The sequence below is a fragment of the Ictalurus punctatus genome, chromosome 26 (assembly GCF_001660625.3).
Source record: "Ictalurus punctatus breed USDA103 chromosome 26, Coco_2.0, whole genome shotgun sequence".
Classification (NCBI taxonomy): domain Eukaryota; kingdom Metazoa; phylum Chordata; class Actinopteri; order Siluriformes; family Ictaluridae; genus Ictalurus; species Ictalurus punctatus.
In genome coordinates, this window is record NC_030441.2 from 13,097,648 (window position 1) to 13,241,826 (window position 144,179).

The 144,179-nt window shown below is 40.0% G+C and overlaps 5 protein-coding genes across 17 annotated transcripts in view; 2 read left to right on the plus strand and 3 right to left on the minus strand.

Annotated features, from left to right (window-relative positions):
- Window positions 1-36,226: 36,226 nt before the first annotated feature.
- On the minus strand, window positions 36,227-73,827 carry arhgef7b (Rho guanine nucleotide exchange factor (GEF) 7b). Of its 2 annotated transcripts, XM_053676052.1 has the most exons (22): window positions 73,476-73,827; window positions 68,568-68,651; window positions 61,409-61,493; window positions 61,048-61,178; window positions 59,824-60,025; window positions 55,265-55,353; window positions 50,265-50,359; window positions 48,918-49,013; window positions 48,380-48,502; window positions 47,525-47,663; window positions 47,280-47,339; window positions 45,629-45,775; window positions 45,187-45,273; window positions 45,018-45,087; window positions 44,753-44,880; window positions 44,115-44,321; window positions 43,248-43,338; window positions 43,028-43,117; window positions 40,798-40,983; window positions 38,770-38,869; window positions 38,242-38,296; window positions 36,227-37,654 (listed from the first exon to the last, which is right to left on the minus strand). In XM_053676052.1, exons 1-22 carry the CDS (start codon window positions 73,638-73,640, stop codon window positions 37,532-37,534), a joined length of 2,553 nt encoding a protein of 850 aa, XP_053532027.1. In that variant the 5' UTR covers window positions 73,641-73,827; the 3' UTR covers window positions 36,227-37,531. The 2 variants fall into 2 exon arrangements, with proteins under 2 accessions (XP_053532027.1, XP_017313521.1); XM_017458032.3 differs by lacking the exon at window positions 40,798-40,983.
- Window positions 73,828-80,382: 6,555 nt separating this feature from the next.
- Window positions 80,383-108,042, minus strand: eif5b (eukaryotic translation initiation factor 5B). Of its 2 annotated transcripts, none has more exons than XM_017458035.3 (24): window positions 107,918-108,042; window positions 96,958-97,080; window positions 96,275-96,350; window positions 94,545-95,184; window positions 94,048-94,259; window positions 93,637-93,787; window positions 91,033-91,125; window positions 90,852-90,938; window positions 90,669-90,737; window positions 89,511-89,812; window positions 89,146-89,253; window positions 88,928-89,038; window positions 88,745-88,812; window positions 88,375-88,516; window positions 87,500-87,631; window positions 87,039-87,221; window positions 86,024-86,185; window positions 85,783-85,914; window positions 85,236-85,367; window positions 84,832-84,908; window positions 84,481-84,645; window positions 83,855-83,993; window positions 83,596-83,757; window positions 80,383-81,476 (listed from the first exon to the last, which is right to left on the minus strand). In XM_017458035.3, the coding sequence occupies exons 1-24, from the start codon at window positions 107,950-107,952 to the stop codon at window positions 81,369-81,371; spliced, it is 3,609 nt and encodes a 1,202-aa protein (XP_017313524.1). In that variant the 5' UTR covers window positions 107,953-108,042; the 3' UTR covers window positions 80,383-81,368. The 2 variants fall into 2 exon arrangements, with proteins under 2 accessions (XP_017313524.1, XP_017313525.1); XM_017458036.3 differs by lacking the exon at window positions 107,918-108,042 and adding an exon at window positions 101,487-101,590.
- Window positions 108,043-109,154: 1,112 nt separating this feature from the next.
- Window positions 109,155-110,469, minus strand: lipt1 (lipoyltransferase 1). The gene has a single exon (XM_017456899.2). The coding sequence runs from the start codon at window positions 110,309-110,311 to the stop codon at window positions 109,184-109,186; it is 1,128 nt and encodes a 375-aa protein (XP_017312388.1). The 5' UTR covers window positions 110,312-110,469; the 3' UTR covers window positions 109,155-109,183.
- Window positions 110,470-112,963: 2,494 nt separating this feature from the next.
- Window positions 112,964-120,688, plus strand: LOC108258516 (serine/threonine-protein kinase pim-2-like). 2 transcript variants are annotated; one of them, XM_017457202.2, is made up of 7 exons: window positions 112,964-113,606; window positions 115,636-116,262; window positions 116,803-116,897; window positions 117,748-117,798; window positions 118,427-118,805; window positions 118,908-119,084; window positions 119,225-120,688. In XM_017457202.2, the coding sequence occupies exons 1-7, from the start codon at window positions 113,534-113,536 to the stop codon at window positions 119,329-119,331; spliced, it is 1,509 nt and encodes a 502-aa protein (XP_017312691.1). In that variant the 5' UTR covers window positions 112,964-113,533; the 3' UTR covers window positions 119,332-120,688. The 2 variants fall into 2 exon arrangements, with proteins under 2 accessions (XP_017312691.1, XP_017312692.1); XM_017457203.2 differs by having other exon boundaries at window positions 115,639-116,262.
- A 5,497-nt stretch (window positions 120,689-126,185) lies between these two features.
- The window catches only part of pnpla6 (patatin-like phospholipase domain containing 6), a 37,660-nt gene continuing 19,666 nt past the window's right edge, over window positions 126,186-144,179 (plus strand). For 4 of the 10 annotated variants that reach the window (XM_047151396.2, XM_053676268.1, XM_053676267.1 and 1 more), the window contains exons 1-16: window positions 126,186-126,269; window positions 130,082-130,170; window positions 134,209-134,265; window positions 134,564-134,651; window positions 134,792-134,972; window positions 135,098-135,238; window positions 136,906-137,065; window positions 137,558-137,638; window positions 137,784-137,912; window positions 138,013-138,093; window positions 138,479-138,626; window positions 139,464-139,538; window positions 140,186-140,289; window positions 141,035-141,202; window positions 141,391-141,468; window positions 144,154-144,179. The exon at window positions 144,154-144,179 is cut by the window's right edge and continues 180 nt beyond it. In XM_047151396.2, the coding sequence (XP_047007352.1) occupies window positions 130,126-130,170; window positions 134,209-134,265; window positions 134,564-134,651; window positions 134,792-134,972; window positions 135,098-135,238; window positions 136,906-137,065; window positions 137,558-137,638; window positions 137,784-137,912; window positions 138,013-138,093; window positions 138,479-138,626; window positions 139,464-139,538; window positions 140,186-140,289; window positions 141,035-141,202; window positions 141,391-141,468; window positions 144,154-144,179 (1,562 nt within the window). In that variant the 5' untranslated portion in view covers window positions 126,186-126,269; window positions 130,082-130,125. The remainder of the gene's footprint in view (window positions 126,270-130,081; window positions 130,171-134,208; window positions 134,266-134,563; window positions 134,652-134,791; window positions 134,973-135,097; window positions 135,239-136,905; window positions 137,066-137,557; window positions 137,639-137,783; window positions 137,913-138,012; window positions 138,094-138,478; window positions 138,627-139,463; window positions 139,539-140,185; window positions 140,290-141,034; window positions 141,203-141,390; window positions 141,469-144,153) is intronic. The other 6 variants (XM_053676266.1, XM_053676269.1, XM_053676265.1 and 3 more) reach the window with 5 other exon arrangements.

A 144,179-nucleotide genomic window follows, 5' to 3' on the forward strand; every position in this document is an offset into this window, starting at 1 on the left:
CAAAGTTTGATATCTCGTGGTTACAACATTATAATTGATGGCCACAAGATACCTGTTAATTAAAAGTTCATTCAAAGATGACCACCTGAGTGACCTAAACATTTTATATATAAACTTGGGAGATGTTAGTGATGCAGTCTCTGACATTAACGGAAAAATGAAAGCTTAAATCATCCCATATGACACGGCGATCAGAGCTCGATCTGTGATTGTAAACTTTATATCCATTATCAAACATCATTTATTCATTCATTCATTCAACTTCAGTAACGACTTCATTCTGATCAGGAGCAGTGGAAGTCGGAGAACACTTTCTGCAAGGCAGAAAAAGACACTCTAGATGGGTAGCCAATCCACCACAGGATATCCTTACAGTATTAAACAGTCTTCCTTTTATTTATTTATTTATTTATTTATTTAATATGTTGTTTTCCTCTTCCAATATTTCTTTTGTTGCCTCAGACACTCTGAGTGCTCTTTGTCTGAAAAATTTCTTCTTCTTTTTTTTATTAATTCTGATTGTGTGTTTAATTGAAAACGGTTGTGATTCAGTTTCACTGTTTTACCAGGCGATTCATAGAAGCAGAAAAGACAGAATTATCATTATTATTATTATTATTATAATAATTATTGTGCTTACAAGGCATTTTTCAGTTCTCTTTGCAAAACTCTTCACACGATTCACACAATAGCACTCTACATGGACCATACTGTGAGTGTTTTTTTTTTTCACTGCTTTGATACAAAAGGATACGCACCTTCTGTTGTTGTTGTTGTTTTAGCACTTCACATAATAATTATCTGTTACATATCATAATTATCTGTTACAGACCTTTTATACACTCTTAGAAAAAGAAACCTAAAGGGGCCTTTGGATAGTTCTTAGTTTCTTAATGGGGTTCCACTTAGAACCCACTCTGAAATGGAAACCCTCTGTTGTGGGGTTCTTCAGAGACTTTTTCCCCCCGAAGATCCTCCAGAAGGACAAACTGAAGAACGTTTAACGGTGTTAGACGGAGCAATTTTTAAAGTGTACCACAGTTCCATAGATATATACAGTAAGGAGGCACCCTTCTATTTGTAATAGAACGCTATTAGTGTTACGGCTTGGGCTTGCATGGCTGCATCTGGAACATTCTCACTAATCTTTATTGATGATGTAACTCATGATGGTAGCAGCAGAATGAATTCAGAAGTTTACAGAAATATTTTGCATGCCAATTTACAGAGAAATGCAGCCAAATTAACCAGGAGGAACAACAATCCAAAACACACTGCCAACTCAACAAAGGACTTCATCAGAGGGGGAAAAAAGTGGAAGGTTTTAGACTGGCCAAGTTAATCACCAGACCTTAACTCAGTTGAGCAGCATTTCACCTCCTGAAGAGGAGACTGAAGAGAGAACCTCCCTGAAACAAACAACAGCTGAAAGAGGCTGCTGTAAAAGTGAGGAAAAGAAGAACCCAACAGTTTGGTGATGTCAGTGAGTCGCAGGATTGATGCAGTTATTGCAAGCGAGGGATATGCACCAAATAGTTTAGTGTTGCTTTAATTTATTTCAAAACTTATCTGTTCCAATACTTTTGCTCACCTAAAATTTGGGTGGTCTGATACAAAAGGTTCTATGTTTTATGTTGTTTAACACTTCTATATGGAAATACAAGGAAGTAAAAGCTGGAGTCCTAAACTCTCGTCTCATATAAGTCTCAAACCCAAATTTCTTTGGTGTATAGCAAATGAATATTTTTGAAAATACTTTGAATAATGCCTATTAGCAGTCACAAAAATTAAAAAACAAAAACAAAAAAAAAACAGGGCAAATTCAAACTGCAGACAGAGTCATAACAGAGTCATAAGTGTAATGTGTGTGTGAGGTTAGCATAAAGGTCATATTACATAATCACATGCAACTAAAAGAAAAAAGCTATAACACACCAAAGAATCAGAAAAGTGAAGATACTAAAAAGGACTTATTAATAAATGCAGACGAATGCGATACCATTTTCCTAGTTGATTATTCTGATGGGTTTACAATCCCATAAACATCACTTGATTCGAGGACAAGGCTCTCTAAGCATCAATGTACACAATACAGAAAAGTCCCTGGAGGCTCTGCATTAGTGAGACTACATGTAAATATTGACAGTGGATGGATCACTCATATGCTCTCGCTCTCTCTTTCTCCCTCGCCGAATCTGCCTGTACACACCATCACCCTGCCAGGTGCTAATATGGGAGGCAAACACAAAAATGAGACGGCTCAGGTTACCTGAAGTACTGAGTAAACACACTCACAGCTGCCTCGGAGTGAAACTAGAGCGTTGCACGCAAACAGTTTGCCCACAGTACAGTTTGACAGCATTAGAAATGTAATAGCGATCCAACACCATGTAGCATTATCATTCATAATATGAATATGAATAGTCCAATAGTGCAAGTATGCTATTATAATAATCGGATTTTGGGGAGGGTTTCTTTTTTGATTTGATAAATAAAAAATATAAAAAATGATGAATTCAAATGAACAAGGATGACATGCCTGGATTTTGAACACTCTAATCTTAAAGTACGTGCTAAGATATCTAGCTAATTTGTCTTATGCTAGTGACACATTGTGATTGTTATGGTATATTTTGAGACGTTTACCTGCTGTTAAACAAATCCCTAAGAATATTATAATTAAAATGTCAATTCTAACTAACTAAAATCCTTCTAAAATCCTACTTGCTCTTATCTGTGATAACTGCAAGCTAATTTACTAGAGTCTAGATAGAGCTTAGGAATAGCCGGTGTAGAGTTTTCAGTAGCCTGTATTCATGTAGATGTATACACGCTGACATTTTAATGAGGGTAAAGATATAAAGATATTCCTAGGTATTTTCTTGGGGAGTGAAAACATGGCAGTTATTCTGGTGTAGAAAAACAGCCTACAAACAGCCATTTTGTAAACAAGCCATTTTAAACATAACGCACTGTCAGGTGACGGTCATCAACCTTAAATTCTTACCTTAAACAATATGTCAACAGTTTATGATTGATGATGTTCTGTAGCTAATCTATAGTCTAGGCCAGAACTAGGCCAGTATTTCAGATTCCAATTTTATCAATCACTTGTTTACTTCATTTGTAAATTGATTTAATTTATTTGATATATTAATTAAAGGTATTTTTCATGTTGTGGAGCTGCTGAGAAACAAGTTCCTGTTCTAACTTGCATTCCATAACCTTTTATTTGTCATTTCTATTTATTTATTTTTTACTCTTTTTTTATTCTTCCTTGATGGGGGACATAGTGCTTTAATGGCTAGATGTTTGCCTCGCACCTCCAGGGTTGGGGGTTCGAATCCCACCTCGAAGCTTGCATGTTCACCCTGTGTTATTGGAGTTTCCTCTGGGTACTCTGGTTTCCTCCCCAAGCCAAAGACATGCATTGTAGGCTGATTGGCATCTCTAAATTGTTCATAGTGTGTGAATGTGTGTGATTGTACCCTTGATGGGTTGGCATAGTGTGAGAATGTGTGTGTGTGATGGTACACTGTAATGGGTTGGTACCCTGTCCAGGGTGTCCCCCGCCTTGTGTCCTGAGTTTCCTGGGATAGGCTCCAGGCTCCCCACAACCCTGTGTATAATAAGTGGTATAGAAAATGTGGAAGTGGTATCCCAATGGTAAGATGGTGGACTTCTGATCAGAAGGTCGTGAGTTCAAATCCCAGCACTGCCAAGCTGCCACTACTGGGCCCTTGAGCAAGGCTCTTAACCCTCAACTGCTGAGTTGTAGACAGTAAATGAGATAAATGTAAGTCGCTCTGGATAAAAGCGTCTGTCAAATGCTGAAGAAAAAAATGATGGCTGGATGGATTATAGGTACATTTCATTTTGTAGAACAGCTCTGAAACAAGTTCCTTCTATAATTTGCATTTTATCATCTTTTTATTCTTGGCATTTCTTCTTTTTGTCCTTTGTTAACTTTTTTTATTCTTTCTTGAAGTTAATCAGACAATGACCACAAGCTGAAGACTTCCCAGTGTCAGAAAAGTTACAGGTTTACCTCTGACTGATACAACGGAGACTCCTTCCAAAAATGTTAAATAAACATCTTCTCATGATTACACACGTTTTCAAAATCAGTTTACGTGGAGTGTCCTATATACAATTCACCGTAAATTAGTATTTCCTGATTTGCCTTGAAGCCGGAACTATAGTCAGAGCTTTATGTGCAAAATGAAGAGATATAATGTTTGATAACCACTACTTATAAGACATTGTTTTAACAATGTTACAAATTGTCATGCCTTTTCGTAAATAATAAGAATGATGTCTATAATGCCTTACGAATGCATTATAACATGTTGTCATGCCATTTAAACATATTTTCCTATGACATAGAAACGCAATTTTCAAATGTAGCCAAAGCTGGAGCTTTTCAAAAAGATTCTGAACTCCACATTTTAGTATACAGATCACCAAAAGGGATCAATGTTGAAAACCGTAAGTGTATCTATATCAGTGTGGCCTTATATTCCCATTCTGTCCCACTGACTTCACAGTGAATAAGACACAAATTAGCCGGACCAAGTAAAGTTGTCATTTCTAAAGAAAATAAAGAAACAGCCTGTATTTTCAGTCCGATGCTGAATGTCATAACAATATAGCATGTCGTCTAAAAATTCAGCATGTATGCTGATGGGTGAACTGAAGAGTGGAGAAATCACCAGCACTCAGAGTTACCATTTAGAGTGATGACATGCTGTGTGTCTGCGTGTTTGTGTGTGTGTGTGTGCTGAGAACGACAGAGTAAACAGGACTAAAAACCATTCTGTAATCATAGGTTCTCTCTCTCTCTAAAAGCTAAAGGATAATTTCTTCCTCTCAGTGTGTGAGTCTCTCACATATGCACACACATACACACCAGCTCAGCAGCTGTGTGTGTTTGTGTGATAGCATCAGGGGCAGTGCCAGCATTCAGTCTGCAGTAATCAGCACAGTGGTGCTGGCCAGTCGAGTTTGTCGCACGGCTGGAAAGATTAAACATTGTTCTGAAGGTGTCCAATAGAAGTAACAATAGAATTGCTAGCTAAAATATATAACTGCAGGGCTTATAGAGAGAGAGAGAGAGAGAGAGAGAGAGAGAGAGAGAGAGAGAGAGAGAGAGTGTGTGTGTAGACATGAGAGATCAAATCATTTTACCCATCACTGAAGCTGTGTGCGTCTTTATGTTTGTTTGTTTCTGTGTGTGTGTTCTCTCTTTCCCTCAAGTAGTTCCCGTAATTAAACAGGTGCTTGTAAATTAATTAGCCTGATGAAATGCACCTCCAAACAAGCATCACACACACACACACACACACACACAGATACTGCCTCCAGATAGGCCTCATCACACACCTCCTACACATGAACATCATTTTCCCCTCTACCTCCCCCTTCACACCATGTGTCCTACCCCCCCAAACACACACACACACACACACACACACACACACACACACACACACACACACTTCCACCCTGGCACCATGCCACCCTCATGCCTCTGAGGGCTCAGTAAATATTGAACACTGACAAAACAAACACCAGCAGCAGATGGTAAGGAGCCCTCGCTGTTCCCAGATCAGCTCGCTCCATTCACATGCCAATTCAGAACATTTCAACCTTCGAACAAACTGATCTCGGATGAGCGGAAAGAAGCGCCACCTATTAACCAACTGTCACGGCCATTACACACCATATTGAGTCTTTAGCCTCGACGCTACAGGCTAGCTCGACATAAAGAGGGCCCTGGGGAGAGCTGAGGCAGGAGAGCGAGAGAGTGAGAGAGTCATCACTCCCTCCCTTCCACTGAACGCTGATTATTTACCTCCTAATTGAAAAGAGGACAGAGGGATGGGAGGCGGCTCGTCCCCGGAGCACCTGCCCCAGTGATAGCTGGATAATTGATTTCAGTAAATGCGGGTTAAATGTGACACATGCGGGATGAGGGGGTTGACTCAATGTAAATCTGGTGCCTGCAAGTCGTTTATCATCGGCGTGTTCGGGCAGCTTGTCAGCATCCTGATGACAGTTTGGAAAAGAGGATTTTGTAGAGAGAGACAGGAAGAGAACTTTTGTCTCATGCTCGCATAAATACACGCCGAAGCTCATGTATCCCAGCGGAGACCGAGTGAAGGAGGAGCTGAATGCTTTCACTTTCAGACCCACACACACACTCGCAGACACACTGTAATATTCAGCCTAATCTACCAAGTCTACCTTTTGACAAATGAGAACTTCAAATTCATCTATAATGGAGGTCACGAAATAAAGAATAAAAAATCTATTATGGAAAAAATCAACAACGACTGGGTGGCATGATGAAGCGGATTATTTTTCCAACAGAAATATGACAATGATTACTTTTAATAATTACTTTTTAAAATTCTTTTTTAATATATTAATGAATTTGATCAGCTTACAAATATATTTAAAGTTACTTACATTATAACAGCTATAAATGGTTGTTGTCTTATTTTACCTCTGACACCGGAGACTCCTTTCACAAAAAAAAAAAAAAACCTCTTAAATTATTTACACATTCCTGCGGGTTTTTGGTGGGATCCATGTGTATGTAACAACAAATTCTTCCCTCTGAAAAAATAGTACAATTTCTTTGATGACAAATTATACATATTTTCAGCTTCATTTATAAATACCATTGAGTGAAGAATTTGAGAAAATATGAGAAAAATGTTTTGCTGAAATGTTTCTTGACTCCTCCAGCAACTGTGCTTAGACTTCAATTATAAGTGGAGTTTTGAGGAAAAGGGTGAAGTGTTTTGTAAAACTTTTTTGTTTTGTTTTGTTTTGTGGCTTAGTGGTTAGCACGTTTGCCTCGCACTTCCAGGGCTGGGGGTCCAAATCCCGCCCCTGCCCTGTGTCCACCCTGTCCTCCCCTTGCTTCAGGGGTTTCCTCTGGGTACTCTGATTTCCTCCTCCACTCCAAAGACATGCGTTGTAGGCTGATTTGCATTTCCAAATTGCCCGTAGTGTGTGTGCGATTGTGCCCTGCGATGGGTTGTGCCTTGTGCAACGGGATAGGACCCAGGCTCCCCCTCAACCCTGTATAGGATAAACAGTATGGAAAATGGATGGATGGATGGATGGATGGAAGGAAAATGGTGGCTTTGACAACTGAGCTTTGGTCATTTCAAATTGTGCAATTGTGAAAAAGCCTTAAAACAATAAATCAGAGTTATAAATATATAGTCAAAGTGCTTCCTTATCATTATGATAGTGGATATTCTCCATGAGCATATGCACAAGCATATTTTTCCCAGTTTCTTATTTTTGCTGTGTTTGGCTGCTGTTGTTGTTGTTTTATTTTCTGTTATGTTTGTATTTGCTGTAGTCATTTCAGATTAGCTGTTTTTCCTCTGTTAAAAGTGATGCATTTCATTACAGTGAATCTAACCATTCACCCTATCCAAACAACACATATATCTCCTCAAACTACCATAAACATGCCACATTCCAGCTCTGCTATTATTCGATGCGTTTCCATTCAGTAACAACGCATAAGAGATTACATACCATTATATGATATGTAATTGTATGTGATGTATGCGATGCTAAGAAACGATGTATGTGATGCTAAGAAAAGATGTATGTGATGCTAATTGTATGTGATGCTAATTGTATGTGATGCTAAGAAAAGATGTGATGCTAATTGTATGTGATGCTAAGAAAAGATGTATATAATGCTAATTGTATGTGATGCTAATTGTATGTGATGCTATGAAAAAGATGTATGTGATTCTAATTGTATGTGATGCTAAGAAAAGATGTGATGCTAATTGTATGTGATGCTAAGAAAAGATGTATGTGATGCTAATTGTATGTGCTGCTAAGAAAAGATGTATATAATGCTAATTGTACGTGATGCTAATTGTATGTGATGCGCTGAAAAAGATGTATGTGATGCTAATTGTATGTGATGCTAAGAAAAGATGTATGTGATGCTAATTGTATGTGATGCTAAGAAAACATGTATATAATGCTAATTGTACGTGATGCTAATTGTATGTGATGCTAAGAAAAAGATGTATGTGATGCAAATTGTATGTGATGATAATTGTATGTGATGCTAAGAAAAGATGTGATGCTAATTGTATGTGATGCTAAGAAAAGATGTATATAATGCTAATTGTACGTGATGCTAATTGTATGTGATGCTAAGAAAAATATGTATGTGATGCAAATTGTATGTGATGCTAATTGTATGTGATGCTAAGAAAAGATGTATGTGATTCTAATTGTATGTGCTGCTAAGAAAAGATGTATATAATGCTAATTGTACGTGATGCTAATTGTATGTGATGCTCTGAAAAAGATGTATGTGATGCTAATTGTATGTGATGCTAAGAAAAGATGTATGTGATGCTAATTGTATGTGATGCTAAGAAAACATGTATATAATGCTAATTGTACGTGATGCTAATTGTATGTGATGCTAAGAAAAAGATGTATGTGATGCTAATTGTATGTGATGCTAAGAAAAGATGTGATGCTAATTGTATGTGATGCTAAGAAAAGATGTATATAATGCTAATTGTATGTGATGCTAATTGTATGTGATGCTAAGAAAAAGATGTATGTGATGCAAATTGTATGTGATGATAATTGTATGTGATGCTAAGAAAAGATGTGATGCTAATTGTATGTGATGCTAAGAAAAGATGTATATAATGCTAATTGTACGTGATGCTAATTGTATGTGATGCTAAGAAAAATATGTATGTGATGCAAATTGTATGTGATGATAATTGTATGTGATGCTAAGAAAAGATGTGATGCTAATTGTATGTGATGCTAAGAAAAGATGTATATAATGCTAATTGTACGTGATGCTAATTGTATGTGATGTTAAGAAAAGATGTATAGGATATTAACTGTATGTGATGCTAAGAAAAGATGCATGGGATGCTATTTGTACGTGATGCTAAGAAAAGTTGTATGGGATGCTAATTGTATGTGATGCTAAGAAAAGATGTGATGCTAATTGCATGTGATGCTAAGAAAAGATGTATGGGATGCTAATTACATGTGATGCTAAGAAAAGATGTATGGGATGCTAATTGTACGTGATGCTAAGAAAAGATGCTGAACAGACAGAGGTTAGCCCGGAGGTCATGACTCAGCAGGCAGGCTACTTTTCCTCACTTCCCTTCACTTGTTTTGTGTGTTCCGTTTATAAACTCATATGAAAGCACAATTTCAACAAGGAGGATGAAGGAATGAAACTGTAATAAAATTGCATTGATGGCTTTAACAAGACGGCAGCAGTGCTTTTTCATTGTGTTTACAAGGCAGCTACGGGGCTGAAAATTAATTACAGTTGACCAGAAGGATTAATGTTCGTCAGATAAATTCTTATTTTGACCCCCAGTGACTGCAAGCCTGGTGGTATGAAGGCTTCAAAGGGGGCACATGAACATTAATGAAGGTGAAATTGCTGAACACTTTCAGACAGTTATATATTTAAAGCCAGGGTTCCTGAACTTTTTCATCAGCTGACCCACTTCAACCTAAATTATTTGCCTCGAGTACCTCCAGAGATGTTAAGCAGGTTATCGCGAAGTGAATCTTTTGCTTGTTGCTTTTGTTGCTTTTTTTAATCCACACAGCTTGTTCGGTTTTCATATTTTGCTTCCAAACGACTTTTTAAGAATGCTAGGCTCATTCTTTCATTAGAAAGCTGCTTCAAAACATTTCACACACTTGGAAAATGGTCTGTCCTTGTCCACAGTCCATGCACCATAAATGCACATATTAAATACGTTATAGTTTTAAACTAAAACTGTAATTTCCGTTTAATTCTCACATGCTAAGAATGAACCATGAGTAATCCAATCAACGTCTGTCACTTTTTACTTATGAGGTTACAATAAAATTCTACAGTATTAAGCATTTGAATGGTTTTTTTTTTTTTTTTTTTTTTTAACTTAATGTCATTGACATTTCTATCAAAGTCTCACGAACCCCATGGAAAGCCACCACGAACCCCTGGTTTAAAAGACTACTCCAATATGTTTTTTTAAACTAATCTACAGCATCTGTAGCATATCTGCAACTGGCATGAACCAGAAGCTCTCTACTGAGAAAAGAATGGACGAGGATGTTTACTCATTATTAAATTATAAACTCATTTATAATAGAACAATTTTCCATAGAAAAAAATTGTGGTATAAGATCATTACAATCTCAGTTTAGCTTTTTAAAATGAAATTTAGAAGGCAAAAATGACTAGCCAGAGATGCAAGTTGTTGAGGAGGAGGGAGATGGAGAAAAAGAGGGGGGTGTAAGAGAACAGTCAGAGATACATGTTGAGGTCCAGGGAGAGAGGGGGGGGGGGGGGGGGGGGGTTCAAGAAAAAGAAGGAGATGTAGGAGAACAGTCAGAGGCGCATGTTGAGATCCAGGAAGAGAGAGAGAGAGAGAGAGAGAGAGAGAGAGAGAGAGAGAGAGAGAGAGAGAGAGAGAGAGAGGATGGAGAAAAAGAGGGAGATGTAAGAGAACAGTCAGAGACGCATTTTGAGATCCAGGAAGAGAGAGAGAGAGAGAGAGAGAGAGAGAGAGAGAGAGAGAGAGAGAGAGAGGATGGAGAAAAAGAGGGAGATGTAAGAGAACAGTCAGAGACGCATGTTGAGATCCAGGGGGAGAGAGAGAAGAGGTAGAATCTGACCTGGGACAAGACGATGAAAAGGAAGCACCAGATACACAGATTGATGAAAAAGAAAGCAATACAGAATTTGAAAAACTTTCGCTACTACCATTTCTATAAATGTAAAAATAAAAATACCATTAGGTTATATTAGCAGTGTCATTCTCATATTCATTATTGTGACCACATAAGGTCTGTTTACAATGTCTGGTAGGGTGATAAATTAGTAAAGTAGTAAAATTAACTCTATGGTGATATAGGCTTATTTTACATTTGAGCGCTGCCCCTGAGGAAGCTAAACGTTGACATGATGCACTTGCACAACATTTTGTTGCTTTCTCTTTCGGAGGTCTTGAGATCCACCGTTTACGAACTGCCCGAGAAACCATCAGGCCACTTAATTGCCGAGCAGTTTGCAGGGTTACATTTGAAGTCATTAAACTGTCCTTTTTTTTTTCTTGGGGGGTCACGGTAATTTGGGGCCCCCAGCAAATATGCAGGGTGTCGATGGTTCCTCCCAGCACTTGCATGCTCTCTCGTCGCCTTTCGATAGACTCATAATTACAGACTGCATCACTCACTGTCACTTTCCCTCTTCCTTTCTCTTCCATTGCCACCATCCTTTCCATCCCTCATTTCATCATCATTAGTCAGCATGACATCATGAATGTGGGACTCATTTGTGCAACATGAGTGCAGCTTTTGGAGCCGTGTGAAGGTCTATGAAATTAACTTTAACATTCAAAGATGCAAAAAATATATATATATAATAATAAATAATTTTTTTTTTTTTAATATCATGGAGGAACATTTCATATCCAACATTACTGGGTGTGAGCATAATTGTGGAACCTCTACGTCTGACCTCAGCGGGCAAACATAAAGGCTGGTGCCTAATATTCCTGAACCTTCCATCTCACAGTGCCCCTAGAAGTCTAAGGTTGCGTGTTGAGGGCAGCTCCGTCCCCCTCACTCGCTAACCCCATATAACCTGCACTAACCCTGTGATTCAGTCGCTCACCACCCTGGACGAATATACATAATGTCCTGTCATGCAGTGTCAGGCGAACGGTTGACTTCTTACCACCTCTGCTTCAGATAAATTATCACAACAGCAACCTTCTCCTGCCACCCATTAGCAAATCGCCCTCTCTTTCCTGGCATTCAACTGAGAAAATAATATCTCATATCATATGATGTCATCTCTTTCAATTAAAAAAAAAAAATGCATCTTCAAATTTAAGAACACTTCCCAAACTTCTTTGTTACTCTCCATTCGGTTGTATCCATATTGGGGTGGTATGAATAGTTGCAAATTAATTACATTTACCAACCAATTTCTATGTAAATAAACACCCGAGTACGCACAAACAACCCCTCACTCCTCATCCCATCATTCTTGGACAGGAACTGGCAACAAAAACGCTTTCTGTTTCTCCAACCCCCCCCCGCCCCCCTTCTCAGCGTGTGCTGCCAAATAATAAGATATTTAGCCCAAGCCTTCATGTTTGTGCCACTAGTCCTGGGTTGCCAGATTCCCATTAGCATATTTGGGCTTTGGCTCTTTGTTTTACTCTGACCTGTATAATACATGTCACATCCACAATACAACAAATCAAACGTTTGTTAATTTCCCCCGCTTTCCTCCGCAGCTGCTGGCGCCCATTGTGTCAGCCAGATTTTAATTAATATGATAAGCAATACTTGCAAGGCTGAGATGTTGTTTTTTTTTCCCCTTGTCCTTTTTTTTTTAATTGGGAGGGGTGGGGGGAGGTGAAAGGAATTGAGGGGGAAGGGGGAAGCATGATGAGCTTTTTGGTTCTTTTTTTTTCTTTTTTTTTTAAAGAAAGTAAACAAGAGTCAATCTAAGTCATCTAATGTGGGGTATTCCACCTGAGGAGGTCGAGATATGAAAATACTTCGCCTGACGTGATTTCCTGTTGTATTGTGTAAGACGATAGGCCGGTAATTTGGATTGGCGCTTTGTAATACAGAGCCATTTACTTTGGGATCAAAAGGATGTCAGACGGAGCACGGAAGCTCTTTCACACGCACATAAAACACACACACACACACACACACACACACACTTTTGTACAGACAGCTGATGCTTTTCCAGTAGATCTCACTGAGAATCCAAGCAATCATAAATCAGTGAAATACTCAACCCACTTCCTGATTCCTGCTTATTTTGCTTTTATGATTTTTTTTTTAAAAAAGCTCCAAGTTACACTTTCTATGAAAGCCATATCTGTATTAAAATAAAATCAATGAATACACTCATAACACATTATTACATTGCTGAAATGTTTTATGCATTAGACACTTTATAGAAATGTTTATTATGCACTGTTTGATTGCCCACTGAAACCTTCCCTGAGTGTTGCTTTAACCGCCCTTTGAGTTTCCACAAAAAAGTGTAATTGCTATATTATTTTTACTTTATACACATTTTAATGAAATATTATGTCTCTACAAGCATCGAGTGCAGAATGGCATATACCTATTTACTTATATTTATGTGTATATTATTGACAGACATATACAGTAATATTATAACCTATCTACAATAACATATACTCCAAGTGACATATCTGAAATAAAATAGCATTTGCAATGTTGATTTTCTCATATCAGATTAGAAACAAAACATTAAGTAAAAAAAAAAAAAAAACTAGACCTGTACTTGAGTGCTAAATAATAAAACAATCTGAAAAGACGCATAAGAAAAGCAATTCAAGTCATTTACTAATCTGAGGGCCAATATTTTTTCAGCATGTTTACTATTATGGCAAATATATAGCACATTCTTATAGCTAATACTTCAACTGAGTCACTTTCAAATACCTCAGTAGTCTTTTTTGGGGGGTTTTAATCATAGCATTTATCAGTGTGTCTAATTGAACATAATGCACATAAGGAATTTCTTTAGTACTGGTTTATATAATGGTATCCATGCCACGTGTATTGCATTCATAGTACATAATAAACATTACTATAGTATAAAGAGTAATGTACACTGAGTGTAGAACTAGAGATAATGCTTCTAGATTGCATTATTTTCTACTTTTAAGCAAATTCAATTATCAGCAATAATGAAGAATAGAATCCTAGAAATATTTACATGGATTTCTGAAAGTCTTAGTATTTGGTATGTTCCGCTTTTGCATTAATGAGAGCGTGGACTTGAGCTGGGAACGGACTCCACAATTTTGTATAAAACCTGATGATCCGTGTTAGATCATCCCATCGAGTGAACACAAGAAAAGATACGAAGAAGTTCTCACGGTCAATGACACAATTTCGCTTCGGCGTTCAATATATTAAAAGGTTTACTTTTCTCTCGTTGAAAAATATTTTCAAATTTCTAAAAACTTCTGTTTATTTCCAGTTTATTTCCCCATTGAATGGTTATAATGATGCGTTGAGTTTCTTAAAAATGCATTACAGCTAAGAAACATGTTAGAAATGTGTTCATGGTTCATTATAGATGAGGATGGCTCATCTCGTGGTTAGTGTAGATCTATCACACGGTTTCACACAGAATGCACACTTTATATTCAAATGCCTGAAGCAGACCTGGAGGATCTGGATAGAATCACACAAGCACACACTCAGAAAACAGGCACATGAACGAAGTGTGTTTTTCTGGAAACACACATCACTAACTTATGTATTTTTAAGTAAAGTAACTAGAGGATGTGTTGTACCTTTAACCCGTTAATGATTTAATAATTCACTGTGATGCACATTATGCTGTACTTTCACACTATCTGTTGTTACCCAGATGAGTCTGGTTCCTCTCAAGCTTTCTTCCTCATATCATCTTAGGGAGTTTTTCCTTGCCAACGGCTCGATCAATAGGAATAAACTCACACACTTAAAATCTGTATCCTGTGTTTATATATTTCTGTGAAGCTGCTTTGAGACAATGTCCATTGTTAAAAGCGCTATACAAATAAAATCGAATTGAATTGAATTGAATAAAACGTGACAGGTTTTAACGTGCTGTTAATAGAAAATAATCAACAACAAGGTGGTGTAATGTATAGTTACTGTTACCGCCCCAAAGTTTATAACAGCACATCCAAAAGCATTTTGTTCCTCATGTACCACAGAAATTTGCCAGTTTTTATTAATTAAAGAACAACACATTACCCACTTATTGCCCATTTTAAAGTTACTTCCTGTTACATACAAGAGTTGTTCCCGCTCTTTTCCAGCCTCTCTTTTCTTCTCTCACGTGAAGTTAATAAACATGCAGCTTGTCATGTCACTGCGAGGTCCTCTTCAAAGGAAACTTAAAGTTACAGCTTTACTTGCGACTGTTACAAAGTGCTGATAATGGAGACTTCTTCCAAAACTTCTAAATAAATGTCTCCTAACAGAAACCTCAACAATTGTTTTTAAATCTGTTTCTGTGGAGCGTTCGTGAAACCGGTCCCTGTGTACGTTTTTACTATAGAAATGACCACGTATTAGAACAAGTGTATTAATATAAACGTTGCAGCCAGAATTACTGTCTGAGCTGCTGTTTGGGAAAACTAATCAACATCTTCTGACCAATCAAAATCGAGAATTCAACAGCGCTGTGGTATAACATGAATTATTAACTACAGTGACACTAACAAGAAAAGCATGTTGTTCGAAAAGTGAGGAATGAAGATCTGAACCTGTTGATGATTTTGTTTTATTTCTGAGAGTATAAAATCTCAAGACTATCCAGGAAATATCGATCCAGCTGTGAGTGCATGGACGCGAAGTGAACAAACTTCACATCCACACTGGAATATCCAGGGAATCCTTAATGTTTTTAATGACATGACAGTGCTAGAGATAGCTATCAACTACTATAAAGATTGTTATGAGTATTTTTGAGCTAATATAGGTCTAATTTGCTGGTTAACTAAATTGAAGGGGTTTCATCCGAAGCTTGGATGCAAGCATAGGAAATGTAGACTTGAATCAAAATGCAATTTTAATAAAAGTGCTGTTAATGAAAGCTAGCGTTTCAAATATAATTTAGTTGGGTGGATGGTGCATTAATTAAAACCTCTGATGGCTCTAAAAAATGAAGAAGATGGCGCTTATTTGGTAGGAGTCTCAGTCATGCAAAAAGTTTGAGATCCTTTGGTTGAACATAAGGTGTAAGTGCCACCCATAGGTTTCTCGATGAATTGCATTTGAGAGTGTTATGAGTACAGTGTCATACACGTTAATGCTGGAATATATTTTCCTGTCATATAATGCACAGACTGTATAATGTACATATATTCTGAATGAACAAGAAAGTCCATTGTTCCCAAACACATATTTTACAACATAAGCGTATTCCTACAAACCACCATAAACACCCACACATAAAAACATATAGTTACTAACCTAGCACAAAAATAGGCCAACTTAGCCAGACCCCCTCCTGGTAATAACACACAACTGCCCCAGTATATGGAGAGTCACTTGCAGGAACTGCCACTTCTGCCTAACAGCTGCAATTATCCAACTCTACACAAACTACCATTGATCTCTCCTGAGGTGGGGTGAGATCTGAGTATCTCCCACTCGTCCTGAGAGCTGTCGATAGCCTACGCTTAGCAGTGAAGAGGACGATGAGGACTTGACTGAACGCTGGCGGGGTGCTATGCTAATATCGGCATCGGTTCGACGTCCGATACTGCACAGACCAATAGTAATCTGTTTTATTGGCGTTGTTTGCGTGTTTGTGGTTGTTTGGAGAGGTATGAGGGGGACGAGGATGTTTAATTGCGAGTGTTTATGAATCTTATCGAAAATCTGAGATAAACTCTGAGGAAGATGTAGCCTTTTTGCCAGGGAAGTTGATATACTGTTTCAATAGGTACAATTCATAAACAAAATAAACAAAGGTTATAACTATCCAGGTTATAAACATCCAGCACTGCTACATATTTTTAGCCAAAGGTTTACTGTGGTACATATGGCTATTGCTACTAAGGCTATCACAGTAGCTGTAATAATATGAATCCATCATTAGTGGTGTGCTGAAATGATTCCTGCTAACCAGCCAGGGGTGTAGGTATACCCTTTACAATAGGATAGCCATGTTAGACCAAGTGACTTGACAATTTAGAGTGGGGCAAATACTAATACACATCCATTGCAAATAATATAATGGGGCTTCCTATATATGTGTGAGCACACACTTAAGCAACGTTTTGATTGTTGTCAATTTAGAGATGCCAATCAGCCTAGAATGCATGTCTTTGGCCTGGGGGTGGAAACCAGAGAACCCAGGGGAAACCCCTGAAGCACGGGGAGAACATGCAAACTCCATACACACAGGGAAAAGGCAGGATAATGGCAAGTAATGGCTAATTTATTTTTTACCTCAAGGGATAAACAGTTCAACCTTGATATTTGGTGGCTCAGTGGTTAAAGGCTCTGGGTTACTGATCAGAAGGTCAGGAGTTCAAGCCCCAGCACTGTCAAACTACCAATGTTGGACCCTTGGGCAAGGCCCTTAACCCTCAGTTGCATAAATGAGATAAATGTAAGTCGCTCTGGTTAAGTCGTCTGCCAAATGCCATAAATGTACAAAATGGTGGTATACGTAGTTAGTAACCTATCTGGTGCACGGGGAAAGAATGCTACGGTCATGGCCATATATAATATATAGTATAGTGATCGCAAACTTTTGGCCATGACTGTATATCAGAGACCCTTTAACTATCCAAAGACGCTTTAAAAAACTTTTTACTTTCAGAATAGTGTACAGCTTAACCTCTAAAACTCCTCCACACATGTTCTTGCACTTACAGGTTCCCCGTAGTTATCCAATAGACTAAAGCTGGTTTTACACTGAGTGATTACAGTTAAAAAAAATGTACACATCACACTCTATGGGCAATCCTGATCAAATCTTGGCTGATTTCTATAACAGACTATGTGATTGTGTTCTCCATGTCAGGTTCTTCTATAATAGTTCTACAGTTCCTACTTTCTGTTTGTACTCGTGCAGAAAATGAGGCCGCATAAACAGAAACGTTCTTCAAAGTGAGCTTGAGGTAATACGTATATTTTTTTCCAGTTCATCAGCATGGTTCGTTTACACTTTGTCATCGTCACCTCTGTATTTCAAGCGAGTTTCACGTTAACTCTTCCCATGCTCTTTCTGGTGGCTTTTAGACGAGCATCATAGCAGTGCTCACATTCTGAGATATTAAAGCGTGCTTGAGGTAATAAGTTGATTTTCTATCCACCATTATGTTTCGTTTACATTTTGCCATTGCCACAAATGGATTTGTAGCTGCCCTGTAAGTTTCACTTCCTTCTATTGGTGCTATTCTCCAATTGGTGGCTTTTAGATTAGCATCATAGCAGCTTTGACATGCTGAACATTTAATCAAAATATTTTGACACAGCCAGAACTTTGTCATTGACTGTTTTTGATCACGATGCCACTCATTCACGTCATTCAAATTCTTTTGAGGTGTGGTTCTCAAAATGTTTGATTTTTGTCCATGACAGCAAAATCAGCCAGGAAATTGTACATCTATAGCTGGATTATTATGGCTTTTGAGTAACCACTGAATAATCTAAAACCTTAACTGTTAATATACAGGGAACTACAAGAAAAGAATATGAACAAAGCCAGCAACAGTCTGCTATTGTGTGTCTTTCTTTTCTTTAATTTAGTTCATCAATGCCCTTCTCTGCTCATTTTGAATAAAAATGTCACTATAAGCCACTATATTGGTTTTGAGTTTGATTTTTGTTCACAGTAATCCTATAGAATAGTATCAACCTGCTTCCATTTCTCCATTCATACATCTTTTTTCCCTGACCTGACCTTATTGCTAGCAATATGAGGCTAATCACTAGCATCAGAGGCTAGTGTCTTCCTGACAGAGGCAAGCGATGGTGATCTTGATAAGTGATGGGTGCCATTATTGCTCCGCTGCACGCCCGTTTCCTGGTCACTGTCCGGAAGTTGTGGAAGGAAATCGACGTTCAGAGGCGATGCTAATGCCACGTGTCTCAGATTGTAACATGTATATCACAGCCTTCACTTTCTCCATTGTGGAGCCGTGGAGATCTACAGCGAGGAACAGGGTAAGAAAAGGACAGAATTAAAGGGGCTTTGTATCACCGCCATGGCTTTTTTAGATTTATGATGGCCAATTACAAAAGGCTGGCCTTTTACTATTAGCGTATCAAAATGGCTGGAGGATTGTTGGTTGAGGCAAGAACAAAGAATTTATTACGCTTGTCGTGTTGCTGAAAGTGGTTTCTCTTTATTGCTCTCTTTCTCTCTCAAACACACACATTAGGTACAGGTGTATTTAGGCCATTGGATGCCACGCATAATTGAAGTAAAAGTGACCTCCTTTAAGGTTTTGCTTCACAGTCTACCATTCATACGTTTAATCTTATCTACCATTCATACATATATAGAAAATTGGCCTAAGGAATATAAGGCAAAACAAACACTGAAACATTCAAGTGCTTCTATACAGTACTGCCTAGTGCACACTGAAAACCTGTACATTTTGACCTGCAGTCCATCAGTTTGTCCTGTCCTCGTTATTTCCCAAAGCGAATTATTCCTTGAGTCTTCAAATCCGTCCCGTTTAGAGGACATGCCGGCCGCAAGCCGATCTTATTCTGTCACATTTGTTGGCACGTTTGCTGTTACACTATGACAGTGAAATAACAGACTGTAAACAACATAATACGATGCACACGCTCCAAAAGTCATCTCAGAAGAGAGGAGTGGACTTGAGGATTTAGCATTAGAGAAACAAAGCGTACACTCAGATTGGATTTGTGTAACATAGTCCTACCCCCATGCCAATAATCCCTGTTTGCATTTTTCTTATTATTGAAATCTTTTGCATTCTTAATGCAACAGCACTTTATCAAGCGCTTACTGAAAACACTGGTTTGTATGGAAGGACTCAAACGCTTCACTTGAAGTCCTTCTAAAATATCAGACTCTTAGATTAAACTGAAGTTATGTCAAAGAGTTTGCTCAAGGCATACGTACGGACCCGCTCATCATTTAAAATTTGGAATTGACTCCAAATTCCACTGCTTTCCCATTCTTGTAAAAGACACACAGAGCTGTAAGCTGTAGAAACATATTAATGTATACATGCTATAGCTACACTGCAGTCTATCAGGAATTCCACCACATCATCAGTCTGACCTTCACGTCCTAGCAGTCTGTTAGAAATTGGATTATAAAGTGCTTTTTCGAAAGTGTCAAAGTGTATGATTTTAGCATTAAATTGAAGGTACTCTCATGTGGGAATGTATGAGATTCAATTCAGGTCAATTTTATTTGTATATCGCTTTTAACCCTCCTATTATGTTGGGGAAAAAAGTTACAACCATTATGTTATGGGTCAAAATGGCTTCTACAGTTTACATACACACAAAAACAGCAAAGAACAGCATAAGCTTTATTACGGCTTGTCCGAGACGAGCCATAGGAAGAAATATTTGCGCAAGTTCATGACCCTAAATGAGGAAAGTCAAAAAATTTCAAAGAGAAATTAACCGTTTTTTCAGACATCTCAAATGTGGAGATGGGTCAAATTGACCCATGACATAATAGGAGGGTTAATAATAAACATTCACAAAGCAGCTTTACAGAAATCCAGATGTGAATATGATCCCTAGTGAGCAAGCCAGAGGATACAATGGCAAGGGAAAACTCCCTGAGAAGCCATGTGGAAGAAACCTGGGATGAGAGTAAGACGATCTTTATGATTACAGCAGCAGCTCTTATGTACAAGTCTACAGTATTCAGGCAAGATTATCCACTGAAGCAAGGATGAGACTGGTTTTGGGAAGTGTAAGTCTTAGGGTATCCATGTTAGACCATCTAGAGCAGAAGAAGGTGAGTCACGCAAGTGCAGAGGCTTAAAATGGACATTTTGTATTTTAATCTCGAAGATGCTGTTTCATATCAAGTCGGATAATCGAAATTATTAAACACTGTGTCACATGTGCTGTATGTGATCCTCAAACATGGTGGTCCAAATCATTATACTTGCACATGTTACACATGTAACAGCAGAGGCATGTCAGGTTTTACATGACTAGGCTAGAGGTTTTGAAGTTCTAGGGCTTTGGAATTTACAGACCTGCAAAGAAACACACACACACACACACACACACACACACACACACACACACACACACACACAGACCACCATGTTCTCTTCTATGGAATATATATTTTTGTTTGAACCAGGATGGCCCAATTTGATTGGCTTGACAGTGAATGAAAGTGTTTGACATTTGGACACCGTCTCACTTTGTGGACAGTATGAAAGGCCTGGATATGGCAATCAGGCTGCCATGGTAACTAGCACCGGGTTCTGTGCGTGGGTCCACAGTGTAGTGACTGGTCACAGTGTCAATTTGGAAGGTTCTGTACACATTTTGGTCATTGCTTCATCCTATGTTGCTTTCCTTATGCTGTGATGCAGCCTAAAAGCAGTTTAGGAATGTACCATTTCTGACCCAAAAAAAAAAAACTTCAACTTGCTCTTTTCACTTCATTCAAATACAAATAAGGAAGACGGGAAAAGAGGTTCTTTAAATAAAAAAATAAAAAAATAAAAAATCTGGAGGCACTGCAGTTTATGTAAGACAGGCGCAGGAGAACAGTGAGAGGTGCGCTGTACTCTGCAGGGATAATTCCACTAAAAGAAATGAAGAAAGTGTGCTGTTTTCCTCCTGCCGAGACCAGCCATTAAAGCTGCAGCATTTTGCTTCAGTTTGTTTTTCTGCTATGCAGGCTACCTGTCGAAAACAATCAAGCACATACCGCATACTGTCCCAAATCATGTTAACCGAGATCAGCAATGAATGGAAGGCCTCAGTGGCATGGACCAGTTGGAAGTGAGGAAAGGAAAAGGTCTGGAAAGTCATGAGACCTGAACAACAGGTGATTTCAGTGGAGCTCAATTGAACAATTTAGGGGAGGTGAGAGATGGTGAGGTTCCATGCAGCGTTCTACCAAATTGTATGCCAAAATAGTCAGCTATGCCACCATTAGTTCTTTAAAGAGATGCTAAAAAAAACCCATATATTGCATGGTAGACTCAGAGACAGAGTTAAGATACCAGTGCAAAGAGGTTTATTTGGGGGGAAAAACATTCATAACACGATCAGCAAAAATAAACATGGCCGAAGGGTAATCCAAAGAATAAACAAAGATAAACACAGCAAGACAGTTAGACATAATGAAAGGCTAAGATCTTACACACTTACAATGATACTGAGAACTTGAGCAGCTTAAATACTTAAACCCAGGCACAGACATGTCACCAAGTGGCACTTGATGGTGGTGATCCCAAGAAAATATTCACAGTATTCATTTTAGAAACAAACTGATTCTTGTTCTCGATTACAGTTGATGGCTGAGCTCATTCCAGGGCTGTAAAATGTTTACAGAAACCTGAAACAGGAAACTAGCCATATTTGTTGCATGGCAAATTTTATTAGAAGTGTAGAAATACTTTTAAAAATTGCAAACTGCAGCAAAAAAAAATCTTTACAAACTGGTAATGTTATCGACAAATAGAGAAGATCACGGTGTTATAGAGTTAAAGAGAAGAATATGTCTGTTAACATCAGTCAGATTTGTGCATGCTGTGTAAACCCAAGTCATTCAATGCATATCACTCTTGTATTTGCTTGTTCTTTGGGGTGAGTCATAGACCTAAGTAGAAAGCTGGGTTCATCCCGTCTTACTGGCCCTTTGTACTGGATGATGGAGCAGGACATTACATGTGCAATGTGGCCTGATGATTGTAGTTCATTATGGCGTGTAATGATTCTGATCCGGAGGCAATCAAAGGCCATGCTAGTTCTCCTTGTATAGGTTTTGCCAGGTACAAGGAAGGTTTCAGGCAATGGTACAAGGAGTTATAAGATTGTAATATAAATAAATAAATAACAGAGTGTCATGGTGGGTAGCGTTTGCATGGGTTGCATTTGCACCTCAGAGTCTGAGTTACTCTGTGGGGTTTTGCATGATCGCCTTGTTCTATGTGGGATTCCTTCAGGCTTTCCAGTTTCCTCCCAGCTCCATTAGTATGCCAGTAGGTGGATTGGTTACAATAAATTGTCTCTAGTTGTGTATGAGTGTGTGAATGGGAGTGTACATTGTGCCCTGAGACTGGTGACCCATTCCTGCTCCTGTGAGTGACTCTGCATTCACCACAAACCGTGGCCAAGAGAAAGCAAGATGAATAAATGAATGAAAGAATGAATGAATATGATATGATGATGATTGCTAAGGGTTTTGTTGTTGTTTGTTTTCTGGTGTTGTGTTTATTTTATTTTAACAGATACTTTATAAAAACCTGTCATCTCCATGGCTTTAGTCTGATTCTGATGGAGCGCCACCACCCTCTGCTGGCCAAATAGCAAAAGTGGCATACACATGGCATAAGCAAAAGTATTTTCTCATCAAATTTATGAATGGAGAAAACCCAAAGATAATTGGTACAAGGAAACCCATTTTTAAACCATATAACTGGACCTTTTGGGGAACTTTTGGTGACACTAAACGGAAATCGAACAAATCGAGCAAATCGAACAAACAACATCTGTACTGTAAACTAAAAGTTTACTTGAGAAGCCCTGTAGCTTTAATAGCACCTGTATTTATTTATTTATTTATTTTCTGCATATATCATACATGCTAACCGTTTGGAGCTACAATCACAATGTTACTTCACTGAATCATCAAAATTGTTTGAAAAGTACCAGTGTAAAGAACATTAAACGTTTTTATTTCATGCTAACTTCCTGTAAAATTGACGATGAATTGAATTTCGCGCCCCTTAGGAACGCTGGTTTCTTCAGACTGTTTTGTGATTCAACACTGCCACCTGCTGGTCATCCGGGTGACTTGCACTATGTGCTACAGTTGAGCCTTTGTATTTAGGCTACGTCAAAGCACAGCAACACTTCACACACATGATTATAATATGTAGTTAGCCCTAGATTCAAGCTTTCTCAATCAAGCACATTCTCATTTCCCAATATTTTTTTCAAGGAGTTTGGCGTGTTTAAAAATGGGTGTGTTAATATAGGAAAAAAGAAGGGAAAAAAAGTGAAGAATCTGGTTACTCCAAAACGAGCTCAGTGGCCAAAACCACACCCTGTTCACTACAGTTTACTCTTTTGATTCGTGTCTGAAAGATTATCCAGCACACTTGTGAAATTCCATGAACTACAAAGCATCTATATTAGGTGGACCAGAATTCCATTTATGCACATGTAAAATATAGTGTGTGTATGAAATAGGGAACCATTTTGAATACCTGGAGAGATTGGCAAACTCTAGTCCACAGATTCCCAACCTTGGTCCTGAAGTACCCTGCACTTTATAATGTTCTGCACATTATAGAGTTTTCCTTGCTCCTAACACATATGATTCAACTAATCAGCTCGTTAACAGTGGGTAAGTGATTGTCTGAGCATGCAAAACATTCAAATGTGTACTACTGAGGTTCTCAAGGTGTCTGTCTCAATCGCACTCGCCAGAAGGGGGCAGCAGCCTGCCATGGTACTGTAACATCAGCACATCTGTGTTACAGATCTCTGTTCTGCCAGTCCTTGTCCTATACATAAGAAGAAGAAAAAAAACTAAATACTAAAATATTTATTCATTTTGACCCCATGTAGATTCTGATTATTAGCTAATAATGTGTCATGGTTTGAAGAGCAACCCCATCCATCCATCAAATTTCCATACCGCTCATCTTACACAGGGTTGAAGAGGAGCATGGAGCCTCTCAGGGAACTCAGGGCACAAGGTGGGGGACACCCTGGAGAGCACCAAGCCCATTGCAGGGCACAATCGCACACATATACACAACATTTTGAAATTGCCAATCAGCCTACAACGTATGTCTTTGGACTGACAGACCCAGAGGAAACCCTGGCCGAACATACAAACACCTTTCACGCCGGGCAGAGGCAGGATTCAAACCCTCAACTCTGGAGGTGTGAGGCAAACATGCTAACCACTATACCATGGTGCCCCCTCTTGAGGAGCAACCAAATTTGGTAAACAGTACTGGCAAGCTAATGCATACATTCATTTGTTTTCATTAACCGCTTTATCCTGGTCAGGGTTGTGGTGGGTCCAGAGAATATCCTGGGAACGCTGGAAGCAAGGCGGGAAATGCACCCTGGATGGGACGCCAGTCCACTGCAGGGCATCATGAACACACTTGTCCACACACTCACTCACATCTAGAGGCTATTTAGATCAACAGTCCACCTACTGGCATGTTTTTTGGAAGAAGGGAGGAAATCAGAGAACTCCAGAAACCCAGGAAGACATGGAGAAAACATGTGAAACAGAGAAATCCAAACTCAGGATCGAACCAGAGACCCCATAGCTGTGAGGCAGCAATAGCACCACCTTGCCACCCTTATTTCACCCTTGTATTGGTATATTTTCACTTGAATATGACGTTTATTAATGCATTCCTCCACTCATTAATACTGGATGAGCTTTATTAGTTGTTCATAGCCTTAACAGATATGAAGGGTCATACATTTTAGACATATTTATGCCTGTGATATCTTGGTTAGAGATTAATCCACTATCTCAGATAGTATTTAATTTTAGGCGACTATGAGTAATTATGAGTCATAAGTTAGAATGCCCAACCTTGAACAGTTGATGTATTTGGGCATTATTTATTATGCATTATTTATTAAGTAATATAATGTAATATAATATAATATTGTAGGAGAAATCACAATACATCCCAGGTTCTCATGGGTAAGAGATTACCTCCCTGAGCCACTTTACCTTCTCTCATCCTTGCTTCCTTTTTTTTTTACCCTCTTTTCATTCTTTTTCTATACTATTGTCTGCATGCCCACTTCGCTGTACCACCTTACAATTGCTGATCCTATTAGAAAATACAAGACAGAGAAGCAGCTTTGAAATCAATATTCTTTTCTATCCATCTCGACTTCTGCCAAAGTAAAAGTCAATACAACTATCAGGAGGGACAACCTCTAAAGACTTGACCAAATATTGTTTTTTGTCAACTGAGGTAGATGCCAGTCCCTGGCTAATTGGAGACAGACTCAGTGTCATGACAGGTTCCTTATTTAGTGAGATGGTCAGAGCTGAACTTCTGTTTCAGGAGGAATTCAGGAGGAATGCTTAAAAGTCTTTAAAACAAAATTTAAAAAAAAAAAAAAAATTTAATTATAAAAAAATGAAATTAATTAAAAGTGACGGTTCTTATTGGTTTCTAATGATTAGTGACAGTGTAAATGGTCCTAAGATCAATCCTTGCCATGTTTAATGTTTAAAGTCCAAATGGTAACCTTGTCATAGGCTGTGGTTTAATGGGAATTTTGTGGACCAAATGGAGTTCGGCCACACTTATGGTGCCTGCAAGGAAACCATAAAATATTAATATTCATAGTTTTGTAACTGGGATATATTCCATAAAGATGCAATTAATTATGCACTGAATATATTTTGGATTTGTTAAGACCTTCAGAAGTGGATCTTGATGAAATCCTAATAGAGAAAATGTTTCATGGAAAGCACGTCCGATGCCCATTAGGAAGTTAAACAATATGGCAGTATGTCTAATGGTTTAAATTTATTTATTTATTTTTATTATTTTTATTATTTAATTATTTAGTTTCTAACCTAAGCTACAGCATCAAATGCTGATATAGGATCGTGTTTTGCTTTTTATTTCCGTGTAAAAAAATGATAGTGTAGGGGAGATGATTCTACACGAGTTCCTTTGCTATAACTCACTCTAACGCTCAGCGTAACATGCGGTCAGTGAGAAGTACGGAGATCGTGTTGCACCCTGTATTTGAATCATTTCATTCATTGAAATACCCGATAACGATGACATGGCAAAATAATCACCGGATCTATCACAGCATAGTACAGACACTTCATTTCACAGTGACAATAAAAGATTTACTACCATCAAAGCAATGCGTCATATTCTTTTTTCCTTTTGTAAATGTACATGTAGATCACATTAATATGTAATAAATACATATCAGGAAGTCATCGTTTAACATGCTGCATGTCCAGCACGTTCCGTTTATAAGCATCTAAATTAGCCATTACAACTTTCAAGCATCAGCTCATAGAGTCATAAGTTCACCAGATTCAGCACACAGTAACACATGGTACTCACGTTCCATCCAGCTTTGTTTCTATGAATGTCTGTCTTCTGCCTTCATGCAGGTAAAGTCCACAAGAGTTTCCTCCACGTTCCTCTCCAACCCGGCTGATAAAACTCTCAAAAGGCTCCTGGAAGTCGCAGTGAGTGTGAGTGTGTGTGTGTGTGTACGCGAGAGAAAGAGACAGAACGGTTTCTCTGCCTCTGGCTTGACAGCATCCAGTGTCCATGTGAGACGCTCCCTCCCACATGTTCCCTCCTTCCCTCCTGTCTCTCTCCCTCCCTCTGTTCCTTCACCCTGAGATCCTCCTCTCACAGCAGCACTTGCATGGAGTATGCACAGGACCTCAGGTTCCTCCGTACTCCTGAAAGGTCCAGAGTGAAGACAGATATAAGGAGGTTCAGAAGTTTGGAGAAGATAGATCACTTAATCAGAGATGGAGAGAGATAAAGGTAGATAAAGATGGTGAGAGAGAATGAAGGATGGAGTGTATGCTCCAGCAACTGAGCAGATCAGTCATCGTGTTGCTTTTAATCCACCATAACCTAGCCATGCTCTGGTTGCACGGTCGTCTTCACCTCTTCCCTTCCATGAATAAATTATTAACCGTACAAAAGGGTGTGTATTGTATATGAATTACCAGGCATCTTAGTCAACAAAAGCCATTTTCATATGAATCCCCCATTTCATTTCAGCTTCAATTTGATTACTAGAAGAAGAATAGAAGCCCTTTGGCCAACCCCCTGAAGGCTCTTTTCTATTTTCTCTTTTCTTTCTCTCCCTCTCTCTCTCCTTTTTATACGCGCCTATTGAAAAGCTTTTATTGCCTTCCTTTCAATACACAAACAGGAAAAGACTTTTTAGAATAAACCACTGATGAGAGAGAGAGAGAGAGAGAGAGAGAGAGAGAGAGAGAGAGAGAGAGAGAGAGAGAGAGAGAGAGAGAGAGAGAGAGAATGATTGCAGTGCTGTTTTGACCAGTAAACATAGCTAAAGAGAACACAGAGTCCATGCTCACTCTTGTTTTCTTCCTTTTCATCTTTTTGTAAAACTGAAAAGGCTAGAAATTAATGACACAATAGTGGAGGGAGAGAAAGGGAGAGAGAGCGGACTGGTTGCAGCCTTGCAACACAATGCGAGTGAAATCTAAATGATGGCAGGTCATAGAGTGGGGTGGAATGGAGCCTGGCATAGAGCACATGGGCTCAGTGGGGTATGAGCAGTAGGGGACAGTGTATAGGAGACCTGTGTGGGAGGGGTGTATACACCTAATTGATCCCGGCTGGTGGAAAAAAAATAATAAAGCCACCTTAATGGTTACGGAGCACTACAATTATGCTGCCGGTCGCTTTTGTTAACCGTCCGTGGTGACTTGCGGCCATTGAGAACATGGCCTATCGATGGCAGCCAGGTCTCTCTGGCTTTCAGTGGAACACAATGCAGTCTATTCTGTCTCATACCCTGCACTCTGTCTGGTGTGTGAGCGATTATAAAACTGTGCATTAAAAGTGAATGTGCTCCACTGAGTAACTGTGAGAGAGGGATTGATGATGGAAAACTATGTGCAGAGTAGTTTTTAATGTTAGTGCCGTTGCGATTAAAAGTTAGGGAAAGAGAAACGATGAACAGGGAGGGAGATAGATCCAGGTGGTAATCTGAACTGCTGTGAAATTTGGAGCACAAAGTTTCTGCTTAAAAAGATAGACAACTAGACAAAAACCAAAGGTTTTCCCCTTCATCTGTGTTCAAGATATATATATATATATATAAAAAAGTTTTTTGTTGTCTTTCATGACAAACATCTCCTGCAGGGAAAATAATGGGTTTATAAGGCTTTGTGTGTTGAACCAAATGTAAGTGTTGCATTATATAACAAATAATTAAAACAAAAAATAATAACAGTGGCTTAGGGGTTAGCAAGTTCGCCTCACACCTCCAGGGTTGGGGGTTCGATTCCCGCTGTGGCTCTGTGTGTGCGGAGTTTGCATGTTCTCCCTGGCACCCTGTCTAGGGTGTACCCCGCCTTGTGCCCGATGTTCCCTGAGATCAGCCCCAGATTCCCTGAGACCCTGAAGGATAAGCAGTATAGAAGATGGTTGGATGGATATTTTGCTTAATTTTAAGTCACTATTTATGCATCACATTATTGAGCACACCATAAGTTTCCTTTTGCTATTTTATCATTTACATTTAAAAGCATTTGCAAGATGCCCTTACCCAAAGCAATAGAAGTGCTATGTAGTATCCATCAAAACACACATCCTCATGCTAGCACAGAGAGGTCGGGGTCTAAAAGTACTCTCAAGATAATATAATACCCTGTGAGGAGTACAATTATTCGGTAGAACAACAGAAAAACAGTACAAGTAATTAGAGTTTGTTTGAGTCCTTGGTGAAGAGGTAGGTCTTTAGTCTTGGTTTGAAAACAGCCAGTGACTCAGTTGTTCAGGAAGTCAGGGGAAGTTCATTCACCACCTTGGTGCCAGGACAGAGTCGGGTTATGACGCACGTTGTCCTTGTGTCTCAAGGGGTGGAAGGGTGAGTCAAGCCATGTCTGAGGCTCAAAGGCAACATGGTGCTGTGCCTTCCACATAAGTGCCTTCAGGTAGATGGGGGGCCATTTTCCACATTGCCATCAGTGTTTTAAATCTGATGTGATTTAAAACACATAGGTGTTATAGGTGGGAGAACAGGAGAAGCCAGTTGATGGAAAGCAGTAATGGGGTGAGATTGGAGAACTTAGGAGAAAACAAGTCATGCAGCTGCATTTTGGATCAGTCGCAGGGGTCAGATGGAATGCACGAGGACACCTTCCAGAAGTGAGTTCCACTGTGCCTTCCACATAAGTGCCTGCAGGTAGATCGGGGGCCATTTTCCGCTTTGCCATCAGTGTTTTAAATCTGTTGTGGGAAAGCCAATGGATGGAAATCAGCAAAGGGATGAGGTGGGAGAACAGGCGAAGCCAGTGGATGGAAAGCAGCAAAGGGGTGAGGTAGGAGAACTTGGGAGAAAACAAGTCATGGAGCTGCATTTTGGATCAGTCACAGGGGTCAGATGGAATGCATGGGGACACCTTCCAGGAGTGAGTTCCATTAGTCCAGTCTTGAGAAGACAAAGGACTGAACAAGTGCCTCTGTGGATAGAAATGCCTGGATCCTCCTGAAACTTTAAAGGAGGAACCTGCATTGCCGAATGAATGTGCATTATAAGTTCATATTGCTTCACATGTATAAATCTCTATATAAATCAAATGTAAAATGCTTTCCAATAAGAATGCTTCCTGGTCACATTAATTATTTAGTAGTGTTGGTCATATAAATGCTTAGTATAAAGACAGTTAGAGAGGCAGGAAAATATCCTGGATGGGACACCAGAGAATCCAGAGGATTCAAGCTTCCACGTGGGTATGGAGCATGTGAAACTCCTCAAAGACAGTAACCTCAGCTCAGGAAATAATTATATACTAAAGTTGTCATATAGCTAAACTTGTTCCATTTACAATGTAATTACAAATGCTTTTATTTAAAATTTCTCAGGAAACCTTTTGTATTGGGCCAATACTGAAGTTCCCAGAGACATTCCTAAGTCTAATTTTAAAATGATCTTATTGATCTACTGAATGATATGTGTTCTCCCCCCGATCGCAAGGGTTTTGTCCAGGTTCAGTTTCTTTCTACAGTCCAAATCCATGCTGGTAGGCAGATTGGCTATGCTAAATTTCCCCTAGGTGTGAATGAGTGTGTGTAAATGTGTGGATGCATGCTGCCCTGCGATGGACTGGCAACCCATCCAAAGTGAATTATCCTACCTTGTGCCCAGTGTTCCCGGGATAGGCTTCGGATACACTACAACCCTGACCAGGATAAAATCGGTTACTAAAGATGAATGAATGAGTGTGATATATTTGTAAATGCTTCTTTGAAATTTTGGCTACACTGTAATGCAAGCCATGTAAAGAATTAGCCCATACTGCCACATGATTGGCTGATTAGATAATTGCATGAATAAGTAGGTGTACAGGTGTTCCTAATAAAGTGCTCCATGAGTGTATGCATTACGTATACAGTGAGGCATTGCAGTAGGTTTAGGCTGGCCTTACTTACTAAAGGACCTGTAAGGGTTCTTTCGCTCGCACCTCCAGGTAAAAACATTCAAGTTTCTATGTAGAAAGGGGATTACAAGTAGAACCCCTTTAGGAAGCCAGGGACCCTTAATGATCCAATGCACCTATTATGAGCATTTTGCTCATGATAAAGCAGTTACTACGGTTCTAATTTCTGCCAAAGTATACTTTGTTACATTTCAAAAAATGTTTTGCATTTTAATTACAAAATTCAGAGTCAGAACTGGGAGAATGGAGTGGAATGGAGAGAGCTAGCATAGATTATAGATTCCGCTTCCTTTCCTCTCCTCAACTTCAGCCATGAACAGTAGTTCTTTTGACCCAGAGGCCATCAGTCAAGCAGAATTTCCCATTGTTCTTATCTCAACAGAGACAGCGGTATAAGACTCTAAAACCTCCTCCTTCGTGTTCTTGTTAAGGAAACCCGACCATGGAGTTCGCCCTTATCGCAGAGGCTCTATGATAAATTAAGACGCTCTTTCTGCATGTTTTTTTATGCGCCTTTGTACTCATGTACGAATATTAAACTCTAGACAAAAGGTGAATGATACATTATTCATTCGTGGGCATAGGCAGCAGCGGCCATCTGAAAAGAGGCTGACATTTGAGCTTTTCACCAACATCTGCAAAATTACATGCTTCCCATTGTGAGTCAATGAGGGCCGGCCAGCGTCCATAAAAAGAATGAAATTGACTTGTCAACGCAATAAAGGCACGGTATATACATCCCAAATCCTCAGGTGTATATGCGTATGGGGGGAGAGAGAGAGAGAGAGAGAGAGAGAGAGAGAGAGAGAGAGAGAGAGAGGGTGAATAGACTGTTGTCGTTCATTCTGTATGCTTATGAATAGGAACTAAGCTATCGGCAGGCCGGCTTTGACAAAATACTGCTATTGTGAGGGGAATAAAGAAACAATTTCTCTTTGAAGTTACAGACAGCTTTAGGATCAGTGTGTGTGTGCTGTAAATATAAGGTGCACCAGTCAAAACCGTTTCCAGGTCAGCTCTCATGCACACTGCTGTGTCATCTTAAACACTTCATCAAAAATGGTAACCCTGATGTTAAGAAGTGAAGCACCTGTTCGTGGTTCTGTGGCTACACCTCTTTTGTAGACCTACATCCCATTCTGGCTTTAAAGGTGTTTCAGAATAGAAAGGAAGCCATTAATCTTTACTCATCTCACACAGTGTCTACCTGCAGCTGAAACCAGCCAGCCAGCCAGGCCCAATTAATTGACAGCTAACATTTTCTTTCACTTTCTTGTTTTCCTTTGCCGCCACAGGCTTTGTCCTCATGTAAATGTCTTCAGAACGTCATTCTCTCCCCCAAATGTCACCATCGCCTCAATGCCCATACAAAAAGAACCTGCCTTCTTTCCGCCTGGGCCATAGCCAGCGATTAAAATCTCGCACAATGGCTCGCTATCCCTGAGGATCGCGTGTCTTTTGAATCTTTTGATTCTGCTCATTGTTTGTTATAATAGGCAGAAGGTGGATGTGAGGGAAAACACATCTTTTCACATTTCACACCCACACACAAACAGTTGTCACACCTGCAACTAGGAAGCCATAGGAACCTGTCACATCTACAAAAAACAGCAATCGCAGTTGAGTAGAGAAAAACGTATTATTAATGTATTAAACATTTCATTGCAGATTGTTTCCTGGGACAACCTCAATCCAAACAGGATGGATTTTTTTCCATATCGTTTACCCTACACAGGGAGCCTGAAACCTATCTCAGGGAACTCTGGGCACAAGGTGGCGGACGCCCAGGATGGGGCACCCACCCGTCGCAGTGTACAATCACACACCCATTCACACACTACGGACAATTTGGAAATGCCAAAATCAGCCTACAATGCATGTCTTTGGACAGGGGGAGGAAACCAGAGAACCCAGAGGAAACCCCTGAAGAATGGGGAGAAAAAAAGCATTTCTGATTACATGGTCAATGGAAAGAGTTTAATTCTACCAGATAACTTTAGTTCATATCCTGAGCTTGGGGTTACTGTCAGGGCGATGTTTTGCTTGTTCTCCCCATGTCCACATGGATTTCCTCTGGGTTCTCTGGTTCCTACCCACTTTCCAAAAACATGCCTGGATTGGCTTTCTAAATTACCCTTAGACGTGAATGTGTGTCCTTGTTGCCATGCCATGGACTGGTGTCCCACCCAGGGTATATTCCCTCACGCCTCACCATCATAGTTATTCATTTAGTCTAATATCAGCTGTGAAAGAAGAGGGAAAAAAATCAGCAGAACAAAATGTAGACTGCTTAAGCCACGCCAATATCAGATAATATGCTGTTCCCAAATCCCTCCATTGTCCTCCTGCATTTGCTGGCCACTCCCTGTATGTGAAATCCACATACAAACCCTCTTGGCTCCACAGTTTCTACCTCAAATCTGGATTAGCCACACACAATGCCTAGCGAAGCGACAATAGAGGAATTAACAAGAAGTGCTCCAGGAAAGCTTACGCCAAGCCAATATTCTTGGTCAGAGCAAAAAGGTTCATGTGACAAAATGGGGTTTGGAAGAGAAAAACACCCAGGGATACAAAGCAGCCAGCACTGCTGATCTCAGCTCATCATCCCCACTGTACATTTGCTCAAATCTGGTTCAGAAGCAGTCTATACTCTCTTGCTGCTGATGCTATTGATGCTCGATGCTCTGTTGATGCTAGCCCTGAACAGTCACTTGCTTAAAGGTAAGCTAAACTGCTATAAATGGTATAATAATTACTATTAAAGAGTGTGTGAGTGTTTCCATTCTGCAAGGTAAATTGTGGTCAGAATTGACAAATGCCAGATTTATAATAGATATTTACTTTAGACGTTTTGGATACCAGCAGGTATCCTGGGCAACAAGGAATAGATATAAACTGCCAGTCAAATGTTTTTTGTCTTTATGAGGCAGTTATTTCTGTTAAGGATTCTTCACTTCTTCAATACACTATATGGCCAAAAGTTTGTAGACCCCTGACCATCACACCAATATGCAGTTCTTTTCCAAACTCTTGCCACAAAGTTGGAAGCACACAACTTAATTAGATGTCTTTGTGTGCTGTAGCATTACAGTTTCCCTTCACTGGAACTAAGAAGCACAAACCTTTTCCAGCATGACAACGCTCCTGTGCACAAACGAGCTCCATGAAGACCTGGTCTGTCAAGTTTGGAGTGGAAGAACTTGAATGCAGGACAGAGCTCTGACCTCAACTCCACTGAGCACCTTTGGGATGAACTGGAAGTCCACAGCACCCCAAACCTCCTCGACAAGCATCAGTACACTCTTGTGGCTGAATGAACACAAATGACCACAGCCATGCTCCAAAATCTAGTGGAAAGCCTTCCCAGAAGAGTGGGAGTTATTATAATAGAAAAAGGAGACGAAATCTGGAATGGGTTGTTCATGAAGCACATATGGGCGTCGATGTCAGGTGCCCACAAACTTTGGACGCATGTTCTATATGAAACCCAGTATGGTTCTACTCAGGATCTCTTTAAGGGTTCCCCCAAAGGGACAAGACAAAAGCTTTAACTATAAATGGACAGTAAGTGATGGAGCGATAGAGTACCAGCAGAGATGGGTAGAGTAGCCAAACCTTTTACTCAAGTACAAATAAAACTACTTGTAAAAATAATTACTCAAGTAACAGTAAAAGTAATAACTACATGAGTAAGAGTAATAAAGTATCCAATGAGAAGACTACTCAAGTAGGAAGTTACCAGTTACTTCAGATCTCATTCAAATGTCTGAGTCTCAGACTACATGGAGAACTGAGTCACACCTCTCCTTGAAAGTCTGTCTGTTCTGTTTATATGATATATAAAACTTGGGCTCAAGATGAAGCAGCATATCCCAGTCCTGTGAAGGGTATAATAACACAGCACCTGTTATTTTCACCACAAAATCTCACACACACCCCAAAAAACACACACTTTCCCCACAGTTCCCAACGGTCATAACAGTAACACCACAAACCTGTCAGCATCGGAACAGAACAGAGAGCATGTGTAGAGACAGAGTGAGTGTGTGTGTGTGTGTGTGTGTGTGTGTGTGTGTGTGTGTGTTAGTATGTTTGTTTGTCCTGCCTCCGTCGATACGCTCGCTTCATCTCCCTCTTCATCCATTATCTTCCAGGACTGAACCACTAAAGAAAAAAAAAAAGTGAGCGGTTGTTGCGTCCGCATTCAGATGACTGCAGCGTATCGCGACCTCATTATACATGATATCAATTATTTATTAAAACTACACCCATATATTCATTAACATTTAGCAGTACTGGACCACCAGAGAATATAGAGAAGTACATTTCTGTGATTGAGTAAGAGCATAAGTATGGACAGTTAAACCTACTCTTAAAATACTTTCCTTTTCTTTTCTTTTCCCAAAAAGAAAAGTCACTCAAGTAAATGTAAGGAAGTAAATGTAGTGTGTTACTACCCACCTCCGAGTACGAGATAAACCCAGGAAGTGATCAATAACCTCTAATAAAAGCAATGGCAGAGTAGAGGGACATGCGTCCAAAAGCTGCTGTTCCACTCGCTCCAACAACAGCGTGTTACACTACAAACCTGCACCAGAGTACGACAGAAAAGTAAATCTCCAATTAGAAATTAGAGCAAGGAAGTGTTCTAAAGGTCTGGCGACACGTGAGAGATTCAAGAATTTGAAAACCGATGCTAAGTTTACATTCATTACTTCCTTTATTTGACTTGCTAACCAAACTTCCATTACTTTTCTTACATACCTTACTTTACCTAGTAACAGTACCTCATTTTCTTACCAACTTTATTTACTCAATTTTATTTAACCAACTTATTTTTCTTACTAACATTACTATTAAATACTAACCTAACTTCACTTATTTACCAACCCCTTTATTTTTAAATTTTTTTTTAAACTTTATTTAGCTACATTACTAACTAAAGCCGAGTTGTGGGTCCTGACTTCTGATCCAATCAGTTGCTCACTGCGCTGATTCTACACATTCAATCACTTAAAACATTGCTGTATTTCTTCATCTGGAGACAGATGTGTTACTGCTTGTGTGGAACCAAAGCACAGACAAAAGGAACTTTCGGAATCATATTACATAATTTTTGATAAATACACCATTTGGTTGGTGCAATGTCCTTAGAGGGAGGGACTCTTGTGGTAGAGTACTGAAGTGTGGTCAAAGCCATTAGCACAAATGTCCAGATCACAGAGGTTTTAAAGGATAAATAAGCAATGTTTTATTTAAATTCACATAATTTATCATATACATTAAAGGAGTCGTAGAAAGAGCAGAACAGAATGAATAGAAATGTAGGAGAAGCTATGAAAGTAAGTAAGTACATTAGGAAGCAATTAACAGAAATATTCCTGGTCAAAATGGTACACAGACAATGGAACAGAAATCAATAATGTTTGCATTTCATTTAAATACATAAATTAGACAGAATGTAAGAATGTTGAGTTGCCAGTTAGTAGCGCTGCATATTTAAAAATATCTGTTGCATATGTACTTGTCTTTAAATCGGTCTTGGAATCGCAGACAAAATGCCGAGTAAGTTTCGGAAATGGAATTTCCAAAAAAAGGCACATCTGCACTTTTGAAATATAGATTTTTTTTTTTGTACAAATTCATTAGCAGAAAAACAACCGATTAAAAATATCACCTTAAACGGTTTAAAAAAAAAAAAAAAAAAAAAAAAAGTAATTGCTTAGTTGGTGCTTGAGTATAAGCTGACCAGAAAAACAGGAAAAGAAGGTAATTTACAACATTTAAAAATAAAAAAATTAAAAAAAAAAAAAAAAAAAAAAAAGGTTTTTAGAAAAAAAACAGTTTCCTCTGAATGTTTACAGTACTGTACCTGCTGTGATTTCTTGTTGAAAATCTGCTTTTTCACAGTGTTGCTACAGATTACGAAGAAGATCCTGACGGAAAGATTTATTCAAGGACTCCCTGAGACTCCCAGTTTGCTGTCAATCTGAGAACCATGTGACATCAGATTTTTTTTTTTGCAAAAAAAAGAAAAAAAAAGAAGGGGTACATGCTGGTACAAGTCGTCAGTGATACAGAAAGGATGTGATGGAAATGACCGCAGTGAATAGGAAACTTTTTTCTAAAGTTACAGGGTAACTCATACTTAATTATATATTAGTGTATTTTTCTTAAAACGTTTTTTAAAAAAAAATAAGGCAAAGCCATAAGCTGTATTTGGCCACTTATTTTAATATTTGTTCCTCGATTTATTCTTGTAGTTCAGAGGCTATTTGGCAAAGATCAGCAAATTTGGCACAGGCAAACTTAAAGAGCCTTTACTCAGCGACTGGATCCATTCCAGCCTGTTAGTATCGCCAGTACTTTCAACTCTATGCCCAGCTGAAAAGGCTTTCTTGGTCCAAAGTTATGCCTAGTTCTTCAGCTGCATCATGCTTTTCTCAGTTCTACAGTGTTTGATTTATTTATTTATTTGAATCCTCCATCCGTGCCGGCATGGCCCACATGTATAACGATCTTCATTGAACTTTACAGGTTTGTTTCATCAAATGAAGGATCGTTCATGTTCTTTAATACTCTCCTGACGATCTTCTCCAGCTCTTTTCTTGCTTTCTGCTCCTCCTCCAAACTGCTCTTCATCCTCTTGTTATCCTGGGGAAATCAAATTTGAATAACCCGGGTCACGGCACCAGATATTGATTCATAAGCAATTAAAGCTCAGGAGTGCATGCCAAATGGTTAGAATAGATTTTTTTTTTTCACTGAATATTCCAGCCATTTGAAATGCATCTCATATTTTGTTTCCTGTTTTATAGGCTCTTGATGAATTCATAAAAATTGTAACGAACATGTAGACTGTTGTAAAATAAATAAAAGTTTTAAAGTCTATATGAACGTGTGTGACACACATCTGTCCTTTACACCAGTAAACTAAAATCACCTTCTTTAAAGAGTGGGTAATGTGTGGATAATTAAAAATACATAGACTTTAGAAAGAAAAAAAAAAAAAAAAAAAAAAAAAAAAAAAAAAAAAAACATTCAAGCAATATTGTGTAATTTTCCAAAACTGTTCCATGCCTGAAGAATAAAACTGAATTGTCCTTGACTTTCAGGATTTAAAGAACTGTGAGAATATGCAGGATGTACATGATTTCCTGTTAAACATCAATCTTGAAATCGCATCCACTGAAAGATTTCATCATAAACTCATATGTCATAAATAAGTCATAAAAACGTACCTGCTTGAGTTCCTGAACTTCATCCCTCAGTGCATAAACAGTGTCCACCAAACTCCTTTGATGAAAGTGATTACAACGCAGTACAATAATTATTACACGAACCGTATCTACTCACACAAAACATACTTTTATATTAAATATAAAACTGCTTGAAATTAAAGGGCAAAAACAGAAAATCATACAACGGTAAATGGCATCCCATGCCATGCTTTTACGCTTAAATCCAGATGCCATGCGTGAAAATAACCCCACTCCCACCCCCCGAGAGACTGGTGTTGAATGGACTGTATTTACATATAAGAATCTGATTGGCTCTTACATTTGATGATGCAATAATATTTCCTGTAATGTGTTCAATACTAGTTCATATGTTGGAATGGGATTTTCAGCTGAACTGGTTTCTCTGCAGTGATCATTTTCAGATTTTGAACAGTCTTCACTCTTAAATGAATATCACTGAATGGATATAATCATAACACTTTTTAGTGTTTTTTTTTTGTGTGTGTTTCTTTAAAATACTATTCCTACCTCTCTTCAATCACTGTCTGACCATTGCTCTTTATTTCTTCTACAATGATCTTCTCCTCTTCAGGGAAAAGCATATGCAGCCCTGAATCCTTCCTTGAACCTGTTACAGAAAAAAAAAGAAGGAAAACAAAAATCTGGAGGTTTAAAATGTCACAGTTGGAGGAAGTCATCCGGATAATGATCGTTAACTTACTGCTGTTTCAGGTGACAATGCTTAAGAAGATGCACAAAAGACTGACAACATCAGTCAAGAAAGTATATTTCACATTACATTAAAGTATAACACTTAAAATCAGTAAAGACGTACATGATCATATGTTTCTTATTCCCACAAATATTTAAAGCACAATATTTTATACCAGTGAAGCCGATGTATTTCTGCACATTTTACGAATGTGACTATAGCTTTGCATATGAAATGCTGGAAACTTGGCCCTTGAAGCTTGAGATATTACTTGAGATGTACAATTAAATCTAAAGCATAATATAACCTAGTGGCAAAGACAACTACATATTGAAACATAGTAGTTTCAATATAATAATATTGGCACCCTTGGTAAATACGAGCAAAGAAGGCTGTGAAAAATGGTCTTTGTTGTTTAACCTTTTGACAAAAAAAAAAAAAAAAAAAAACAACTCTGTTCTCATGGATATCAAACAATTGCACAAACAGGATTATCCAATATATATATATATATATATATATATATATATATATATATATATATATATATATATATATATATATATATATATATATATAACAATGGGCAATAGCTGTGATGTGCAGCAAAAGGTTGTTGAGCTTCACAAAATGGGAAGTAGCTATAAGAAAATAGCACCAGCATTGAAAATGCACATTTCCACCATAAGGGCAATAATTAAGAAGTTCCAGTCAACTGGAATTGTTATGAAACAACCTGGAAGAGGACGTGTCTCTGTATTGTCTATATAATCTCCAAGGATCTCACAGCTGGAGAATTGCAGAAGTCAGTTGTGTCTTGGGGTCAGAAAGCTTCCAAAACTACAATCCGAAGTCACCTACATCACCACAAGTTGTTTGGACGGGTTTCAAGAAAAAAGCTTCTACTCTCATCCAAAAACAAACTCAAGCGTCTTCAGTGTGCCAGACACTACTGGAACCTCAAATGGGATCGGGTTCTATGGTCAGAAGAAACCAAAATAGAGCTTTTTGGCAATAAACACCAGAGGAGGTTTTGCTGCACAGAGAGAGGGAGCCATATGGAAAAGTAGCTCATGTCCATGGTTAAATATGGTGGAGGCTCTTTAATGTTTTCGGGCTGTTTTTCTGCCGGAGGACCTGGACATTTTTATTTAGGATACATGGCATCATGGACTCTATCAAATATCAACAGATTTTAAATGAAAACCTGACTGCCTCTGACAGAAAGCTTAGAATGGGCCGTGGTTGGATCATCCAATAGGACAATGATCTAAAACGTACATCAAAATCAACACAAAAGTGGTTTACTGACCACAAAATCAAGGTCCTGCCATGTCCATCCCAGTCCCCTGACCTGAACCCCATAGAAAACCTGTGTGGTGAACTGAAGAGGAGAGTCCACCAGCGTGGACCTCGAAATGTGAAGGATCTGGGGAGATTCTGTATGGAGGAACGGTCTCAGATCCCTTGCCATGAAGACTCAGAGCTATTATCTTGGCAAGGGAGGTAGCACAAAGTATTGACTAAAAGGGTGCCAATAATTGTTGCACACATATTTAAGTTGTGTTTTTTAAAATGTATAAACCTGTGTTGTGTTTGCCAAGGGTGCCAATATTAACGGAGAGTGAATTATAGACAAACGGTCAGAGAAACAAGTATAATATTCAAATAAACTGGAATACAAAGAGAAATGCAAGGAAAGAGGCAGCTAGTCAACAGAGAAACTGACTTCTAACATCAAGACTATGAGGATAAAAAAAAAAAAAAAAAACGAGCAAAATGGGAGCATTCACACCAAGAAAGTAGAATACTCTAATTTTCAAAGCATACTTATTTACAGTAACCCTTACGAGAGGTTGAACCCATCCTGTAACTATGGGTTGTCCATATACTGTCATAATCCGAGTCTTCTGATTGGTCAGACGACAGTTCCAGGCGCAAGACGCTGGCACGGCAACCTGCAGCCTCCACACGCGACTGGCCGATGTCAGCCAGCACGTGATTATGCATCAAATCAGTGCCCTGCCATGCTAATGGATTTGGGGCGGGTCAAATGTTCAAACCAATCAAACGGAAGTGGGGGGAGGGGGAGGGTGTTGAGGGTGGAGCAAACCAACCAAGAAGCAAAAGATATTGTTATGATGAGTGGAGAAAAAAAAAAGGGCCAAAACAATTTATTTTAATATTGAAATGAAAGCATGTTCAAATCAAATGGAAATAAATGGGACATTTATTGAAGTAAACGCAATGGAGCACCGAAAATCGGGAGAAAGAAGTGAATGAGGAAAAAAGGAGACAGAAAACAGAGAAAGTGGTTAAAATCAGATCTGTTACACAGAAGAACAGAATCCCTAAATAACAGTTAATGCAAGACACGAGGTAAGATTAGTGGAAAGAAGATTACAGGATAAAGCACAACCTTGATTTCCTTTAGACCGAACAGGTGCTGTGCCACAAATGATGTTGAGATGGCAGAAATAGCTTGATGACTAAGATGTCATTATTCCTCACAGCATTCAAAAAGTAGCACTGCTATGTTTAAATGTTGTTCCAAGGGTCTGCACAGTAAAGCCAGTCCAATGCATGAGAGAAGAGTCCAACTAGTAACCGCTCCACAGGGTCATCATCATCAATCGTCATCGTAAAAATACTTTATACCACATGAATTCTGATGAAATCTTGAATCTGATTGGTCAGAAGGCATAGATTCATTTTCTATAAAGGCAGGTCTGACAGTAGTGGACGACTTCAAGGCAAATCAGTTTGATATTAATGCATTTGTTCTACTATGTTATTGTTTTAAAGTAAGCAACCGACTTCTCACGGATTCTCCACAACATTGGAGACAATGGATACAAAGTGTTGGTCATTAATTCATTTTTTTTAATAATCGTAATCGTTGACCAATTGCTGTGGTTTTAATTCCAGGTGCCGTACACCACCAACAGTCAGAGGATCTTGGTAAATAAAATGTTGTGTATTTCAACATCCAGATCAGGGATCAACTGGGCTATGTGTGGGAAATTATAGTGCTCAACAATGCTGGAACACTAAACAAACTGAAAAAGGCATCATTCAGCATGTATACTAGGGTTTTATTACAATAAAACGTAAGCCGCATTTACACTACATAGTTCAAGTGACCCAATCCCGATTTTTTCCTCCCATGTGGCGCAGATCGGATATGACTCACGAACGTGTAAGCAGGGAAAAAAGCACACAAATCCGATACTCTCAGATCGGGTTCAGGCCTCGTTCAATTGTGGAAATAAATCTGATATGAATCAGATACGCGCATTTGCGTCTGCAGTGTAAGCGGACGGATCGGATATTCCACCGTCAACGCGAGTCGTACGTCATTGAAAAAGTGACGATGGCGAATGACGTCAACTCGGGTGGACACCAAAAAAAGTTGTATCCTCATAAGAGAGCATTGGTGAAAACCGCTCACACGACATATAAAAAGTTTCTCGTCTCATATGAACGTTGCTGATCCACTGTTCCTGACCCCAGGTTTCAACAACTTGATCCCACCAATCTTGAATCCTCTGCCGCATCCACACGCCTCTCTGAACCGATGTAGCAGCAATCATTGCTACATTCACCCAGGCTGCAACAAGGGCTCTCTTCTTTTTTTTCTCCGCCTTAAGAGGCCGGGGTTTTGCTTACCTTGTATTATATTTTCGTCTGCGTCCATTGTGAATTGTGCCGGTTTTTTTTTTACTTCCTTTTCGGCCTAAGCTTTTCCGGTGACGTCTGCCTCGGGTTGTGTCGCGAAGTGTATAGTGTAAATCGGATATGGGTCGCTTTTAAAAGAAGATGTACGCGGGTCGTAAAAAAAAATCGGATATAGTCAACCAATCGAAACTGGGCATCAAGACCTATAGTGTAAATGCAGCCATAGTCTCTGTGATTATCATTGTCCATTTTTATTTTTCACACGGCCAAGCAGGAAAAAACGCTGTATTCGTTATAAAGAAATTCAGGAGACATGAGCAATCACATTTCAAAGAATCAAGTCAAAAACACCTAGAGCTTGAGAGCTTAACAAGTTCAATTATGGCATGCTCTTACTTGAATTGAGTGTTTGTCTTGTCTTGGCACTTGTGCAATACGCCTCTATTACTTTTAGGATCTGCGCATCCTCCTCCAGGGCTGCAGTGCCTGAATGGAAAATGGGACAGGATACTTAAGATACACAAAATAATATTATACATATGCCATGTATAATAACAAACGCATCAAAAAAACCCTTAAAAAGCATAAGCCCTCAACATGACATGCATCTACATACTTTTCCTCATAGAAAACTCCTCATCTGATGGCTTCCTCTCTTTGCGTTTGTGCAGAAGCTTCTTCACGCTCTTGGGACTTTTGCTGAGATCCTGTGCAAAGACAGAAGAATAGTAAAGCCATTCTATTCATAAACTACGTGTAGAAAGAAAAAAAAAATTCAAGCAATGAATTACAGCTAGTACGAGCATGTGCAAGTCAATGAATGGATTGAGATCTGCATAAATCTAGATCCATCATCTTAGCAGTTGATAGATTACGCATACAATGCGCATCAAAATATGCATGGCCACTTGCCTAGTACCTCGGAGGGCAAAGTACAAAGCATGAGGCACAAGAAGATTGTTAAGCTTCATTAAAGGAGGCCCAATCTGGTGTGCCAATACTTTATCAAACACAGAATTGTGTTTCGGCGGATGATCCGTTTTGTTTGGGGAAATAATATCCTACTATCTTGTCTACTATCTTGTCTAAAATTGAACTTTGTCCTTTGGCACATATCGCTACATGGTTTATCACTGATCCTTCTGGTTAAGCATGGTGGTGGTAGCATGGTGTTGCACGTAACCCTTGTCCTCTTGCTTGCGTCTCCAAAGCGAATTCCTTACCTAGTCACAGCCTCGTGGTTGTGCCATATTCTTTCCACATTTTAATATTGGATTTCTCGCTCTGCAAGATGTTTAAAGTTTGGGATATATTTATAACCAAACCAGACATTTTTTCGATAGCTCCTTGGTAATGATGCTCTTTGCTTTGGTATGTTCTCCAACAAACTCTGTATCTATACTGAGCTCATATGACACTTTAACTGCACGCAATTGTATATTAACTCCTAATATAAATGTAGCAACCACTCCGATATCCACACCTCTTTATAACAGAGAGCTGCTGATGCTTTTAAAGGTGGTGCTGGTCGCAGACAGCTCAGGCTCCATGGTTTCTGGGTTTTTGGTGGCTCCAAGGGTCCCCACATCATGGTGCTGTGGGGGGTGCAGTGGGACGAGGGGTGAGGGAGGGTGTGGTAGGCTCCCCGGCTCTCCGAGTGTCTCGAAGGGGTGGGTGGGTGAGCGGGGAGCTGAGAGGAGGAATCAAAATACAACATTGCTGAGCTGAATATATTTACATACACCATCTTATCTGCACACTACAAATATAATGACCCCAACCCCCTATTTATTAAAGAGCGACGCGTCACATTTTTTATCAGATTATAGTTATATTGTTGTGTTAGTTCCTGTTGTTCCCTACAACTTTACATGTTTCAGAGAATCCACAAAGCGCAAAGTCCTCTAGCCGGAAGTCTTTCCACTGGTGGAAAACTTACTGACCATTACAAAAGTCCTGACCCCGGAGACTCCTTCCATAAGTTACAGAAAACCTCTCATCAAATCAATGATTATAATGGTGATGGTAAATAACCTCACTATGTTTAATAAAATCCATTGATTGTTCGGTTTAGACTATGTATGTGGAATGTCCACTCTGTGTTTGCGCGTGTGTTCTGACCGTATGGCATGGTTTCAAACTGGAAATGCTGCTTGACGTGCGTCTGGTCTGGCGGTGAAGATGCTCCACCCACTCCTGTAAATCCTGAGGGTTATTGCAGATCACCTGGATCCTGTCAATCATACTCCCTACAGAGGAGACACACAAACACAAAATCAATGCACATTAAGCTACAGACATCATTCCATATATTACAATACTGAATTATTCATCATGTGTGTATTTGTCTACTTATCTAACAGCGATGATGCAATTAATCACTCACCGGATAGTTCAAAAGTGTTCCTTGTTTCCTCACTCTTGTTAACAACCATCCCTGTTAGAGGAAGTTTCCCCTGCGGAGCAACAAAAATATGCTGGGACTTCCTGCAGACACTATCCAAAAGCAAACTGCTGCGCTCGCTAACGAACACCCACACTCCTTGTTAATTTACCTGGTAGATAAAGCAGCTCATCCGAGGGCTCGCAGAAAGCACCAGCAGCACATGGGGGAAGAGCAGGAGGTAGCGTTCGTTCTTCTCCTGAAAGGGGGTCGGGAGTGGGGTCAAAACTACTCATTACACACTGCCCTCATGAAGAAAAAGTAACTCATTGGTTTTGAATACAGAATAAAATAGTTTACTTGATGTAGGCTAGCGGTTTAACATCAGGGAGCTACTGCTGGAGAAGCGATGCTTAGTATACGACTTATATTGTGTAAGTAAATCAAAAAATTCTAATTATGCCAACAGTGACACTGGACACAAAAGGTTCAAAGTGATGTCACATGATCAAATTCATGTTTGGCTGACCAAATTTAAATGAAGTTCTTGTCTTGTGGATGCAGAGACAAATCAGGACGTGCCTGAGGACAGTGGCGTGTGTATGTAGACTCACTTCGCTGCCATGGTACTGCATGAGGACCTGAGACATGTAGATGACGGTGCCCAGGGTCTTAATGCCCTCCCCTTCCCAACCACGCACCGGCTCAGTCAGAATCTGCAGCTCCAGCTCCTTCCGCTTCCTCACCTCCTGACACTGAGCCTGAGACCACACACACAAAAGAATTATATCATACACATACACACCTGACAGGATGCACTACATGTCATTACATTACTATGATTGGTATTGCAGGTCCAACAATCCTCTGTGCTCCAGCGTAACACAGGCGTTTAGCCAGCAGTCATTATTGTGAAAGCAAATGGGCGAGACAAAAGCTGTATTCCAACTATTCCAACATTGAACGTCGTTCAACAATAATTTACGGGACGACAGCAAGTGAAAATAAAAACCGAGGACAATAGTGGACCGTATGTGGCCGGTCCTAATGAAATAGCACACTGTGTCCACTTTCTCTCCCTTCATCTCTGTGTTTCTCTCTATTCTCTGTAACAGAATGATAAGAGGTGTTTGAGGGGATAAGCTGAGCTGTGATAGACAGCCTGAGAACAATGTAGAAAGAGAAACGTGCGAGAGGGATGGAGGATTTTTATACATTTGTGCCAAGCAAAGGATTTTGCAAGTGTGCAAACCTCTTAACACAGTCCCTTTACAAAACAAACCATACTATAGACACGTCTTATTCCAACATAGACTACACACCCTGGACTCCAGCTAACCCGTGCAATCCGGAATGTTTTAAATAGAAAATGCACATGGGTGAACGTAACATGGTTTGAGACAATCCACAAAATGGCTAACTCTGTACATTTAAAAAAATGTGAATAATAATGATAATAATAATAAAAATAATAAATAAGCACAAAAAAGTACATTTATTTCCATCAAACTATATTCTGGTTTATATTTTGCCATAAATGTTTCTGGAGAAAAAAAAAAAAAAATCCTAAAATGAACTGATTCATGGTTTTTCAAAACAACAGAAGGAGGTTCACAGCTATTATTCTGGTTGTCCAACAAACCAGGAGGGGGGGACAGTAAACAGCAAAATGTGCATTTTGTGGCCTGCTCAAAAACAAAGAAAGGGGGCGGATGATACAGTCTTTGTTAGAACCACAATGACTCGGTAGTCTTGAGCAACATACTTATAAAATGTACTGAAGTAAGCTACAACTTGTGCTAAAGATTTTTTTAATAAGCCGGTGTTATGTTTGCAGTTGTTTGAGATCCGTGAGAGCAGAGTATTTTTGTACATTTTTTGAACAAAAGATCAAAGGGTTAAACAATAAAGGAAATTTTTCAGAGTCTTCTTTGTGCATATTTACCAAGGGTGCCAATATTAGTGGAGGACACTGAATATAATTTACATTTACAGCATTTGGCAGACGCCCTTATCCAGAGCGACTTACAGAAGTGAATATAATTCTTATTGGGAAACAGAGTTAAATTATTATTTAAACTAATTATTGCCCAACACGGCATCTCCACCGCCTCTCCTCAAAAGCCTTCGGCGCAGTCGGATTTCCTGCCAATTCCCATCCTTTCATGTCACTACTAGACACTAAGAGCAAAAGTCTAACGGCATGTTTCGACCATTTCCGAGAGAGCGATTTCTCAGACACGGCTCACACTGAGGAAGACTTACAGAAAGATTCTTGAAAGCAGTCAAGCTTTTCTGAATGTCTGGGCGGTCCGGGTGAAAATCCTGAGGAGGGCACAGGAACAAAACAGGAAATAAGTCTCCAATAATCACACAGAGCAAAACTAAATATTATATCATGACATGTACAAATCCTCGATTTGAACATCCGTCACTGTTCTCGCTAAGCAAATAAACATACCATGATTTTAATTCTTAACCTACACACACATAGATACAAACAGCAGCACCTCCATGTGTCTCTCGAGCTCTTTGAGCAGTGTGGGGTATTTATCCAGTCTCATGAAGGGTTTACTCAAGTTGGTGGTGAGGGTGAGAATCCCAGGACTGCTTGCACCTTTACTCTCCATAAACTCACCCAGCTCCTCACTGTACGCACACACACACACACACAAACACACACAATGGGGGGTGTATTTTTTAAAATAAACATGTTACGTCCAAGATCATGTGTATTTGCTCTCCAAACGTTCTCACAGGTTAAATTACACACACACACAAACACAGAGAAATGAACCCCTCTGCGACAAAAACACACACATTAGTCCTGTTTATCAGACACAACTATCTAGTAACATATTGTACCCCGTTTAGTCTCAGACTCAGAGCATTTGATATGTTTTGTACACTTTTCTGGATGCAAGCTTCAGAATCTTAAACAGGAATAAGATTGTGGGGACTGTGCAAGCCTGTGAAGCGAGGAAAACATACCATCATGATACGTGAACAAAATCTCAAAAGGGGGCAAGCAGAAAACTAAGTAGGGTTTATGACATCATTGTGTTCAGCCCTGTGTCGTGAGCATGCACAGTAATCATGGAAGCCATTTTGGGTTTGGTCTAACTGTATTGGAGAGTCTAAAATATAGAAGGCGATATATAAATCTGAAGTATTTAAATGATAAAATTATAACACAGCATGTATTAATAGCATATAAAGCGAATGCATTTGAAAGGTACATGAATACTGAACATTTTGAGTAATTCAAAGTTAAAACGCAATTGTTGTTACAGTTCTGGTGTGTGTACATATACATATAGAACCGTATTACACACGTTGCATGTAGCGTGTACACGTGTATATACCTGTGTTGCGTGAGGACATCGACAGCAGAAGGGTGGTTGGAGCAGTAAGCTACATAAAGGCTCTTCATTTGGGGCATGAGGGACAGGAAGAAGCTCCCGATCCTCTGCTGGCTCTCTGGAAATCTACACACGAGACACATGAACAGAATGACTTTGTTATTTCAGGTATAAAACTGTATTCAGTATATTAGTCAGTCACTCTAATAACATTAATCCCAACTCCTGCACTATTTTGACTATTGTGCGATCATAGAGTCTTTGAGGGTGTCAAATATATGCACCGTAATACTAGAAATAGGACTATATCAGTCGATCGAGAGAAATGAATATGTATTTCAATATAGTTGATGTTGAAGTGCTTGGTGAAATGCTGAAATCCACCAGTAGATGGCCTCGGAAGCTCACAGGAAGAATCTCATACAGCACACTTCACTTAAATCCTCTTTTTATGCTACTGAGGGTCTCTCAGTCAGAAATTTCTAACTTTTACTTCAGTACAGGAAATGGCACAAGCACGATCACATCAGCTTAGCCTTACTTGGTGCATTCCTCTAGTGACTGTACCAGTGTCTGCTGGAAGGAGCTGATCTCTTCTAGATTACCCAGAATGTGGGCGATATCGGACGTGGTCAGTCTAAGAACGAGAGTAAAAGACAGAAGCATTAGCGAATGAAAGGAGCAAAAATGCTTGTTGACAAAACGTTTATTCAATTTGTCAATAACACATTTTTATGCTTTGATTTTACTGATCATTAACCAAAACAACTAGACAAGGAGAATAGTTACACATTATCAACTCGTAATAGTTAAAAGTATATTTGTGTTAGATCACTTGTATACTGAGGGGTATTACATAGGCTTTCAAAAGAAAATGAATAAAAGCACTTTTTTCCAGCGACAGTGAATGTTGCTTTGCAGCAGGAAGCTTGCATGAGAAGGCTACACTGAATATACAGCTATATTTAAATTTGATCCTAGACTTGCACGGTAGATTCTTCTTAGATAATTTAAAATATAGCAACGGATCACGACCAAAGTTTATTGGTGTGGCAGAATGACATTAATATAAACATAGCCTCAAACAAAAATGACGTCAATAGGATATCATACTTGAATTACGCTATAGGCTATGATCTCATGAAATTTTTTAGTAAACCCCTAAGAGGCAGTTGACAAACTACGTCTCAAAGACCACAGAAAAGATCTGAAACGAGACCAAAAACTGAACACTGGAAAAGGGAGAGAGATTTTCCCTTTTCCTCATCCTTTGCGTCTGGGTCATCGTAGTATACACGCATTTCTACTGTACGGACATTATCCACTCCATAATCCCCCTTTCTCTCTCAGAAATGGTTGTGTACATCATAGGCACACTGTCTGCACATAAACAATGCATTTGTTTGTGATAATTTGTTAAAATGCTGATTATTTGCTTTAAAACAAGATCTTGGAGGCCAGAGAGTGTTTCTAAACTAGTTTAATTCAGCATGAAACCCATAACCCTGTTTGCACAGTATTTAATGTTCCTGTCCACTGTGACTCCTCCAGTAAAAAATGATCAGTGTGAGAGTATGGGACAACGTGATTCATGCCCCAATAGGCCTCAATTAATGCTTGCTGCAGTTCCATTTTTGACCACTAGGTGCAATAACTCTATAGCACTGAAACACTTAAAAAAACAAACCAAAAATTAATAGAACATCTGAATATAACTGTCAAATACCAACATTTTTTTTAAATCATTGGTCACTCAAAACACGTCATTAGAATTTGAACAGAACTGAAGATGTATGGAGTTGTGAATGAGGACTTTGAAGACTATACAAAATTGGTTGTATAGACTGCATGGCCCCTGTGGATGAGCCACAACGGATACAATAGCTACCTGTCTGTGGGCTGCAGTAGTCTCAAGTATGTCGAAAGCAGTGTTTGCAGTTCTTTGCCGTATTCCGTTTCTGTCTGCACAATATTCTGGATCACCTAAAAAATAAAATAAAAATAATAAAAACCACACGCACACACAACGAGACATTTTACATATACGGTCATGTGGGAAAATAAGCACACGCCATAGAAAATTTTGCACAAGCAAAAATTTGATTCTCTTTGAAACAGTGCCTATTAATAAAGTTGATACACTCTCAAATGACATTCTGCAGTAATTTTCACTACTGAAATTATCAGTCACATTGAAAAAGTAAGCACAACCCCTACATTTATCATGCCGTCAAATCCATAAAATTAGAATCAGGTGTTCAAGATTGGGTGCCAGTGATTAGAACCTGCTTAGGGAGTGCAGGTGGTGCAAGATATAAAGAGTTCTGTAAGGGCTTCAGAAAAAAGGTTGTGGAAGCCTAGGAGTCTGGAAAGGAATTTAAAAAGATCTCCAAATCATTTGAAATACATCACTCCACCATAAGGAAAATAATCTACAAATGGGTCTGTGTGTTGATTTCAAATGACTGCAAATTTGTCCAGGACTGGCTGTTCTAGCAAATTCAGTCCAAGAGCAGACCGTCTCCAAGAACCCCAACAGTTCATCGCAGAATCTGCTAGTAAGTCTTGCAACTGTTGCTGTCAAAGTGTGTGCTTCTACAATCAGAAAGAGATAACACAAAATTTAACCTGCATGGGAGGCGTGCCAAGCAAATCCACCAAGGAATGGCTCATAATGAAGAAATGGAGGGGTATGGAATGGCCTAGTAAAAGCCCAGATTTGAATCCCATTGAAATGTTGTGGGAGGGATTTGAAACAGGCAGTACATGCAAGAAAACCCTCAAACACCTTGCAACTGAAAGAATATTGCATGGAAGAGTGGTCAAAATTTCCAGCAAGCCTGGTGGACAATTCTGCAAAATGCCTATAAGAGGTTATTTCTGCTAAAGGGAGCAATACTAGCTTCTGAGGCCAAGGGTGTACTTACTTTTTCCACAGAAAAATATCACATCTATTGACATTTCTGATAAATAAATGATTGAAAATTATACCTTTCCTTTTGGTTTTGTTCAAGTAAATCAACTTCATTAATAGACACTGCTTCAAAGGTGATCAAATGCTTGCTTGTCCAAAGAAATAATAAAAAAAAAAAAATGGGGTGTACTTATTTTTTCACATGGCTGTACACATACACACACAGACAATACGAGGAAACTAGGAATCTATATTTCACAGTATTCAAATTTGTGAATTGTTCGAAAACACCTTTGACTATCAAATGGTATCATGTTTCCTGAAATGCATGAAGTCATTAGCTGTTGATGCTGCCATTTATTTATTTTCACATACCGCTGAAGGCTCAGTTAGATTAACACATTCAAAACTGGAAAGCAGCACTAAATGGCCAAAACTGAGCTGAGAGAGAGAGAACGAGAGAGCAGGGATCGCATCCGTAACTCACTTATTTTGGCCTGAAAATGAAATTAACCGGCCCAGCGGCCCAAGCAATTTGATTAACTAGCCTGGCAGCCTGAATGTAGAATTGCACTCACATGCACAGTACTTCAAAACAGCACACATATTTCACATATAAAAGCTTTCCCCCTGACAGCCGATCACTTTGACAGATGCTTTAATACAGCCTCAGACTCATGCCCTCATCTCTGAGTGCACAGAGACCAGGAACTCTAAAGCAATTACAACACACAGAGAACAGAGAAAGGACTCATCCTCTTTTATACCACAACCAAGAGGGAAAAAAACGGGGGCCGGGGGGGGGTGACGGCGACAGAATCAGGCCAGTCACAGTGGAAATAAGTCTGAAAGCCACCTTCTCTAATGAAGAACCCAAAACAGGAGGAAGACAGACTGGGAGACTCCACGTTGCTTTAAGAGTAATAGCGGCTACACATTTAAAATGGGTTCCATCCCTGAGAGTCAAACATAACACAGGAGTACGATCAACTACAGAATTATTGGCACACTTAATGAAAATGTGCATATATAATACACCCATCAACCAGGACATTAAAACCTCCGGCCTAATATTGTGCAGTTCCTCTTGTGCCACCAAAACAGATCTGACCCACTGAGGCGTGGACTCCACAAGAACGCCGATGGTGTGCTGTGGTATATGTCACCAAGATGTTAGCAGCAGATCCTTCAAGTCCTGTATGTTGTGAGGTTGGGCCGCCATGGATTGGACTTGTCCAGCACACCCCACTGATGTCCAGCACACCCCACTGATGTCCAGCACACCCCACCCCACTGATGTCCAGCACACCCCACCCCACTGATGTCCAGCACACCCCACCCCACTGATGTCCAGCACACCCCACCCCACTGATGTCCAGCACACCCCACTGATGTCCAGCACACCCCACTGATGTTCAATCAGATTGAGATCTGGGGAATTTGGAGGCAAAGTCAACACCATGAACTCCAGTCATGTTCCTCAAACCATTCCTGAACAATTTTTGCACTGTGGCAGGGCGCATCATCCTGCTGAAAGAGGCCACTGGCATTAAGGAATGCCGTTGCTATGAAGGGTTTACTTGGTCTGCGACATGAAGGCCAGGACCCATGTGTCCCAACAGAACACTGCCCAGACATCACTATGCCTCCACCGGCTTGCCTTCTCCCAATAGTGCAACTTGGTGCCATCTCTTCCACAGCTGACGCACATGCACCCATCCACATGATGTGAAAGAAAACGTGATTCATCAGACCAGGCCACCTTCTTCCATTGCCCCATGGTCTAGTTCTAATGCTCACATGCCCACTGCAGGCGCTTTCGGCAGTGGACCTACACTGGACCACTTTTGGGCGGTACTAACCACCACATACCGAGAACACCCCACAAGACCTTCCGTTTTGGAGATGCTCTGACCCAGCTGTCTAGCCATTACAAGTTGGCCATTATCAAAGTTGCTCCGATCTTTGTGCTTGCCCATTTTCCCTGCTTTGAGAACTGACAGTTCACTTGCTGAGTACTACATCCCAGCCCTTGGTGGGTGTCACTGTAATGAGATAATCAATGTTATTCGTTTCACTCGTCAGTGGTTTTAATGTTATGGTTGATCGGTGTAAAGTTCTATTCAAATACAATATATTTCAAGTGTATGATTTCTCAAGTAGCAAGATTTTTCTTATGAAAAACACTGATTTCAGAATCAGGACCCTTGAATTTCATATTCGGTCGACCCTGGAGTGAACACCAGCACTGAGCCTCTTTCTGTAAAGTCTACCAAGGATGTAAAATATGTATGAGGATGTATCCTTCTTTCCTTCAGTCCAGACTTCTCGAACACCAGCCACAGATTCCAGCTCGTCCTGGGGAATCCGCAGACGTTTCCCAAGCCAACAGTCCAGCGGGTCCAGAGTCTGCACTGGGTCTCCGTTCACTGCGACGTGCCTGACCCAGCACCACAGAGATGTAAACACCGCTGCCGCTGGCCCGATTCGTCTCTCACTCGGCCATATATTAGAAGGTCTGCACATTTGCAAGCACTCTTCGATTCAGATCAGATGTGGATGTATGTTTGAGGTAATATTTTTTTTTTTTTTTTTTTTTACAAAGGTTACACTAAACAACTTTAACAACCGTCTAATGCTTTTGTTTTGAAAGCGTTTTTAGCTTTGGTGACACAGGGAGTCTACGTGTGCGCGACCTTATATTTATACCAAGGGAAACAGGAAATGGTCAAAGGCAATAGGAGATGTGCGAAAAAAACAAAGATAATTCAAGGATGACAATTTGCTTGGATTTCCTTCAAATACTATTTTTGAAGGGTACCAATAATTCTGGACATTAGGCCTTAGTTTGACATCTTGCCAATAATTTAATTCCATCCGATGCAACAATATACACACACTAAACTAAATCAAATTTATATAAACCTCTGATCTCTCTAACTATGAAACAGGACCTGACTCATAGACACAGACACGCACCGCTAAGGGCCCCAGGCACAGCTGTCCCAAAGATCAGTGAGAAGGAAACAATGACCTACATTACAGCTACACACTCGGACAAAAACACATGCGCACACGTGAACCACTAACACTGTAACACACCAATTTAAACACAGCCTGGTTGACTCAGAGACACGCAAACATCACTCTGACCTGACACTCTAATGGTTAAACAGCGGGAGACGAGACTTCACCAAAACTACAGGTCATGAACCCAAACTCACTCACACACACTACACCCACATAAATACACTACTCAACACGAGGACACGAGGTTGTGTACGGCACTGTTTCTAGAAAATGTCTACATTAGATGTTACAGATTTCAGCACAACACACAAACCTACGAGCAGCTACCATTTAACCCTTTCAGCTACACCCCTTACTGTTCAACACCTGCACTGTCTCCAGAGCCAAAGGAGGCGGCACGCTGAATGTTGAACTGCGTAAAATGAATATCTGGAGTGTAATCAGTATGAATCAAGCTGAACGTGCAGGTTCACCTACATATAATAATAATAATAATAATAATAATAATAATAATAATCACCATTAGCAATTTATGAAGGAAATACACAAGGAGCTAAATAAAAATGGATGGGAGATGGATGAAAGAAAGAAACAAAGGGTGAAAAAACAAAAAGAAAAAGAAAAAAACAAAAGAAATAAACAAAGAAAGAAAGAAAAAGGGAAAGAAGAAAGAAAAATGAAAGGAGAGAGAAAAGGAGAAAGAAAAAGAAAGAAAAAAGAAAGAAAGGGAAAAAATAAATAAATAAAAAGAAAGAAAAATGAAAGAAAAAAAATGAAATAAAAGAAAAACAAAAACAAAAGAAAGAAAAAGAACAAATGGAGCGAGCGAGAGAGTGAGAGCGAGTGCAGTAGAAATGCTCAGCTCACACGCAGTAATAATAATAATGTGCTATAATGTGCTATAATGTGCTCATCTCTCAGCATTAGAGCTGAATGACTCGTACCAGGTTATAGTAGGTTTTAGTAGCAGCGCTGGTCTCGAACACTTTGGGAGGACTCTTCAGCGTTCCAGGCTTGGGGGAGATGGGCTTGTCTGCAAAACAAACAGAGGAAGGGTTGAAAAACAAATAGGTCACATACTCCATGCAGCCTGTGGAGACATTTTGTTTCTATTAGATTGAATAGTAGAGGTGAGCTGCTCCTGAAGAGCAAGATGAAGGAGATAAAAGATTAACCATCAGGGGCAGATCAGTTCACATCGCTCTGTGGATCTCTTTCAGCGCAGTGTGAAGGATACCAAGACAAAGCGAGTGTGTGTGCTCGTCTCAGGCGCTGTGGGGGGCAGTATCATACACCTCACGTGTGAAGAGAGGAATGAGAAATGTAGCTGTGGAGGAGAGAGCGACGTCCTGAGACTTTCAGAAAACAACAACCGAAACGGATCAAATATCGGATTTATATTTATATAAATATTTAGATGGTAGAGTGGGGAAAAAAAAAAGAAAGTGAGAAAACACCAGAGAAAAGAAAGAAACAAACAAACAAACAAAACAGAGATGGAGGGAAAGCAGGGAAGAAAGAAGATGTGAAAGAACAAAAAGAAAGCAGTAACAAAATGTAAGAAAAAAGAAAGAAGGAAAGAAAGAAAGAAAGAAGGGAGAAATGAAAGAGTAAAAAAGAAAGAACGAACGAACAAAAAGAATGAAAGGAAATGTAAGAAAGAAGAAAAGCACTGGGAGGCAGAGAGAAAAGGGTCGAGGGAGATATAGAAAGAGAGAAATCAAAAAGCAAAAGCAAAAAAGGCAGGAAAAGAAGGAAAGAAAAAGAAAGGAAGAGAGAGAATGAGAAAAAAAGTTTCTAACAAAATTTACGTAGAGACCATCTACATACACCATGTGACTGAGCTGCTGATTGGCCTGAATGCCAGCACATGTGTACATCCATCTCTCTCTCTCTCTCTCTCTCTCTCTCTCTCTCCACACACACAGAGCTCCAGGTGTTTGTGTGTATAAGTGTGTATACAGGTGAGCACGGAGGCACCCAGCGGAGTGAACAGAGGCAGTAGCACAACACTGCTGTGTTTAACTGAAGGGAAACAGCACTCGCTGCCTGCACCACTTCCTGCCTTTGTCTGAGGACACGGTTTCCTTCCTGATCCGGACGTTAGTGCGCGCCGTGATATCATCCTAAAGAACCCTCGTTTATCCGCATTATGCAGTGATTTGAAACCACAGAGGCATATGGCACGCTGTGGTTAACCCGGCTCTGTGTGTGTGGGTAGAACTAAAAGTTTCACTTGCATTAATGCCATAACACCACACCACCTGCTAAAAAGAGCCAACATGGTAGTGAAACATACCGGGAACCTAAACAGCCGGCTTCGTAGTATGATAAACCTGTAACAAAAAAAAAAAAAAAACAATATTCCAAACAGAGCAGATGGTGAAGCCGACACCACCACGTGGGCCGTAACACAGGAACACGGACAGGAAAACCTCACCCAAAAACTCATATGGCTAATAATAACTTAACGCTAGCAGTCCATCAGCTCTCCTCTAGCTTCATTGACTCCTTCATTCAAACTGCTGGTTTTGGATAATACAGTCCGCTCTGAAAGTATTCGAACGTCAAGGACGATGAATTCTTTTTTTCTGTAGACTGGAGACATTTCGGTTCGACATCAAAAGATGAACATGAGAAGAGAGTTTTGAATTTCAGCGTTTATTTCCTGGTATTTATACGTAGCTGTGTTAAACATCATAGAACATAGCACGTTTTATATCAGACCACCAAACTTTCAGCCAAATAAAAAGTATTGGAATACGTGACGGACAGGTGTTTCTTGTTACGCAGGTGTGTTCTGTTAGATCGATCGTCAAAATAGTAAATAGCTATGAATATATACTCCTGGTTTTAGCCTTCGGTTTCACCTGTGAAGACTGCATTAGTTTTTAAAAAGGTTTAGCCAACATGAAGATCAGAGAGCTGTCTATGGGAGAAACGCACACCATTTTGAAGCAGAGAAAAGAGGGAAAATCTATCAGAGGCATTACACATACATTGGGCATGGGCAATCCAACAATTTGGAATGTCCTGAAAAAGAAAGAAACTTCTGGTGTACTGAACAAGAAAGAAACTTCTGGTGTACTGAACAACTGGCACTGAATGGGTCGACCCAGCCAGGGAAAACGACAACATCTGATGACAGAAACATTGTGAGAGCTGTGAAGAAAAACCCCAAAAACGACAGTCAGTAACATCAACAACCTGCACAGGGCAGGGGTGAAGGTATCACAATCCACTGTTCGAAGAAGACTTTGAGAGCAGAAATATGGAGGCCATGGCACAAGATTTGTTTGTGTACCAGTCATCAGCAGTACGAATCGGAAAGCCAGATTGGAATTCGCAAAGAAATACAAAAGTTTTGGAACCAAGATTAACCTCTACCAAAGTGATGGAAAGGCCAAAGTGTGGAGAAAGTAAGGATCTGCTCATCTGTGAAACATGGTGGAGGTCGTGTTACGGCTTGGGCTTGCATGGCTGCTTCTGGAGCAGGCTCACTCATCTGTATAGATGAGGTAACTCGTGATGGCAGCAGCAGAATGAATTCAGAAGTTTACAGGAACATTTTGTCTTCAATAATTTACAGAGAAATGCATCCAAATTAACCGGGAGGAACTTCATCATGCAGCAAGACAACGATCCAAAACACACTGCCAACTCAACAAAGGACTTCATCAGGGGGGAAAAGAAATAGTGGAAGGTTTTAAACTGGCCGAGTCAGTCACCAGACCTTAACTCAGCTGAGCAGCATTTCACCTCCTGAAGAGGAGACTGAAGGGAGAACCTCCCTGAAACAAACAACTGAAGGAGGCTGAGGTAAAAGTGTGGAAAGGCTTCACAAAAGAAGAAACCGACAGTTTGGTGATGTCAGTGAGTCTCACGATTGATGCAGTTATTCCAAGCAAGGGATATGCACCAAATATTAAGTGTTATTTAATTTAATTTACTTCAAGACTTATCTGTTCTTATACTTTTGCTGACCTAAAACTTGGGTGGTCTGAGAGAAAAGGTTCTATGTTTTATGTTGTTTAACACATCGAGATGTAAATACCAGGAAGTAAAAGCTGGAGTCCTAAACTCTCATCTCATATCTGTCTTCTGCTCTCAAACCCAAATGTCTTCGGTGTACAGCACAAACAAATGAATTGGCCTTGCCGTTCCAATAGTTTCAGAGGGGAATGCAGGTTCCTTTAAAAGAAGCATTTTTTGATAATCAGACTGGGGGCACATCACTTCGTGCAATCCAATCCAGAGTCTTAAAACCTCCATGCTGTTGCTCTCTCCACTAACACCCAAGCTTTAATCTATGTAAAGGTTAATCGTCCTTTTAAAAGCCTACATTTGCTCAGAGGAAGCTTAATGATGCTTGACTCACAAATACCAAACCAAATGGGGTTTTCAAACACCCGGTGATATTTTGACGGCCGGATTTGAGGCACACAATTCTTAAAATCTATAGCAAATAAAACATATCTAACATAACATACAACAGATAAAGTTATTATTCTATCAATAACATAATAATCCATGCATTAATGAACTTTATCAGGACTGTGAGGTTCTATCTTTTGGAATAAACAAACAAAGCCAAATGGTTTGAAAACATTGGCCAAATCCTTTCAATTCCTTCATGCACCATTATATGTGGCTTAAAGGTCTAATCAGTGAAACTCCCCCCCCCCCGAGACGTTTGCTGTAACTGGAGGTTTTTATATTTTCAAAAAAAACCTCAAACAATTCGATTAAATTGCGATTGAAATGCACTTCCGTGCATACATCCATTTGAAATATCACTTATCCTATACAAGTTCGTGGGGAGACTGGCGCTTAAGGCCAATCAGCCTACAACATGTCTTTGGACTGGGGGGGAACTGAAGTACCCACAGGAAACCAAAGCATGAGGAGAACATGCAAACTCAGTGCACACAGGGTGGAGGTGGGATTCGAACCCCCAAACCTGGGGTGCCGCCAAGTCACCGTGCCCCTTGCATTTCTGTCCATTATCGAATATCATGTTTATCCAGGGCCTGGCATCAGTGCGCCACCTTCTCTTTCAGCAGCATGATAAATACTGACGGAGGAAGAGATAGAACTATTAGAAGAACTGTTAGCATTAGTTTTTGCTTATATATGTGTATATATCTATATCTATCTATCTATCTATCTATCTATATTGCACACACACACAAACAAGGATGTGCAAAGATACTTCTGTACATAGATTTCATAATAAATATAGCCTTTTTATTTTCACCACCGGTTTGTTTTTGATTAATATTGTGATAGTGTCAATGGGGAACACATCGTTTTGTTTCATTATGAGTGCCCGCCCCCCCCCCCCCCCCCCCCCAAATAATGTACTTAAATCCCCGGCCACACCTTTAACAGCTATTATCCCATGTCCTATATAACAGCACTAGAAAAAGAAAAATGGAGTTTATGTGGATTTAACACATCTTGGGAAAGATCAAAGGAAACACCAGGTAAGCCAAAAACTCACCACTTCCTTTGATCTCTTTGACGTAGTTGCTAGGGAACCAGCCGGTCTTGCCATTAATCGTGCCTTCCCACCAGCCTCCGTCCTCCTGCCGAGTCACCTGGATGATGTCACCCTTGTTAAAGCACAATTCGTCCTCATTCGTCTGCTGGAAATTAAACCGCGCCTTCACCAAAGGCTGAGCTGAACTGTTCTCAGACATGTCCTGATGTGTAAAAGAAAGAAAAAGAGAGAGAGAGGGAGAGGGAGAGAGTGTGAGAGAGAGAGAGGAAATGAAAGAAAGATGATACATAAATGCTAGTTTCAAAAGAAATCTAATTCTTATGTTTTTTTCTTACACTCAAATCTCCTCAAACAGCATAATCCACAAGTTGAAAACCTTAAAAAAACCTGCTACTAGCTAGTATTAGTTTGGGGTTTATTTTTGCTTTTTAAAAAAAAAAAAAAAATTAAATAATAATAAAAAAAATCTGTATTAGCTTTAGTACCAGGTTTAAAAAAAAAAAAAAAAGCTATTACTAAAGCTAGTACCAGCTTTTTAAAAAAAACTATTACTAAAGCTAGTATCAGGTTTAAAAAAAAACTATTACTAAAGCTAGTATCAGGTTTAAAAAAAAAACTATTACTAAAGCTAGTACCAGGTTTTTAAAAAAAAAAAACTATTACTAAAGCTAGTACCAACTTTTTAAAAACTATTACTAAAGCTAGTACCAACTTTTTAAAAACTATTACTAAAGCTAGTACCAGGTTTAAAAAAAAAAAAAATATTACTAAAGCTAGTACCAGCTTTTTAAAAAACTATTACTAAAGCTAGTACCAGCTTTTTAAAAAACTATTACTAAAGCTAGTACCAGGTTTAAAAGAAAAAAGAAAAAAAAAACAACTATTACTAAAGCTAGGAGCAAGTACAAAAAATGGTAGCTTTACTAGTGTGTGTGTGTGTTTAAAATATATATATATATATATATATATATATATATATATATATATATATATATATATATATATTTTAAACCTGGTACTAGCTTTAGTAATAGCATTTAGCTTTACCACATTCAACAAAATGCTAAATTAGTTCTAGCACTCAGCACACTGTGATACTGTTTTTTGTTAGTAATAGTGTTAGTGTATCCTGTGTTTATATATTTCTGTAAAGCTGCTTTGAGACAATGACCATCGTAAAAAGCGCTGTACAAATAAAATAGAATTGAACGGAGTAGTACTCACCAGACTGCAATACTGGCTGTGCACTCGTTTGGATGATCTCCTGCGGGAAGGCTGACAGTTCAGGGAGTCAAAGGACTTGATTCGCAGAGAGGAGTGTTGAACACATATGGAGTCACTGTCGGATCCAGTATCTACACATCCAGAGAAACATTCAGCTTATGTTACATTGGCATACACAAGCACATTGTACAGATGCTTGCAAATAGTCTCATTCGACTTCATTACAGCAAACGCGCTTAAGCAGGAATATGTGAATAGACAATTTCAGCAATTAAACAAAACTTTCATGTGCCCAGATGCACTACGATTCCCCTGCACCCACACACACACACACACACACACACACACACACACCCCTTACCTGCTGTTGCTTGGTTGAGAGCAACCAAGGAACTCAGCACCCTGGTGAAGTTCTGGCCCTGAAACAGGTCCTCAGCTTCGAATGTCTGCACACAGAGAAAAGAAAAAACAGCACAACAACTTATTAAAATCACTAATACACACACACACATTTATTCCAGCTAAACCCGTCTGACAAGACCAAAAAGTAACGCCATGACAAAAGCCACACTTCAGGCCAGAGCAGCCACTACTCCAATTTCTGATCATAAATTTAGCAGACAGCTGATATCACATGGTTACATTTTAGCAGTTATGACTTTAGTGACTTTAGTAGTCAGTTATAATGAGTTTTTTCCCCATTTCATCTTCGCTAACAGCGTTACTTCCATCTCAAATAACTAGCTGACAAATTACCTGTCAGCCAAACAGCTCACACTGTTCACAGGTAGACATGAGATTCAGTACCCAAGCATCGATTTGCATACTCATGTTATCAGTTATTTGTTGAACAGCAACCAAACATGTCAAAATACACACTACAAACCACAATCGGTTTCCCCTGACCGCTAGCGTATAGCTTAGCATGCAGCATCATTGGCTAAAAGGCTCTGACTGTTATCCTCAAAGAATTTGCATATCAAATGTGCATATCAGTTTCAAAACTGTGGAGCATGTTTTGTGACATCACAAACCGAGCTCTTATGTATCCTTCCCCAAATCAGTTACGTGTGGAAGTAGAAAGTTTGAATAGAAAGATGTAAATTTCCACAGATCTTATCCAGGCCTCGCATAGAGCTTAGGATAAGGAAGCTTTAACGGCCACAGAAAACAAGGTGCTGAACCACAGCAACACTAACGATACAAAAACTAAACTATACTAATACAATAGCATGTTCTGGAGTGCGGTTTTAGACACAGCACAACGATCATAATCAAATGAATATGTTTGGTATGTACATTAATGCAGGACTAAACAATGATGGAATTACAATAACGACACATTTCCGACTTGGAAATTCAAAACTGATTATCGGTCCCAGACATTATGCTGGACATTTTTCATTCTCTAGCATATCATTACAACCTGTGGAACCATTAGCATCCTTGCTGTCTTTACTGGACACCTGGAGATCACATCATAAACAAATACGGCTGGAAAACAGCTTCCACAGCTGAGGGTATATGACGAGATTTAACTCGATACACATGACTTAATAATAATAATTAGGCTTTTTAACCACATTGCATTCAGATGACAATTTTCAACCAAACCAGTGAAAGAAGCTAAAATATGATTTGACTAACCGTTAGCAATGCACAGAAATGACTCATTTGTGTGTAGGATGTGCAACAGGCAAAGATCGATGACTTTGGCCAACTTTGGGGGGAAAACCATCAAGGAGCCATTTGAGAGTTAAAAGCTTCGACTCTTACTGACGAACTGAGCCGACTACTCCGATTCACTGAAAAGAGCTGGAACCACGGTCTCTTGTTTTCTACTAGCTCCCAAGACTGAGGTCGGAGAGTTCACAGGTCAACGTTCGCCCTGATAAAGTTGGTGTGAAGTGAAAGTAACTACTGCACTACGAGAAGCACATGTCTCTTACACAGCCACATCCTTTCCCGTTCCCTTTTCCGCCAGCTCAAATTTTATGTGCGTTTGTTATTTGCTAAAGGCTGTTTCACTGAGAAAGAAGATCATAGCACGGGATCAAATCTCGTAAATGCTACAGCTAAAACCGTATGCTAGCGCCTCTGAGCACAGCTTAGAATATCTTATGTAAACACAGCGACGGCATGCAAAATGTCGCACGGAGTCTGTTATTCACTAGTTCTGCCATGGATCTCTCACACAAATCACACATAGCAGACAGACGCTCCTAAATTCGGATGAGCACCACAATATTAGTGCCGGGACACCTCTGAAAAAGAAAACAAGAAGCATTTGTAACATATGCTTTATTATTATTATTAATCTCTCTCACACTTTCCCTTCCTTGTGACTCACACACACGCACAGAGAGAGACTCGAGCATTTTCTGCCACCTATGTGAACTAGTGGGAGTGTGTGTATTCGTATCCGTCTGGTTTTTCCAGGTTGACTCCAGACTCCCTGTTGCTCCTGCACTTCTTCAGAGCCCTCATGCTGACCTGATAAGCCCGGCTCACTCCAGCCTCTGTGTCCCGTCTAAGCCACGGATTTGAGGCCGGACATTGTTCTTAAGTATGAGCATCCAGTTTCAGCAACAAGCACCAAATGTGTTAAGCATATGGTTCTTCTCAAGACAAATACATTTCACAATCAAATCCCAATTAACCCCTCAACACAAAGTCAGCCATTTGGGATTTTGACAGGTATCAAACTTTTAAAGTGTCCTCGTAGGGGACTCGTCAGGTTCAAACAAAATTTGGTCAGAATGATGACGAGATGTCCAGGATGCTAAATTGCAGTGGACACCAACCCTCTTTCTAGAGATCGACCTTCCTGTGGGTTTCATCTTCAACTGAAATCTAACACGCCTGTTTTAGTTGATCAAGAACTTCTTAAGACAATGATTAGATGGTCAGGTGGGCACGAATATGGTTGGAGCTAAAGTCTTCAGGAGGGTAGATCTCCAGGTACAGGGTTGGCGACCACAAGACTAGAAGGTTCATCGGATTCATACTCAATTTGATCAACAACAAATTCAGATATCCATGATTCAAACTGTGCAGGAACTTATCATATCTTAAACGGTATTACCATGGTGAGGCCATAATTTAACGTGTGATGATGCTCAAATGGGAAGAGTGGCATAATTCCACTATAAATCATGCAATGAAACAGAGCATGTTTTCAGTAATCAAATGGTTAACTTCCTTCAGAAACCATTAACACATTCGTGCACCTTCTGCAGGTGTTGTGTAATTCCACTGTAGGTCACGTGATGTGGTGCAAAGTTCACATGTACGTTCAGTGATGTGAAATAATAATATCCAAATGCCAACACTTGCTCATGAAAAGAGACATTGGTGCACCCCTGGTGCTTGGACCCACTAATCGCTGCTCGCATCTATATTTTGCTATATATGTTGGGTTTGCTCATTTGCCGCTGCATTTTTTTGGTTTGCTCAACTTTTCTGCACATTCTCTCATTAATGCTTTCCGGTCTGAATCGGCAAAGTCTGGTTTTGCAACTCAACAAGCCGATGTTAAATTTCAAACCGTTGGCAGCTGCAGTCTGTTTAAAGCCAAAGCAATTACGGATGATTGACTGAGCTGCTAAAATCACACTGAGAGGTGCTGAGGTATGCCGATGACAGATTTTTGGAGAGCTTTACTATACATCAGAGAAGAGCCTTAACCTGGAAAGCAAACAGCAAAAGATAATCAGTCATTTTGTTTATTACATGTCTTTCTTTCCTGCTTTCGCTTTAACTGGGTCTGAAATGGAGCCGAGGTGTACACTTTAATCCACTTCCCTGATTGAAAAAAACAGAGATAAATACCATCTTTACTTCTTCCAGAATTATACAATCTGTCATAGAAGCACTATGTTATTATAATAATGAGGGTATACGGGTGAAACAACTTTATTGTAGGTAACCATTCCTACAAAAGGATTTGTCAATTGGTGCAAATGAAATTCAGAAGACATGACACCTAAAACTGACAGAAATCCAGTTACATAAAATACAAGTACTATAGTAATATAATATGATCTGCATATTGACCCTGATGTTTTCAGGTGGTGTATCAAGTGGTGCTTGGGTGAAACAGTCAGTTTTTCAAATTTTCAGCACTTTCACACAAAGCACAAAAACTACACTTTCACCCATGAACTTAACAGAAACTAGAATAAATTACTTTTTTTTTCATTGCATCATGAGTTCTCACGAGACTCTGGATTGTAGCCTTCAAACCGGTCCAAAATAGGAAACTGTAGATGAACGGCAACCTTCTAAACCTTGGGAGCACAAACTCTACCCAAAAGGTCTGCCTTCCAAGGCGGCATCATCTCCAATAGAACAAACAACAGAAGTTATTTTTTGAAAAGTAAAACGTGAAAATCATGGTATAATGTATAACTGATCAAGAATAAGACATAACACACGTCATGGAGTGCTTTTATAGGGAAATAACCAACCTCAACGTGGTGTCACGCAGCCCAATGCAGTCACTGTTACCACCCCAAGGTTAATATTTTCCCATCACAGCACACTAACTTGCAAACAATTACCATTTTCTATTTAGTAAAGAACTCTACAAATGTACTTTTTAATCTGTTTACGGTTACATCAAACATGCCAAGCTGGTTCCTCTGAACACTTTCATTATAACATCTGTAAACAGTCGTTCCCTCATCAGCCTCCCCCCCTCATCTCTCTCTCAGCTTATAAAGAGGGGGAAAAATGGTCTCGAGTACCAAAACAGAAAAGCTCTCACGATCATCAGTAGATTGACGCAAATCCAGATGTTGCTTGAGCCATCCATGGCCAAGAACCAAGAGAGCAAAACTGGGTTGGATGCATGGCATGCTCGTCAATCATGAGCCATTTGTGAGCTCATGTATGTGGAAGAGGGCAGATAGCGTGTTCTTATGGTGCAGTTACTCAGTCTTGTGGGGCAGCAAGAGCAACAGAAAAAAACGCGGTTGTTTAGCTTCACCATGTCTCGCACAACACAACACGACAGCCTCCACTCTTGCCAACTTGTAGCTGTCATGTGACTTGTGGGTGGGAATTGGCAGCTGACCAAACTGGGGAGAAAATAGGGGAAATCCAGTCCCAAAAAGGGAATAAGAAGAAGAAGAAAAAAAAGAGCAGCTTTGTGGTATATTCAACAGCTCTGGGGTATAATGGCAGTAAATAATGAACTTCACAGATGGCAGATTAGACTCCATCATGTTTATCGTTTACCACTTTAACAGGAACTAAACGTTCACCCTCCTACACTGGTGACACGGTGATGTTATGAATTCGCTGACTCCAAAGCTGCACTTCCTTTAAAGCACGCACAACAATCCATCAACTGTAATAAATATCTTTCACAAAACGTGTTCACAATACAACGTGCATCCATGTGGTGCGTGATAAAATCACTACTGTGATGCCGCTAATCTACAAGCGATTGGACCGTCACTGTCTAACCTTTCTTTACCTCCTAAAAGAAGAACTGTTTTCCTTTCTTGGGGTTTCCCCCCTTTCTTATTCTCTGGAGAGCCTCTCACAGCGCTGGAGTGTGCCTGTCCCTGAAAGCCATTAATGAACTGCAAGACAGGCTCGTTCAAACACACAGCTCCATTCACTACAATAGAGGGCTTGTCTTGAAGCTGACCATGGGCCAGAGCCACAGATAAAACCAGCTTTAATGCAGAAAATAGAGACAAGAAAAAATCACAATTTTATACTATAAAAAAAAAGTCAGTGCAACCCAAGATTTGTGATGATAGGCTTGTCTCTCTGGAGAAATGATTATGTAGGAACCTACACAGATGGTTTCCCTTTCAGTAGACACTCCTAAGTAATCCAAGAACCCGTAACTATTCCAAGGAACCTTTGAGAAGCCCTCTTTGCGCAATATTGACAACAATATTGCAACTACACATTGTGATCATGATGATCATGATGTGCATCGCAATCTATTTAAAGAAAACCGGTGAATGTGCGTCACAGTTAAAGATTGAAGCTCACCAATCCCACAATCTTGCGAAACCCCCATGTGGAACCCTTATCTGGAACCCTGAAGAGGTGAGAATGCTTACGGTACACAATAAGAAACACTTCGGCTTGTTAAAGTGATCAGCTCCATATAGCAAGCTTCTACACCTTTAGTATTATGAGAACAATAAATAAAGCACGTAATGTGCTACTCCGAAGCGCTTTTGAATTCTCTAATCTGATTGGTCAGAAGGTGATGGTTCATTTTCTATAGCAGCAGCTCTGACAATAGTTTATATTAATGCTGCCGCTGTAATCATTTCTATAGTAACAGGAGCTTGTGTATTGAGCACTCCAAGTAATCTTGCACAGAGGAGTTTGCGCTTTCCGGTTTCTTGAGATCGCGGAAGCTGTGTTTTCTTTTTGTCTCATTAACTTCAGGAAAAAGGAATAAAGGGAACGGCTGTTTATAGCGGTTATAACGAGAACTCGCTTTTTTGTGGATGTTAAACAATATTAAATGCAACAATAAATGGTTAAAAAGCATGAAAATGACTCTCTGGCAAATTGCTGTGGTATAAGAGGAGTAAAACACTTAATCAACTTTGGGGCGTAACAGTTCCTTTACATCAGGCTGCATTAAACTAACCCTTTCACTGATTATTTTCCTATAACCCCACGCATAAGATCATATAATATTCTTTAAACATAACATTTCATTTTAACCCTCTACTGCATGAATTATTGCACTTACATTAAAAAATTATGTTCATAGATTATTACTTGAATTAGTTAAAGTAATAGAAATATATATTTAAAAATGCGGGGGGAAAAACATACAATGGTGGGAAGTATCATATAATCAAAAAGGACACCAAATGTATTAGATTAAAATTCTGCATTTTCCAGACTAGAAATTGCAGAGGTTTGTTTTGCCTCTTAGTAAGCATGTAAAAGTTATAACTTCTAGAAAGGAGTTACAGTTGCAAAAGCATGCGGCTGGATTTACACACTCAAAATACATATGAAAATTTTATCCATAGTTATTGGCATAATTGGGGGGGTCATAATGTAGGTTATAGGAAGCAGAAATCAAGATCAATTCATTTAAAAGATTCATTTTAAATATATGGCACTGAATCAAATGCGAATCGAATCAGGAGTCGTTTAGAGACTCCAATATTTATGGATGCAAATAACCTCAATGTCAGTATTGTTTCGCAATGTTCTGATACAAGATTTACTACTGCACTGTGCACATATTTATTGGAACATGAAAGCTAAGCCATAGGGGTTTTTTCCCCTCAGCACCTAACCTACTGAAATACAAGTCACAGCGTGCACACTGCGGTTTGATTCGGTTTATAAAGGATTAGTCCAATATGATTCCCAGCGTCCCACTGAGCGCTAGACTGCCTTACCCGATCTGCCTCAAACGCCACAAGCTCAAACAGAATTGCATCTACGGATATAAACAAAAACAGCACCCGATCTGAGATAAACAGTAAACATAAACAAGTCAACAGCAGGCTGCTCACCTCCACTCGGTATGAAGCACAGCCTTTGAGGAACTCCCTGATGTTGCCCAAGCACTCGCCGTCGTTCTTCGGTTCCTGGAAAACCTGTGTGCATGAGAGGAAAATGGCTGAAACTCTCTCTCTCTCTCTCTCTCTCTGCTCCAGTGGTTTAAAACCCGGCTATTCACTTCGCACTGTCCGGCTACACCATACAGAGTGGTCAAGAAACGTTTATTCACATCTCCACTGTAGCTGGAAAACGCTACCTATCCACCGAGTAGGCGTTAAAGAAACGGAAGTGACGCAAGATGACGGCGACACGCAGTGAGTGGAGGAGTGTTTAAAAACGATACTCCAAATGAGCTATATGCTAAAAATGTTTGTAATTTTTTTCAAATAAATGCTTGATTTTAAATGTTTTTTATTCGCATGTGTAATTTTATGTGATTGTTTATTGCTTTATTCCTCATTTTAAAATCTTTTAAACAAAGCACTTTGAACTCAAAATGAAACGTGCTATCTATATAAATAAAGTTGTTGGGTTTTTTTTCTACATTGGATATTTTCATGAAATTTTTCATGCCTGACCTGCTCTAAGACTCCTTACTCGTGTTCTTGAAAGGAAAAGTCTACCCCGAATAACTGTGTACCGATATTATGATCGATATGTGGAAAAGATTCACTTTATGAGTACATTTAGAGTTTTTTTGTTGTTGTTGTTCTTCAAACGTTTGAGAAAAAAAACCTGAAAGCTGAAATAAGCAATAGAAACCATCCATCCATTTTCTATACCGCTTATCCTACAGGGTCACGGGGAACCTGGAGCCTAACCCAGGCAGCATGGGGCACAAGGCAGGGTACACCCTGGACAGGGTGCCAATCCATCGCACGGCACAATCACTACACAGTTACACACCCATTCATACACTATGGACACTTTTGGACATGCCAATCAGCCTACCATGCATGTTTTTGGACCGGGGGAGAAAACCCTCCACAGCATGGGGAAAACATGCAAACTCCACACACACAGGCCCACGGCGGAATTCAAACCCCCAACCCTGGAGGTGTGAGGAAATCATGCTAACCACTAAGCCACCGTGTGCGAAACAATAGAAACCCTCATAGAATTTATAATAGATTTAATGGTTACAATGAGAATTTTATTGGTTTTAATGGTCACTTGTTGCCTTCTATTGGTGTCGTGTTATGTCAAGTGGATACCATTAAGGACCAATGAACACCTTTGATATTTGGTAATGGTTGTAATGGTTAACGGATGGTTTGTAATGCTATTTGTAGTGGAAACCATTAGAATTTCTGTGATGGTTTCTATTGTTTGTTTTTTTTCAGCAGTATACTTCTTTCATCGACATGTTGGTCTGCTGGTTAACAGTTTCCACAATGCTCTATCTACTGTCTGTGTGGAATTTCTGTGCGTGTTCTCGTGTCTCTGTGGGTTTCCTCCAGGTTCTATGGTTTCCTCGCACTGGCCAAGAAAACATGCCAGTACTGACTACTCTAAATCACCCATACATGTGAATGAGTTTATGTATGCATGGTGCCCTGTGATGGACTGGCATCATATCCAGGGCGTATTTCTGCCTCATCCTGAGTGTTCCCAGAGTAGGCTCTGAAAACTTAGTCTGACAGAGGCTTCGGATACCTGGCTGTGATGCCTGTTTAGACATAATTTTGTCCAGACAACAGTGTGCCATGCAGAAATTACTGTGAGATTGCTTGATAACTTTATATACTTTATGCATGTCATTTGCACAATGCTAAACTGGTAGCCATAACCTTCCTTAACATTATACTCATAGCTCCAGTGCAAAAAAATAAATAAATAAATAAATAAGCTTCGGACACCAAATGTGTCTTGTCTGATTGACCACATTTAGGCTAAAGGGAAAATTGTTTACATTAAATTTTTTGACTAAACACTTTCTTTAACATCTAATTATTACAATCATTGTAAAAGAGATGATGTGAAACAGAATGGAGTCTATTAATTGACTGGGATATTCTCAGCAGATCGTAATATAGTTTGCAGTAATTGTGTCTGATGAATTAAGCTGTGCCTGCAATAAATAAATAAATAAAGAACAGAAACAATAGCTATTAAAATGTGCACTGTACCTTTAAATGTGAGGGGAATCCTTTCCTGGCTTTCTTATCAATGGCCACTTTGTAAATGGGTATTAACCCCATAAATACTGTGCTGATTTCTTCTGGTTTTCTGTACATCTCATACTAAATTGTTTCAGAAACTAAAACAAAAATTAAGATAAAAAAAGGCAACCTGAGTAAACCCAAAACACAGTTTTTATTGAAGCCAAAAATTTATCCAATACCAACTGGACCTGTGTGAAAATGTATTTGCCCCCATAGTTACGAATTCCCCAAATCTATGAAACTGTATTCATAATGAGGTTCAGCTGGACTAGACGCAACCAGGCCTGATTACTGCAAACCCTGTTCAATCACATCAACACTTAAATAGACCAAAAACCACTGCTAAACCAAAAGAACATTAAGACTCATCTGAATTTTGCCAAAACACACCTTGAAGATCCTCAAACCTTTTGGGAGAATGTTCTGTGGAGTGATGAGTCGAGCGTAGAATCGCTTGGAAGACAGGGGTCCCGTTACATCTGGAGTAAATCAAACACAGAATTCTACTAAAAGACTATCATACCTACGGTCAAGCATGGTGGTGGAAGTGTGATGGTGTGGGGATGCTTTTCTGCTTCAGGGCCTGAGCAACTTGCAATAATTGAAGGATACATGAATTCTGCTTTCTACCAGAAAATCCTAAAGGAGAATGTCCAGTCTTCAGTCCATAAGTTGAAACTCAAGCGCAACTGGAATATGCAGCAAGACAATGGTCCAAAGCATAGGAGTAAGTCTAGAAGTCAGTGAAAGACCGAGCTCCAGTTATCCAAAGTGTTTGGTTTCAGTTATTGCTGCTAAAGGTCGCACAACCAGTTTAAGGGGGGCAATTAGTTTCTCACATGGGTGAGAGGTGTTGGATAACTTTTTTTTGCTTCAATAAAAAAACATTTAAGCGGTATTGTGTGTTTACTCAGGTTGCCACTGTTTTGTGTTGTATTTTGTTTGAAGATCTAAAACTATTTCGTATGAGATGTACACAAAAACAGAAGAAATCGGGCAAATACTTTTTCGCAGCACTGTATAAAGATCATCCACACTGAAGCCCAGCAGCGCTTCTAGGTACACATAGTACCTCTCTAATATAACCTTATTAAACAATATCCCAATTCACTGTTTTCTCAAATGGCCTGTCTAATTGCTGTCCTATGAGTAAGTTATTACTGTTATTTAGGAAATATTGCTGTACGTGGGTGTTTCATTCTGTGGGATAAACAGTTTTAGTAAAAGACCACTGTCAAGGCAGCTGATGTAGAAAAGTATGTTTACATATGGGGTGTTATGGCAACGCCTAGGTGCTTGGGGGGAAAGCTGCCACTCAGTCTGTTTGAGATCAAATGAATATACCTTAGAAAGGTTTACATGGACACTTTCTTATTCCTTTATGCCCATAACATCTTTTCTGTATAAAATAATGGTTGTTTTGCACATGTTTATTCAATGACAACAATCTATTTTATGTAAATGTAATATAGAAATAATAATAAAACATCTCACTTTTATCATTTAGGTCTACAACAACTAGATAGATGTGTGTTAAGGCAAGACGATCTTTAGTGCGCCTGGAAGTCATTTTTTTGCAACAGGAAGGCAGAGGTTTTAATATGTACATTCTTGTCAGTATATAAAAAGTTGGACATATTGAGGAAAAAAAAAAAAAAAGTATTTCATTACTTACCTACCAAATAAATCAACAGGAACAAGTGTTTGTTTGTCTTTAAAGATTGGAAGAAGTCATCAGAAGACTTTCTGGCAAAGCTTTCATATACTGAGGGTTTAGAAACTTCATAAAGTCTTCCTTTTACAATGAAATGACTTCTGGACTCACGGAAAATGATCTGCGCTCACGAACATGCACGAGCGGGCACTCTGTACGTGTCCAAGTACGATTATATGAGAAAGCACAGGTATGTGTAAGTGTTTCATAAATATATGTGAGCAGTATTTTATATATACAGGGCCAGACTGGTTTGAGTTGACAGCAACTCAAATAACCACTCTTTACAACTGTAGTGAGCAGAAAAGCATCTCCGAATACACGACACACCAAACCTTGAGGTGGATGAGTTACAACAGCAGAAGACTACATCGTGTTCCTCTCCTGTCAGCCAAGAACAGGACCCGGAGGCTACAGTGGACACCAAATCACTCAAACTGTACGGTAGAACATTGTAAAAATGTACCCGGTGATGTTTTTCTTTGTTTACCATGCGTGCACGCCGATTCCTGTTCAAGGAGCGGAGCCCGATGTGATCTTCTGCTGGTCTAGCCCATCCGGATCAAGGTCCATCATGTTGTGAGATGCTCTTCTGCTCACTACGGTTGTACAGAGTGGTTATTTGAGTTACCGTAGCCCTCCTGTCAGCTCAAATCAGTTCAGTCAGGCCATTCTCCTCTGATATCTCTCATCACCAAGGCTTTACCACTCACACAACTGCTGTTTTCTGTTTTTCTCACCATTCTGAGTGTCTAATAACGTGATCGGTTCAAACAGTGTGCGTGTGTAAAGTGTTTGGCCTTTCATAAATAAAAGCTCGCCTGTGTATTCATGCAAAGCCGTAAAACTCGGTATATACGCGCACCCCGCGCGTTACCCCGCGCCTCGACTCTATCTGAGCGCGCTCGCTCCCCGCAATAAAGATCGGACAGGAAAGAGCTCGCGCGGTTGATCCAAAAAAACAGCAGGGTGTCCCGGTTAAAGCGCGCGCAGCTTCCCATCGTTTTAGAATCAGACTAAACTCGTTTAAGGCATTTTACCGTGAGGAGCGAGCCCGGACGCAGTCGCTCGAGCAGCCTGCACAGCACCACGCCGTCTCTCAGCGAGCTCTGCAGAAAGCTCTCGGGATCCGACACACGCTTTTTCGGCGACTCCAGCACACCGAGCGCGATGAGCCACGTAACCGTCTGCTCGGCCGGATTCATGATCGCAAACGTGCGTCCTCCAATTTGAAAATAATAATAATAATAATAATAATAATAATAATCAATCAAATCGGAGCGCGCGGTCGCGTCAGATCATATACACATCCTGTTGTTTTTCTCTCCAGCGCGAGACATCTGAGGTGTAGCTCGTGGACGTGATCACTCCTTCTCTCTGGCTGCTGTGTGCATAACGAGCTGCCTCGATTTGTCTAGTAGGGGTCTGGTTTCGTGCTCTGGTGCTTTTTCCAACTGCTTTGGCAGGATGTCAGAGTGACCCCCCTCTCCTCTCCTTTCCTCCCCTCCTCTCCTCTCCTCCTCTCCTTTCCTGTAACCGAAATCAACAGACGAAAAGTAACACGCCTATGGAGACACTGACATCTCATGCAAATATATATCTGTAGGTCTATTCACTGCTGCTGATAATGGCTGAAGTTTAAAAAACAAAGGAAGAAAGATAGCTTTGTTTAAAAGGTGTACTTATTTTTTTTTTTTTTGCAAAACCTGTATGCAATACAATATTGAGAGCAAAGCAAAAAAGCAAGCAGTCCCATCTCCACACACTGAAAATGATTGGGGATTGGGTTTGTCAGTTAATTTCACACATCTTATGAACATTTCAAAAACCACACTGAATACCTGACGCTAGACACCAGATTTTAGGAAGCGGACAAGGGGAAATAGACAGGAAACATGTTCACTGTGGTGTGCACACATTTCTGTTTAGTGTATCTGCAATACATCTTTTTTCTAAAAATAAATAAATAAATAAATAAGTCCACAATCTTTGCAATATATCTATCCATACCGCTTATCCTACACAGGGTTGTGGAGGAGGCTGGAGTCCATACAAGGGAGCTCTGGGCACGGCAGGGGACACCCTGGACGACACAATCACACACATTTTGGAAATGCATGTCTTTGGACTGGGGGAGGAAAGCAGTGAGGCATGAGGAGAACATGCAAGCTCCACAGATGCTGGGCGGAGGAGGGATTCGAGGCCCCAAGCCTGGAGGTGCAAGGCAAGCATGCTAACCACTAAGCCCCCAGGGCCCCCCTGTTGCGATATATCTTAAAACAGAAACGGTTCTGTACGTTGTAGATACACTTCCTGCACTTGCACTTTCCCTTTGTTTGTCTTAGCCCATGTTTTTGGAAGTGAATTGGTTTAATTCCGATCTTAGTGGGCAATAACCCCAAAATACTCCACCCACAGGCTTACTTTTCCATCCGCAACAATGTTCCAATTTGGCATAAAAACCATGACACTGACAACCCAAAGTCAAATCTGATTGGTCTCACACAACCATACACAGTGTGACATGCAGTGACATGCTTTTTACGACTGTCTTACGGTGACTTAAAACAGAATTTACATAAAAACAGAATGTAGTTACATAGAAGAAGAAAAAAAGAAGAATGTACACACATACAATAAAGGATATAAAACACTGTATAGACTATATATGGAATAAAGTGGAGTCGTATGCGCAATACCGTGCTGTGCAGCATCGAGCTGCAGGTAGTTGCAGTGACAAAGCTAATAAATATTGATAAATACAGGACATGTCATGTATAATAATAGGAATGTTGGTGGTGTGGGTGTTGTGCAAACAAATCCACGGTCTTGTCCTAGGTGTTGTCCTGTTTCGGATTCGGTTTTACTGTAATAATCCCTGACAGGATATGAGTAACGGCCCAGTGATTGCACATCATCTAGCCCACATATGATTGTGTAATGATGGTGATGAATTCCTTTACGGGAAAATCACATAGCCCAGCATACATTTCACATGTGATTATGTGAGTAATACTGATCGTATAAAAAAAAAATATGGAAGAGTGAAAGTGACCACTGTGAAGTTGAACTCAAGTAAACAACGTGATCATAATAAGTGGGAAATTGCTTTGTGAGACATATGAATAAGAATGTGTGAAAATAAATGAATCATATGATGTGTCTAAAAACACATGTAGTGAGGATAAGGCTGGGGCTTTGTTTTTTTTCAGTAAGGATAAGACCAAAGAAAAGAGGCAGACAAGCTCACGTCTCTGAAACTAAAAATGGTTTGGGATCCGCTTTTACTGAAATAAAGCCTAACACTGGGGGCAGTGGTGGTTTGGTGGTAAGGCTCTGGGTTACTGATCAGAAGGTCTGGGGTTCAAGTCCCAGTGCTGCTAAGCTGCCACTGTTGGGCCCTTAACCATCTCTGCTCCAAGGGTGCTGTATCATAGCTGACCCTGCACTCTGACCCCAACTCCTTGGCATGCTGGGATATGTGAAGAATTTCACTGTGCTGTTATATATATATATAACCAATAAAGACTCATTATACATAGCACATATTACCTCATCACCTGAACAACCTGGCTGCAAGAACACAGCACAACTCAGTCTTGGTGAGACCATATGTTTACAGCTGGTCCACTTTCAGCCCAAAACGTCAATGCCACACAATCATTTGCTGCATTAAAACTTTAAATGTGGCTGTCTAGCATTGCGTTACTTTTGGACCACAACTGAAATTATTATGCCAGAACTGACATTTGTGTCTAAACTCAACTCATATTTGGCCCTGGGTTCTCATCTGGGAACGATCTTACTCAAACTCCACAGGCACCATTAATCCTGACATGTTGCTGCTTGATGAAACTAATAATCCAGCAATAGGTTTTGTGTACTTGAGAGAGATGTTAGTTTACAGCGCCCCCTGCTGGAGGCTGGTTTTCCCCAAATTTAGACGTTATTTTTCTCATAAGATGTACAGTATGTCTACACCTGACCATCACACCCACATGTAGTTCTTCTCCAATCTCTTGCCACAAAGTTGGAAGCACACAACTGTATAGGATGTGTTTGTGTGCTGTAGTATTACAGTTCGCCTTTCCTGGAACTAAATGACCCAAATCTGTCCCAGCATGACATTTAAAGGCCTCACTAATGCTCTTGTAGCTGAATGAGCACAAATCCCCACAGTCGCACTCTAAAATCTAGTGGAACGCCTTCCCATAAGAGTGGAGCTTAGTATAACAGCACAGAGGGACTAAATCTGGAATGAGGTGTTCAACAAGCACATATGGTTGTGATTGTTAGGTGTTGAAATGCACTTTGTCCATTCCTCATATAATCACGTGTGGAAAAACATGATCACATTTAAAATGCACTGTATGTTGTTTCACGTAGGGGCTACTACCATCTGTTTAACACATGTCTATCTGCAGATGAGGTGGAGTTGCAACTTTTCTTCTCTCTCTCTTTTTTTTTTTTTTACCAGTAATAAGTTGAATTTTTTAAAACAAGTTTTCAGAATAACAAACATTGCAAAAAAAAAAAAAAAAGACAAAAAAAGAGAGAAAAGACATGGGCTTCCTTAAAAACAAACAAACAAGCAAGCAAAACATGTATACCCAGTGTTTATGACAAATTTGAGTCGGTGGTATTGGAGGACTATATTACCTTAACAACAACAATAATAATAATCGATCATTTATACAATATATAACTAGTGTACATTTTTATATTGTACCAGCATTAACAGGCACGGCTGGAAATGAATGTTTGTGATATCTTAAGGAACGTAAAACGTAATGAGCCCTGCTTATGCATCATGCAATGTGTCTTAATCACCTTATTAGACACAACAGTGTAAAAAAATTCACTCTCTCTCTCCATACCGCTTTATCCTTTTCTGGGTCACGGGGAACCTGGAGCCTATCCCAGGGAGCATCGGGCACGAGGCGGGGTACACCCTGGACATGGCGCCAATCCATCGCAGGACACAATCACACACACACTCACACACCCATTCATACACTACGGACACTTTAGACACGCCAATCAGCCTACCATGCATGTCTTTGGACTGGGGGAGGAAACTGGAGAACCCGGAGGAAACCCCACAGCACGGGGAGAAAATGCAAACTCCACACACACAGGACCACGGTGGGAATCGAACTCCCGACCCTGGAGGTGTGAGGCGAACGTGCGCTCTTGCTCTCTCTCTCACCCCGCCCCCCATATATATTTATTACCCGGTGTAATAATTTGTACATGCACTGATTTTTGTGCATGTAGTGCAATAAGTTTAATTATAACTAATATATTTTTGACATGTTGATTATCAGTTATAACTCAGTTATTATGAAAATATTTATTTATCCCTGAACAATAACATTATCCAATAAAAATATTAAAGAGAAAGATCATATTTCAAACCCAACAGTTTTGTTGAAATGACTACATGAAACTTTGTTACTAAACTTTCTGCTACTTGATCATTATATCAGTTTGGTGTCTTTTAATTCCACCTATTAATTTAATCTCTCTTCGACATTTTTGAAATCGATAAAATGTTTCCAATAGTGTTTCAATGTCCCCCAAGAAGACTCGTCCAAACACTACTAAATAATATAAAAATCAAATAATTACTTTATTAATTAATAATACTTAATAATTAAATCGTTATATCAATAATTCAATATTAAACCTTTCTATATAATTAAATAATACATTCCATGAAAATTTCTTCTCATTTAACGTTACACATGATTAAAAATAGGGGTCTTTACATTTGCTGTTACTTTCTTGAACTCCTATTGAAATTTTACGTTTTCTTTCACTACGTCTCGTGATTTAAGGCTTAAACGGCTTCCTATTCACAAGAACGTGAATAAATGAGTGGTGAAGGAGAGCGGATGCTTCCAGTGTACTGCTCGACAAAATTAAGTAAGGAACATCCTTCAATGCCATGTGCTGTGTCATGTATAAAATGCAGAGTTTACCTCTGAATTCAGATCAGGATGGCAGGAGGAAAAGATCTGAGATAGTGAGAGTGAGAGAGTCATTATTAGGAACTGATTGGAAATTTTAATCAAAAGCACACATTCAGTGACTGACGCTCATGTATTAGTCAGCGTGCTCTGTAAGGAAAAACAGCAACTGTTCTTCAGGTGATTGAGAAGGTCACTGTTAACAAGAATACCAAAAATGTACAGCTGAAGATGGGAAACATCCCACTACAGCCTCAGGTTCCTGTCTTGGCTGACCAGAGTGGAACCTGGTGGGGTCGGGTCTTCAGCCGTCGTAGCCCATTTACCACAATGTTGGATGTTTTTGAGTTCTGAGATGCTTTTCTGCTCACAACGGTTGGAAAGAGTGGTTATTGTTACCGTAGCCTTTCCTGTCAGCTCAAACCAGCCTGGCCATTCTCCCTTGACCCCTCCCCCCCTCTCTCTCAGCAACAAGGCTTTTTGTGCACATCTTGTTTTATTAGATACAAATGCAACGAGAAATTTATGACAACCAATAGGGACAGGTCTGAATAGGAATGGTTCAGAGAATGTTCCCTTAACGTTACAGGAACGTTCCTGAAAACTCCCAGGTTTGTGCAAGGTTCACCAGAGGTTCAAGTCATTCAAAAGGTTGCCAGGATGTTAAGGGAACGTTCTCCAAACCATTGGCAGGTTATGTAAAAGTGATGAGAATGTTAGGGGAATATTCTCTGAACCATAATGCACAAGACATGAACGTTACAGAAAACTTCCCTGGGAAACTGAAAAGATCTGTTCCCAGAATGTTTTGGGAACCAGTAATTGGGGGGATATTATTGGTTAATATATATCAAACGTTAAAGGGAAAACTCCACCCTGAACAAACTGATTACAATATTTATAATCAATACATGGTCTTGTAGAAAATATTTGATTCAATTCTCCGTGACTGTTTTGAGTTGAAACTTTATTTATTTTTTTAAAATTCAACATCTTGGTCTATTTTCCCCCTTGGTTTCCTACATCACCCACAATGCTGTTCAACTGCCCGCTGACAGTGGTGCCACTGGGTAATTAGTCTCTGATGAATGGTGAGTGGTGAAAGAAGCTCTTGTTCTTTTGTTGAGATTAGTACAGCAGACGGCCGCTAACTTCTCACAGGAAAAGCGAATACACAGCACCAAGAATTTAGCTGAAGAATCACCAAGCACATCGCCGTTATTTCGATATAAAAACGCATTTCAGGGTGGAGGTTTCCTTAAATATCGCATACAGCATACGATAAATGATACTACTAGAGATGAACAGTGTGTAGAATACAGACCCCTCCGAACGTACTGGAACAGCAAGGCCAATTCTTTTGTTTTTGCTATACACTGAAGACATTTGGGTTTGAGATCAAAAGATGAATATGAGACCATAGATTGGCTTTAATTTCCTCATATTTACACCTAGACCATCCCATTATGTCAAGTGATCAAAAAATATCGGAACACAAGACTGATGGGTGTTTCTTGCCCTGTTAAATTGACTGTTTAAAGAATGAATAGCTCTGAACGTCTACTCTTGGTTTGAGCCCTGGGTTTCACCTGTGAAGACTGAATTTGTTGTTAAAAAGGGTAAACCAGCATGAAGACCACAGAGCTGCCTATGGGAGAAAAGCAAGCACTTTTGATTCTGAGAAGAGAGGGAAACTCAATCAGAGCCATTGCACAAGCATTGGGCATAGCCAATACGACAATTTGGAATGTCCTGAAAAAGAAAGAAACCAGTGGTGTACTGAGCACACAGATATGGAATAGTTCCAATACTTTCAGAAGGGACTGTATTCTGGTGTAGTATACCATTTCAAACTCATGCTCTTTCCCTTGGAAATGATGCAGTGTTTCAGAAAGCTTTTCCTTCAGCAGGTGAAGACAGAACCCAAAGAGGAACATCTAGAGAAACTCGCATCACGTTTCAAATACAACTCCTATAAGTATGCCATTTCTTTATTGGTAATTTAACCGACAATGATTCTTCCTTTCATTCGGGGGAAATTGAGATTTTTACCAATCGAACAATGTCAGTAAAGACAGGCACAAGGCAGCGTCAAGTGTAGTGGCAAAGGTCTTGCGACAAATACCGTATAATGTGGGGTTAATTCACAAAGGAGCATAAAGCACTTGCAATCCAGTCTTTTATGCTCCGTTGTGAATTAAACCATTATATTTATATATAAAAACAAAACACTGACCAGGCATATTTACTCATAGTCTAAAATCCTTGATTTAATTTTTTTTAAGCAAGTGAAATCCCCTCTTGCCTACATTTCCCCTCTCTGACACTATATGCTTTATTGAACAAATTTACAGTGTATGATTTGATGGAGTGTCATCACCACTGACACTAAAGTTGACACAAAGACCGGCCGAAACTGAGCTTGCAAAACTGGCACTACACCTTAACCCAAACATGTTAACATTGCTATTAATTCATGAAAGCCAGCACAAGCCGATTAGCATCCGATAATAACTTTACTAACGGCTTCTCCTTCATTTTCATACATCATTAACCATGTTAGGCATTTTTGGGTGACCTATTCCTCTAACGCTTCCTTAAAAGCAGCTCCACGCTCCAGGGAAACTAAACAGGTCGATAGGAAATAACAGGCACGTTTGGAATAGTGTGTAAATGTTTCTCTAACGGTCACTGTTAAAAACAGTGGTAATAGGTTCAGTTTCTCACAGAAAAACTTTTTTTTTTCTCTCACTTTTCTTCTTTTTCAGTCGTCTCCACCGCTCATAAAGGAGGAGATGGAGGGAAAACAGGGAGGAGCACTTCTCACCCCTGCAGATATCCACACTTACCCTCTGCATTTGTCAGTGTATATGTGTATATGTGTATCTGTGTGTGTGTGTGTGTGTGTGTGTGTGTGTGTGGTCTCAGCATGTAGGTCAGTTTGAAAGTCATTGTGTGTGCTCAGATGATTTCAAAAGTTTTCTTCAGCTCCATGATTAGCTGCCAGTCCGACTTCTGCATCTCGTCTCTAAACCAGTTCTTCAGCGCGTCGATGGACTGACGGGTAATCTGTGGGGTAAAAATAAATAAATAAATAAAGCTTAGTCAACGCCGCAGTCACCAGTTTCTTAGTTTATTGACCGGGATTCACCATCAGGAATAAGGGCGCATACGACTAAAGGAATTCCTACCCCTCAAATCCCTATTTCAGCAAGTGACGTCAAATCAACATGTCTGATCACAGCATCATCAGAAATCAAAGTACCTTTAAATGACTTTATATTGTATATACAGAAGGATTTGCTTTAGATCAATCAACATTACGAGACAGAGTCCTCTCCGAAACTATTGGAACGGCAAGGCCAATTCATTTGTTTGAGATGTACACCAAAGACCAAAGGGTTTGAGATCAAAAGATGGATATGAGACGAGAGTTCAGGATTTCAGCTTTTACTTCCTGGTATTTACAAGTAAATAACACTTAATATTTGGTGCATATCCCTTGCTTGGAATAACTGCATCAATCGTGAGACTCACTGACATCACCAAACTGTTGGTTTCTTCTTTTGTGAAGCCTTTCCACACTTTTACCGCAGCCTCCTTCAGTTGTTTGTTTCAGGGAGGTTCTCCCTTCAGTCTCCTCTTCAGGAGGTGAAATGCTGCTCAGCTGAGTTAAGGTCTGGTGACTGACTTGGCCAGTTTAAAACCTTCCACTATTTCTTTTCCCCCCTGATGAAGTCCTTTGTTGAGTTGGCAGTGTGTTTTGGATCGTTGTCTTGCTGCATGATGAAGTTCCTCCCGGTTAATTTGGATGCCCTTCTCCGTAAATTGTTGAAGACAAAATGTTCCTGTAAACTTCTGAATTCATTCTGCTGCTGCCATCACGAGTTACCTCATCTATACAGATGAGTGAGCCTGCTCCAGAAGCAGCCATGCAAGCCCAAGCCGTAACACGACCTCCACCATGTTTCACAGATGAGCAGATCCTTACTTTCTCCACACTTTGGCCTTTCCATCACTTTGGTAGAGGTTAATCTTGGTTCCAAAACTTTTGTATTTCTTTGCGAATTCCAATCTGGCTTTCCGATTCGTACTGCTGATGACTGGTACACAAACAAATCTTGTGCCATGGCCTCCATATTTCTGCTCTCAAAGTCTTCTTCGAACAGTGGATTGTGATACCTTCACCCCTGCCCTGTGCAGGCTGTTGATGTTACTGACTGTCGTTTTGGGGTTTTTCTTCACAGCTCTCACAATGTTTGTCATCAGATGTTGTCGTTTTCCCTGGCTGGGTCGACCCATTCAGTGCCAGTTGTTCAGTACACCAGAAGTTTCTTTCTTGTTCAGTACACCAGAAGTTTCTTTCTTGTTCAGTACACCAGAAGTTTCTTTCATGTTGGCTAAACCTTTTTAAAAACTAATGCAGTCTTCACAGGTGAAACCGAAGGCTAAAACCAGGAGTAGATATTCAGAGCTATTTACTATTTTGACGATCGATCTAACAGAACACACCTGCGTAACAAGAAACACCTGTCCGTCACGTATTCCAGTACTTTTTACTTGCCTACGAATTGGGTGGTCTGGTACAAATGTTCTTATGCATGTTATTTAACACATCTACACATAAAATGCCTGGAAATAAAAGCTAAAATCTATAAAAGCTAAACTCTCTTCCCATATTCATCTTTTGATCTCAAACCCAAATGTCTTCAGTCTACAGCAAAAATAAATGAGCTTGCTAAATCTAGAACCCTGACTATACATTTTGGTGACTTTATTTGAGGAGGTAAAAATGCATCACTCGTCACAGTTAGCTGGCTAGCATGTTGCTTACAAAAGACGAACTTGAAGTTTTTCCCTCCTCCTTTTGAGAATTTCTGTAGGCATTATTCATGTATTAATATTTTGGTGACATCACCTCGGTAACCAGCATGTGTACCAGCAAGTATTTCTATGTACATGCACAACACAGAGCCATGATTTCATTGACAACACCAAGTGACATCTGAATTGAGATTTTTTTCAATTCTATGCAGATGAGGTTCGATGCAGTAACGTGACAAATACAATGACTCCAGGTCACGTGTGGTGTGACATTTATTCAGTTCTACCAAATTTAGTTCGTACCTGAAATTAGTTCCCATTTACTATTTGAGGCCCAAAAAAAAAACGTTAAATAAGGTCTCACCTTGCTAACGATGATATCCACAGCCTCGAAATGTCGTCCGTACATCTTGGGCGACTCGCCGGGAATTGGCTCGATCTTTATGCAGATCTCCTGCCCTTTCTTCGCAGTGTCCACTGGCTTGTGGTTCACCTCAATACTGGTCACGATGCCAATCTCGACGAACTGAACAAAGATCACGAAAGGTATAGGCAGGTGGAATAGGGCGTTAACTTAACCTAACCAAACCAAACCGTGCACAAACTCGCACGCAGACACTTACTGCTTTGCTAGGGACACACAGCGGGGTGCCTGTCTTCAGTACTCCTGCCTCCACAGTCACCCCTATGACTATAGGGTCTCTGGAGTTAAAGATGAACTGAGGCAGGATGCGCAGCTTACAGGGGAACACTGCTATGTGCCTAGTAGCGACAAGATGAGCAAAAGATAGGGACGGGGATAGGTTATTACTACACACACACCATCTTTTCTTTCTGGAAAATCATTCTGTACAATATGGCATGAACTGAACCTATATATATATATATATATATATATATATATATATATATATATATATATATCTGAGCCAAACAAATACTTTTAAGAGCAAGTGATTATAGAAATACAGCAGAATATAACAATAAGACAAAATCAGATCTATAGTGTTCACAGTGAGGTATAAGAACAAATACAGAATAATAAAAAGACCAGGATGATGGACCATGTTTGCTAAACACATATTCGGGGAGGATTTTCAGTATCATTTCCTTCAATTGCCAAATAGTATTTATTTCAATAATAAATCCTCTCATCTACAAACCCGTTTAAGAACATGTCTGATGTAGTAATCTAGTACATAAGTGTTATGATTTGGGAGCTACAGAGCCAGACAGAAAGACCGCGTACTTGAACTCCTCCTGCTTCTGTTTCTTGTAGTCTTCCCTGTATTTGGTGAAAGCGTCGAACAGATGGTAAATGATCTCGGCGCTAAAGATCCTCACGCCCAGACTGTCGGCCATCTCCTGAGAGTCTCTTTCGATCTTCACGTCAAACGCCAGTATCACTGCGTACCTGCAGCAGACAAGAGAAAAATGCAACGGTTCGTGACGTGTAAAGGAGAATACCCTTAAGCCATATTGTGGAAAATATTATTAAACATTAGAATCCATTATTTAGATGCTCTGGAGGAAAAGAAAAGGAAAAATAAATAAATAAATAAAGAGAACACGTTTAGAGAGACATATAGCAAATACATACTGTGGGTCGTGCTCCAGCATTGTAGATGCCTTCATGACGTCTTTCCGGTGAACAGGACCGATATTAATGCCAGCGTACTGAGATAAAAAAAACAAAAAATAAACAAATACAATCAATGGACGGGTTTTAGTTCAGGTTAAACTATACAATATCCTACGAACATGTACACAGCCTCGGAGGCATATTACAAAACAAACGCATCACTGATAAATATTAGAGGCTCGTGGCTCAATCACAAAAAAATTGCAAGTAGTGATTTGAACCCATATATGAGAAAACGCATGTATGAGTGGAGCCAAAAACACTACTTCAATGTAAAAAACAAAAAATAAAATAAATTAAAAAAATTAAAAAAAAAAAATTAGTGAATGCAGATTAGATTCGGGATTTCTCTTTGTACTTACAGGCACTTTGGATGTGCGCAAAAATTCCAGCAGCGCTTCTAGTGAGCCCAATGTCGATGCCTGTACATACACACCCTTCTCCTCCAGCTTTATCGCGTTCAGTGTCTGCTTCAGCTCCCTGATCAGGTCATCCTACACAGACGTACACAAAAACAAACATGCGATGAAACAGGATTTTTCATAAATCAGTCCTAGAAAAACATGTTAAGTGATATTTATGCCATTAAGATTGAGAGAAAGGGCCAATACACAGTCTTGTTCTGTTCTGTCCCCCCCCGCATTAGTTTGCTAGTAGTTCTAACTCTCACACTGATGATTAACAGCTCCAACATTAAATATTTACCGTGGTCTAGAAGGACATTTTGCTATTTAACTATTTAATGCGTTGTCGCTGTAAGTGTGCCACCATGATCCCAAACAACGAGAGCCAAAAAAACGATGTGTTAAAAAAATAAATAAACAAACTAAAACAGTAGCATATGTTCCTCCTAAGTGGATGAAACAGTATAGAAAGAGCAGAGACAAAGAAGAAGAAAAAAAGGTTCACCTTCAGTACAGGAATCTCGTCCTCTTTATGAGCCACGAGCAGCGGCAGGCCTGCCAGAGCCTTCTCCAGATCCTTCCCCAGGATCTTCACTCCCTGAGACGTATTCACCTCCTTGTGCTTCTCATACTGATTCTGAGATATACAAAGATATTCGACAGGAAACTTTTACACATCTGTAGGAATTTATGGCACTGAATGTTCCAGCATGTAGGCTGGAAGTTGTGGAAAGCCAGAACCAGACCTTGACACGGAGCTCTTTGAGAGGAGGAGGCAACAGCAGTCCTCTGATCTGAGTAATGATAGGCCCCTCCACGCCCGGCACGATGATGGTCTCGCCCTCGCGCAAGCGCCCGTTGATCAGGATCACGTCTATCGTCGTGCCCATACCAGGCAGAGCTTTTACCTGGCCAAGAAACAGCAGGAAGCATATTCTGTTGTAATTATGCTGCTGGTTATAAAAAAAAATGTACAACATAAACAGTTTCCTACTTTCCAAAGAATTATCCTGAGCATCTGCTGCATGACTAGACACTCATTGTACTGTGGTTCAGACGACAGCTTTGTTTTGTGCTTTTACCCAATCGAATCATCACTACTAATTCGCATACGATAAATATGAAAATACACTAACAGTCAAAAGTTTAGACACACTCATTCTTTACCCCCCCCCCCCCCCCCCCCCCCACACACACACACATTCTTTATCCTCCCCCCACACATTTTAGAATAATAATAATAAAGTCATCAAAACTTCTGGAGGACCACAAATGGAACTATGGGAATTATGTTGTGATAAAAAAAAAAAATCCAAAATAAATCAGAATAATTTAATATTTCGGCATCTTCAAAGTAGACCCCCTTTTTGCCGAGAATTTCCAGAAATGTATTCTTGGCATTTTCTCACCCGATTTCTTGAGGAATTTTCCTGAGATGCTTTTTAAACAGTGTTAAAGGACTTCACACTGACGCTGGACTCTTATCAGCTGCTTTTCAGAATATTTCGCTCCGAGTCGTCCGTTTAAAAGATTATTTTGTAAATACAATGTTAGTTTTCTAATGAAAGAATACGTCGGCACGATTATATTTTTGTCTACAACACCGATTTCACACATTTAAATCACACACCTTCAGATCAAAAGGGTTTTAAGATGATGACGCATTTCATTCGAGTGTCCACAAACTTTTGACCGGTAGTGTACGTTCTAATTTGCATGCACACTGACGTTTTTTTGACCGAACAGAATTTCAAAACTCACCTCCATGACCTGTGCTCTGAGCTCGTCGCAGTGGGCCAGCCTGCGTGCCAGCATGGTCTGGGTGAGCTCTACCAGCAGGGCGATCAAGTTGCCCATGCCGTCGCCTGAATGCGCAGAGGTGGGCACCAGAGACACAAAAGTGCGTGGGTCCTTATTCTCATAGAACAGAGCTGCGTTCAAACCCTGCGCACATACGCACAATAAAAACATGAATCATCTCAACTTATAAATCATATATACTTTTAATTTAACTTAAAACAGCGTCTTTAAACACACAGGTCCTGCTCTACTGCGATGTGGAGATTCACCCGTAGAGCGACCTGCGCTAACTCCGAGTACAGACACACACTTGTGCTTCTGTGTGATAAATATCACGTTTTATATTACAAGATACCAGTGAAGGATCTTCTCAGATTATTAAGGTATAAGCGAGGCATGAATGGCATCGAGTGCGGACAAACCTGTTGGGCGAACTCTAGCATGACAGCCTTGGCTCGCTCATCGAACTCATCCTTAGTGTTCTTCTTCTGCTTCTTCAGTGTAGCCACCACGTCCGTGTCCGGACTCTTCTTCCAGTCGTAGAGACGGTCGATCTGAGAAAGAGAGGTGGAAGTTTCGTGCCATATTAATACACGTTTCTCTAGCAAAAACTGTGACAACAGGGATTTCATCCTGCGCAGCCACATCTCACGATCATTAAATATTTAGTACCAAGACTTAAATCGTCAGCCCTTTCAGCCTCCCAGTACATTAGATGGTCTTCACAATGCACGCATGGTCACCACACTAATACCATGCGTACTACCTACATTTTAATACTGACTGACAAGAATGTTTTGATTTTCGTTAGAACCACTTCATTTAGGGCTCGTGGCCTCAACGTGTCATCATTAGTAGGTCACATGACTATCATCTGCCTGTCGGCTGTATCTCTGCCTCATGTGAAACGTTATCTATATGTTATCACTCTCCAATAAACTCCAATACTTTGCTTCATTTTTAGTTCTGGTGAGAAACAAGAGAAAAGAGTCTTGGGGTGCTTCCTGGAGTTTCTTTACACTTTAAAACCTCTTCTTTCTGCACAAGACACAACTGAATCTTTACCAACATGTCAATTCAGATAGGATATACAGTATACGATCTGGGGTTATTTCAACTGGCCATTTGGGAGAAGGTCAAATATGGCATAAACTTTCCCGACACGTGGACGTGCAGCCCTGTAAATAAAATCCCTAATGTACTCCAGTAATAATGATATCACCCCATCTCCACAAGTAAAACTAGTGCGATCTGAACACGGCTGAGCATCTGATCTCAGATCTCCAGAGACCCCCACCTTGTTAAGAGCCACAATAAAGGGGCACTTCTTTTCCTTCAGCAGGTTGATGGACTCGAGGGTTTGCGGTTCCAGTCCGTGCATTATGTCCACCACGAGGATCGCGATGTCACACAGGGAACTGCCTCTGTTTCTCAGATTACTGCAGAGATGGACAGAATCCAGGGAGAAAAAAGGGAAACGAGATGAAGGAAAAGGAAGAAGCAGGAAGAAGAAAAGGAAGGAAGACAAAAGCAGAACGACAGACCAGGAAGAAAAAAATAAAAGCACGAAGATTGAAAGAAAGGCAGATCAGAGGCAGACGGACCTTATATAAACAACAAACGATCAGACCGATCAGGAATCCACACAGCTGGCGATTAATGCTCACCTGAAAGACTCGTGTCCCGGTGTGTCGATAATCAGCATTCCTGGAATTTTTATACTATCCCTCTCAAACTAAACGGAAAAAAATACAAAACACACACCAACGTCATGAAAATATTTGAAACTTTTGTCTATGAAGTGTCCAAATAGAGCACATATTCCTATTAGTGTGTAATAAGGTACTCACATTTTTCACCATCTTGGTTTGCTCAACGATGGTTTCCAAGGGAACGTTGGTGGCACCGATCTGCTGGGTGATTCCACCTGCCTCTCCATCCTGTACGTGCGTGTGTCGTAGCTGGAGGTGTGAAAGAGCAGAACTGAGCTGTATTGATAAACTCACACCGTACTCTCTGTGAACCAAAAGCGGAATTGGTAGATACAGCAATGCGTGCGCATACACACCTTGTCAAGGATTTTGGTCTTCCCTGTATCTACATGCCCCAACACACAGACCACAGGAGCTCTCAGTTTGTCCAAGTTGATGTTCTTCAGGTTCTCCTGTCTCCGTTTCTGCAAAACAAAAAAACAAATGAACAACTCAGACTGAGATTTGCGAGTAGTCTCCGTTCCAGCTGCCTTTTATTCCTCAGTATCATTAGCATACCAACATTTTCTCATCTCCTTGGCTGTGGGTGTATATGTGTGTGTATTATACTTTTTATGCGTTTGTAAGCCTTGTGTGTGTGCTCATTTTAGCATTTTGTTTTACCGCTTGTACCGCCATGTCATGTCTTTGTGGTCATCGTCACGTTTTTTTGCGCTTGTACCTCTATGCGTTTCTTGGCCTTGTCGTACATCCTCTCCTCTTTGGTGCGCTCGTCATCCGAATCGCTCTCGCTGCTCGACTCCGAGCTCTCCTCTTTCCCATTCTTCTCTTTGGTTGTCTGGCTGTCCTTCTCTTCGTCTTCTTCCTCTTCCTCGCTCTCGTCCTCATCGTCCTCCTCTTCGTCGTCCCCGTCTTCGTCGTCCTCTTCTTCGCTACCGTTCTCCTGTTCGGCAGGAGCAGGAGCCTTGCGGGTTGGCTGAGTGGCTGCGGTCTCCTTCACTTCGATGTGAACCTTCTTCAACTCTGAGAGAGACAAGAAAAAACAATAACACATTAATGTCCGCGATAATACAAGTTGTCGGATTTTCTTTCCTAAGCTTAAGGACTTTTTCCACAGCACGTCTGGCGTTAGGAAACTGGAGCGTTGCATATTACATTGGTAATAATATTATGTAATAATATTACATTGGCCAGTGGTCTGGTAACAAAACTTGCAGTTCCACTTCAGAAGTTTCAAGTGTGTTAATTATAATGTCATTATAATGTCCATTTTTAAGTTTCGCAATTTTGAGCTTCTCCAACAATAGGTTTCATTTAAAAAACAGTCTACGTTTAGAATTACGGCAGAATACTACCTATCAGCCTACTGATCACATTCTCAATACAGATTTTTAAGACACAGCTGAGGAACTGTATTAGAATGGGACTTGGAAAAAGTCCCTGAAAAATCTACTCCTTCATTCATTGGTTACAAAAAAAAAAAATGACGGGACAAGGTAAACAAAGCTTTGGCAAATAAGTGTAGAAATATTACAAAATTTAACCGAGTATGGAGAACAGAACAGACTCGAAATAAATGATTAAATAATAAATAACTACTTTAAGATATTTTGTGGATTGTATCCAGGTTTTTTTGGTTCTTCAGTGCACGTCAAACTGCTGCCCATAACACATAATGCACAGCATATTTACTTCCTGGCCCCAGGAAGTAATTCAGGGTCGAACTGCTTTCTCAGAGTTTGGACTGCCTCGCTCGGGCAGTCTCATATCGACTGTTTTGTTCTGCACAGTGTGTGAAACAAAGGATAGATTAAAAACGGTCTAAACGCTGGACATGTGAAAGCGCCCTTGATGTGGATCTAGTTGTGTGTGGTCGTACCTCTTTCTTCATCACTGGCCATGGCCTCCCAGTCATCTAGGTCTGCGCTTTCAGCCTTAGTTTCAGCTTCTGCAGAAACAAACAGAAAACGTTCACAACCTGGCCTCGTGGGAAATATCGAAATACTGCATGCATCAGCCCGGGATTGAACAGCAACCAAAAAAGGTACATGTGCACAATTACCTGGCTCCTCCGTGGACGCATTCGCTACCATCACCGTGGCGATAGGCTCCGCCACCTCCGACGTGGGTGAAGCAACTTCTGAGGTCTCTGGCAGAGCAAACAGGAATATTGTAACAGTTGTATTCCACTACATAAATGAACCAAGGGTTATACAAAGCTGTACGGTTTACGGAAACGTTACCTTCAGGAGTGTGTGTTGTTGGCTTCTTTTTTCTTTTGTCAGAGTAAACAGGCTTCTTCTTTGGCATGGAGTCTTTGGATGGCACTTCAACACCTTAAACAATTGAGAATGAGCATAAACATACATATATCATACCAAAGGGGGAAAAAAAGGAAACAAAAAGCTTAAAATGTATAGTACCAGGACATTTTAAGTATTAACAAAACTTCTGAAGTGCAGAATACTGCCTATAATATAATAATAATAATATATACAAAATAAAAATCACAGGGCTCTATCTGAGTGTTAAGTTATTTAGCTATCTAACACCAAACTGTTCACCAAAAAAACCCTCTGAATTTCAGAGCTTCAAGACTACTTGTTCAAAATGCTTCCAAGATGGGGTTTTTCCTGATTAATGAACACTAAAACATTACTATTATTTGCAACATTTGACAGACACCAGCTCAATAAAGTTGAGGAACATGTAAAAGATGCTTACTAACTTCCTTTTACTTAATTCTGATAAGACAGAAGTACTTGTACTAGGACCACGTGCAGCTAGAAGTAAACTTTCTGATTACACAGTAACTTTGGATGGACTTTCTGTTTCATCATGTGCAGCAGTAAAAGACCTTGGTGTGATTATTGACCCCAGTCTTTCATTTGACGCTCATGTAGATAATATTACTAGGATAGCCTTCTTTCATCTCAGAAATATTGCTAAGATAAGAAATATATTGTCAATACATGATGCAGAAATATTAGTTCATGCTTTCATCACCTCTATGCTAGATTACTGTAATGCCTTACTGTCTGGATGTTCCAGTAGGAGCATAAACAAACTCCAGTTAGTCCAGACTGCAGCTGCTAGCGTCCTAACTAGAACCAGAAGATACGACCACATCACCCCGAACTTATCCACACTGTATTGGCTCCCAGTAAAACTTCGCATTGATTATAAAATACTACTATTGACCTATAAAACTCCTCAGTACTTGAGCGAACTTTTGGTCTTTTATGCTCAACCACGCCTATTTCACTCAAAAAGTGCAGGCTATTTGTTGGTACCTGGAATAGTGAAGGCTACAGCATGGGGAAGAGCTTTCTCTTACAAAGCCCCACAGTTATGGAACAGTCTTCCAATTAGTGTTCCGGACTCAGACACAGTCTCAGTGTTGAAGTCCAGGCTGAAAACATATTTGTTTACTCAAGCATTTTGTGAATAGTTTTTTCTTAGGTAAAGGAGCAGATCTAGAGGGCTCACAGGCAGAGAATGTTGTGGTGAACTGGGATGTTTGGATGCAGTCACCCCGTCACTTTAACTTGTTCACCCAGGCTTGTTTTCTGTAAAGCTGCTTTGAGACAATGTCTATTGTAAAAAGCGCTATACAAATAAAATTGAATTGAATTGAAAAATTGTTGATGGTGGGGTGGCTGGCTGCCTTTTGTCCCAGGGTGCCCTCTTGTCTGTATTACCTTCTGGCTCTCCTTTAGTTATGCTGTCATAGCTAGTCTTGCCGGAGTACCTGCTTGCACTCACGCAAAGTACATTGTCCTTAACCATTACGGGACAATAAGCATAACTAATAATCTCTCCCTCTATTTCCCTCTCTCTCTCTCTGTCGAGCTACACATGATACTCCTGCGATACCAATGATCCTGACCTGCCTGATCTATCCTAATGCCCTACTTCTGAGTGGAGTTCTCATCAGTTGGAAGTCACATGCAGCTGCTGAGGATGGCCCCACATGGTGCGGCCTGGAGGTCACTGGGATTGCTGAGGATGGCACTTAAAAACCATTAAGATGGCTTTGGACCTCAGTTCATGTGAACAGTTCCGCTATGTTGGCCAGGACTACAATTATACCCTCAGCACTACAATAACCACAAACAGTTTTGCACTCGAGTCTCCGTCAGTGAACAGTGGAGAAGTTCAACAAAACAGACTTCATGTAAAAACTGATGAATTTTCCTGGTTGCTCACCTGCACTATTCCAACATGTAGTATTCAAACATTTATAGAAGGTATTTATTTATAATTATACTATCCGGTGTCACCCAGATGAGGATGGGTTCCCTTCTGAGTCTGGTTCCTCTCAAGGTTTCTTCCTCATATTGTGTGAGGGAGTTTTTCCTCGCCACCGTCACCTCTGGCGTACTCATTAGGGATAAATTCATACGTTTAAAATGTATTGTCTGAATTGATATATTTCTGTAAAGCTGCTTTGGGACAATGTCCATTGTTAAAAACACTATACAAATAAAACTGAACTGAATCAAACATTTTCATAACCAGGTCTCTGAGAATGTGCTCAGCAGACACCCAGGCCCAAGATAACTTTTACTAAACTAGATCAGCACAACTGACCTCATTAGAGAAACACCCAGAGCTAAGAAACGGTCAATTATTTCATGCAGAGGCTGCGCACAGAAGGGGTGAACTTTATATCAGAACATCTTCAGCATATTATATATATATATATATATATATATATATATATATATATATATATATATATATATATATATATATATATATATATATAAAATATGCTGAAGATGTTCTGATATAAAGTTCACCTCTTCTACTGCTCATTCTTTGTGTCTGCCTTTCTCTCTCACCCTGGGCCTGCAGTGCACGGAGCGTGGCCTCAGCTCGGGCTCGAGCCTCTTTCTGTGACTTGGTCAGGAGCTTGCCCTCCTTCTTCAGCCTCTCCTTCCTTTCCTTGTCCTTCTGCTTCTTCTTCTCCTTCCTCTCTGCTTCCAGTCGCTCCTGAATGAGAGAAAACATTTCTCAGCGACGCTCATTATCTCAGTGACATTTCGACAACTGTGGGAAAAACCTTCTGAGCTATGACTGACGTATGGTTTAAACACACGGGTAGGTTTGCAGAGTCCCTAGCTAATAAAACAACAGCATTTTATTTTCTACTGAAATCTAAACCTCGGATTACTTTAGATAGCATGTATCGCGTATCCGGATTTCTCCAAGAAAATCTGACTCTCAGAAGAGCCGTGTTGTGTTTGACTGACCTGCTCGAGCCTCTGCGCCTCCAGCTCGGCCAGGCGTCGCTCCCGTTCCTCTTCCTCCCTCATGGCTCGCTCCTCCTCCTCCTTCATCCGAGCCAGGGCCTCCTGCATGGCCTTCACTGCGGCTTTGCTCGGCCCTTTCTTCTTCTCCTTTTCTTCCTTCTCTCCCTTCTTCTTCTTCTTGTCCTTCTTCTTCTTCTCACCCTCGGCGTCATCTGAGGAAAACGACGTTTTTTTTTTTTTGGTTTTTTTTTTTACAAGCTCTAAAATCCTAGGCATGAAATTGAATTTATTTAAACTGTTTTTCTTTTAAACTAAGTAGTCTTATTAACATGTAATACTAGTGACTAGAAATTGCAAGAAAACTATTAAACATCTATATTAAAACAGTCAAGGCAAATTTGGCAAGAGAAATTTTAATAGTAGATAATATGCAATAAAAAAAAAAAGATGCTAAGAACGTCTAATGTTTTGTGAGGAACCGTTCTAAGAAATCTTACCTTCGCCCTGGTCTTCGGCCCCGCCCACCTCCTCCACCTCAGTCTTTTTTGTTTCCGTGGGTAGAGGGGCCGCAGCACTGCCTGCATCCTTAGCTGCATCCTTCTTAGCGGACTCTTCCTCCTTCTTCGCTTTCATCTTGGCCCTCTCTTCCTCCTTCTTCTTTCTCTCTCGCTCCTTCTTCTCCGCCTTCTTCTGTGCCGCCGTCTTCATCTTAAAGGAGCCATCGTCTTCTGCGTCGTCGTTGTCACTGTCAGCCTTCGCTTTCACTTTTGTTTTCTTCTTCTGTTTGCGTGCGGCCTGAGAGTCGTCGTCTGACTGCTCTTTGTCGCCTCCTCCAGCCTTCTTTGCGCCTCCGTTCTCATGATCATCCTCAGAGTCGGACATGCCCTTCCTCCCGCCCTTCTTGACCACCTTGGTTTTGCATGGGGGTTGCGAATCGTTGTCAGACTCTGAAGCAGCAGAAGCAGCAGGGGGAGCCGTAGGTGCCTTTTTGCCTTTCGGCCTGCTCTCGTTCTCCATGTCGTCTTTACCCGGAGCTTCTTCACGCTCATCGTCTTCACGCTTGCCCTTCTTGGTCTTCTTCTTTTCCGCCTTGGTTGGGGCTGGCTCGGACTCTGTGTCCTCTATGGAGTTGGATTTCTGGAAGCAGCCGGTGGGAGATAAGGAGATCATTAGGGACAAGCCTGTGGCTTTCTGAGTGTCTAAGAGAGTTTACGTGATTATATATATAACAAAACTGTGACTGTAACTAATTAGCTAAGCTCTCCAATCCACCCCAAGCTACTTTTAGCTGTAAATAATACTGTGTTATGTATACATGCATTATATGACTGCTTCATTGGAACGAACACTTATGCATGCAAATATCCTACGCTGCAGTCTTCAACTGGCAGAAGGTGAAACAAATACATGGAAAAAAAAGCAGAGCAGAGGACGTATGGAAAAAAGGCATAGAGTTCAACGACTCTAGTTCAACACACAATGGCTACTGTGTCTAGGTCTTTACAGGCATGTAATTTTATACTACTGGAGCTTTACAAACTTTAGGTGAATACCCATTTCCTGTAACATCAGATATCATTAGATCACCCAGCCAGCTCCATCAAACCCCTTCAAATGATTCAGGACGCAGCAGCATGCCTCTTCATCTCCCTCCACTGGCTTCCTGTAGCCGCCCGGATCAAATTCAAGGCCTTGATGCTCACGTACAAGACCTTGTCTGGAACACCCTCCTACCTCAACTCTCTCCTCAAGGCTTCCGTTCCCTCACGCAATCTGCGATCGATTAACACAGGTCCCTTTCCAGAACCTTCACACTATCTGTCCCTCTGTGGTGGAATGAACGTCCAACCTCAATCCGGACCGCAGAATCTGTCACTATCGTCAAAAAACAGCTAAAGACCCACCTCTTCCGTGAGCATGCAACTAACCGCTAAAATGCCAACCCCACATTATCCTCCTAATAATAATAATAATAATAATAATAGTAATAATAATAATAATAATAATAATAATAATTACTCTGGCTCTTACACCTCTACTCTGCACACTTTGCTTTTCTAGAAGTCAATTAAAAAATCTTGTATGGTAACATACTACTTGATATATATCCGCTTGATATATCGCTTTGCTTGTACTTCCTCATTTGTAAGTCGCTTTGGATAAAAGCGTCTGCTAAAGGAATAAATGTAAATCAGTTGCACAGCATGTTGAACACTCTATGAGTTACCTTTGCTGGTTCTTTTGCTTTTCCACCCTGGGTTTCAAGTGATAACTCCTCTAGTTCTTTCAGGATGTCATCCTCACTGCAAAACACCACCATCAACCATTAGCACACTAGACCGACACTTATCTCTGGTTTTGGATTGGTAACATAGGCTACGTTCACACAGCAGGCAAAAGAGGCCCAAATCCAGTTTACTGCTCAAATCCGATTGGTGTTTTTGTTAGGCTGTTTCCATTGTGTCTTCGGCGTGGTCTATATCTGACTATAGTCTGAATAGAGCACGCTCTTAACTGATACGTATGCACAAAGGAACAGAGTGTCACGTGATGCCTTCAAGCGCGCTGTAAAAAGGGCATGCTATTCGGCCACTTGAGCAGTTCGCGTCCTTGGTTTCTTGTTGGACTAATGTAAAAGTCGCATGAATTCAGGCTGTATCGCCACGCATCAGATACGTACTGGATACAGATCGGATTTCAGTACCACACATGAAAGCGGCCCAAATCAGAATTGACAATGTCAGATTCGCTGCGTTTTTTTCTGTTGTTCACACCGCCACGCAGGTAACAAATCTGTGGCACATTTGAAGAAAAAAGATCGGATTTGGCCTGCTGTTGTAAGTAGTCATAGTGATTGAGGGGGTTTATATAAAAAAATTAAAATAAAAAAGCAGAGAAACAAACACTTACTCATAGTCATCTTTCTTCCCTCCTTTCTTCTTCTTGCCCATGCCTTTGCTCTGTTCTTTTGCTGCTCCAGCTCCCTCGATCTCAGCTGCTAAGGCATCAATGTCAACTCCGTCGTCTTTGGCACTTTAGAGAAAACATAGCAAATAAAATGTCATTTATTCACCATCAGACTATTAATTTGCCATTTTGTAATTTTAAAAATGATCATTAACATCTTATATATACACACATATACAGTATATATCAGAGTTTCCGTTACCGGTTTTTGACCATTAAAAACACAAAATGTCCAATAAAATCAAACACTGTCGCTTTTCCTGCATTTAATACGTTCGCAATTGCACACCTGAATACAGTCTCTGTGTCTGCACAAATATTTTTTTTCTCAAATGCTTCTACTGTAACGTGTACTATGATTTCCTCGCATTGTTCAACTCATTCAACCACACACACGTCTTTGTGCTGGTCCTCGCTCTCTCTCGCAACAGGAGACACTAAAAGCACACACACACACAAGTAAACTCTGCCTTATCCAACCTAGGTCACAGTTACCTGCTGATTCAACCCGCCTCCTCTCCTTCCACACCTGACACTTGACCACGCCCCCACCCCCACAACTGTATATACTATGCATAGTCCAAAAACGTTACAGTGCAAAATAAACACAGAAATGAGATGACCGGATTTTTTCCAGTTTGATAAGATAAGATAAACTTTATCGTTCCCGGACATGTTGGCTGGCACCAAAATTGCTTATCAGAAAATATGGAACTATGGGAATTATATTGTGATAAAAAAATCCAAAATAATTTAGTATTTTAGAATCTTCAAAGTAGACGCCCTTTTGTCTAGAATTTCCAGAAATGTATTCTTGGCGTTTTCTCAACCGATTTCTTGAGGAATTTCCCCGAGATGCTTTTTAAACAGTGTTAAAGGAGTTCACACCGACGCTGGAATCTTATTGGCGGCTTTTCGGAATATTTCACTCCGAGTCGTCCGTTTAAAATAAATATTTATGTAAACAAAATGTTAATTTTCTAATGAAAGAAATGAATACGTCGGCACCATTATATTTTTTGTCTACGACGCCGATTTCACACATTTAATCACACACCTTCAGATCAAAAGCTTTTTAACATCATGAGAAACATTTCAGTTGACTGTCCACAAACTTTTGACCGGTACTGTACATGCTTGCTATCAAAACAGAAAAGGTAGTATTGCAATTTAAAAATACTTCTACTCATCTACGTAAATGAATTTAGTCATTTCTATTAAAACACTGCTGATACACACGATAACTCGGAAAATACACTCTGACATGATTTCATCACAATATCAATATTATGTCAGGATACGGGATTGTGATACAGCCCAATACAAAGCGACGTTCCCGTTCTCACCCTGAAGTGGATTATGCCCCATCAGCCCTTCTATTTTCCCCTCTCTCGAAGTCAGTAAGACAAAAATCAAAGTCTGTCACGTTACTAAGATACCACAAACTACAAACCCTTCTGTCCTGAAGACTCCCTGATGTTTACAAAGCGCTGACACTGGAGACTCCTTCCATAAGTTTGAAATAAACGTCCACTTACAGAAAGCTTCATCCTATCAACAATGATACTTTCCCCCGGCACCTTTCTGAACGCGTGAGCGGATTGTTATACAAACAGTAAAATATTTGAACAAGCGCTTTGATTAATATGAATAAAAAAAATCACTTGAATTAGAACTAGCATTACTGTCAGAGCTGCTGTTCTGAAAAATTCAAACCAACACCTTCTGATAAATCGGATTCGAGAATTCAACATACTGGATGACGTTTAATCTCAAGAAACACATCTTTATACAAAATCAGACCAAGTTATAACAATTAAACCTGAGCGAAAGATCTAAAAACAATCCGTTTTAGACTTTTATTTAGAGTTAAAACTAGCGAGGCTCAGGTGAAGTTCTACAGGTTCTCACATACAGCAATAACGGAATGACACATGGGGCCCTTTATAATAGAGGAGCCTTACATACAGTTGCATCAGCAAACTTGAAAGCACCTCACAGAGCACGTCACCTCACGTCACGAGACCAGACGGGGCAGGGCCCGAACACACACACATACTCTAAACTGCTGTTCTAAGCACACATATTGGTGTGATGAAACTCACACACACAATTAAAGAATGAATGGATGGATAATGGAGAGATTAAGATGATAGACAGGAAGGTGCTTGATCACATAAAATACACATTTTATATACGTACACACACACACACACACACACACACACACACATACATACATACATACATATATATATACATATATATATATATATATATATATATATATATATATATATATATATATATATATATATATATATATATACATACACACACACACACACACAGATATATACATATACATACACACACATATATATATATACACACACACACATATATATACACACACACACACACAGATATATACATATACATACACACACACATATATATATATATACATATACACACACACACATATATATATACACACACACACACACACACACATATATACATATATACATACATATATATATATATATATATATATATATATATATATATATATATATATATATATATATATATGTGTGTGTGTGTGTGTGTGTGTGTGTGTACATACATTCACTCCGATGAGCAAGAAATCTACAGCCTACCGCAAAACACACAGGAACCCTTAGAGAAAGCCAAAGGATCAATGGGACTTAAACTAGATATCCCTTTTTTTTTTACTTCATTTGTATTCAATAAAAATGATTGACACTGCATGGGATATATGGTTGCATGGTTATTCCAGGAGGTTAACTGGTTATACCAGCCTATTCTCTGTCTGGAAATTAAGTATTAATTAGGGAGGAGACTGCATTTCAAATATTTCAGAAAGTGTGATTTAGGCAGAACTTGTTTTTGTTGAATAGAACCAAGGACAAAGCTCAGTGGTGTATCACGGAATAATCTGTCTCGCCGTGGTTTATCCCGGTGTCTGTATAAATGTATAAACTGAGGTGCTTCTTGCCCCAACTCATCCAGGGTCTAATTCAGGTTTGATTCAAATTTAATTACAGCTGCAGGGTGTACAAACTTCTACCCATCCTGTATACACATATCTTTATAGAAAAATGGTGGTTTAACTGGGACAAAGTGATTTTGTCTCTCATCATCTGTATTACATGCAACTGAACTGCGTGGTAACATGATAAGGAGAACGTTAAACATGCATCAGGAGGATGTGCAAGTGTCTGAGCTGCTTTTCTGCTCAGCACGGCTGTAAAGAGTGCTTACTCGAGTTACTGTATTTAAAATAAACAAATCCAGGATGAAACAAATGTCTCAAAGAAATTTTCTTTTATTGGGTTTAAGATTTTCTGGCTGCATCTCTACTAGACAGACACTTTTTTATTCTATTTTTTGAGATTACAGGTCAAACAAATGATCTAGTTACGTCAGTGTGTGTCCATTAGAATAGAAATCTGTCGCACGAGCATGAAAATTACACACAAATTTACTGCCATTAGAGAAAATGGCAATAAATCACGGTCATCAAAGATTTATCCGTTTTTACGCTGCTGTTGCTCACTAGTGTTGCGTGGGATTATAAAACTACGAGGTTGCCTCAATGAACGGGACCGAGAGTTACCGGGGAAAACAGGAACACTATGAGCAACGTCAAGGACTGGTGGATAACACTAATAACATAGATAACATGTCGATAACATGTTAACAGTAGGGATCCACCCATCTCATACAGAGTATTAGCCTTAAGTGTTGAATCAACATCAAATGGGATTTTCCACATTTTCCCATTCAGTCTGTGTGCTTCATGTTTACTTCCATATTAATGCACATCACTTCTATAATTATTAAATAGTTCCGTATCTGTAAATACGTTGAATATTTTATATCTAATAGTAAATTCTAATACCCATCCATAACTTGACAATGAAACTCGTAGTATGAGGTCTCATAGATGGCATAATACGATGTGGGGGCAGACCATTACACACAGACACTTTAATGCAGATAGGCAGCAACGTTTATTTTTCCTTTCTTTTTTTAAAAGTGTGTAAAACACTTAAAAGGTTATAACCATTGTGAGGGAAATCATTCATTTTTACTGCGTAATAGTTTTGTTCTTGTTCTATTTCATTCTCATCTGAGGATAACGCCTAAGAAGGCCATGTCATGTCACTGAGATCAGTACAGAATGTTTATCTGCTTACAGAGACACAAACACGTTCTTCTGTTCAAGGTTCGTCTAAACATCTTCCAAGACCCTGAAACAAAGCCTGTCTGAACTGCCTCAAACTGCTTCTTATCAGTGCACAGAAGTGTGTCATGCTCGGCGTTTCATATATATATATAGTAGTAGTTCAGCACAAGCACTTCAGAGCACTCTCATTATTCTATCCTGCTTTATTCTATCCTGTATTAATCATCTTTCTCTAATAAACCGTTTTTTTTACCTTCAGAGGACGAGTCTGCGAGTGTTGTCTAATTCCACGACAATTTGGGTGGGCTGTGTGGGCCTTTCAGCTTTACGGGACAACAAGCAAACTGGAGGACGCTTGTGAAAAAGTTTCACCCTGAAGTCTTTGGAATTAGAATTTTATGATGTCATAGTGTATTGCTGTCTCTATGGAAGGGAGTCAATGATTTAGAATTAGAATTTTATGATGTCATTGTGTATTGCTGTCTGTATGGAAGGGAGTCAATGATATAAGAAATGTGTGTATTACATTGAGAGAGAAGTATTACATGGAGCGATTTCTTATAAGAAGTTCAGGAACTTTGCCTCTGTGACGGCAGAGATATCGGTGTTTCTTAGATCACAGCTTCAAAACTAAGATATATACAGACGGGTATATATACAGAGAGAGAGATAATAACGGTAAAAATATTTGCTAACGGAAAGAGTCCGGTTCGAGCAATGAATAAGTAAAGAGAGTACTTATTAAGCAGTATTTTTACGGCGGATTATCATCAAGTGGCATGCCCCATTGACTCATTCCATCAGATCAGCGGTACATGATACGTTTGGCAAATTTAACGCACAAGTAAATTCTACCGAGCTAAAAAAATTAATAATAATTTTAAAAAAACTTTAAAAGAAGGGAAGAGAAAACTGTAAGTCCTACCAAATTGCTGTATGTGGCCTCGCCCTCACAGGTAAACTCTTTTACATTCTTAAGGTTTGCTCTATTGAACCTACAGGGTATATGATTAATTGAATATCTAGAGATTTGGCACACATTTTGAACCTTTTCTGTCGGTGCATGAGAATGCACATTCACTTGATTTTCATAGCAGGTCAAATTGATTAAAACTTTGAAAGTTATAGAAGCTGTAAAGAAAAGAAAAATATGGGAAAAACGTGTAGTAAAACACATCCGGAGACACAGGCACGAGCTACACGGACATGGAAAAGGCTGTGTGGCGCAAAGCAGGCTGCGTGGTTGTTGACGGAGTTTGGTGGTGCCCCAAGAGCTGTCCTTGTCTTCAAAGTTGACACATGGCAGGGACCATGCGTCAAAAGGGGGAATGATAGCTGCATAAAGCATTGGTTTCTCTAATTACTCTAAAAATATATATATTTTTTAATTTGTTTACGATGTTTGTGCAACTCATAACAAGGTAGAGAAGACCACGTCCCTACGTCCAAACAGGACTCAGACGCGGTAGTGATAATGATAATCTCCAGTGATAATGGCACACCTTTTGTGAGCCATGCTCTTAAGTAGGTGGGTGAATATTTGGGTATTGAATTAAAGCAGCACTGTGCATATCATCCAGCTAGTGGTGGGGCGGTAGAGACAGAAAATAGCTGCGTTTACATGGACAACAATAATCCACTCTTAATCCGATTAAGACCATACTCTAATTAAGAAACTACCATGTAAACAGCAATTTTTACTCACCTTAATCTAATTAAGGTCATAATCGAAGTAAGCAATAATCTAATTAAGACAGGTGGAGTACAACTGTTTTAGTCGCATTATGGACGTGTAGTAGTGTCATGTAAACACCTTAATCACATTATGAATGTCGTGTGGGAGTTTTCACCGCATTTTGCGACAGGACACGATCACACACGGCGAACGAGAGAGTTCGGCTGTGTCCCAAATCGCGTACTTGCCTACTATAGGCCTGTAGTGGGGAAAAATACATGTATCTCGGCTACTATATAGACCGTAACTACGCGATTTGGGACACACCCACCACTTCAAGCAGTTGTGTATCAGCACGTATAGCATGACAAATAATTAACTGCACTTAAAGCGTTCGTAAAAAAAATAAATAAAAACACCCAAAACTGTATTCGGTTCCATAACGAAGACGACCTGTATGTTGATACGTGAAATTCTGGAGGGACGTCGGACGGTGTGGCGCGGTGACGTAATGACGCGGGCTGTTAATCTAATTACGTTCTAAAACATGTAAAATGGGAACATGACAGGAGTATTCTAAAAGCGACTCATGTAAACACCTTAATCACATTATTATCTTACTCAGATTAAGGTCAATAATTAGATTACTGCTGTCCATGTAAACGTAGTCAATGGGACACTAAAAAACAGACTGAGCAAATGCTGTTCTGAAACAGGCTTAGGATGGGTTTAGTCCCTTTGGGATACTGTTTGGGATACCTCCACACACAGGAATTGGACCTGTGACAGTTTCTCTTCCTGACGCTGCAGCATGCAATGTTAAATTACTGTGCAACCCTGTCCTCTGCTCTGCACTCTATCCACAAGCAGGTAAAGGCGGCATTTCGAGCTCCAGCCACGGGCCCGCCGCATGATCTGAAGCCCGTAGATTGGATCGTGATCAAGGACTTCCGCAGGACCAGGTGGAACAAGCCACGGTGGTCGGGCCATTCTAGATCCTTTTCATCACTCGCTCTGTGGTAAAGGTCAGCCAGAGAGCCATGTGGATGCATGCGAGTCACTGCAGTCGAGTGCCAGAGCATTGAGCTGGGGAAGACGGGACTGCAATAAGAGAACTAGACCGTAATTCTCTATCAAGAGGCCTCTAGGAGGACCTACGCTCACGAGCGACGATCTGCATATACACCCCGACACATCGACACACCAATCCCACGCGACTCCACGATAGACGGTCTTAAGTAGCATCTAGCAGACTGCGAAATCACGGACATGTAGTTTTTGGAGAAAATGTTGACGACATGGAAACTGTACTCTTTAGGAGGACTGAACTTCATTAGTTCGTACTATACAGCCACGTGACCGGGACAGAGGTTAGACGACGTGACTTCGCTACCAAACCTTTTTCGCCTCAAAGCTCCCTGACCACAGACTACTGTTGCAGACTAGACACAAATCATTAGATGCTGACCTGCACATCCACTCATACATACAAACCTATTCCTAATCGTGCACCCTTCTCCTGGTATAGGTGGTATCTGGGACCGTTCCCAACAACACTGGGGGTCCGGGGGTAGACCCTTAAGCTGGAAAGATAAACCAAAGCGCGATACTGAAGTTTATTGGGTGGAAGACTTAATGATCAATCATGCCAATCACATCGTTGCAGCAGGAAGAATGCATGATGCACACACTTTTATCCAAATTTGGTATTTAGCTGATCGTGATGACGGGACTAAATGCCTAAGGCGACGTGACTTCTATAGGTCCCACATAAGCTTGCGAAGTTCTCTAGTAGACTATTGCTGCAGACTGGACGACAATTAGCAGTTAAAAGCCCGTATGCCAAGATATTGGCGCCTCTGTAAACCGTTCTGTATCGCCTTTGGACATAAGAATCACTGCCAACAGTGCTACCCATACAATGTCACACGTCCCCTCGTCATGCAGACACATAATGGTTATTCCATCATTGAACACAGGCGGTCTGCGATACGCAACCCTCCACAGGCTAGCGATGGGGTTTGATTGGCTGAACTCAGTACTCGGGGGGTGGGGCTCGTGGATATTAACCATCTGTCTACCAATAGGTGCAATAATTCTTCTTGTCTTGCTCATTTTGCCTTGTATCGTTTCTCTCGTTCGGAGCAGTCTCTCACACTCGTTGAAATCACTAATGACCAAACGCTGATGTTGACGAAGACTGAGTCTTTGATGACCAATCTGACTTGTATCCTAAACCTGACTGGGTATCAGATCCTCCCAGCGACACTGACGATGACGACCAATTGACATCCATTTCACACCTATTGTAAATATTCCTTTGACCATGACGATTCTCATTTCACTCTAAGATAAGCTTGCTTGACGACAGGTTACTTTAAATCCGCAAAAACAGCCTTAGCAGTTTCATTATGTCTGTTTCATGATGAATTCAGTTGAACCGTGAAAGGATTCTGAAGTTCTGATGTACTCATAGAATAGTAATATCTCTGTTAATTTTAGTTATCATATTTTGTAATGATAAAATGGGGGAAATGTGAGGGAAAATATTCATTTTTACTTTGTAATAGTTTTGTTCTTGTTCTGTTTCACTGACATCTGAGGATAACGCCTAAGAAGGCCATGCCATGTCACTGAGATCAGTACAGAATGTTTATCTGCTTACAGAGACACAAACATGTTCTTCTGTTCAAGGTTCGTCTAAACATCTTCCAAGACCCTGAAACAAAGCCTGTTTGAACTGCCTCTAACCGCTTCTTATCGGTGCACAGAATTATGTCATGCTCTGCGTTTCATATATATAGTAGTGGTTTAGTACAAACGCTTCAGAGCGCTCTCATTATTCTATCCTGCTTTATTCTATCCTGTATTAACCATCTTTCTGTAATAAACCTTTTTTTACCTTCAGAGGACGAGTCTGTGAGTGTTGTCTAATTCCATGACACCATGTTGTCCAAACAAAAAGCCACTAAACTAATGATTTGATCATTTGTCCTTTTGTGTAATTTGTCATTTGCTTGGACAATATGTGCTTAGTCTGTTTGCTTTTAGTTTCTCCTCAATCCACCTCATTCATGCTCATTACACCCATGACTGCATTTCATGACTGCGTCTTCTCAGTAGATTTTTAGACCCGTTTAAGGACAAACCTAAATATTTTTTAAGCTGATGTCTGGACTCACAGCTGCTTTGGGCACCTTAACTCCAGTGTTTTAAACCTGACTGGGTTGTGCTTGCATGAGCCAATATTCTCAACAACCAATCACCGATCAGCACTGCTCCCAGCAACCAATCAGCACTGTTCCCAGCAACCAATCACCGATCAGCACTTTTCCCAGCGACCAATCACCAATCAGCACTGTTCTCAGACCAGTCACCGATCAGCATTGATCTCAGCAACCAATCACCGATCAGCACTGTTCCCAGCAACCAATCAGCACTGTTCCCAGCAACCAATCAACACTGCTCCCAGCAACCAATCGGCACTGTTCCCAGCAACCAATCGGCACTGTTCCCAGCAACCAATCAACACTGTTCCCAGCAACCAATCAACACTGTTCCCAGCAACCAATCAGCACTGTTCCCAGCAACCAATCAACACTGCTCCCAGCAACCAGTCACCGATCAGCACTGATCCCAGAAACCAGTCACCGATCAGCATTGATCTCAGCAACCAATCACCGATCAGCACTGCTCTTAGCAACCAGTCACCAATCAGCACTGATCTCAGCAACCAATCACTGATCAGCACTGGTCTCAGAAACCAATCACCGATCACCACTGTCCCAGCAACCATTCACTGATCAGCACTGCTCCCAGCAACCAATCAGCACTGCTCCCAGCAACCAATCACCGATCAGCACTGCTCCCAGCAACCAATCACCGATCAGCACTGCTCCCCCATCTGCACACTCCACCTTTTTTTGTTTTTGGTTTAAAACTCTCTTCTTTGCTATATTTTCATTGCTCTTATTTCCTATATCTTAGTAATAAGTGTGTTATTCCATCCATAACCGTTTTCCTTTCCATGTACGTTTCCTGACTCCCCTGTGTTCTTGACAGCAATTGTAGTATTTGTAAATACGTACGTTTGCAACTTAGTCCATGACATAATCTGGTGACTTCTGAGAATGCATTAGTTACTTTCCCCTGAAAAGAGCTGGCAGCATAGGGTCACATAACAAAGATTACATGCCTTACTGTCCATGTCATAAACGCTTTAACATGTAAACTAACCACCACCACCCCCACTGTCTCTCCCTCTCTCTCTCTGTCTGTCTCCCCCTTTCACTCTCTGTCTCTCTCTCACCCCTCTCTCTCTGTCTGTCTGTCTCTCTCTCTCCCCCTTTCTCTCTGTCTGTCTCTACCTCTCTCTCATTGTCTCCCCCTTTCATTCTCTCTGTCTCTCCCTCTTTCACTCTCTCTGTCTCTCCCTCTCCCTCTCTCTGTCTCTGAGCACTGTGACGTGTTTTAAGCCTGTCCTGGAAACAAGTCACTGCAACATCACATCATGGAGGCAGAAAATGAGCCGAGGAGCTGTTAAAAAGCAGCAGAGGGACAAAAGTCCTGAATAGAGCAGCGTGTTGTTGTACAGACAATACAGCACCACAATGAAAACAGATGATGCTGCACTCATATTAATGTTCCTCATTACTACAGAGAGAACATCAGGTGACCAGAGCAGATGCTTTTCCACACTCATAATACAGCACTGACATCTAAATCAACTACACAACCACACATACACACACAGAGGTCAAATAACACCTAAAATTCCTCGCCCCGCGTGTTTAAACAAACATCCCAAAGCCGGTATAACGTTAGCTGGTTAAGTCAAAGCGCAGGCCTTAGCCACAGAGGCTAAGCTAACTAGCTAGCTACCGCCACATGAAGCCCATGGCTCAGAGCGCTAACATTATAACCTGACCGTGTCTCATACAGCTCTTATAAACATTTCACTTCCACAGCGAGCGCGTTACACTGCTGTCCTTCACTAAAGTATACATTACCCGTCATCTCCTTTATTTTTCTGTTTCTTTCCCATGATTACTGTGTAATAATTTCCTCCACTTAGCACTGCTGTGTGTGTAGTCACTGCTTAGCGCATATGGTCGATTGGAGCAGCACTGCGCATGCGCCGATTGAAGGTGCATACAATCCCAAATCATTTCCTATTCCCTATCATGATGCACTACAGAGTGTAGGGAATGTTAGTAGGGGCCGCAAGTAAAGCAGTGCACTAGATGATTGTTAGTAAGCGATTTGGGATTCGACTGATTATAATAACGGGACTATACAGACGTAAACGTGACTAAATAAATAAATAAACCGAGATTAGATAGATATGTAGATAGATAGTTGTTAAATAAAATTAATTAATTAAACAGATAAATAAATAGATAGACAGATAGATAAATATATAGATAGAATAAATAAATTAAATAAATAAACAGATCAATAAAACAGGGTAGATAGATAGTTGTTAAATAAAATTAATTAATTAAACAGATAAATAAATAGATAGCTAGATAGCTAGATGTTAACTATAACAAATTAAATAAATAAATAATGCATTCAAGAAATATGAAATAAATATAAATAAACATGTATGCTCATTTATTCCACTTGTCTTTTGATTTTAGTGAATCTCTCTTCCACCTTTGCAGTATTTATTCCTATTTATGAATGATGGTTTTCACTGTTGGAAATGACTTTCCATTATAATGAGGTACATTTAAAGAAATGACCTCGAGCGTGTCAGACCTGTGAGCTCTCTACTGATGCCACAAACCCAATTACTGCAACTGTGGGTTTTCAACATTAAATAAAGGTTTAGTGAACAAAGTATATCAAAGACTTTGTGTATTGGGATATTCAACAAGAATATTGTTTATACAGGACCACAGGTATGTAATGTATACTGTATAACACACACACACACATGTATATATATATATATATATATATATATATATATATATATATATATATATATATATATATATATATGTGTGTGTGTGTGTGTGTGTGTGTGTATGTGTGTGTGTGTGTGTGTGTGTGTTATATTTATTCATTTATCTATGGCTCTAGTATTAACATCAGTCTCAGGTGCTTGAATTACCAGTGGACAGTGTTGATGGGGTGAGTTTTACAGTTTGAAGCCCATCACTGTGTGGAGTTTGGAGTTTAGCACACTGCACAAATAAGTGAGAATGCATGAACACATCAGGTGCTTGGACACGGACCTTTAAAGACAATTAAAATCCTTTATTTATTTACATTACTGATACAATGTTTTCGTAAAGACGTAGTGTGTTTTGGACATGCTGAGGAGAAGACGAGGTAGTTCTCATGAAAGCTGCTACAGCCACAGCGAACTCGTTCGGACAGTACCGGATGCTTGTCAAACTGGAGCAGAACTCTTTCACAAAGTCAGCAGGCAGCCAGTCATGAGGTACATCCATGACGCATGTTTCCACAAACCCATTCTTGATGTCTATCTCTAGTCCAACCTTAGTGTTCTCCACCATAAAAGATGTGCAAATGCTGAATTTTGGGGTCTTTCCATAAACCCAGTCCCAGTTCTTCAGATCAGAGGTCATCTTGTGAATGCCTGGCATTAGCACTTCTGATCCTGGATCCACTGTGAGGACAGGACTGTCAAGGTCAAAGTCTTTATTATAACGAGAAGCAATGGCGTCCATGAGGGAATCGGGTGTGAGAGTGGGGTCGTGGTCTGAGAGATTTGTAACAGGGGAAGGCACACTGGGGGTGGCGTTACTTTTAATGCCAGTGCATGAGCTTTTCAGGACTGATGAGAGGACAGAACGATCTGCAGAACACAGCAGGGTGCAGTGATGATAAGCAGCTGTCCTTCCCAGCCTGGCTGCAGTCCCGGAGATTTTATAACACCCGTTAAGTACAATGTCAAACCTCTCTGTAGCACAGACATCCAGATTGGGTCTGAGCGCCTTCAGGGCCCCGGTGACGACACCGAGGTTCTTCATGCGGTCGTATTTCTTCTTCGAGGAGAAGAAAGTCATGTTGATGTTGCCCAGATCGTGGTACACGGTTCCGCCGCCGCTCCGCCGCCTCGCCACCGGGATCCCGGTCCGCCTGAGCAGCTCCAGGTTACACTCCTGCCAGGGGTTCTGGTGCCGCCCGATCACCACAACCGGAGCGTTTCTCCATAGAAACAAGACGCTCCGCCTCTGCATGTCGACACAATCATGTATCCAGTCCTCTAAAGCCAGGTTCTGGAAAATGTCCGTGGATGAAGACTTGAGGATGAGTCCCACTTTACCGCTCTCATCAAAACACCCGTTTAAAGTGCTCACATGGCGCGCGAGCCGGTTGAGGTCACGTGTTCTGGCGGACACTCGCGATAAAGTCCTCAGAATCATTCCTGATTTATTTCGATTTATTTTATTGATTGAAAGTCTTAATTATCTGTTCCACAGATTGATATGAAAAGCGTATCTTCATAAGGTTAATATGAATTCGCTGTCTGCATGCACGCATTCAGACTGGAGTTTATCTGCTCACGGGGGCGGAGTCATGAGTTTTTACATCCGGTGTCAAACGACGTTCTTCCCGCTTCTTTTTATTTAATTATTTTTAAGCATGGAGCATGGAAAATTACTCTGAATGGAAAGTTACTATAAAGGGGAAAAACAATAAACAAAGTTTTTGAATACAAATGAATATGTATTACTACACGAATAATAATAAAACAATAAAATAATAATAAAACAGGAAACATTTCCTTTAGCATTTGGTTCACGCTTTGCATTTTTTGTTTTTTGTTTTTTTAAAAAAATATTTATATATATATATATATGTTGGGAACCATTTCATAACTTTGTGGGAACATTCTGTTTTGCTTAATAAAGTCAGTGCTGTGCCTTAAACATTTCAGGAATATTACAAACACAAAGCACACATACTAATCATAGGTAAGAAAATGGCTAAATTTGGCTGAATTATAAAAGCCAGAAGTGGTACTAAATGAAGAGTCGTTTGGGAGCCGAAAGAGCCGACTCTTATTGCTGAGCTGAGCCAAATGATCTGACTCACCAAAAACAGCTGAACTTCCCATCACTACAGATGCACACACATAAATTCAACCACTTAAAAACATCAAGGACTTTTATAAACAATTAAAAGACACAATATGAATATAATATGAATATTTATTAACAAATAACAAAATAAGTCAAACAAATATATTTACATTTTGTAAAGAAAAGACATATAGAGAGCATACAGTTGCGGTCGGTGTCACGGAAAGGTAATGGAGGCGGAAGCAAGTGCAGGTAAAGATGTTTATTAAAGGAGACAGGGAGACAAATCCAAATCGGGAAACAGAGACGTAGTCAGAAACAGGCAATGGGTCGGGTGATCGGCAAACAGGCATAAACGGGGCTAAACGGGAATCGAAGTCACGGTTACTAGAAACGGGGTCAAAACACGAAACATGAAACGAGGACTGGGAACTGGGAGCGGAAAACACCAGCGTGGTCTGAGTGAACTAAACTAACGTTAAACTAAACTGACTATCTCCAGATCTAAACTATGTATGTAACTTAATTCAGGGGTTCCCAAACTTTTCCATATGACATTAACATTTGACCGAGGCCCCCGTTTTACAAGATGTCTTTAAAACACATTAAAAATACAGACTTCTGAATATATCCCCTTTTTTTAAAAATTAATAATTACATCTTACATCTTTACATTACATTACATTAGGAATTGAGTGTGTGTGTGTGTGTGTGTGTGTGTGTGTGTGTGTGTGTGTGTGTGTGGTTGTCTGAGAGTGAGAAAGAGAAAAAATACTAGTGCTTGGTGGCTCCGACCGAATTGTTGAGGCCCCCCTGGGCAGCCCCTGGCGGCCCCCACTTTGAAAACCACTGACTTAATTAATCTATCAAGGTATGTAACTTTAACTGTCTACTAGGGATGTCACGATAGCAAAAATCTAGTAGTAGGTACCGATACCACTAAAAGTACACGAGAATCGGCATTTGTCACGACGATGCCAAGCGCTCCGAGTCTCCCGACTCTGCTGTTATCGCGAAGAGCAACTGAGAGATCAAGGACTGATGAAAGACCGTTTCTTCATTCCTGCCCCAGGATTAGCGCGTTAGCTATCCTGATATAGCTATTCAAATAAATAAAATCATCAAATAAAACTTAGAAACCATCAGGATTTACTGCATGAATGAATACACAATTTGGGCAATTTGTCACGTCCTCCTGACTCTTATACGCATCATTAACGTTAGATAAATTAGCTAGTCGGCTAGCTAGCTCCTAGTACACTATCTGATGTTATGTTCCCATCGCCATTACACATACCATTATAAAGATATTTATATAAAAAAAAAAAAACGAAACAAAAAAAAAATTATCTTCCAGACATTTTCCATCCATCCATACCGCTTCATCCTTTTCAGGGTCACGAGAAACCTGGATCCGATCCTATCCTATCCCAGGGAGCATCGGGCACAAGGCGGGGTACACCCTAGACAGGGTGCCAATCCATTGCAGGGCACAATCACATACACACTCACACCCATTCATACACTACGGACACTTTGGACATGCCAATCAGCCTACCATGCATGTCTTTGGACTGGAGGAGGAAACCGGAGTACCCAGAGGAAACCTCCGCGCGCATGCGCGCACACACACACACACACACACACACACACACACAGGGCCATGGTGGGAATCGAACCCCCAACCCCGGAGGTGTGAGGCAAACATGCTAACCACACAGTGGGAATCGAACCCCCAACCTTCAGCTGAAATAATTCCTATTGAAAACGAAGAATGACTGCAGGATGACTCGAGGATCGTAACTGATTTAACCGTCAAAACTTTTTTTTTCCTTCCAGGCAGCTGAGCTTCTTAATTCTAGCTGTGACCCGACTGTGACTTAACGAACTCGGGCAGAAATTAGACACACACCGCTACACCGAGTATGGACCTGCCGCAGGTACACCTGCTTTCAGTTGAGATTGTCCATATAACAAAACCCGTCTGTCAGCCAGAAGTGGTGTGAGCATCCGGCAGGGCTCTGGGCAATTACCCTTACACCGACACCGGCATGGAGTGGCGCATTTCTACCGGAACCGACCCAAATGTGCTTGCTCTCTGGACCATAAAGTGATAGTTTAGTTGTTCCTCCAAAACTAACATAGTCTCTTGTTAGATAGATTTTATCGGTCTGGTAGTCCTGCAAAACGAGGCAAGTTTTATGATAAATACATTTTTTTTGACCGTTTATTTTAATAAATATAAAAAAAATCTAAAAGGTGTGCATTATAGCTGACACCTTCATGAGCACCGTACAGTTGGTTTTGTGATTTTAAGTCATTCTCTTTAAAAGCTATTGAAGTTAGAAACGTGTATGCCGATGACGTTTGTAACTTTAGAGACGGTCCCTTAGTTTGCGAATATTGAACGGACAACCGAGCCAACTTCATACCATTTGGAAAGTATCAGGTTCAAGACCTTAATGAGGTGCGGTGACGCGGGGTCTGTTTTGGAACTATTGTATTATGACGTCATATAACTAATTAGTTTTATTAGTCACTGTTGACCAACAAAAGAAACCAATGGAGAACACTGTAGGTTTATTGACGGATTTGTTTTCGGCAAAGAAGATGGACTGCAAATGTCCAGCAAAAGGTAAGTTCACTCACTCTTTCTTCTTCTTTTTTTTTCTTCACAGAAACGACTTCAAACAAGAATATAAATGGGCACTATTAAGAATTAGGTGAAAGGTCAGAGCTGAGTGCTGGTTAAATTAAGTAGAGTGATCAGCTTGCATTAGAGACTCTCCTGATTTAGATAAAGCATTTTCTTATTAAATGTGTATCACTGAGGATGCAGGGGACATGTCCTCATCGCCTTCTGAACTTTTTTATTTATTTTTATTTTTTAAAAACTAGTTTATATAAAAGTTCTAGGAAGAAACTTATTCAAATGATTTGTTTAAACTCTCACTTGTGTCCTCTGTAGTAGACATTTTGTTTTCATGCATGTCCTCTGACTTTTCTTCAGCTACTCTAGTACTATACAGTACTAGAGTAGCTGTACTATACAGAGGACATCCTGGGCTTTCTAGTGATGAGTCAGGCTGAGATCATGATGAGTCAGGCTGAGATCATGATGAGTCAGGCTGAGATTCTATGAATAAGCACATTTTATGGAAAGACGAAAGATGACTAAAATATTGTATTTTTTTTATTCTTTTTTATTATTATTATTATTATTATTGTCAGGAATAATAAATTTAGTTCTGAAAGCAGTTAATTTTTTTTGTGTTAAAAAATAGTAGCCTTTTTGTGAATGTCAATAATAGTGGACACCAGGACCATCTTAATGTACTTAATGATGCCATGTTCTATACACACACACTATTCACTACAACCAGTGATCAATCTTCAGTGACAAATAAAATTTATAAATGAGGCTTGAAGATTATCCATGTGGTATATATGAAATATGCTAACTGGCTAAAGAATGCAAAGTTTGTACTTTTGATTTTGACAAATTGTATGGACACACAGTGCCCTCCACTAATACTGGCACCCTTGGAAAATATGAGCAAAGAAAGCTGTGAAAAATGTCCCTTGACTTGAAACCCACAGAAAACCTGTATGATGAACTGAAGAGGAGAGTCCACTAGCGTGGACCTCGAAATTTGAAGGATCTGGACAGATTCTGTTTGGAGGAATGCTCTCAGATCCCTTGCTATGTATATTCTCCAACCTCATCAGGTATTATAGGAGAAGACTCAGAGCTGTTATCTTGGCAAGGGAGGTTGCACAAAGTATTGACTAAAAGGGTGCCAATAATTGTTGCACATATTTAACAAAATATAGTTTTTATAAATCTGTTTTGTTTGCAAATTGTTTGATATTCATGAGAGCTGAGTATTTTTGTGAATCTTTTTAACAAAAGATCAAAAGGTTAATCAATAAAGACAGTTTTTCACAGTCTTCTTTGCTCATATTTACCAAGGGTGCCAATATTAGTGTATAATCACTGTATAAATACTATGTGTTTATTTTCAACATCCTTGCAATAACAAGCAAGAGAAACAATCCAGTATGATAATTTGGTTTTGTTTAGTTTTTTAAGTTGAATTTATTCTTGGATTAATATCACTCTACAGCCATAATCTGTTCATTTTTTATTTTCTGAGTTTGGCTGTCTTCTCAAACTAAAATGGTCCTATGGTCCACTATAGTGGACATGCTATAAAATAATAATAATAATAATAATAATAATAATAATAATAATAATGTTTTTAAACCCAAAAAAGGTAGGAAATCAAACAAAACAAAAAAAATTAGATGACCCTTTTTTCCTTGGGTCTCAGGAGGATATACATCATTCATTTATTTATAAGTAAGTATGAATTAGAAATGGAGGCTTAACACCAACTGTAGCTGTCTTTATAATAGTGAAGTAAGTCAGTCTCAGTCCTTGGTTTAGGTGATAGTAAACATCAACAAAAGTGTAAGACTGCCAAAGCGTCCATCACAGAGTGGCGAATACTCTGGAAGTCTGATTCTTTTAGCTTTTTATGTCTTTAAATTAGTGTCGCGATTGGTATCATTTTTAAACAAGCATTTTAAACCACTGTGCATGTTGTTGTACAGATACTGTGTATTATCGTTCCTAGTAATTTCTCATTTATTTTCGTCAGCAGACATGCTCTTAACTGAGACCTGTGTAGAGACACCCTGCGCCTTCACTAGAAGGCAAAGCAAGAATCCTCTGAAAATAAAGAGCATGGATGTTCTTCACGACAGACCTGAGCCCCAGGAGACGCCAGGTAAAAGGAGAAGAACAAAGACAGAAGAGAACGATTCAGAGGCACCCTGCTCCTTCAGTGGAGCAGAAAGCATGGAGAATCCTCTGAAAAGAAAGATGATGGCTTTTTCTCATGAAGGACATGTGCCTCAGACCGAGGAGACACCAGGAAAAAGGAGGAGAACAGAGACAGACGAGAAGGATGTGAACAGAGAAAAAACTGAGAATGATTCTGAGGCATCCTACTCCTTTGCTGGGAGACAAAGCAAGGTGAAGCCTCGGAAAAGAAAAAGGATGGCTGTTTCTCATGAGGAACCTGAGCTCCGTCCAGTGGAGACACCAGGAAAAAGGAGGAGAACAGAGACAGAAGAGAACTATGAGAAGTCAGAAAAGACGGAGAAAGATTCAGAGTCATCCTACTCCTTCGCTAGAACTCAAAGCAAGACGAATCCTCTTACAGAAGAGAACCAGGAAAAGACAGGAACACAGCCTGTTAGAAGAATCAACCCTTTTCGAGAAGGTCTGTCCATAGTCACACCTTTTATATTACTAACATTTTAGATTCATAATAGCTGTTACCTGTGGATATATCACAGAGCGAAAAAAAAAAAATATATATATATATATATATATATATATATATATATATATATATATATATATATATATATATTATGTATATATCATATTTTATTTTATGTATATATATACTTAATATATATAATATATAATAAATATACATATATATTAAAATATTGTGTATATACATATATAATGTGTGTGTGTGTATATATATATATATATATTTATTATTAGTGTGTGTGCGTGTATTTATATGTATATATATATATATACACACACACACACATTATATATGTATATACACAATATTTTAATATATATGTATATATATTATATATTATATATATTAAGTATATATAATACTTAATATATATATAATACTTATAATACTATTATATATATTGAGTATATATAAGTATATATATATATATATATATATATATATATATATATATAGATAGATATTTTATGTATATAGCAAAGTTTCATGGACGCTACCTTTTGGGAGAGCTGCTGGGACAAGGAGGCTTCGGTGCCGTCTACGCAGGCATTAGGAAATCCGATGGGCAGAAGGTGAATATCAGCACATATACAGTTAAATGTCACCGCTGAACACAATACAAGACCTGTAGAGCGTTTTAATGAGTGTACCAATGATACAATCATGTATCATGTATCAAATGTTGTCTGTCTTTTATCCAAACAGACCGTATGTATGTAGCTATTACACCTAAAAGCTACAATAAGTAACCAGAAATGATTGTACACATTTGAACGATGAACCTGATAGTTAAATACTTAATAAAATGACAACAAAGACAACAATTGCATTAAATACAATACCAATCAACAACTTAATTGATTTATCCTTAAAGGAAAATGCCACCCTGAAACACCTTAAATCTGGGTTTGGTGTTAATTTGTTTGTTGGTGTTGTATTTTCATGATTCTGTGAGAAGGTAGTGGTTGTCTGCTGCCCTGACGTCACAGGGAGACATTGCTAGCACAGTTACAATGGAATTAAAAAATATATATTAAAGGCTCGTGTTTTCTAGGTAATAATTTCTGGGTATTAAATCAAGTCCTACATTTAGACAGTATATGAATTCGGATTATCGCCCCTTTTCATACTCTCCTCTCGGCTTCTGGATGGTAGAATTTTCCCGTGCCACACACCATACACCGGCCGTGTGTGTTGGCGGCCCCGCAGCCATGCACTCTCCAGCTGTCCAAAACATTGGGGGTGCTGAAGCGGAGCTGTCTCTTCAGCACCCCAGCAGCAGTCACGGGAAGAACAATCTTTGTTTCTTGTGCGCCGGCCACCGGCCTGTCGCCACGATTCGTATCAGCGAACTATAAATGAAAACTGTACCGAGGTTCGCTTAATAGCAGTGTAAACTAACGCCCTGTTTCTGTGTTGCAGGTGGCTGTTAAAATTGCGTTCAAGCAAGAAGACGAACCGTTTACCACTCTGGTAAGTAAACTTAATTTACTTAAGTTTAGTGGTTAGTGGTTAGCACCGTCAGTGTTGGGGTTTTGATTCCCGAGACACTGCCCTGTGTGTGCGGAGTTTGCATGTTCTCCCCGTGCTGCGGGGGTTTCCTCCGGGTACTTCGGTTTCCTCCCCCAGTCCAAAGACATGCATGATATGCTGATTGGTGTGTCCGTATTGTATGAATGGGTGTTTGAATGTGTATGTGTATGTGATTGTGCCCTGCGATGGATTGGCACTCTGGGTGTACCCCGCCTTGTGCCCTGCGATGGATTGGTACCCTGGGTGTACCCCGTCTTGTGCCCCATGCTCCCTGGGATAGGCTCCAGGTAGGATAAGCGTTATAGAAGATAGATGGATGGATGGATGGATGGATATTCCAGATGAAAAACACTTTCTGGACCAAAACAGTGAAAGTGGCAAAACTTGATTAAAAAACAAGACATAGATTTGATAGAAATGCATGTGAGGTAAATGTTGAGCTATTCAAAATGCGTGCATTGAAAAAGGATTCAAAACTACCACATACAGGCCAGAGAGCCGTGTGGAAGTAAAACGTAAAATCACATACTCTTCAATCCAATACTAAACATGTCTGTTCTGTTTTTAGCCTGGTGAAACACGTAGACTCCCTCTTGAGGTGGCGCTAATGGAGCTCGTGTGCAAGCCGCCTCGCTGTCCACATGTGATAGAACTGCTGGAATGGTTCGAGACGCCCACATTCTTCATCTTGGTTCTGGAGCGGCCCGACCGCTGCGTTAATCTCTACAAATACTGTAGCTCTCTAAGTGATTCAGTGTCTGAATCTCAGGTGAAAACTATCATGGAGCAAATAATTTGGGCTGCAATTCACTGCAGTAAACGGGGTGTGATCCATCGAGACATCAAGGAAGAAAACATTCTCATCAACCCCAAGACCCTTGAAGTGAAGCTGATCGATTTCGGTTGCGGTGCGCTGCTTAACGACAGCCACAACATACCATTTGCAGGTGATTGCGCCTGTGAGATGAGTAGATTTGATGTGAATTTGGTGGTGGATCATTTTTGTGATCTTACTGACCGACGATACTCTTTCTCTGTCTTTCATTCAGGCACTACACTTTTCCTTCCACCTGAACTGATCGTTAAAGGAGAGTACGAGGCGGAATCTGTCACCGTCTGGGGTCTTGGCATACTCATTTACAGCCTGTTATGTGGACAAGAGCCTATTTATGATCATCACAATATTGGTGAAGGTGACTTGTACATACCCAGTGAGCTGTCTGAAGGTGAGAAAATACAGAAGCTTTACATGCAAACCTGTACACAAAGCTTAGCAAAATAGATAGAGTTATACTTATTTTAAAAACTAGGTGAAGTCACAGTTACTAATTTTCTGTTTTAAGCAATTACATTACTGCACACACAGCTTCCTGCAAACTGATAAACTGGTGCCTACAATGCGATCCTGAAAGAAGACCAAGCCTGCAGGAAGTCATCTCAGATGACTGGTTCACAACACCAGAAGAGGCCTAAATACATTACAATACATTGCATTTATGGCACGCCCTTATCCAGAGCGACTTACATTTATCTCATATTATAACATATCTCATTTTTATCTTATCACACATATCTCATTTTTTTAAAAATACAACTGAGCAGTTGAGGGCCTCGCTCAGTTGTAGCCCAGTTCACATCCCAGCACCGCCAAGCTGCTGCTGCTTGGATTTGAACTGAGCTACAACTTCCCACTTCCCATGTAAACTCACTTTGTCTAGTGCACATGGATTGTACTGAATACTGAGTTCTACACCACCAGTAAAAACATATCGCTGTACCATACTACAGTTTTAAATATCTCAATATTTATGATTGTATCTGTACCTTTTGCTTGAACACATTCCTTACAGAAGAAAAAAACAAAACAAAACATGGAAACAAAAAGCAGCCAGGGATTTCCCAGGTCGGTGAGAATTTCCTCAATGTGTGCTGTAAAACTTTCAAACAAAGTCATAAAAGATGCAAGTCATGAATTTGTAACCACACTTGACTTAAAAATTTAGGCTCTCCAACAACCATAACAGTTGGGCTGCTGAGCTCTGCTCCTTCTCCTTAAAAGGACGGTTGCAATTCACCTTGCAGGCAGCAGAGGCCTCTATAGATTGCTTTTAAATCTAACCGGGAAAAAAAAACAGGCAAAAATAATCCTGTGATGCAGTAAAACTACACAAAAGACAATCTGAGAACATTTTCCATTTTGATTTACACAAATACACTTAAGAACATTTTATTATAACATAAAATATATAGATAGACGATACATAATAGACGACAGCTTGGTTTACAGTAAAAATAAAATAGCAAGTCAAAATATCATATATCTTATTAGATTATCATGTGTTTCTAGTCTTGTTCAACTGGCAGAAATGTTTTATTACAATTTCAATTAAAAAAGAAGCTAAATGAAACCAATAGTACATTAGAATTTCAGGCTTTGGCTGAGGAAAAAAGGTCTTTCAGGCACTGAAGTCTTTATAAGACAGCATTCATTTACCATATGCATCATGGCCAGTGGCACACATTATTTTGGTTTTATGACAGAGTAATGCAAATATCCAAATCTAGACTAGACAAGAGTCAACCTAACAGTGTGAGTGTTAGTAACTGAGTGTTGGTGACAGTGCTCTGATTAATACATCATCCAATGTCAATGTACAAACAATAATTAAAAGATAATATGCACCAAGACATATATAAATATATATATATTTTAAATACAACCTATTAACTATTCTTCACTAGTGCATATTCATCCTTGGATAAAGTTGTTATAAGATCTCTTGCAATATGTCTAATAAATCCAATTGAGTTGTATTTTGTGCTATTCATCCAAAATGTATTTCGTGTATATATATATATATATATATATATATTTAAAAATAAATAAATAAATAATTGTATGAGTTGCCTTGTGAGAATTTGTTTCATCAGTCTGCAGTGAAGTGATTAGTGCCATGAAGAAGTGCATATATCAGCGATTGCTCCAACTTCAGTCTTTTGTAATTATTTCCCTTTGTTATTGTACTGGACCGCAGAGATGACCATTGCTGCAATCTCATAAAAAAAAACCCCAAAGACTAAAAAAGCAACATGAAAATCGAAATGGATTTTTAAAAAGAGAAAATGGGACACTTTTATATACAGTGATTAGTGCCACAGTCTCAGCCTCACATGTCCTGCTCATGGAGTATCTGATAACGTTTGTACACTTTTCTGGCCACAAGCTTCAGAAGCTTTAAGGTTGCAAACTAAGTGCCTCTCGACACTTTCATACACACTCAGCACCCATTTTTATAAGGAGGACCTATACACCTGAACATTCATGCAGTTATCTAATCAGCCAATCATGTAGCAGCAGCGTAATGCATGAAATCATGCAGATACAGGTCAAGAGCTTCAGTTAATGTTTACATCAAATATGTGTGATCTCTGTAACTTTAATCATTGTTGCTTCCAGTATTTCAGAAACAGCTGACTGCCTGGGATTTACACACACAGCAGTCTCTAGTGTTTACAATACTCAATACTCAATACTCAAACCAGCCTGTCTGGTACCAACGACCATTCCACGATCAAAGTCACAGAGATCACACTTTTTCTTCATTTTGATGTTTGATGTGAACATGAACTGAAGCTCTTGACTTGTATCTGCATAATTTAGTGCATTGTGCTGCTGCCACATGATTGGCTGATTAGATAACTGCATGAATTGGCAGCTGTACAAGTATTCCTAATAAAGTTGATGGTGAGGGTATATTCACTTCCATGTGAAATCCCACAGCATCCCATCTTTATGAGGTTATTAAAAAGTTTTGTTTGAAGTAGTTAGTGGCGAGTAAACCAAGACAGGTTTTAGTGGGTAACCCTTAGTTACCCTGAGCTTCCAGTAAGAATGCCCTCATACCCTAAACAACTTAGGATATGAAATACACCCTATGAAGTTTGCCTGTGGGTTTACTATAGAGTCAGTAAGTTGTCATTTGGGATTCAGCCCATATTCTATTCTATTTTATTAACACCAGTTAAATGTATGATAAGAGAGTGACTTACTAGAGAATTCAGTGAGGTTAAATTTGCATCATCCAGTAAATGCAGTTGCCTAAATTTGCATTGCTACACAAGGGTTACAAAATGACATTGCAGATGTACACTCTAACAGATCGTGCCTCTTGTATTTCTGTTCAGCACAGAAGTACTGCATTCTACATGGAGGCCTCCAAAAACCTACATTGCTGCTTACAAGAAAGATGTATATCATTGCTAATTACTGTAATCTTTCAGCCATTCATCATCAATTGAACCTCATTAAGCAGTCATTTAATAAAAGTTGTGTTTAAATGTTTTCATGATTTACAAAATCATGAAAATCATTTACTTCTTCGTATTCAAATGCGTATGTTGATAAATACCAAATCAGCCACATATTACTAAGTGTATTCATGGCAGAGGATGATTTATGTTTAGCCACACCCACAAAATGCCATAAAAGGTAAAGCTTATAGAGAGCTGAAAATGACAAAATGGTAACTGGATGGCGAAAGAAGCTCAGCTTGTGCTAAACCTTCCAGAATACACATAGGTCTTCCTTCATTTATTGGGTGCCATTTCTTTTCCTATTCTTATTAGTCTTAATGTATGGATTTGTTTTGAATTGCTTTCTTTCACATCATTAATATGAAATGCCCAATGTCAAAAAACGTGCACTTAATTTGTGTGTGAACTGACATGAATAAGCTATATAACCTGGACATAATCCATATACACAACTGCAGTAACTCAGAACAATTATATGATTTGAAGCCTGTAAATTGAGGTCCATGTTATTATACGTGAATGTATACAAACGTAGGAGCTCTTATAGGATATGAACATTTTTCAAACCGCGTTTCTTGAGTAAATGCTCCTGCAAATGGTTTCCAAATTCATTTGTTCTTAGCCACCTTAACAAATCAGGTCTATTGCTTGGTAATTAATATTATCATGTTTAATTGACCCTTTTGGAGAGAGGTGTATTACTGTTCTGTTTCTCACAGCTGGAGAAGTTCAAGAACATGATTCTCTTCGATCAGATGACCACTGAGCCCCAAACTGGACAAGGAAAAGTACTTATACTGGCCAAACAAACTGAACGCTCACCTGTAGTGCTTTGGAATAAATGTTCACAGACTGTAAACATCACATCGTACTCGTTTTCCTTTCACTCATCATTTGGGGTCTAGTTTGAACTTTTATGCAGTGGGAAGGGTTCACTTACTTTTGATGTGTATTTGTTTTTCGATTGCACCATGGCATGCTGTCGATATACACACTAATTACTGAGTGCATTATGATATAACCAATAAGCATTGTTTAGAGGCTTAATCGTTTAATAAGAGAGAGAAAGGAGAACAGGATAAAACTCCACGTTATACTGTGCATTGTAGCATTCTAGCAAGAACTATGGTCACATGCTGGAGTCCTCGATTAGTGTTTTATCCTCTGTGAATCATCGGAATCATCCCCTGTGTATTGAGAGACAGGTAGCGTATTACTTGTTTGTTCCCTGTAATCTAATCAGTTGCATACAGGTCAAAGATCTGTGTAATTACCTCTGAACTATCAACTCCATTCCTGTTGAACAAACTGGTTATTAATGTCTCAGTAAAAGAAAGGAATGCATGCCTCATACCAAACAGATTTTTATAAACAGTTTCATTTAATAAAATGGTTCAGGACAATGGGTTGTGATTTTACTTACCTGTACAGTAGCATGTGAAGATTGCCTGCAATATCGAGATTTAAAACTGCACTCACCTGCATTTCATTGACAATAGCTAGAACTTCAGATGCACACTGAGCATCAGATAAAGTTTTAACATTCACAGCAAGCATCAGATTGAGGTTTTAATGAAACTGACATCTTCAGATTAGTCTTATTATATCATTTAAGATAGTTGATATTTTTTATTACATTTATATATTCAATTTACACACTTAATTGCCATGGATGCACTTGGATTGTGGCAAAGAGAATTGAGATTAATTCATTATGCTATGTCCAGTTAATTAGATAATTACATTAGCAGGGTGTCATGGTGCAGTGGGTAGCTGCCAGCTCACAGCTCCAGGGTCCCTGTTTCAATCCTGAGCTCAGGTTATTGTCTGTGTGGAGTTTTAGATGTTTTCCCAATATCCGTGTGGGTTTCCGCAGGGTTCTGCGGTTTCTTCCCACTTCTCAAAAAAAAAAAAAAGCTTGGTAGGGGGATTTGCTATGCTAAGCTGCACTTAGATGTGAATGAATATATGAATGTGTGTGTGCATGGACTGGCATCCTTCGCATTTCATCTCACATATTCATGTTCCCTGGATTTTCTACAGATCCACTGTGACCGTGACAAGGATAAAGCACTTACTGAAGATGAAGAGCTTACATTCGTAGTATGACTAGCTAGCTAACTAGCATGAACAAATGGGTTTTCCAATGTAGCTAGATTTTTGGCATCAGCCAGGCTAATACTTGTGGTCAACTTCTTGTGCTGACACACTGACTGTCAGTAAAGAGTAATGTGTCTATCGATCAAACCCGTTATAATTTTGAGGTTGTGTTCGTTCCACAACTAGATTACAATAATATTTCAGCAAAAATATATAAATAAATAAATAAATGTACACAATCTACCCTGTCCAGGGTGTACCCCGCCTTGCACCCGATGCTCCCTGGGATAGGCGCCAGGTTCCCCGTGACCCTGAAAAGGAGTAAGCGGTAGAACATGGATGGATGGATGGATGGATGTACACAATCTTCCTCGTTTGGTGTCTGATATTTGCTTCTTCAGTTTTGCACCATCGCTAAAGGTTAAGGTAATTAACATGGACTAGAACTCTATCTCACCTTAAATCTTTTCTGTAAATACATTCCTAAATTTTCATGAACTTGTTTCAATCTACAGTGTTGAGCTATGCAACCCTATTTTCAAATAAACGAGTAGTCAAATTAACATTATTGGTCTGTATTTATGAATTGGAGTTGGAGTCTGCGTGATAAATATTAATATGACATGCGCTCTAATTTTAGCTTAATTTTAATTTATGTGAGTTCCCGCTTTCTTGAGAACACTTTTTCTCGTCTCCTTGTCAACCCATATCACAGTAATATGTCTTTCTCTCTTAGTTTCTCTTATCTTGCAAAAACCGCTGACTTTTTTTAGTATGGGATGTACCAACGGCCTGCCGTTTACCTTGAACAGTGTTCCGTTTTACACTGTTGCTGAGGCACATGACTGTCTGATGATTTGTGTCTAACCAATAAAAATTAAAACTATTGTCTGTATACACACACACACACACACACACACACACACACACACACACACACACACACACAAGATCAGATAGCAAAGTCTATTCAAAAAGATGAAATATATATATATATAACAGTGGGGGAAATAAGTATTGAACGTGTCATAATTTTTACAAATAAATATATTTCCAATGAGGTTATTCACATGAAATTTTCGCCAGACATCAGTATTAACTCAAGAAATCTGGGAACTCACAACATTAAAGTCCATAAATGAAGTTATGAAGTTATGTGTAATAAAGTGGAATGACACGGGGAAAAAAGTATTGAACACACTAACTGAAATTTATTTAATGCTTACTGGAGAAGTCTTTGTTTGTAATAACAGCTTCAAGACGCTTACTGTATGAAGAAATTAATGGGCCGCAGTATTCAGGTGTGATTTTGGCCTGTTCTTCTCAACATACTGCCTTTAAATCTTGTTCAATTGCATTCAAGTCAGCTAACTGACTGGGCCGTTCTAACACCTAGATTTCTCTGAAACCAAGTGAGAGTTTCCTTTGCTGTGTGTGTGTGTGTGTGTGTGTGTGTGTGTGTGTGTCTTATGGCATCAATTTCATATTTGATATTTTCTAGGGGCGAATCGATAACAAACTCTGCTAAAGAAATCAATGATTTTGGTTATTCAAGATGGCCGCCCCATAACATTATAATACTCAGCTATACAGGGCAGTTCATTTGTAGTTGTGTTCATTTGAGTTGATTACAATCAATCACACTTTTGTTTAATTACTATTAAACCAGGCCTGGTTTGCAGTAGCTAAGAAAAACAATTGAACTGAGATAAACTTCTGCTTCTTGTTAGCTACTTGAGCTTCACAGCGCCACTGTAAGATAAATCCAGACACCAGAAATGCGTTTGATGATGAAAAAACACTTGTGCTTATTCTGAACGCTTGATTTTTCAATGAAACGTTACTTTCTGAAAGCGGATAATAATGATTGGTTAAGATCGCGGGAGATGTCGCTGATTGGTCAACTCCCCCAGTCCCGCCCCTGTGTGGGAGGAGTCCTGCGTGTGAACGGTTCCGGTATTGAGTTGTTGTTTGATAGAAGGTGACGCGAGGTTCAGGTAGGATAGAAAAAGAACAACCTTAACATTCTCCACTGTTACACTGTTTATTAACTGTCTAGCGCGTCTGACGGTTGTATATTTATAATTATCGCTTTACTGATTCTAGAGAAATAGATTTGACTTAAAGCTGTATCTTGCTGATCGTTGATAAAAGCTGTGTATGTGCATGACAGTGGCTGTATTCCAAATGGCTCCGACTGTGTATTCTAGTGCACTACTGTGCGATGTAAAGGAATGGCTTGTGTGCCCTATGTAGTGCACTCTGTGTTTAAGAGGGCGCTATTTAGGATTCGGCGGACTATTGATGATGCCCTTGCAAGCTAACGTCCGATATAAACAGAAAAGCCTGTGTAGGTTTATTTACACATTTGTTTACACTTTGTTGCTAACTGTTTAAATTATAAAGCTGGCAAGTTTTTTTTTTAAATTGCTGATTCGGTTTATTTTGATGAATAACGGATTGATTTAATGAAAAGCTACGATTCTAGCCATCTGAAATCTTTCATCCCGCGTGCTCTTGTTAACTTGTGACGTTACCGGATGTATTAAACACGTTACTAAAATATTTATAACACTCTCCGTGGTGTTGTTATGGGTTTATCCGCTAATAAACGACGCTTTTTTGCATGCTAACAGCAGGTCAAAGGTGGCCAGTGCTGGTCCGCATCATTCTGCCGCAAATAGCGCATTGGCGCAGGAACAACACACACACACACCCGCAGTGCTGAATACACACACTCCTACTGTGGTCCTTTATGTAATTCTGGACCTGCATACACACTGATGGTGTTAATTCAACAGTCTGAGATGAGCTAGGAGTAAATCCTAGCACGGTTTACAAACCCGGATATGACATCATAGCGTGTGTGTTCCCCCCTGCGGGATTACAGTTTGAGACTATCCTACTGTAGGAACTCGGGGTGTGAGGCGGGATTACATCCTGAGACTATCCTACTGTAGGAACTCGGGGTCTGAGGCAGGATTACATGCTGAAACTATCCTACTGTAGGAACTCGGGGTGTGAGGTGGGATTACATGATGAGACTATCCTACTGTAGGAACTCGGGGTGTGAGGTGGGATTACAGCCTGAAACTATCCTACTGTAGGAACTTGGGGTGTGAGGCAGGATTGCAGCGGGAGACTATCCTACTGTAGGAACTCGGGGTGTGAGGTGGGATTACATGATGAGACTATCCTACTGTAGGAACTCGGGGTGTGAGGTGGGATTACATGCTGAAACTATCCTACTGTAGGAACTCGGGGTGTGAGGCGGGATTGCAGCCGGAGACTATCCTACTGTAGGAACTCGGGGTGTGAGGTGGGATTACATGCTGAAACTATCCTACTGTAGGAACTCGGGGTGTGAGGCGGGATTGCAGCCGGAGACTATCCTACTGTAGGAACTCGGGGTGTGAGGTGGGATTACATGCTGAAACTATCCTACTGTAGGAACTCGGGGTGTGAGGTGGGATTACATGATGAGACTATCCTACTGTAGGAACTCGGGGTGTGAGGTGGGATTACATGATGAAACTATCCTACTGTAGGAACTCGGGGTGTGAGGCGGGATTGCAGCCGGAGACTATCCTACTGTAGGAACTCGGGGTGTGAGGTGGGATTACAGCCTGAGACTATCCTACTGTAGGAACTCGGGGTGTGAGGCGGGATTACACGCTGAGCCTGTCCTACTGTAGGAACTCGGGGTGTGAGTTGGGATTTCACCCAGACTGAGACATATGATTTTATCTTTTTTTAATTTGACTTCAGAGTTGAAAGTGGGCTTAAAGGGTACATGGGTTTAATGGGTACACTTACCCTACAATACTGGATTATGTAAATATTCAGTTCAAAATTATTTCTATGCCACTTTCGATGATAGACATTGTCATAGAAATTCCTTATTGCATGTTTGTGCTTTACTCGATTATTGCTATTAATATTTTATTACGAGCCAGAAAAGTTGTGAAGGCAAAGGCACAAGTCTGATCAAGTTGAATGTCAAATTTGACGTTATTACAAAAACAGATGTTCCTGTAAGCTTTTGTCTGAGAACAGATGTCGAAGTTTTAGATCTTTCGATTGTTGTGTTTTTGTTTTGTCAAGATTTAATATGTATACCTTAGTTAATTTATGCTGTAAATGACATAGAAAGGGGTCACTGTTGACGTCATGTGACACAACAGGTTAAGACCAACATGGAAGAAGTGATTGGATTATTCCGGTTCCTTCGATTGGTTGTTCAGATAGCCAGTTTATAAGATGGTACTTCCAATGGCCAGCACCAAACGTTCCAGCTGTTCAGGTTATGATACCTGTTTGTGTTGAGCAGGTATGAAAAGCTATACAGCTAGAACATTTGGTACTGGTTCCAGTTCCAGTTTTCCACGACCAAAAAATCAGTTGCATTGCGCAGTACAGAAAGACTTTTTGTTTAAGCCTTGATTTAAGCCCTTTTTTAATCCCTACAACTATCTGGCTCTTGTTTCTGATAAATTGGTGAAAGCTTTTTCTTGCAGGGATTATCAGCTCATTTAAAGCTTTCATACTTGGGTTGTTTTCTGCTTCACTTTGTGTAAAAGCTTCTGCCATGAAGATATAATGAGTGTAGGCCACTGTAATTGATTTATTCTTTTAAAAAGTGACTGATCTTGTGTTACGTCGATGTCCTCGGACACTGAAAGTAATCTGCAGTTACTTGCTGTAATGCGGACATATTGTTAATGGATTGTAGTTTGCGCACCAATGCCAGTCAACGATTCAGCTGGCACAGTTTGCTTCAAAGTTCAGAAAGAAAATGTGGGAAATGTCTAAGTGATGCTGCAGTCAAACATGGAGGTGTATATGGAGGTAAATATGCCTGAGTGAGGGTAAATATAGAGGTGTGAAGGGTAAAGCATCAGTGTGTGGCAATATCCGGATCAAGAGAGCTAAACAGGAAACAGACTTATCATGGCAAAGAGGCTATGCCATACACCAATGTTTTACCATCACTGGATTATGTGCAGCTGTTTTAAAGAGAAAAAGGTTCTGCTGAAGCGACCATCTGTCCATGAGTAAACCTTTGAGTTCTGCTGTAATTGGCATGAGCCTAGATTGGGTACTAGGCTATTCTGTAAATAGATACTCTGTAAATAGTAAATTGTGAGGAAATTGTTGGTTGTGGGTAAATCTTTGCCTGCTTGGAACTTCTCTCGAAACTGGGCTTGCTGGTACTAAAGTGCTTTTTCAAAACGCCATTTTTCAGGAGTGTCTGTCTGGCTTTTTGCTCAGTGTTGTGACAGACAAGTGGTCAAGGTAAAATTCTGTCTGAAATTTGGCAGGGGTTGATCAGGTTCAGCCATATTGATCCTGATAAGCTTCGCTGTCTGTAGTTCTGCTGGATCACCAATCGGTCCAGTGACAGGGAGATAGATATAGGAATTGGGACCCATGACATCATCTGCATTCAAGGGCGAAAGTTTGCAACCCCATGGTTTTTCAAATGGAAAATCGATAAAGCAATTTCAGTAGAATTCTGAAATGTCATATATTAAAAACGTGAGTTTGTCCTGCAACAAGGCAATAATCGAAAGATGTTTTTGTCTTTAGGCAGTGTAGGTTTGCTGGTAGAGCTACTAAATGGACAAGAAGAGAACAGATGTGATGTTTAGATAGAGGGCTAGATATGGAGTTGGCATGATAGGCAGCAGTTAATACTATTTACACAGATATTGAGTAAAAGCTTGAGACCGTGCATGCATGTTGGCTGATTTGCATGTAATGGCATGTTGCATGATGCCTCGTGCCTTACCGTGTGTGTGTCTTGCAGCGCTAGTTGTTCATGGACCAGTTGTGTGCAGTGCCACTGTTAAAATGGGACAGAGCACCTTGGGACCAGAGTCCCAAGAACCATCAGAGGTGAGCACGCTGCCCCTTCCATTTTCTAACACTGATTATAAATACATATATACACGAGTACATGCACTCAGTCACAGTAGTCACAAACAATATTAACCACAGCATGGTCTTAATCATCTGACACTTACTTACTTACTATATCAGCAAACTTCCCTAAACAGAGAGTGAAAGAAAACCTCTTTATATATTTATCAGGAGCTTTATTACGCTTTATAAATTGTCACGCAGCATTTCAAGTAGGAGTGGGACTCTGTGCCTCAATTCCATCTTCCTTCAGGAAGACATTGTTATTATTTTGACTTAATATATCATTATTTCAAGATAGGGGAAGTGGTAGCTTAGTGGTTAAGACATTGGACTTCTGATCGGACGGTCATGAGTGTAAATCACAGCACTGCCAACCTTCCAGTGCTGGGCCCTTGAGCAAGGCCCTTAACCCTCAGTTGCTCAGTTGTATAATGCAAGTTCCTCTGGATGAGGGCGTCTGCCAAAATGCTGTGAAATGTAGTTTGATTTAATATCTTATTTTGATATAATAACTTTTAGTTATCAGCATTATTTTAATATTTTTAAAATAGTTTTTCTGACATAATATTGAACACCTACACAATCTATCAGTGACTAATTTCTTGAATGTTAGTTCAGAATTGTTGAACATATGCTGTTTCATGGATAGCCAGTAAGCCAGATGTACAATAGCACAATAGCTTAAATATACACTTACAGAGAACTGTAAGGAACACTTGTACACCTACTCATTCATGTAATTCTCTAATCAGCCAATCATGTGGCGGCAGTGCAGTGCATTAAATCATGCAGGTATGAGCTAGCAGCTTCAGGTAATGTTCACATCAACCCTCAGAATGGGGGAAAATGTGATTTCAGTGATTTTGACGGTGGCATGATTGTTGGTGGCAGATGAGCTGGTTTGAGTATTTGTAAAACGGCTGATCTACTGGGATTTTCACACCCAGCAGTCTCTAGAGTTTACTCAGAATGGTGCAATAAAGATCAAAAACATCCAGTGAGCCGCAGTTCTGCGGACAGAAAAACCTTGTCGATGAGAGAGGGAGAGAGGGAGAGAGGTCAACAGAGAATGGCCAGACTGGTTTGAGCTGAGAGAAAGGCTACAGTAACTCAGATAAACACTCTGTGCAATTGTAATGAGCAGAAAAGCATCTCAGAATGCACGTCAAACCTTGAGGCTACAACATCAGAAGACCACGCTGGGTTCCACTTGTGTCAGCCAAGAACAGAAAGCTGAGGCTGCAGTGGGCACAGGTCACAAAAACACTGGAAATGTAGCCTGGTCTAATGACTCTCCATTTATGCTGAGGCACATCATTGGTAGAGTTGGAATTTGGCACCAACAGCATGAATACATGCAGCCAACCTGCCTTGTGTCAACAGTTCAGGCTGGTGGAGGTGGTGTGATGGTGTGGGGAATGTTTCCTTGGCGCATTTTGTATGCCCGTTAATACAAATCGATCATCGCTTGAATGCCACAGCCTTTTTTGTATTTTGTTGCTGTTCATGTTCATCCCTTAATGGCCACATTATCTTCTAATGACTACTTCCAGCATGACGTTGCACCAGATCACAAAGCAGAAGTCTCAAACTGGTCTCATGAACATGACGATGAGTTCAGTGATCTTCAGTGGCCTTCCCAGTCACCGGATCTGAATCCAATAGAACACTTTTAGGATGTGGTAGAACGAGAGATTCGCAGCATGAAGGTGCACCTGAGAAATCTGCTGTAATCATGTCTACATGGACCACAATCTCAAAGGGATGTTTCCAACGTCTCGTGGATTCCATGCCATGAAGTACTGAGGCTGTTTTGAGAGCAAAGGGAGGCTCTACCCAGTACTAATATAGTATTCCTAATGAAGTGCTCTGTGAGTATCAGTCAAAACATTGACACAAAACCTTGAAGTGATAAGCTGTCTAATAAATCAAAATAAATGACACACTCGAAATAATGAGATCTTAAGTAAAAATTGCGATCAACCCACTGTATCTTAAAATAAAAAGATATTATCATGTGATATTTTGTCAAAAATACCCCGACATTATCTTGAAAAACGAGACATCGAGTTGAAATGATTAAACAATATCTATTACGCCCAAAATAAGAAGACATCACGTCGGAATAATGACGTAGCACTGTAATGTTTTTTCACAGCTTGCGTTTCCGCGCTTCTGTATTGTTTACTGTAGTCGGTGTGTCGTTTTTCCAGAACGACCACTTACAGTCATCATAATATAAAACACTAGACGGAGTATATTTCCATTACGGCTGTCAGACTGAATGTCACAGTTCACACACCGTTTAAATCATACAGTATTTTCATTATATTTACTTACTCAAATGCAGCAACCCTGAATGTTTAAAAGCCCGTGTTCATTACATTTACATGGATTCATTTAACAGACGCCTTTATCCAAAGCGACTTACAAATGAGAGATTCTGTTTTTGGTCGCCTGTTTGTTGAAATCGTCCTGGCTGACTGCGAATAATTAAAATGCGACAATCCTTTTTCATGTAAAGCAATTTCACCAGCTCTAGTTCAGTACTATATTTTTAAAATTAGAACAGAACTATAACTGCATAAGCCTCTTTTGATCCATTTTAATACTCCTAATCTGTGGACACTTTAACACCAGATATCTGTTCAAACTCACTGTGCGTCATATCACAGTTCACTCCTCCCTCATGCCTCTTATTCCTTTAATAATAATTCACATAATCCATTTTATACCTGCATGGCTTTGCATTTCCCCCCAAAAAAAACCTTTTCGTTTTAATCCCGTCCTTTTCCCTGATGACCAGCTGTCATCGTTCCCTCCATCTGACCTTCTAATTACTCATCAGTACTAACAGATGTTCTTTTTTTTTTTTTCTTCGTCCAGTCAGTCCTTTTTTTATTATTTATTTTGACTGATTGGCTTTCTGAAAGCTGATTGGCTGGGCATGCGATTGCATGAGCGCAGGACCGAGTTCTGCCAAATGTCCTTTTCACTGCTGAAGTCCTTATTTAATGTTTCAAAGTGGCTACAGGAAGAGAAACAGCTCGAGTGTCGCAAGATAACCACGCTTATCTTATCTGATCTGTTCTCGGCTGCCTCCTCTTGCACAGTTCAGTGCAGTTGGTGTAACGCGACATGGCCGAGCGAACGAGATTTGACGGCGACGTAAAACACACGCAGAATGTAAATATGGGTGTATGATTTTAATATAATAAGATGCCTCGAGCGCATGTCATTAGGAAGAAAACGCACGGCTTTCATCAAAGTCTACACTGTAATGAATCGATTATGAAAGCTCGGATTTCACCGCTCGATCGCCGCTTCTCCATTTTCCGTGTTGTCTCTTATTTTCTCACCTCCGTGTCTCCATGTCGTTTCTCATACGTAACATGCTCATGCATGCTGGAATAAAGTCAGAAAAGTTTCTTTTGCTTTCATGAGCGCTGGCTTGGAAGCTAAACTAAAATAAAGAGTACTTCATATCTTCTATTAGCAATGTACGGAGAGTTGTTTATGAAGGAAAAGAATGGCCGATGGGAAGATACGGACAGGAATGCGAGAGTAGGAGCCTGTGGAAGAGTGTAGGAGCGGCTGAAAGAATTGAGGACCGAGCATAATATATTACGAAGAGAATGTAGAAGGAGGACGGAGGACAAACAGTTATTAACCCAAGGACAGGGCGGTGAAGCGGAGTTACTGTTTCCTGTTAAGTTTTCTTCTAACAGCGCGTCCCGAATCGCTCTATTCCTTTTACACAGTTACTATTCTTATTACGTGAAGAACACGATGTGACGTTCTATACGTTTATAGTCGCGTTTAACGTTGAGGAACATCACGTTACTTAGAAAGCATAACGTGCTCTGATGTGATGACTTCCTGTGGCGAAATAATTACTGACGGTATCAAAGAGCTGACACTGGAGACTCCTTCCGTAAATGTTAAATTGCTCCTTACAGAAAGCTTCACCGTATCAACAATTTGTTTGTCTTCTTTCTTCTTTCTTTTTAGCAGGAGTCATATGCAAATTTAAAGACATTTGTGGAGGACCAGCTTCAGACCAGCATGGTTCGTATAGATCAGACACAAATTACCCAAATTACTGAGAAACAAATGTGAAGATCTATAGTAAATGATTAATGTTACCAGTGGAGATGTTGATATTGCAAGAACAGTGGCCGATATTTACTTAGAAATATATACTACATTGTTTTTAATGTTTAGTTTTGTAGTATAAGTTTGAATTTTCCACGTTTCCGTAAGTCTTTAATGTTGCAGTCGTAATTAATACACATTTCTCCACCCTTTGTTCACGACTCTTCTACCCTGATCTTTTATTTTCTCTATTCTGTTCTCTATTTCTAAGATGGTGGGAATAGTGCTTGGTGCTGGCATCGCCATCGTCCTCATCGCCACCTTCATCTTCTTTGTGCTGCGCAGGATTCACCTTCGGAGTGAGTGTCTGAAACGTTGTACACGAGTCCCTCGTCCTCTAGAGTACTCGAATCTGCTTTTCATGTCCGACACCGATTTCTCGTGATGTCCGATGTAATCTTCTGGCTTTTGTGTTGTTTTTTTGTCGTGCTTTTTGCAGACCTCGCGGCTCAAGAAGCCCCCAAATACCGCTTCCGCAAGAGAGACAAAGTTTTATTCTATGGCAGGAAGATCATGAGGAAAGTCTCGCAGTCCACCTCGTCTCTAGTCGGAACGTCATCGTCTTCTTCCTCCCGTCCGAGACTGAAGAAGAAACAGAAGATGCTCAACATCGCTAAAAAGTAAACGTCGAGTAATAATAGCAGAGCTGTTGGGTGATGTGATGTCATCAGGGAAATTTGCCATCATTTCTGCTTTCATGTCATCTCTCTCTCTCTCTTTCACGTGCGCTCTCTTTTACGTTCAGGATCCTGCGCTTTAAGAAGGAGGTGCCCACCCTGCAGATGAAGGAGCCTCCTCCCTCAGTGCTAGAGGCTGATCTGACGGAGTTTGATGTTGCCAACTCGCACCTACCCTCAGAAGTGCTCTACATGCTGAAGAACGTGCGGTAAATAAGCACTTGCTAGTTCAGTCTGGGGAGGGGGAGGGGGTTGGGGGTTGATGATGCAATTGTTTATCTCTTAGACAAATCGCTTAGAGTCATTTAGAGACTCTACTATACTATACTGCCTACACTACTTAGAAGTAAGATGGAAAATGCTGGAGTACGTCAGACTTTCTCTCTAATACGCATGACGAGGATGCATGACTGTGTGTCTCAAGTAGTGAAGCGAAGTACTGGCAACCCTCAAGGAACGATTTTAGCTCCATTTTTGTTTACTTTTTATACGTCAGACGTTCAGTACAACTTCAGAAATTCTCTGACGACTCATTGGCCGTATAACAGACCGTGATGAGGATGAATATTGGGAGCTATTAAAGAGTTTTGTGGACTGGTGTGAGATAAACGGACTTAGGCTAAATGCTAGTAAGACTAAGGAAATTGTGGTCGATTTTAGTAGACATCCTCAGCAAGTTGCACCAGTCCTAAACATAGGAGGGTCGGAAATTGAGACTGTAACAACGTATAAGTACCTGGGTTGACTGGTCTGACTATAAGAAGGGTCAAAGTCGTATTCATTGTTAAGTCGACTGAGATCCTTCGGGGTATCTCAGGTACTACTTAAGACCTTCGACGATTCTGTAGTGTCATCTGTGATCTTGTATGATGTCAGAATGTTAGGGAGGGGGATTGTGGGAAAAGGAGAAGAACAAATGAAATAAACTTATACAGAAGGCAGGTTCTGTTGTGGGGAGTGTGTTACTCACCGTAGCGGAGATTGGGCATGGTAGAATGATTGATAAATTGGTCTCTATAATGAATTATGATCGTCACCCCTTTCATGAAACAGTTCGAGCCCTAGCGAGTACAGTAATCTCAAGATTAATTCATCCCCGCTGTCACAAGGCGCGATTTAAAAAATAGAAAGTCTTTTTTTTTTTTTTAACCAAATGCTATCAGACTGTACAATCAGTGCTATACAATATGATTATATTATAGAATCATTTGCTTGTATATAATCGCAATGCCTTTCGGAACTGATTCTGTAAAGTCATGATCGTTGTCGTGAACGTCTTTTATATTTATTTTATTATTGTGTATGTGCTGCTGTGACGTAAATGTCTCCCCTCGGGGGATTAATAAAGTTGAATCAATCAGTCATAAACACTGACAGGACTCTGTGAAGAGTCGGTGAAGATTCCACGTTTTCACCTACAAGTGATCAGATTAAAATGTAAAATACAATGCACAAATACTATTGGTCATGACGTGCAGAAAACATACCACACTAATAGCAAAACCATCGCATTGCTCGAGCGTTGCTCGAGCTCTTCAGTGAAAAACATTTTTTTTTAAAAATTAAAATGGTGTCAGAAATGAATGTCATTCCATGTCGCATTGGACGTCGCTTTCTGCGGTGTGTTATAGTTACAGTTCCACGCTGAAATGTCATCACTGTCCAGTCACAGCTAGTGGGGTGTGGTTGTAATCAGAGGAGGATGATACTGAAACGTTGACATCGTGTCCACGTTCACAGTGTGATTGTTATCCTCAAGTCAGATATGCTTTATAATGAGCCTAGTTTTTGAAATGACTTAACGTAAATGCAAAATCAAATGTGTCTCTGTGTTGTGTGTGTGTGTGTGTGTGTGTGTGTGTGTGTGTGTGTGTAGTGTATTAGGCCACTTTGAGAAGCCATTGTTTCTGGAGCTGTGTAAGCACATGGTGTTCCTGCAGTTCCAGCAGGGCGAGTATGTCTTCAGACCCGCACAACCGGACAGCAGCATCTATGTAGTGCAGGACGGCAAACTGGAGCTCTGTCTTACTGGTCAGGTGTGTGTATGTGAGTTTGTGTGTAAGTAGGTGTCTTGCTTCCACAGGCTCTTTCACGTTCATTGTCTTGAGTTTGTGTAATAACAACGTATATAATGTAATATATCAAGGTTATTTGCGTTGTTAGACCCTTGCCATTGACCTACTGTGGGGTTTTGTCGCTGTTGTTGCTGGGCAGTGGTAGCTCGGTGGTTAATGCACTGTACTGCTGTTCGAAAGGTTGTGAGTTCAAATCCCAGCACTGCTGAGCTGCCACTGTTGGGCCCTTGAGCAAGGCCCTTAACCCTCAACTGCTCAGTTGTATAAATGAGGTAAATGTAAGTCACTCTGGATAAGGGCGTCTGCCAAAATGCCTTAAATGTATTATTATTATTATTATTATTATTAAAGAATACGCCTATCTCTGTCTACTGCATCCGTGGCTCATGTGTGAGTACCATAGACAAGATTTTGTCTCTGTCTCGCTATCCCTTTCTCTCTCTGTCTCTGAAGGATGGGAAGGATGGAGTGGTTAAAGAGGTGTTTCCAGGAGATTCGGTTCATAGTCTACTGAGCATTCTTGATGTCATCACAGTAAGCCACACCCACATCTCCATATATGTCATGTATTTGGTATGTATATAACGTATGCGAATGAGACAAGGTATTTCATATTAAAAATCTTCGTTCAGTAGTTATTTTCTGTGTGTGCGTGTTTGTGCACGCGTGTGTGTTACAGGGTCACCAGAGGCCGTATCGGACGGTGTCTGCCAGAGCTGCAGAGGTGTCCACAGTCCTGCGTCTGCCTGTCGAGGCTTTCCTGTCCATCTTTGAGAAGTATCCAGAGAGTTTAGTGCGTGTGGTGCAGGTCTGTGTGTGTGTTCTGATTCGTTTTCCTCACATACTGTAAGCTTCTAATACAAATACGTGTACGATTGTTAAAGTAGATGGACTTTTTCTTTCTGTAGATCATCATGGTGAGGCTGCAGAGAGTGACTGTCCTGGCTTTACACAACTACCTAGGCCTCACTAATGAGCTCTTCTGTCATGTAAGGCACACACACACACACACACGCACACACACAGGTATATTTACTTAAAAAATGCTATCTTGCATGCAGTGTCGTTTATCCAGATGACATTTTATAGTGAAAACATATGAATACATTTAATCAGTTATTGAAAGCGTGATTATATACCCCAGTTTAGGAACAAAATGGTTTTATATCATTTCATCGTTTCAAATGAGCAGACCTCAGTCATTTCTTTCACATAGTATGTTATGTCAAATATATACGTTTTGAATATAATTTAAAAAATAATAAAACCCAGGCAGTTGTACTTTTCACCAAGTTCATCAGTATTGCAGTTGATTATGTTCAAGTCTGAAGTTGCCACGATTAAGGTTCGAATCGTTGTGCATTGTTATCGTAGATGTTCTTTTCGCAGGAGATGCAACCGCTGCGCTTACCCGTGCTCTCTCCACACGCCAACCGCACCAGCCCTGTACGCCACAGCAAACGCTTCAGCAGCCTCACTGTGCCCGAGGAGCAGCGGGAAGCCGCCGTCCGAGAAGCCAATGGTAAGGACATGTCAAAGCACACAGTATTTATTTAACTCTAACCCAAAAGCTTGTTCATTCAGAGTTTAGTTGGTGTATAAAATCAAGGAATGCTTTCACAAGATTACACAACTGCTGTTGCAGTAAAGTTGGATGATCTCAGCACTGTTCTGGCAGAATTCAAACACCACACCCCCTGTTACATCAGCACATTTCTTGCTACGATCATATCAACTAGATGAAAACAAGAAAAAAAATCGGCGTACTCTCAACCAAATGATCCGCGAAGGTACGCTCACACGCACAGCAATCAGTCGCTGTACTACGAAGTCACCAGTAGGTGTTCCTACTACTGGTTACCATAGTAACATTTATCTTTTTACAGCAAACCAGTTTTATGTATATATGCATCGTATCCTATGAGATGAAGGACAAAGAGCGTGTGCTCTTTGCCATTCCAGCCGTCTATCTGGGAACAGTTACAGGTAAACGAACAGCTCGGACTCGCAGGCAGCACTACGGATCACGTGCGCTCACGTCTTCGCTCACATTGGTAGACGCTGCACCAAGTCGCTCAGAATTTATACTTTTCTCAGCTTTGCCGCGTCACTGGACACGCCCACATCAAATCGCCGACGGTCGCTGTCGCTCATGTGTCCGGAAGTCGCCAGCTCTCACTGAAAATAAATGGACTCTGGCCGCTTTGTCGCTGCGAGTCGCTGTCTGTGTGAACGTACTTTTAGCCAAGTTAATCTTGAGTCTGCATCAGCATAGAGCAGTTTGTCTTCTTTTAATAGTTCAATAATAAATGTTAAATGTGAAAAAATAAACTTGCTTTTTCCTGGCTGTGAATTTAAGCAGTGGATCATGGGAAGGAAGGCAGCACCATCCCGACCCTGAGCAGGGCTATCTCCATGCCTGTGGACATTGCTGGTGAGTGTGTTCTCAGTGTATGTGTGTGTGTGTGTGTGTGTGTGTGTGTGTGTGTGTGTGTGTGTGTGTGTGTGTGTGTGTGTGTGTGTGTGAAGTGAGGCACGTACCTTGTAGTGATAAATCAGTAATAGTTTGTCATTTGATGTCATGTGATCCTCCGAAGCAACAGCTAGCACTATAACTGATAACAACAATGTTACAGCAAATAAATGATAGGAGTGGTATTATAAATAAATTATAATTAAATAAATGAATAAATAATTTGTTTATAAATAAATTAATTATCATGTGGAATTAAACTATGTTTGGAGTCTCACAATTCGCTCATTTTTAAGGAGGCTAGAAAGAATATTAAGGGCTACTGTGTGTTTGTTGTGTAGTCATTGGTGAAATAAAGCAAGTTTGTGTGTGCCTGTGTGTGTGTGCGTGCGTGCGTGTGTGTGAGTGAGTGTGTGTGTGTGCGTGCGTGTGTGTGCGTGCGTGTGTGTGTGTGCGTGCGTGCGTGTGTGTGCGTGCGTGTGTGTGCGTGCGTGTGTGTGCGTGCGTGTGTGTGCGTGCGTGTGTGTGCGTGCGTGTGTGTGCGTGCGTGTGTGTGCGTGTGTGTGTGTGCGTGTGTGTGCGTGCGTGTGTGTGTGTTGGGTTTGCAGGCATGCAAAAGGGCCTGCGTTCAGATTTCGACATGGCATATGAGAGGGGCCGGATTTCTGTGTCTGCCGAGGATGGAACACCCACAGCACCCACGTTTACACGGGTTAGACACACACACACACACACACACACACACACACACACACACACAGCAAATGGCTTAGTCACTCCAGTAATACCAACACAGTATAGGGCTACAGGGTTCGAAATATTTGAATTTTTTGTTTTAATGTATACAGTGCCCACCATTAATATTGGCACCCTTGGTAAATATGAGCAAAGAAGGCTGTGAAAAATTGTCTTTATTGTTTAAACTTTTGATCTTTTGTTCAAAAAAAATTCACAAAAATACTCTGCTCTCATGAATATCAAACAATTGCAAAGACAAAACCGTTTTATCCAAAAAAAGAAACTTCTTTGTTAAATATTTTTCACAGCCTTCTTTGCTCATATTCACCAAGGGTGCCAATATTACTGAAGGGCACTGTATGTGCAGTAGGAAAACCTACAGCACATTCTTTGTTTTGTTGAGAAACACAGAAGTCAGTAAGTTTCAAACATATTTATTCATCAGCAAAACAACCCCCCACTCACACACTCTCTCTCACACACACCCTAAAGCTCCCATCTGACACTGCTTATAGTTTCTGAAAATGTGCACCCTTTAAAAATGCAAAAACAGTCTCTAAGGGTCATCGGAAGTCTTTAAAAGAAGCATGTTTATGAACCCTAAATACTGTATATTTCGAGTACGCGCCTAGTTCTATTAGATTTCATCAGAATTCACGCTAAATAACGAGATGTTTATCTGCGTTTCTGACTAGTGATGTGTTTTGTATGTGTGTCAGGAGCAGCGAGAGAGAAGAGTAACAGTAGATGAGGTGCCGTCGGGCGTGTACCTGTACCCCGAGGAGGAAGTGAGCACAGAGAACGTTTACGGCCCGTTGCCAGGACGATCCAGCGCCACCCTGTTCGAGGAGGCTCAGAAGGAGTTTCTGAAACTAATGAAAATCGAGGTATAGCGATGTTTATGTACTGCCTTAGGATCAGAATCAACACACACACACACACAGATAATTTCCAGTTTCAGCGCATTCACAATATAACATTTGTTTCGTTTTCGGTTCTGTTGCTCAGTTGACTACGGTTCACTCTGCTCCCACACTCATTCTTTATCCTTTGTCCTTTATCCTTTCTTTATCAGGACGCTGCACTGCTGAATGGACGAGTGACCTTGCACCATGCCAAAGCAGGCACTGTCCTGGCCAGACAGGGAGACCAGGTACGCCGAATCCTCCACATCCTTCCATCTTTCTCTCCATCCTTCATCCTTCTCTCATGCATATCGTAGTGTAAGAAAAAAATGAAGAGGACCTCAAAGAAGAATAACTTTCTTCCAGCGTGGCACTGGCAAACTACATGAAGCACTTCGGGTTCGTCGGAGTCAAAGTGAACCCCGAACGATATCCACACAGATATTTCATACTGTGTTTTCTGTATGTAATGTAAATAAAGTTGCATCCTAAATGTAAATTAAGGATAGCATTTGATACGGATGGTGTTACAGGTATGACCCCAAATGATAATGATATGATTGGTCACATATACAGTACAGCACAGTGAAATTCTTTTCTTGGCATACCGAGTGCAGGATCAGCCATGATATGGCGCCCCTGGAGCAGAGAGGATTAAGGGCCTTGCTCAAGGGCCCAACAGTGGCAGCTTGACAGTGCTGGGGCTTGAACCCCCGACCTTCTGACGAGTAACCCAGACCCTTAAACGCTAAGCCACCACTGCCCTTGAGGTGGTACCACTGTTGAGGCGGTAGACCTATCGAGACAGATGTCTTTCTGAATGCTAATTATGCTCATGTAGCCCTGTGTTCAGGGATGGTTCTTGATGCCGCTCCCGTGCTATAACTGTGTGAATGTCACTTTAGGTCGTATTATACACATATTTCTGAGACTGAGCAAAATCGTCCCTTTGATAATTCTTCCTTTTTGGGGAACAAGCTTCTCCTGTCACAGTTCGGGGTGGACACTGCTGAGAGGCCGTCTGTAGTTTCTTACAGTAGCCTTAAACCTTTAAGTCCTGTTCAAATTCTATAAACCATCAACACAGTTGGTTTGAACGTGATACTTTATTATTAATCATCTCATATGTAAGCTGAAACTGAACCGTATGTAAATTGTTCCTCTATAATTAGCATGGATGTTTAGGTGAACAGAGTGTAAATAACATTATAATTATTTACCATGAAGATAATAATAATGTAATTATAATTGAATTGATTGAATTTAAAACTAGGCCTGTAACAAGAATGTCTGTATCGACTTATCGTACGATATATGGACATCGATCTTGATGGTTTTTTTTGCTGACCTCGATATTGCGTGTTTGTTTACATAAGAATAGAATGTCACTGTCATCCACTCTAGGGATGTCAAATTCAAACTTCCAGTATTTGTCGAACGTAAGATTAAAAATGCACAGTCGAATGCAAATACTGTGTAACTGTTTGAATGTAAGATCAGAAATCTGGAAAGAATAGTTGTAGTGTTTCAAATCCTCCAGTCGTAGTCGATAATGTCGGGGATTGACTCTGCGTAAGACTAAGCTGCGTGAGCTGAAGATGAACAATGAATGAAGAGCAGTAAACTGAAGGGCTTTAATAGCGGGTTAATGAACTCACCCCGAAGCATCCTATACACGTATGAGATTAATCAGACATTTACAGGCCTTTCTACAGAACTGCTGTCCCTCAACCAAAAAACACAGTTAAAAAGCATTTAAGTATTCAAAACCTGGATGTTTACTAAGATCCTTCTATTATCTTTCCAAACCCACAATAATGTTTAAAATAGTAGTAAGCTTTTTATATATATATATATATATATATATATATATATATATATCATGTATTGGGTATTTTCAGTCGTGAGGTGGCTGTCCTGAACCCTAACCCCTAAAATTTCAACTTATGGAAATGATATTGAAATAATTTTCGCATTTTATTCCATTGTTGTTTTTAAAATTATATATATATATATATATATATATATATATATATATATATATATATATATATATATATATATATATATATGTAATTTGTTTTTGTTTTTTTAAAGTGAAGTTCAAGTTTATTTATTTGATATTTTCTTTGTAAATCATGAAACTTTATGTAAAAAAAAAAAAAAAAAAGTGTCCCGCATTTCCATAGTCCATTGGCTGAGCCTGATTTTAACCACACCCCTACATTTCTGATCAGGAAATATTCCTGTGTCCCTCGCTGTCATGGCTACATGGTGAGGAGACAGGTCCCATCATTTTAAGGTGAATGTGTTTAAAAAGTTTAAGGAACGTCTCTACCAAACATTTTTGTTCTGCAATTAAGCAAACGTTTTTTGGGTGTTATTCCATAAAATGTAGTTTTTATGTATGTAGAACGGTTCAGAACGGTGCTATCTTTGAGCTAGGCCTCAGAACTATCTGAAATTATCACTACTAAATCAGTCACGACCGAAACCCGTGGTGAAGTCTCAGCCAGAGGACTAAAACCTTTACTGTTTCGGTGGTTTAGAGCGGCCCATACGCAACATTGACCTAATATTACAGCTTTCTTCTGCGGAAAATGACACGAATATACTTAAGTAACGCTGTGTGTAATTCACGTGAATGCGCTCTTTCCGTAACGACACACTAAAACGCAGACAACGAATCACTAAAACATAAAGCCTTCAATATTGTATTCTGTGTATTCTTAAGAATTCGAAGTTCATTCGTCTCTGAAAGGGTGTACTTGCATTGTTATGCTATTACATTATCGTTATACATATATCAGTGGCATAAAATGGTCTTAAAATGACAATAATATCGTTTGTCGCAATTATTTCTGTGACATGTCGTCCAACGAAAGTAGTTATCGTGACGGGTCTAAACGGCGTCTCATTTTCCTCTCTGTCAGGACGTGAGTCTTCATTTCGTGTTGTC

Bases quoted from the DNA above. Each gene is read 5' to 3' on its own strand.
- arhgef7b (XM_053676052.1), bottom strand. From the start codon at position 73,640: ATGAATCCGGCCGAGCAGACGGTTACGTGGCTCATCGCGCTCGGTGTG. The intron at 47,664-48,379 runs GTATATACACGT...GTGTGCGTACAG, and splicing joins GATGTCCTCACGCAACACAG to TGAGGAGCTGGGTGAGTTTA. The intron at 47,340-47,524 runs GTGCTGCTGTTT...TGCCCTCCTCAG, and splicing joins AGCTCGAGAGACACATGGAG to GATTTTCACCCGGACCGCCC.
- lipt1 (XM_017456899.2), bottom strand. From the start codon at position 110,311: ATGATTCTGAGGACTTTATCGCGAGTGTCCGCCAGAACACGTGACCTC.
- LOC108258516 (XM_017457202.2), top strand. From the start codon at position 113,534: ATGGAGAACACTGTAGGTTTATTGACGGATTTGTTTTCGGCAAAGAAG. The intron at 116,898-117,747 runs GTGAATATCAGC...TCTGTGTTGCAG, and splicing joins GGAAATCCGATGGGCAGAAG to GTGGCTGTTAAAATTGCGTT. The intron at 119,085-119,224 runs GTGAGAAAATAC...CTGCACACACAG, and splicing joins ACCCAGTGAGCTGTCTGAAG to CTTCCTGCAAACTGATAAAC.
- eif5b (XM_017458035.3), bottom strand. From the start codon at position 107,952: ATGGGAAAGAAACAGAAAAATAAAGGAGATGACGG. The intron at 97,081-107,917 runs GTAATGTATACT...TTTTCTCTAAAG, and splicing joins AAAAATAAAGGAGATGACGG to TGCCAAAGACGACGGAGTTG. The intron at 87,222-87,499 runs GTTTGTCCGCAC...GTATGTGCGCAG, and splicing joins TGCTAGAGTTCGCCCAACAG to GGTTTGAACGCAGCTCTGTT.